This window comes from Solea solea, chromosome 4 (assembly GCF_958295425.1).
Source record: "Solea solea chromosome 4, fSolSol10.1, whole genome shotgun sequence".
NCBI classification, from domain to species: Eukaryota; Metazoa; Chordata; class Actinopteri; order Pleuronectiformes; family Soleidae; genus Solea; species Solea solea.
In genome coordinates this window covers 11,964,257-12,108,435 of record NC_081137.1, presented here as the reverse complement: position 1 = coordinate 12,108,435, position 144,179 = coordinate 11,964,257, and the positions used below count along the sequence as shown (strand labels likewise).

Genomic DNA, 144,179 nt, shown 5'->3' with positions numbered 1-144,179 from the left:
ATTCCCATTATCTTGAGAGCTGCATAAGTAAAATTGGGTGCATTAGGAAACATTCAATTGCCAAGTTTGACTGTCTGTAATAACCATTACATATATCTGTGACGTCATTTTGACTATTGGAACTAGTATGAATTGTAGTTATTGTAGATATCTGTGACATTCTTACCAGTCAAATCTACAGTTACACATATATGAGTATTACTAGTCTCTCATGTGTATGGGGGTTTGTCATTATAGATCTACAACATCGTTCCGAATTGTAGATCTCTGTAACTGACTAGTAAGAATGACGTTCCAAATATAGGTAGTGAACATCCAGTCAACTGATTAAATGTTAAAAAACACTTGCCATAGGCACAAGGCGGCTGGATGATGGACAGAGATAGTGTGATTGAGTTTTATTTTAGGTTGGGAATGAGTTCCAAAGATATGCTCAAAAGCCTGGCGTTGCACTGAATCATTATTACACAATCATTACACAAATTAATATTTTTGTGCGCACATGATATCACTAATTAGATTTTTTTTTTTCCCCCATGTCAAATCTGGGCCTCCATAGTTCAGTACAGGGACACTCCAGACAACGAAATAGGTTTTGCAAGTAATAATATAATTAATCATTAGCTCCTGCTGAAAGAATGTCATACTTTGGAGCACTGAGTTCTGTGATAGAGCAGTTAGTAGATAACTGACTTTGTCAAACACCAGCCTCTTCCTCCAGGGTCACTATGAGCTTCTTGTTTGTGGCTTTGACTGAAATGCCTTGGCGAACGGATCGATTGATACTCAAGCTTTGATTAATGACCAAATCTGCAAAACTAATGACAATCCTATTAGACTCAGCTTTCATGGCAAAGCTAGCAGTTTAATAAGTATTCTATGGACATTATATATAGATAGATAGATAGATAGATAGATAGATAGATAGATAGATAGATAGATTCCATATTGTTCAACAATGAGATAGCAAGAAAAAAAAATCATATTTATCAATAATATAAGGTCAAATTCAATTCTTTTCCGTTTTTTTTTGATCGAATCACTTGATGTATCAGCACACGTACTATTTCCTCACAGCGCGAAGAACCGAGACGTCTCAGTCCGCTGTTTTTGTCGTACTGTTGGTCGAGATCAGAATGCAGCACTTTTCAAAAATAATTCAATCTTGCATAATCACAGAAACGTTTGCCTTTATTTATGTGCTATGCACTTTTTGCATTATCTACCGACTTAAAAGTGTCCTCCTCCTCCTCCTGTCATCACAGTGGCAGCTGTGCTGCAGCAGTGCTGTGTCTCTACACTGTCCTCTCATTACGAGCCAGTCTAACATTTAAGTTTGTGCTTACTGGGAAAGTCTGTTAAAAACAATGGGGATCTGGACTGTGTGTCTTTATGTTCTCGCTTCATTAAGCGTAAACATCTTGCGCCGACTTCATTAGCCATTAGCGCGGGGGGGACACACAGATTCCCTGACTGAGTGACTGAGTGACTGACTGATTCGTTCCATGTGTGTGCAGTGAGAGAACGAATCACTTTCGCAAAGTGATTCAGTTCAGTTTGTTCAGCCGAACGACACGTTTGTGACTCCCTCAACACTCATTTAAAGGGATAGTTCAGGTTTTTTTGAAGCGGGTGCGACAGGTACTGACCTGTGCAACACACGTTCAGTGTTGTTCAGCATCAGCTGACGCATCTCTGCAGGCAGTCAGCAATGTACAAGCAACCGTGTGCAAACAGCTGATGCAGACGTGAACGTTAGAAACACTGTAATTCAAACATTGTATGTATTTATTTACATATCTGTGTCAGGGGCAGGAGCTCAAATACATCATTATACTGTTATACATTATAGGCTACATTTAAAATGCAGTTTCTTCCTTTGGGCACTACATTTTCACAACATATTCTTATGCACATAGACGTGATCACACTGAAGCAATGATACGCCACAGACAGCACGTCTCCACCCTGTTTAGCCACATCAGCAATTCCTGCTATGAGGCCGGCCATAACAGACGCTGCTGTGTTTAACCCTTCGAACTCACACGGCACGGAACACACAACTCCTTATAGGGACATCCTGGATGTGTGTGTGTGTGTTTATAGGGTCACATATTCAGGCTTTAAATTTTTTATTTTTTTTTTTCATCTTCTCAGGTGTTGTTAAATCAAATGTATGATTCATTCATTCAGCCAAAATGCTCTGTGTTCTAAGGGTTCATTCCAAAATGTGAGTATGAGGTGTCATGCATGGTCACGTGGTACATACATGTATGTATGTGAACAAAAAATATATTTTTTTCATTACAAATACTGTGGATAGAAAAGCATTTGAACTCCATCGTGCGGTTCAATCATATCATAAATTGTGTGAGACGCTTAAGAGGCATATGCTCTGTTGAGTAGGCATACATGTGAGACTCTTAAAGAAAGGCTCTCATTTTTATCAGTCCTTATGAGACTGGTCCTGTTAGGAAAACCTTGTTGCTCTTTCATGCCGTGCTCATATCGCCATGGCAACACACCAGCCCCTGCAGGCGTCTGCCAAATTGACAGTGTAAAACAGAGCGCACACATCCACCCATTCATCCAGCCCCCTCTCTTTCTTCAGCACAGAGACTCCAGTTATACAGCTAATTAGTTTATATATACACATCATCGCCGTCATTTATCATGTGGGATGAACTGTCCTATGATGGCAATAAAATCAATGAGGGCTGTGTTCCCTCACTGAGGGTTAAATTGTTAAACTCGGGGAGAAGTAAATTGCGATAGGAGCCGCTGACCAAAAGCCTCACAGTCAGGTTGAGATAGAATCAGACATAGAAGCAGAATCACAGTGTAGGAGGATTTAATAGACCCCCCTTACCTGCAGGGTATACAGACATTTTCAGCTATTGAACTGTGCTGTTAGTAAGCTCTTAGAAAGCTGGAGATGACACACACCACTGTGACACTTCACCACTGTCTCTCTACATAAAGGCCATCCATGTACATCCAGCACGCGGCGTGCATAAGGAGATATGCTCTAAAGAATTAGAGAGCTATTATTTTCGACATCTTGCGTTAAGATGAAAGAAATCCAACCCCAATTTGGATGTGACGAACATTATTTTATGTAACGAAGAAGAAGAGTATGGATTTTCTGTGATATTCAGAACACGGCAAATAAACCTCACAAGCTATACACACATATGTATATATATATATACTGTGTATATATATATATATATATATATGATACCCTGCAGTCTGCAATGTCTTTTTAATAGATACTCCCACAGGATTGTGGAATGCCTATATGCTCTGAGGCTATGAGACAGTCAGACAATGCAGCCAATATGAATAACTGCAAACTAAATATTATAGATTACGCAAGATAACGTATCAGAGATACAAGAGTGTGCGTATTAGTTCAATGTTTTTTTTTTTTATCTGCCTTTAAAAAACAATAATATTGATTGTAAAGTCATTTAAAACATCATTGATCTAGAGTCCTCTCCACTGGTCACTAACACTGGGGGGTCAGTCACCAAGATATTTCTGTCTGTGCAGACACTCACTGAGTCAGATTAATTGGGTGATTATGAAGTCTTGCCATGTCATGGCCAAAAGACATTAGCGACCACACACCGCTCCCCGATTAATCACCGTTTCCGGTGGGTTTTTTTTAAGATGTGCATGACGTCGCCTGGAACAACCTGCTTCCAAGGACACAGATGTAAACAAATTCAGTGCCTGTGTGTGATACACACCGCATTATTCCCAGCATTTTACAGTCTTTAATTGTGAATTTCAGAACAGTTTGCATCATTATCATTTCACAGGCTTTAACTGTGATAATGTGAAAAAAAAATACTTTGTGTTTTATTGTAACATGAGGGCTTGGGCTTGGTTATTACAGGAAACTCCTGGAATAAGTATTTTATAGAGTTAGATAGAAAGATAAGACAAACTTTATTGTTTGCAAAGCAGCCTCACAACTCTTAAAATACATAAAATATAGAAAGATAGAAGAGATGAAAGCGCATACCAATATAACATGATGAAAAGAAGAATACAAATATGTAAACAGCATTAAGAAGATATAAAAAGGAAGGAGTAACATATTTGATTGCAACTGAATGAACCAATCAAAAGACAATGAATATGCAGGAAAATATTGTAATTTAGCATTATTGCCTTTTGGTACATTAACGGAATGGCATTACCTTGAAGTTGCAGTAAAATACAGGATTTATAATGGAAGATTCCGCTGATATGGTGTAAAATTAAAAAGTATTCATACAGGAAAATATTGCTAGATTACAGTAATAAATGGCCTAACTGAAGCTACACTAAACACGTCTCAGTTTACTATAAAATTATACAGTAACCTGCTGTGAAAGTACCTACGGCACAATAATTAACTGTAAATATACACACAGTGATTTGCTGTGACAGTAATGCAGTCAAATATTTTACGGTGTACCTGTGTCTGCAACACCAACATTATCAATATTATTCTGTTCTCCTTTTTTTTTCCCAGTGACCATTTAGAGCTGTCACTGTAAATGAAGTAGGCTATACGACGTTCCTACTCATGTCGCATACAATGAACCAGTCCTATTGTATGTTATACACATGCATATGTAAGTAGATTTCCAGATATGAGAGGTTAGAGTGGGCCCCACTGGGTGAAAGATTGAAATGATCTATGCTCATTAACAGTCCCGAGTCTAATTAGCATGTAATAGGACACCAAATCCAGCACAGGAGCCTTGTTATTTAAGGATAAAGCTCATCTCTCATTTGGATGCATTTTTCATAAGCTACTCTAATTAAGTTTCATTAGCATTATTAATTAAACATGAAGCCCCGCCCATTTCCTCTGTATCATGGCACTGAACTTCAATCACGATAGCTTATGCCTCAAAACATGTGCATGTTGTCCACATGCTGATCTGTTTTGTGTATGAATATGTATATATATAAAAATATATATGCATATGTATATATGTATATGTATATGTATATATATATATATATGGGGTTTTTTTTGTTTTGTTTTTTAAAATAATACATAGTACTGAAAATAACTACCTGCCTGAATCCTTTGCCCATTTTGACCTTGTGAAACTGGCAGAAAGTAAAACAATTGGCGGTCGAGGACTCGAGCAATAGATTACAAACACCTGCTTCTCACAGAATTGCTGATGTGTATCCCCTGTCTGCACCCAGGAAAGCTCTCAAAGTCACAATTATTCATTCCCAGACAAAAGCTCAAGTACCAACATCCTTTTCAAAGAAAATCCTCTTGAAACCATCCTAATTCTGTTTCTCTGTCTCCTGTTAATCATGCAGAGTTACAGTTGTACAGCCCATCTGGCACACTGGCATAAGCTGGTTTGGATTTTTTTTTTCTTTTTTTTTCTTTTTTTAAATTGCCACTTTAAATATGACTCATTTTCACATGAATATACTGGGCATTTATATGCAAACGAGCATTTTCAAATTTTTGGGAGACTTTCCTTGAATTCACATTTGAAACATGTCCTTTCACGTGGATCTAATATGTATAATATTTACAAAAGGAAACATTTCTAAGAGACAAAAACACACACACACATATATATATATATATATATATTATATATATATATATATATATATATAGTGTGGCTTGTCAGTCTGATGTGATGTGAAAATTGATTCAGCCAAGTTGTAAACTGATTAAAATGAAAGACATTTCCTTGCGGTGCTCTTCCCAATTCTAATCAAAATGACAGAGTAGTGTTGCACATTTCCACATGCAGAGATTCTGTGGACATCAACAACAGTGCCACTGATGTAATCACAGGTCCAAAGTTTGACTTTGATTTCTATATCTGTTACTATTATTTTCACAGTTGTGTCCACAGTCTCTGCAGTTTCTCTTTCGAGGTTGAGTTATCAAAGGCACCTTTTTTTCTTGTCCTGATTCACTCTGTTATGCAGGGGGCGGGAAACCTCCCACCTGCAGAGGGGCCTTTAAAGATGGTTTGATGAATGCAGGGATAAAAAAAAAAAAAAAAAATACTCAAACTACAATAACTTAAAATATGAAAAGCCAGATTCTTCTCTGTGATAAGAGCAAATAACAGAATGGTCAGGGCCGCACAGAACGCTGAAACATGTCATCGCAGACAAGTATCTTTAGAGAAGCAGACGTACGGTGTCACACATTTAAAGAGGAATGTACAGTTGATGAAAGGCAAGACAAGCCAGTGTGTCTAGTTTGTAGGAGCAGCTCACAAGATGCCAATGTTGAGCGTCATTACAATACAGCTGGATTCCTGTTGGCAGAGTTTGTGTCCAACAAAATGAAAGGGTCACTAAGCCCCATCATCTGAAGTTGTGCATGTGGACTGGAGCCAGGTGTGGAGACTGAGGATTCTGCTAAAACGACCTGTTCCGCCGAGCGAGTGAATGGGACCAGAAATAAAAACAGACTTCCCGCAGGACCTTAAAAAGCTAAAAAGATCGTTAAAATCATTTTTTGTAAGTTCGGACTGCTGGCGACACACATCCCAACGTGGACGATTATACGTCCGACGGAGGACGGGAGTGAGCTCAGCAGCCCCGGGAGTTTGCTGAGGTTCAGTGGGACTGTGGCTCCAGGGAAGCAATGTGTGGTCTGCTGCTTCTTGTCATAGCTGGATGTTGCCCTGCGGTGTCCAACAGGTGAGTGCTGATGTGTGCCGGCGCTGTCAGCCCCGGAAGGAGGAGAGGGACTCACCGTTACCGGCTCCGGACGACGAAGACCGCCGGAGTGACTGAGCACAGCCTCGCGCAGGAGCCTGTGTCGGGAGGCTGAAGTCACGGGCCGGGATGTGGAGCAGCCGACGGAGCTTGGCACCGTTTGCTGGAGCTTAGTGGTGTCTGCGGGCCCCGTTTTCGGGGGATCCGTGTCTGGGCGAGCTGGCACGGCAGGTTCAGCGGCTGAGGGAGCCGGAGTGTCGGCCGCCAGAGCCGTGTAGTGGTTGGACAGGCTCAGGCAGGGAGGTGAGGCAGGCCGGCCACAGACCACCACCTCAGACCAGGAGGGCGATCTATTAGGAGTGGAGCAGGAGGACGGCCGAAGGGCAGGTGGAGAAGTCCCAGACAGCTGTGGAGTGGTTTGCTGCATTCAGGGAGACAATCTGATGGAACAGCATGGTTTCCTTACGCCTTAGCTCATCGGAGGGCCTTCTGATGTCCTCCTTCAGGTCAGATATTTTTTTATTTGCGTGTAAAAGTTCTGTGTCAGCATAAGAAGGCATGGTGCGTGAAGTTTTGGATGCTAGCATGCTGCCTGAGCTGTATGTATTCATGTCCATATGTCCAAATTAAGTAACTTATGAAAGAAGGTTGATATGCGCTCTTTCCTGGAATGTAAACAGCCAATCGCAGTGATATCTCTTATCAAAGGGCACAGACACAGATTCAACATGCTAAATGAGGCCTATATGGACGGTCATTGACTGTCCAGTGGCAGAAACCTCATTTAGACAGTGAATGTCAGGCGGGCCGAACGAGTCAAACAGATAGCACTGTGTGCAAACCCTGTGTATTTTTCTACTCCGCGAGAACAAAGACCTTTTTTTGACATCGGAATGTCCTGGTGAGTTTTCAAAAGTGTATTCAGGAATTCAGCGAGATGTTTCAGGGCATAAAAACAAAAAGGAACTGAATGTTTGTACATGCTGTTTAATGTGGAACCAGCTGATGTGCCTGACAACACCAAGTGAAAAATAACTGAGCCGCAAAGAAACAGCGATCACAGAGCTCGGCACAACAGCGTCACACTGCATCAACTGTAGTAACAGTTTTCCATTTGGACGAGTAATGCACCAAACTTTGCATCTCTGTTTGGGACAACCCACTGGTGAGAGCAGCTCTTTTCAAAATGGACATTTATTTTGCTGCGTGATCCACAGCTAGATACCACAGACATCACAGTTCTGAGTATAATCCATCTCATCCTGCTCCCTCAAGAGGACACTTTATACTCCCACAAAACAATGTCTACAATAAACAAGTATATGATCAAGTGCAATTCAATTGTCAAATAGTTCAATTAAACTTAATTTAATTATCTGTAATTTTACTTTTTCCCCATTGTTTTGGTAATTTTCTAACCCTACCCTACATGGGCAACAAAGTTGCCTTCTTAAAGATAAAAGTAGAAGAAACTAATCTTTTGAAAACTATTCATGTGTTTACTGGCAAAATCAATATCTTCAGCTTGTGGCGTCTCTTAAGCTGCTAGTTTGCTGCTGCTGCTGCCTTGTTTTGCAAGTTTGTGTCACTTCAACAAAGGATTTCAAGTACCAAAGTCAGAAAATAACACATTTGAAGTTACTGATGGAGGCAGTGGTGGATCAACACTCCTGTGGTGGCCTGTGTGGTCAAAATTGCAGTTTGCTTTGAAGGACAGGACCCTGGTGTGGGGAGTAAGTGGTTTGCAATGTGACAGAAACTTTAGTTTTGTGTTGAGCAAGGCTGTTTAACAACAAGGTAAAGCTGCGAATCACACCTTAACATTGTTAAGACATTGTTTGAACTCTCAAACCGAGATAGGTTTTATTTGATAAGCTGTGTGTTCAGTGTGTTTTTGATTCCCTATATTTTTGTGGTTATTTTGTGTAATTATTTTTGAAATCCTGCAATCCTTAGAATAAAGTATATATGAAGTGTATGTATATGTATATATATATATATATATACATATATATATACACATATATATGTGTATAAAGAGAGAGAGAGAATGAGCATTACACTTAAAATGAATCAAACACAAAATGTCATGAGAGTGTATTTGGTTAAAATACATTGATCACACACTGATGTAAGTGAGAATGGCCTGGTTCCAGATTGAGGCCAAAGCTGCTGCTAGACTATTAATGAAGACTACACACATGCCAGACCAAATGACCTCTATTAGAGCTCATCAGTGCTGGTTATCTCTGCTTGTCTCTCACTGTTATGTGTCTGTTGTCTCTCTGTTGGAGTTTGGGGGGTGTAAGTTGTACTGATTACTTGTAACACACTGGTATTTCTGCGTGAAGCTGCCTTTGATCTTTAAACCCAAACCGAGTATGTAACGTGACAACCGCCAAACTCTCCCCCCCGGCGAATTCTGCAGTCGAAACCAAAGGCAGTTGAGCGTTTGCCTCCTAAACCCTTAGGCTTTTGAGAACACCCTGCCTGTTGAGTTCATGATGGTGGAGTCTGTGCACCTCCTGGTTTCATGATCACAATTTGAAAAAAAATGACAAAACAAAAAGAATGTATTATTTCATATTGACATCATATTTGGAATGCCCTGTTTGGATTAGATATTTATATTATTAAGATGATTGCATAAGCAGTACCAGCTTAGTCAAAGTTACCATCATACCTGAGGATTTTTTTTAATGTAACACATACAGTTCTCTCAGTCCATCCAAAATGTCAATAAACCTCAAACCTGAATGAGTGAGTTATAGCTTTCTCAGGAGAATATCTGTGTATACACAACTGTTTGGCAACTAAAATGAACCCTAACCCAAACTAAACGCTGCCTATCTCATTATTATACATTTTATGTTATTTAGTTTATTTTACAAATAAACACTACTGACATCTCAAAAAAAAAATATTCAGTGACCAATATAGCCACTCTTTTTTTCAATAACTGTCATGAGCCTTCCATCCTTGGAGTTTGTCTTCACTCACTGTACATCTGAAGTGCCCACAAGATCTCAATAGGGTTTGTGTAATTATTATGTCATGTTTAAGGCTTTTGCTGGTTAAAACAGTGGAGTACATAGCGTTGTCCTGCATGAAAGTCATGGCCTTCTTGAATGATGTACTGTGGACTTTTCCCTGTACCACTGCTTGAAGAAAGTGTCTTCTAAAAAGTGGCAGTTTGGGAGTTGATTTCAAGTCCCTCTTCAACCTGAAAAGGTCCAACTACTTCATCCTTAATAATAGCAGCTCAGACCAGTGCCCCGCCTCCACCTTGCTGATGTCTGACTCGAAGTGAAGCTCTGTGTCCATTAGTGATCCAGCCACAGGCTCATCCATCTGGTCCGCTAAGAGTCGCTCTCATTTCATCTGTCCAGAGAAATCTGTCTTCAGATATTTCTTGGCCCCTTCTTGACGTTTCAGCGGTTCAGTGGTGATTGTCATGTCTCGAGGTTAATGGGTAAATTCTTCTCAAGTCTTTGGCAGTTCATTTTTTTCTTGTTGATTATTTGTAACAAAGACTGTGCGCAGCGATCGCGCCTCAATAGCTTAGCTACTTCAAGAGCGCCGCTTCTCTCTCAAAGTCATTTTAAAATGTTTGACTTTTCAGAGTCCGTTAAATCTCTTTTTTGGGCCCATTTTGTCTGAGGTAAAGAATAATAATTATGCACACGACTGCGCTGCTTTGTGTTTTGTGTTATACTCTAACCTGTTTGTCGTCGTCTCACTTTACTACCACAGTCGTTTCTGTTGCCAACCAATCACTTCCTGGGTGCGGCATGGGAATGTAGCCGAAAAAACACCAGCTTTAAAGGGTTAAAATCTCAAAAACATTAGTAGCTTTTAAAGATTTACTCATTTAAAGTGGAAAAAAATATTAATATATGATATTTTTACAGCAGGTTTGGAAGGTGTCATTTTCTGCCGTTCGGAACAAATAAGAGAGTTTTTCAAAAAATCTGATACTGCAAAAAAATAACAATGCATCAAAATCAATGTTTCTGCCAATCATTGACCCATCTCAAGCCCTAATAATAATTATAATCAAATTCCCCTTGAAATGTATTTTATGGAAATTATTGTAGATTTTTTGTTTTTTTCAATAAAAAAACAGTGGAGTTGTGAAAACAAAATGGCCTTTAAAGGGTTAATATTTCAAAAATATTGTCACTTTACTACTGCAGTCGTTTCTGTTGCCAACCAATCACTTCCTGTGTGCGGCATGGGAATGTAGCCGAGAAACACCAGCTTTAAAGGGTTAAAATCTCAAAAATATGATTAATATTTGATATGTATATTTCAGGCTGAAGTAGCTTTTAAAGATTGACTCATTTAAAGTGGAAAAAAATATTAACATATAATATTTTTACAGCAGTTTATTGCAAGGTGGCGTTTTCTGCCACTAGGAACAAATTAGGAAGTTTTTTAAAGGGACTCTTAAGGGTTAAACACGACCATAATGTGTCGTGTTGAGCTGTTTTAATAAGCCCTGTGTAAACTCACCTGACAAAGGCTTGAACGTGATGGACGTTTGTTTGGATTTAAAAGTTACACAATACACTTTTAAAGACATAGTGGATCATTTTCTTTCTGAAACACTTTTTTTTACCAGAGGTTTTATTCAGACTGATTGGATTGATTCGCTGGCACAATCGCTGCCCTGCTTACTGGACCTGCGTCGTCCATTATGTACAAGGCTGTTCTCGCAACATTCTCTCCTCAACTCGTTTCTCTTCTTTACGATACATACTGTATCTCTCAGTATCCATATTATGCATTTGGACTTTTACAGAGATTCATAAAACAGCCACTGCGGTTAACAATAACACGCACGTTACATCTTGTACATGTGCATGTTTGTGTACATACAAAAGATATGTGTTGAACATCTCTGTGTTTTGATGAAAGGACGTGGTTGGATGTTATCCACCAGTTATTATTGCAACCTAGCAAAAAGTGTTAATGCAACAGTATATTCTCTTTGTTTCCCTGAGACCACTGTATTCTATCGAATACTTCTATTCTATTATTCTCTATCTAGACATAGATAGAGAATGATAGAATATAATAAGGCATCGTTTCACAAAAACAATATTTGAAGTATGAATGCATACTTCAAATACTGTACGAACATCTGCATCGACCGGTTGGGGTAGGAGAGAGGAGAGAAAGGAGGGGGAAGGGAAGGAGGTTATTGAAGGAGAGATGGGATGGATATTAGAAGATAAAGGAGAGATAGGAACCAGCACCATTTAAAAAATCAATAGCATTAATAGCAAAGATTACCATCATCACTATTGTCTTCATCATCTCATCCAGGGTGTGACATCATGCCTCTTGACCGTCTGGGATTGGTTCCAGCTCCCCATGTGACCCCTTTAGAAAAGGACAAGCTGTAGATGAAGGATGGAAGAGGATAATATCAATGTTAGCAGAAATGAGTAGCTTTATAATATATCGTGATGGTTATATTTGTATCATTTGAGCTGGAAACTAGATCTGGTGTATTTCAATGCTGCTACATGATGTATGTTTTAATGGGTTTTATGTTATGAGGACATGTGATTTCTCCTCACCCTTATCTCTGCGAAACAGTGTTCTTTTCTCATTTCTTTATGAGAGGATGTTGCCTTTACTTAAACATATAACCTGAAAATGGTTATCTTCACCACCGTGTCCGCGAAACATATGAAGCACCGCAGGCATTAAAAATGCATTTGCATCGATATGCATGTGTCTGTAGACAATAATAGCATTGTTTAGTTTTACAAAGATGTATTCCTTATGAAATGTAATTGGGAATGCAATTCAGTTGTGTGCGAATTTAATCTTTGGACGACAACGTGCGCCATTTAGACAAGAGTCTCAGATATTGTCACACAATGCTTTCAGGACCAGGTTTTAAAGCTCCACAGGGAAGATGTGTTGCTTTTAAAACTTCAAATAATCTAAATGTTGTGGGGTTCTCTCACACAACTGTTGAATGCATGGAATAATTGACTTGAAATATGATATGAAACTTTATAACAACACAGAGAGAGAGGTAGTTATTTTTCTCTGATGTTTGTTTGATCCAACAGTACGCATACACAACGGACCACACTAATATAATGGGCTATATTGCAACAAGGAATAATTCAATCGAATTTAAATATGAAAAGGGATGATGGCGCACGCACCATAACACAATAGCCTCGTTAAAAGCGTAAAAGCATTTTTGCTTGTGCTCAGACAAAACAGTGGTTGCGGTCACGGTCCTGAATCCCATGATGATGAGGTTCCGATGGCGCCAACAGACTTTTTTTTTTTTTACTCTTTTCAAAATATGTCATACATGGCACAGACAAATTGGGGATTTTCTTGGACTATAGTTCCAAGCTTGAGTCAGCAGAACAAAGCTGGCAGGACTTCAGCCATATTAATAGTGAGACTCATCAAATATTCAACTTAAATAAAGAAAAGTATGCCCTATTTAAGCCCGCGCAAAGGCAGGGGCGGGATGACCAGTCCTGTTATACAAAGTAAAATGGTGACTGAGAGACTGCTCCAAAAAAAAAAATGCTTGTGGAACGATTAATGTTTCAGACTCTGAAGCCATTTAGAGCAGTGAGGCAGCAGATTTCCTCCCTGTGTGGTATAAACTCACTCTGGGGTACTTTCAATGCGATGGTTAAGGGTGCATTTTCTGCTTCACTGCCAGTTGCACATCCATTGAACTGGTCTAATTTGAGCATATGAAAGCGGAGCTGAAGCAAACAATCTGACAAAATAAGTTTGCTTGTTCACAGTGCAACTTCAGACATCAATCAAGCCCCAACTCCACTGTGGTGTTGGTGCAAACAACTGTCCGCCACTTCATCATTCATCGTTTGCTTTATCATGCGGAGATGTTTACAATAGCCGTCCTTGAAAGTCAAATTATAAATGAGCACAAATCCCCCAAAATAAATGCGTCTCCACTTTAAAATGACTGGTTTGCATTTTATTATTTCATTCCAGTATTCCTCAATGAGAAGAAATAGCACAGTATGTAAAATGAAAGAAATCCCAATGGTAAATCTAATTAAAATTTGAAGGCCAGATGTTTTGCCTTCTCTCTTTCCCCCTAAAGTATTCTCTTGGCAGCCTCCAGCCTCTGTGTGTTTTTTTGTTTTTTTTTTCAAAAAGCTATTTGGCTGCACAATAAAACAAGAAAAAAATATTCTTTCATTTTCAGCCAGGGGATTTTCTTATATAGATGTCATTTGCTGAATGTTTTTCATCCAAAATGCCCTAAAAGACCACATTGGTATGTGATGTTTAAGGCCTACTTTCACACTATTTTCTTTTTTGCCTCATAACCTACATGGTCAGCACCAGTGGAGACACTTGATTTGTGTCTCTTTCTTTGGAGAGCTGCCACGCCGGCTCCCACCGAGCAGAGGAAAACAATCATTTATTTCAATGCTATGTCTATTACTGACATAAGAACGCACACCGAGGCTTTTGTTCTTTGAGAGATGAGCTTTGGGAGTCACTGAGGCTACTGTTAATCATTTCTTAGCAGTCATAAAGACATGATAGTGCTCATTACATTAATGTTGGGGGGGGGGCTGATGGAGCACAGGAATGCCACCTGCAGTACACTCATCAGCCTCTTATCTGTCTCTATAGTCCTGAAAGCTGTTTATGAAGTCATTTCGCCTATAGACTCAGAAGCATTAACGGGAATGATGTAGCAAAAGTGAATTTGTTTTCCACGGAGATAATGTGAAAAGTTTTATCATTTAGAAATGTACTTTTTCTTTGAAAACATAACGTGTAAATTCAGAAAATACCGAGCCAACATTTTCCTTTTTGTTTATGCATTTCTACAATTTCTTCATGGTTTGATTTATGGGGGAGTGAAGGGGAGATAACCTCCCCTGAAAGTCTACTTTGAGACACTGAGGGGGAGCTCAGTCTGAAGCATCGTCCAATTGTGTGTCACAGGTTTTTGTCCGACTTTGATTTCCTTAATAAATAACCGAATAATCGTAAAATATATCAATATGTCTTTATTAACAATTGCCAATATCTTAAATCCTGCTCGTGCCACCCGCGCGTGGGGGCTCTGCACTCAAATCATTTTTGATGTCGCGTTCCTCTCTTGGAACATTTGGACAGCGTTGTCTGTCGTGTGTCTGCTTGGTTGTCATGGCGGTGAGGCGGTAGGGAAATGACACACACACGTCCATGTGTTAGTGCATGTGACAGGTTTAGCAGCAGTGCCACCTAAAAACACGGCTTCTCCAAATGTCACGGTGTAATTCCAACATTGATATCCCTGCATGGGTGGCAAATAAATCTCTGGGAGCAAAAAATGTACAAGTTGTAGAAAGAATTTATTTATTTTTTTTGTATGAAAGCACAAGCTTTACGCAGGTCGTCTTTGTTGCATGGCGGTTGATTGCATTAGACTCTCACTGCAACCACCTCTTTGTGAGTCATTTCTATTTTGCTCGAGGTCGGTGCCATAAATCAGCTCCTCACAGCTTGTACCGGATTGTATAATGGAACAAGCTGAATTGACATGAGTGCAACTCAAAGTTAGTTAATACACAAACAACAAACCACACTGGTGGTATCTCTCAGCAGGGACTGCAATCAAAATGTATTTTCAATTACGCTGAAACAAACCGAAAAACAAAACAAAAAAACATTGGAATATTACGCATACATAGCAGGTGGAACACACCACTGGCGTCTTGACCCAAACAGCTTCGGAAGACTTGAACAGAAAACTGTGGGGTGCACACCTCTTCAACTGTCGCCTGTATTTTCACAATAAAGTGTGGATAATGATCCCTCACCATGCTTTGTCTGGAACCTAATGAAGCACCAGAGAAGCAAATGTGATGTCAAAAGATTTCAATGTAGGACCAGAAAACACACGGATATTAAACTGTATTTAAATTGTTCCGGTTCAGATTTATTGTCTTTTACATACAGTATAAGAGATAATACACTGAGATAATACAACGTGATAAAACACATGATAATACATGTGATAATACAACGTGATAATACATGTGATAATATGCTGTGAATAATACAATGAGATAATACAACGTCATAATACATGTGATAATACACTGAGATAATACAACGTGAAAATATGCGGTGATAATACACATATATAGTCATAGTTCTTCACAGATACACATCGTGATAATACACGTTTTTTCACAGAGAAAGACTCCGAGCTCTCTCTGTTTCTGAATATAAAGGTTTGTTTTTATATTCATGTGGATGCTTCCCTATTAATGACAATTCATGAATAATTTATTAAGCATTTTGTTTTGCACCTAGAATCTTGGGTATATTTGAACTACGGTATGTACAAATGTTATTTTCCGCCTCTTTGTTTCATAAAAATTATCCACAACTGTTGAGACTGTTGTCTACTCTGTTAATGAGAGCTGTGATTTCAAGCTTTCATGGGCCTCAGAAGAATTTCCGAATTTAAAATGAGCTCGCTTTGCTCTTTAAGTTTTGGAATGGCTTGGTCTAGTGTGTTTTCTAACTTCCAGCGAAGTTGACATGGTTGGTGGAAGTCTGGCAAGAACAGGTTGCGTGATTGAAGTCACCGGCGTGTGTGGGTGTGTGCGTTGTTTGTCGAGCTCTGATGTTGCTGTGCAGAACTCTCACGGGTATAGGCTTCCACAATACCTACAGCATTTGCACACATTTCCCTGTAGATATAAACACAGTCCAGTGCCTCCAGTCCCAACAGACGGCGATGATTCCCTCACATCTCAGGAGTGAGTAAGCCCATCCAACTTCAACAGCCTTGCCTGGAATATCGCTGCACAGACACGATTCAGGGAAAGCAAAAGTTGCTGCCGTTCATCATTTCATGCTGTTTAGTCCATTGTACTTACTCTGCCAATCTTTAGAACGTCTCGGCAGATGTGGCTGTGTTTTACGGCACAGAGCGGAGAGTTGATCTGGGGACTTGAAAACCACTGCGACGACAAAGTATATGCTCTGCAGGAAACACACACACACACACACACACCACATTGACAACAGCAATGTTCTATTACAATGTCACTCTATCTGCATGTAATAGCATTGTAAGGAATGTATTAACTGCCCATAGGAAGGATGTTTCTTTGAATGGTTGATTAGTTACAGGTTGACTGATTATGTTCAAGTCAATGGCACCGGGGCCTTATATATAATTTATGCTGTATTATGGAGTTTGTGTTCCACCCCTCTATGTCCACGAGTCCTCTCAGTTACATGGAGCCTGAGTGGTGTATGAAAAGTGGAAACTCCACGACACCATTGATTGCTCAGCTGGGGAAGGACGTGCGTGAAGCTGCACTATTTTGGAGAGAAATTCTGAAGCACATTTGTGAGTGAATGTGACACTTGATGTCCTCTGTTTTGTTGCACTTATTCGCATCAACCTTGTTTTCTTGTTTGTTTTTTTATTGACACACCAACCTGTCCACCTCTCTCAAGTGTTTCAAAACAATACAGAAAGGTTCACGCATTCTTCTGAGGACAGGTGCGTAAAGGGGAAAGTCAAATCATTGTCGTTCTATTTAGCTGCTTATTGCCGTTTTTTAATGTTGGAACTTTGTAAACTGCTGCTTGTTGTCTTGTCTCTCCCTCTCTCTCTCTCTCCATCCCTTTGTCTCCCTAAAAAATGAACCACAGTGGGCTCATGATAGGCTCCTCCTGTGCCGAGCAAAGCTGTCTGACACCAATAGGCATCCAGTCAATCACACTGCATGCCTGTAGGTTGCTGGACAGACCTAAAAAAAAAATATTCTTGCAAGTTAAGAGTCTCGTTGCTACTTGTTGACCTCTCTCAAGTGTGAAAATGTAATAATAATATATCCACTCAGATGTTTCAATGCACAAATCAAAAACAGGCTGATGGAAACCTATCTAATCCCCATATTGCATGTTTTTGGACTGGGGGAGGAAACTGGAGGAAAAAAAAACCCACACACACACACACGGAGAGAACATGCAACTCCATGACCACGGAACTTACTGAGATAGAAAAAGGGCCGATTTTTGGACTTTTCTGTCCACTGAGACACTTTTACCAGATGTAGACCAATCACAGTTGTTGTGGTCCGTGTTATCAGGCTATGACACTACAGTATGTTGTATATTTGGCTCTAGAGGCTGCTTTTCCTATTGAAACACATCATCTATTACTCCTCCACAGCTTGTAGCAGGAATTGTGTGACAGGCTGACTGATTGTGACTCATGAACAACACACACACACACACACTGCCATGATGTTGTTTCGCATCCATAAACATTGTTTTTATACGTATAAATTACAAATATAGTCCTCATTAAGTTGTCTTTACCGTCCTGAATCTGATTTTCAGTATTATAAAAGTCACGAGATCCAATTTTTCCAACGTTTCATAATGAAAAATAATAATACGGTTTATACAGAGACAGTTTTTAATTGTCCACTGAAGTCTTTTCTCACAACCCATTTATTTCCCAGACATTTTTAAGGAATGATATATCACACTATACATGTACATGGGACGTTTATGATCCCATTATAAAATGTTTAGTGTTCTATTGGATTTGGTGCCAGAACAAGTACAAATCTTCAATATCAGAAGCATATCATTTATGAAGATGAATCTATTTTTGCTTCTGAAAATGAAAGGGGATGTCATATACTCACTCTCACTTAAAACATGGCTGCCAAGGAGGGCAGGAGGAAAAACTGATTTTTAAATACTGAACAAATGCTTCACCTAAAAAAATGTCTAACAGTATCTCTTGATATTATGCTTGCTGCTTTATCTCACCATTAGACAGCTTTGACCATTAGGGACGTGAAGCTTGTGTTGCTTTGTTAAGTGCTTATTCCCTTCCGCCGAACACCATAGAGAAAATCAGTGCTTCTACATCCTGGCACAAAGCAGTCATTGATCTATTGCTAGTCATTTTGTCACTGGTGACACAAACAAACAACAAACAAGGCAGGAACAGAACTATAAACTTCAGTTTCCAATCAGAAAAAGGCTGTATGTGTGAGATAAAGCCGTGAGCACATTATAAAGACACTGTAGACTTAAGTAAGCATTTGTTTTTGAGCTAAGCCTTTTCTTAAATGTTATACAATCAGTTCCTTGTTTACCACAGTCAGCCATGTGTTTGATTAAATCAAGAACCTGGACAATCATTCTTCATGTTGAAGTGCCTGATTATTCATTTGTGACACATAATTAGTCCATAACATAACATGAAATTGACCAACATGTTGAAATCCTAAACTTTTAATGATCTATGCGAGTTGTATTTGGACATGTAGATGTGTGCACATCTGGAGTGAGACACGGGGACCTCGCGATAAACACCGGACAGATGTAAAAGAGAGTTTTAAGTGTGTGATACTGTACCCATATTAAAACTCATGGAGCTGAGAAGCGTCATTTCCCTGCTCGTACTTCAACTGGAGCATAATAATCTTGAAACCATCCCACTGTCATTAGTGGTGAGTCTGTAATCGGCTGGTTTGGCACAAGCCGCAGTGAATAAACAAGAAGAAATAAAAATGATTTTGGAAAATGAGACAATTAGCTGCCGCCTCTAATTCAGACTGCAAAACTAAATGGATGCTACCATTTGCTAACCTCCTCAGACCTCCATTATCTATTAATGACTCCGTACATAATTTAATCGTTTCCTTTTTTAAAGTAAGACCAAAAATGTTACGTGGCTTAATTTGCTTCCCTTTTCCTTTCTTCGCCAGCGTCTAAGCAGCTGAGCTGTGTGGCACATGACTGCAGGAGCGTGCGGCGCTCACACTCTTTCCCCCCATCACTACTATTATTGTTGCTGCTACTGTCAGAATTATGTGGATATAATCCCAGCCCAGTGGCAAACATAAACAATGAGCAAGGAAAGTAAATGCAAAGTAGTGTAGCCCCTGGCATGGTTAAACACACTGCAGCAGCAGCAGCAGCAGCTCCTCCCCCCACCACCACCCTCAGCTCTTATAAGAGAGGAACTGACACGCAGCGTTGTTACATGGAAGCTGGAATAAAAGCACTGAACGTGATAAAGACAGAATAAGACAGAGACATATTTACATGCAGGATTACTCATCCCCACAGCGCAGTGCACTCATCTTACACACTGTTATTGAAAATAATTAATTTTAATAGCATATTCATCGGTTGATGGTTTGAAGTCCTGATGTGGGAACACAAGGGAACCATTTCCAAAGCACCTGGTGTTTTTTTGTGCGTGTTTTTTTTTTCACATTTTCTTCAAGAGAGAGAGGAGCGATGCTGATCCTCCCACCTCTTAATACTCCCTGCTTGATAGAGAGCCCATTCTGTTAATTAACCAAACCACATGGGGCCAAACATAAGTCCAAATGCTCTTTCTTGTTTTGATTTAAGTTCACTGTTGGATTCTCCCAGGAAATAATAGCTGTAGAAGCAGTGGCTGTAAATGAAATCTCTATGAGCTAATGTGTGACTCTGTCATATGGTCTCAGGGTCAGGTCTCACAGACAGATAAGGACTAAAAACGCTTGGATAAACGTGGCAGTAACTTACCGTCATAAACCAACCTGGTCCCTCTTCTAACGTCCTTCTCAGACATCACAGCTCGTTAGCAAAGCAGAGGCAGTAGTGTGGGAGCAGGTGCAGATACTCATGAGTGAAACCTGTCCTCCAACTGTTGTGTTGTGTTAGGTAGTTTTAGTTCAGTGTCACTTCCTGTTTTATTTCGTGTTAGTTAGTTTCAGTTCAGTGTCACTTCCGGTTTTATTTTGTGTTAGTTAGTTTTAGTTCAGCTTCACTTCCTGTTTTATTTTGGTAAGGGGTTTATCTACTTCCTGTGAGCACCTTGTCTGTCTTGTTCTGTGTCTCGCCTGATTCCTTGATTGTGTTCACCTGGTGCTCATTACCCTCATACTCCCTTCTCCCACTTTAAGTTGCCGTGTCGCTTGAAGTTCGCATCAAGTCAGCGGTCTTTTGTGAGGTTAGTTTCGTTTATGTTCCTGTTTGTTTTCTCAGCTTCTTTTTTTTTAAGTCAAGTTTAGCTTAGCATTTAGCTTTTTCCTGAGCTGTTTTCTGCTCACCTTTTGTTTGCCTGTTAGTCAGTAAAACTCTTTTAAAACCTTCTTCTGTTTCCGGCTTCATGCATTTGGGTCCAAGCTTAGTGAGAGTTCGTAACCAAAGAACTAAGCGCGAGTTTTAATGAGGCTAAGGTTAGGGCTCAGAAAAGACAGGGTTAGGCAGTCAGTTACAGATAATGACATAAACGAAATATAGTGTTTCGTGTAAAAGACTAACGTGGGAGTACAATGCTTTAACCATGAAACTGCCGGTGAAAACCTGATCGAAACTACTTGATGCGGACTGATTGCTGTTATTAATGCTACCACTAGGGGCACCTATTTTAAATACGTACCTATATGGGTTGTAATTTCTGCAAAGGACTCATAATTATGTTTTGCTGGAGGTCATGAGTGAATGGGTAAATTGGTGGTTTTTATATCATCACACAGTTTGAGGAGGGGTTATTCTAACAATGGCTCCAGTGTGTGATCAAGCCATATTTTTAGACACGCCTAAAAAAATCCTGAACAGAAGACTGTTTTCAGTCCTTACTCCATTATTCTTTCATTTCATTTTTTTTTTCCCCACAAGAAAATTGTGTTTGAGTTTATCTGTAAGTTTGTCCTTCTAAAGGTCACTTCCTGTCTACAGTTTTTGGCGGATGAATCTAAATGTATTCTATATGATGAGTAGGCGATCACCCACGTATGTTCCCATTAAATTATGTTAAAAATCTACCCACTGATGATTCATTTATCACATTTTCATGAAATGCCTATCTCTTTATAATGGTCCAAACTGTGGGTTGGACCTGGCTCTGCTAGTCTTATGCAGATGTGTCCTTGGGCAAGACACTTAACCCCATGTTGCTCCAGATGTGAATGGGTTTGAAAGATGTGTGATGAAAAATGCACCGCACATAGATGCGTTGTAGGAATGGGTGAGTGAATGGATGTGAAGCAGCTTTTAGTGTCAAGTGCTATATTAAAACAGATTACATATTTTTTTTTTACCAATTTAACCAATTTCTTTTGTCATGTTTATGTAAGATGGTCATAGCTAGATCAAGTACAGTTCTATACAGATCCAAAAGGTCTGGATTCAGGGGCTCAAAATTTAAAACGTCACACAGGGACCGTTTTGTGACAAACTGTTAAACCTTGGCAGAGGTCTACACTCTCTGAGAGGAAGTAACTCTACGTTTGCTTTACACGCACTTTAAAACCAGAGAGTGACTTATGTTGTCACTTCTCTGCCGTGGTAAATGAACATGTTCATTAAAACTGTTCACACAGCTGAACTTGCTTCACTCCAATTATGCCGTAAATAATCTTCTCCTATAGTGCAAATAATCCTCGCTTCCTATTCTCCTCACAAAGTCGGCTTTTAGCAAATTATTTTGTGACGCCAACACAAAAGTGAAAGGAAGAAACTTTGATGGCAACATGCGCAATTATGTTGTCACATAATTTGGAATAATAAGATTGTGCAGAATATTCTTACTGACATTGGGCAGAGCTGCTTTTATTATTGAACTGTCAAAGCTCAAGAAAAACTAATTAAAGTAAGGAAATAAAACTGAGGGTGATAACTGCATGTACATCCCTATTAAAAACATCTTAATAGAAATATTTAGATAGTCTTTTTTTATTGTATTAATTAAGCAATGGCAAAATCTTAATTTGGTTGTGATAAAAACGTTTTGTTAGAATTGATTTTTATGACTATATAATAAAAGTTTTTTTTCTGGGCTGCTGAACATTTCTAGACATAAAATTCCTTTTCACATCACTGCCTCCTCTCTTCCTCAGTTGACCTGTCTGTAACTACGCTGTTCTACAAGTGGATGTGTGACAAATCCCAATCCAGCATACCCGTCTGTCCGAGTGGAGAAAAGAACATATAAGACAGGTAAAAGTTCTCTCTCTCTTTCTCTCTTTTACCACAGCTGAGGATGAAAGTACTCCAGACTCTATTTTTTATATTGTGGTGACATTTAAAGTGTAAATCCACAGCGAATCTCATTATGGTGGAAAAAAAGCTGCCGCTGAGACGGATGCCTGTGGGCTTAGAAGTTGTGGCGAGTCCAGCCACACCCTGTGATGTCACAGTAGGTGCTTTTCAATCAGCTGTCAGAGGTAAAATATCCAGTGTGACAAAGCCGACTGAGATGTGACCAGAGGCTACAGCATACTGGAACAGGTGTGCGTATAGAGAACACTTCAGCAGCAGATATGTGCCCTATTGTCATTCAGTGGGTCTATAAACTGACACAATGACAACTCTCTCTCTCTCCATATATATATATGTATATATATATATATATATATATATATATATATATATATATATATATATATATATATATATATAAATATAAATGAATGAATACAGATATGTGTGTGTTTGTTATAGATGCTTGCGTTTTTCTTTGAATATACCTCAGATTAATGCATGATGATGGTGGTGGTGTTCCCCAGGTGCAGCATGTGATAAGAGAATGGATGTAAATGTATACAGGTCACATCCACACACCACTGTTTTGTTGTGTGCTGCTATCATATACAGGCCGGCAGCATTTGAGCACGCTGAGCTTCAAAGTTGAAGGCGACACGTCTCAGATATATCAATTGAGAACTAAATATTTGCCCAAGACTTAACTTTGTTTGTTTCAATGAGGTTTTCTCTGTACTGAGATTTGGCAAGACTGGTAGTATGTGATTGGGAATGGCCCTCACTTGACCCTGCACTGCGAATCAACATGGAAAAAAAAAAGACCCTCATTCTCACTGACAACATGGCTGCCCTTGGTAACACAACAAAATACAGATTTTAGCCACATACCACAAAGCTCACCTCATGGAATTACTAAGTCCTTGAATCAACAATATCTCATCCATACCATCATGCAGCCTTTTCTGACTGGAAACTGATATTCATACCCAAAATAACACATATTTTACCTTACTGGTGGTGGCAAAAGTAGATCAACAACTTTTGTAAAATAGCTGATTTTCTCTATGGACTTTACTATGGCTTTACAAAGCTACACACAATTCACATTTGACTCCAAAATGGCTGAATATGGAGACATCCATGTCTAAAGGTAAGTGAGTTGGCGGAGCACACACAGCACAGTCAGTGCTAACAGTGTGCTAGCACCTCATACTTCAAAAAAAAAAAGTGAACTATGCCTTTAAGTGTGTGACTGCAATATTCTCTGGCGTGTGTCCATGAACTATGTGCTGGTCAGCTCCTACACGGTGGGCAGACCGTTTCTGGGAATTAGGGAGAGTTTGTGACGCAAACATTCCCTTTGGCTTGTCCTTTGTTTTACTTCTCTCATATTCAACCATGGCCACCAGAAAAGAAAAGAAACCCCACATGAGTGGGAATCAAACAGACCTGGATAAAACATATCTCAACCCACACTGGCTCGTACCACAGACCACACCACAGTCTCTCTCTGCTGTTATTGTTGCTGTGGTTTATGCAGTGTATGATTTGTTGTTAGTTTGATGTAATTACCTCGAATCCTTCAATTCCCATTTTCTTTTAGTGATTATTTACTGCAGTAAAGACAAACAAAACATAGCATACATCACCACACTGTCCAGATGTACAACAGAAGAAGGAACATTTATATTGTGGACTGTGACTGGTTAGAACAAAAATTGTCAAAAAAATGTTCCTTTACTAAATCAGTATTATACGACAGAGTATTAGGGCCGCATTGAGAAAAAAAAAATATATTCCCAAACCTAGAGAATAAAGTAGTAAATTTACAGGAATAGAGTCGTAATATTCTACTTGTATAAACCTGTTGTTTTAGAAGAGGAGAGTTGTTAAAATGAAGGCTGTGGAGCATTTCGTGGAATTGTACTATAGGTTTCACAAACAATGAGATACTTTTGGCACATCAGCATCACATTGTCATAAGAATCAGGACTTAAAGTAAGTCGTAGTATTACCCTTATAGTATTTGATGTAAACCATCACTATGTGTTGCACAATAATATTCATATGAATAAAAAGAAATGCAAACTTATGTCATATTTTGAATGTATTATTTTCCTTTTTCCCCAATATGACCCAAATAACAGAATTGCTGCAGTTAGAAACATTGACACATGAGAAATATGCTTCAGGGCATTTTTGTGATGAGCTGTGCAAATCTCAGCTGGCATAGGGCAAAGGGCGGGATACACACAGGACAGATCGCCAGTCTATCACAGGACCACATATAGAGACACACATTCATCCACTCTCACACCTCCGCTCAATTTAGAGTGTCCAATTTACCGAATCACCATATTGCATGTTTTTGGTCTGTGGAGGAAACCCCCCCCCCCTCCCCGCCCACTTTTTAAATTATGCTTTAAAATATTGAAAATGAAATGTCATTATCAGGTCACTGCACTGCAACACCACTTTCTCATCTTTGTACCTGCTCCTTCCATCTTTATACGACATGTGAGCCACCTGAGTTAAAATGCTTTAATGTTATCAGTATGGCGTCGCAGTGCGTGGGCGGGAGCTGCGATGTGATTGGCTCAGGGGCATGGCAAGCCTGAGTGGCAGCCCTTAATGGGAGCCCAGGAGAGGCAACCCAACAGCTGTGTGTTTGCAGCTAATGAGAGATGGGGGAGGAGTAAAGGATCACAGGACTGGAAACACTCTGGTAAACTCCTGCTTCAGAATGGCTGGGGGAGATATATAGCCAATCAAGATTTTCTTCCTCCAGAGGATGTTGCTTAAGGCTTTCCTTTGTGACAAACCCCCACGTTTGACTCATTGTTCCTCATTCATGAGCAGTTATGCTCCCTGGTACTGGTGTTTGGGAAGAAAAGAGGGGAGCAACTGCGGTGTGGGCTGGATTCCACCCCTTACCGAGTCACCTTGATTTATAGCCCTGACTACAAGCATTTTTTTCCCCCTCCTTTTTGCTAATTACCCACTGCAGTTTTAATAGATGATACCACACATGACTAGTTCATTCCAGTTACTGTGCAAAAGTCTTTGGGCTTGTTGTTTCAGCAATGCTATAATGATCATATGTAATTGTTATAATTATCCCCTTATTTGAAAACAACCAAGAAATACAGGAAATATGTTTGCAATCAAAGCTTCTACAGGCTAAACCGTCGAGTATTTTACCTGACCTCCATTTCACACTCGATCACTGGCAGGATCCTGGCACTTTAAAACTTAAATGGAATGGAACCATAATTAATGTCATTGTTGACACCTGAGTTAGCCCAAAAATTGTTAGTGGCTGGGGAAAAGATATACTGCGCCAGTTTTATTTTAAAACATGCATTACTTTTACATACACATGTAATGTGTTCAAGATGTTTTAAGTGTCCAGAGAGGTCACATTATATACTGACTTTTGCCAGTAGAAGCAGTTTAGTTTTTAACTATTTTAATTATTTAGTTCACACATTTCCTGCATGTTCTGGTTGTATCTTATTAAAGAAGCTCAAAAATTGAACAATATACAACTTTGTTCATGTTTGAATTTTTTTTTGAACTTTGTAGCCTCTCTGATGGTCAAACGGGAACCTACGGGTACAGAAATGTCCTAGTCTATTTTTGGGAGTGTGTATTATCACTGTTTATAACATTAATTGTGTCTGTTATTATCAGTTTTACACTATAGGCATAAAACAAAACACCAGCCAGTCCACTTTACAAGTGGGACAGAGGTGGACAATCAAGATTAACATGATGTCACTTTACTGCGTTTAAAGTTTCTGGATGCAAGGGTGTAGGACCCCAGGTGTATGTCCCCACCAATATTTGAAAAAAAAAAAAAACATAATTGCCCCTTCCAATATTACAGACAGGACAAGGTGTACGTGTGTGGAAATGCTGTGAGAGGAGAGAGAAAGTGAGCAAGCCGAGCAGAAATATCACTGCGAATCACAGCGGAGATGAGAGAGGCGGCAGATATCGTGCTGCTCTGACAACAGCGGGCCAAACCTAAAGTGTCCTCACCAGGCTTGTACCTACGCCCTTGCCTTAACGTTCCTCCCCCGCTCCTCCCTGCCCTCGGTAAAACTGGTTTGGTGCTTGTACCCACTGGTAAATACGAGTTTCTAAGTCAACTTTGACACTTTCGCTTTAGTTTGGCGAACAACATAGAGATGCACTTTGTCAGTTCAGAGTCTCTGACCTGTCCCGCCCATGAAGAGTGCAATCACAGTCCAGCACCATGTTGCATGCGTAACATGCAACCTGTCCTCCAACTGAAACGTACATATAGGTCGTTTTCTGAAAACGTGACTGTGGGTCGTTTTTTCAAACCCCTGAATGCGACATAAAGGTATGTTTTTTACTAGTATTTTCCAACTTGAATATGCACAGGTGTGACTGAGGGTAGGGTTAGGGCAAAAAAGACAGGGTTAGATAGTAAAAATTAAAAAAATATTAAAAAGGTGGTATAGTTGGGAATCGAACCATTGTCAACCGAACCATAGTGAAGCTACAAGATACCGCATCTAAGGCGGAAGTGGTTGCTGTTATGTATACAACCGCTAGGGGCGGTGGTTTTGAAAACGTAAACATAGGTCGTAATTCCTGCATAAGACCTATATGTACGTTTCATTGGAGGACAGTCTGGTAACATGACGTTGAGACTCAGTTGCTCCTCTTAAAATAGCTCATAAGACAAGGGCCGTATCCGGCCCCCGGGCTACTAGTTGAATAGTCCTGCTCTACACCTTATCACCTGTGCCACCTGTAGCCGTAGCTGCTTAGGCTGAACATTTTCAATGTTCTCCCCGTTTGTGCAAGGTTTCGCCCCACAGTCCCAATATATGCAGGTCAATGTGAAATGGGAGAGTGTATGTTGTGTGTTGGCCCCCCGACAAACCTCGAGAGGATAAAGTGAAGATAGATATAATGTAATATACACACACTATGTCACTACCATGTAGTATTATAGGCTTATTACTGATGTATTTTTTATCTATTCATTGTTTTATGATTTTCTTCTTATGTATTCTGTACAGAGCTACTGAAACTCCCAATTCCCTCCATTTGACTCAATAAAAGATCTTTATCTCATCGTTCCCCCACAGTATTGTACACCAAAAACATTGCCCTCTTTTATATTTGCAAATGATAGTTATTGTGTTAAAAAAATGTATATTACTCCATCATCAGGCATTTGAAAGATTCCAATTGCCTTTAAATGTCTGCTCACAGCTGATGCAGAAAACCTCACTCTCTCTCTCTCTCCCTCCCTCTCTCGCTGTCTCTCTTTATTATAACCGCCTGAGGGTGGCGCCAAATGAATAAACAGTGGCCAACCGTGCAGCTTCCATTTCAGGCCACTCATCCTGCTGCATGGGCTGAATATCAACAAGTAAACTGTCAGTGCAGACTACCTGTTACATCAGGTTTGGAAAAAGTGCAGGTTTTTTTTTATTTATTTATTTTATTATTTTAAAATCAAAGCATGCGAAGCACAGGTTGGCTTGCAGACAGACACATGTAGTGAATGTGGCGCTGCAGATTTAATGAGGAGCAACTCCCACCCCCCCAACCCCCTCCTGCACTGTTTGTGCTGACCCAGTTTGGTGGATTCTCCCTAAACTGTATAGGAATCATATACATACATAGATACAGACATGCATGCATATATATATAGACCCATACGTGCGTGTGTGTATGTACATTTTGTTCCTGGTGAGCAGCGGTGTTGAATGTGAAGTTAGTGGGAGCTGCTGCATGCAGTGTGGATGAGAGCCCCACCTCCTCCTACGCTCGGATGAGTAGAGCGAGGGATGGAGAGAGAGAGAGGGAGGGAGAGAGAGAGAGCATCTAACAGCATCTCACCACTTGCTCTCTGGGAAAGCTTCAGAGTGGGCTACTTGGTCTGAACTGCTTCTTTTTTTTTTTGGTGGCTGTTTCGTTGTAACGCCGCATTGATGGCATCGTGCGCACACGCAGCGCGTCCTCGCACTGCGCTCTAGGGTTTTTGCATCAGAAGGAAAGCGCAGGAGAAACTCTTGGAGAAAAGCAAAGAGATGCGCCTGCGACTGTAGTGCGTTATCTTGGCAGGGATCAGTTGCCGGGGATTGCAAATGGCACACAGCGGGGCTTTCCTTGTGGAATAAGACGCTTCGTTCTCCACTTCGATCACACACAAAAACACTCGACGTGTAACATAAACGCGCGTACAACTTGTAATAACCCCACGGACTGACAGCTGCATCCGAATTTGACAAGATTCCAGGAGGACAGCGCGGACCGGATCTTGAATATTGACACGCAAAGTGAATGGATTTTGTGTCTGCTGAAGTTATTTTAATGCCAGTGCTGTGATAGTGGTGGATTGATGGTGAGACACCTGCCTGTGGAAGCGCCGGTGCACATATAGAGAGAGATTATCATCTGCGGACCCACTGGTTCCACGCGAAGTCTCTGGCTGCAGGTACCGACATGAATTAACAGAGAAAGTTGTTCAGTCTGTCTCCATTGTTGCACTTTTCTGCCTTAAATTGTGTTTATTTTGGCAATCAACTCCTCTTTTGTGCGCAGTTATGGAGCTGTTATTACAACAAGTTGGCGCACTTAATAACAGAGAAGCTGCGCTGCGTTACAGTGTCAATAGTTCCACACCTGTCACATACAATCACGATACAAATCCAGCCACTGTAAGTAATAGACTCAACAGTAGACTTTGAGGTCGAGCCTCCTCGAGTAATGACATGAACTGTCATTAAAGTCTGCATATATTATTGCACTTGAGCTTCACCGTTCACAGTGCATACACTTGAGAGTGTGATGTGTGCTGGCGATCGTGGTAATTACATCTTTATTTCACCACTGTGATTCTGTGAGGCAGAAAATGTGATGCATCATCCTCCTCAGTATTTTTTTCTTTCTCCTCCTGCAAACATCACGCTAATTGCTTCATATCAATGACTCTTTATATGGACCTATTTACTCACGGCACAATGATTTCTGCGCAAAATGTGCACATTATTTTTTTTAAGTATCAACTACCGCGTTAATAATTCAGTTATCTCTTTGTGGGGAGATTGGTGTAGATAATTGGGGGGGAAAACATGTGATGGGGGAAATCTTCGGTCAGCTCATCTGCACGAGAGAGAGAGAGCGAGAGAGACAGACAGAGAGAGACAGAGAGAGTCTGGGTGTTGTTTTGCCACTCCAACGAACACCAGGCACATTGTAATAGTCTGCTCCTTGTAGTCATCTGGGAAGTTCCCTCATACTGTATTTTAGGACACAGGACAGATCTATCTATCTATCTATCTATCTATCTATCTATCTATCTATCTATCTGTCTATCTATCTATCTATCTATCTATCTATCTATCTATCTATCTATCTATCTATCTATCTATCTATCTATCTATCTATCCATCCATCTATCTCCTGTGTCTTTATAGCACATCTTGATTCACACAGCAATGATACACATCTACATGCAGACACAGAAGCAATTTGGGATTAAGGGATGCAGACGTAATGTAATGCACCTGGGAATCAAACCTCAGACCTTGGATGGAAGACAGCTCACTCTACAACTGATCCACAACCATTTACATTTTTTTTTAAAGTTGAAATTCTGTTTTTTTATTGAGGTGTAGAATTAAAACACGATGCAGTATTGCTACATATCTGTCTATCTATGGAAACGTTTCAAATCCCAAAATATTTATTATAATCTCATCAGGAAAAATGTTTTGCTTCCGAGTGAAAGTTGAAGAAACGATTGACTTCTCTTTTTTTTTAAAAAAAAAGAAAAAGAAAACACCAAACACTTGTTAAACATTTGTTTGTTTCACAAACCTGAGGTACAACACGATGGGGTTAATCCTCCAGTGTCTCTAGGCAGTTCCTAAACACTATATCGATATATATTGAACCGTTGTTACGTTCATATTGAAGAAAACTATATTGAGATAAATATTGTTATTGAATTATTAACCGGCTCTAGGTCCATCATGTTTCAAATCCGCTGTGCAGTGAATATTGAACTGAAGCTTGACTTAAACATTGTTTCACAATCACAGCATCTCTCGGAGAAATTGCAATTAGATATTCTCCCTTAAATCCCTCAGCTCTTAACATCTTGTTGTAATGGTCTCGTTAAAGAGCAACATCAAATCACAGAACAGCCTCAAACAAGGTTTCTGACGTGGCCGCTCCAAATGAATACCTGACAGATTAAACCCTTAGAGAATCATTTAAAAGCATTCAAATGATCCTGTATGGAAATCTAACAAAAAAACAACAACAAACAAATAAAAATGTATATTTATGACCTGACATTAGTTCATACCTCTTATCTCTCTTTAAACATGTTGGAAATTCAGCCTCTTTGATCTCAATGCATTTAATGCTTCTTTTTTTAAAACCCTCCATCAGTGTTTAGGTATGACATTGCCTAAATTGAAGCTAAATCAAATGTCCATAACCCATAACAAGTGTTTCCAACCAAAGGCCATTACTCACTCATTACCAGTGTTCAGGTTTTACAGTCACTGGAGGTGTGTAAGGCAACATTTTGCAATGAATTCAGTCCGTAGATTAGCTGTATAGGAAGACCCATAGCTGTGATACCAGCCATCATAAATCATGGTGGTGGGAGGGAATGGATTTTACCTATTATACTAGCTAAAGGCGCAGAGTCAGCCAATATATCAAATCACATCAGTTGAGAAAATCATTAAATTATCCGTTATCTTTCCACACTGTAGCAAAGCAGGGGAAGAGCACATCCCTCAGCAGAATTTGTGGAGCTTGATTTGTACCAGGTTCTGGTTCTGCAGAGGAAGGAGGAGGAGGAGCAGGATGATAGCGCCCCTAAATCTCAAGCTCCCCTATCAGCGCTACTAAAAATGTATCGCAAACAAGCTATTTAATTTGATTATGTGATGTGTTTTATTGTTATTAATATTATTGTTGAAATTAGGAAGGAATTTACAGATTAGTGATTTTACAATGTCATTTCCCCTGGACCCACTGAGTGGCCAAGTGAAAGAGCAAATGTCACCATGGCAGTCACTAAGTTGACTCAGTCAGTCGATTGTCTGTCTCCATGGTAACCAGGACAGGGGACACATGCTCAGCAACACAATACTATTCTTCATGACCAACTTTTTCTAATACCTCAAGTTTGCTCTCCCCACAGTAATTGCATTCCTACTGTAATGTGGCTGCTTGTTATACATGTGTTTTTAAAGTCAGCTCCAAATCAATATTAATTCTCCTATAGATGGATGGATCAAAAACACATGGCACAGTCAAAACATCCATACAATGTCAGATTTTCTTAGGACTGTTTGCAAAAAACAATTGTAGGAAGAATAAATCAGCAAGGTCCTGTGTGGTTTGCCCCCCTTTGCCTTTGTTAAAGCAGAGAATGGAATCCTTCTTGGAATGAGGCCAACAGTACACAGTTTGGTACAAGACTGGATGTTAATTGTAGACACATATAAGTAGAAATGTTCTCTTCCACAATGGGGTCAGCTGCGTGGTGCGCTGTGTGATGGCTCCAGGCGAGACTCAATCAGGCCTTGAAGTTTGACTGATGTTTAGCTGCCAGTGAAGTCTTTCACCTCCAGTGCAGACACTGGCTGCATGTGGTGAGATTGAGGGCTAAAGCGTTGCAGGCAGTTGCTGGGAAGAATTTAGGTTTTCAACATCATTCAAAAATGGCAAGGAATGAAAGAGCCAAGGAAGTGATCAGTACCTGTTTTTCTCTGCCATTAGTATCATTGACTTGTTGCAGTTGATGTCACTCTCCCAATATTGTCATTGTGAATGTATTATATAAACAGTGCATATTTTATGCAACCTAGGTATGACCTATTTATTATGGGTGAGCGTGTATTAAACGCTTAAAACTATATGACAATATTCCTGGGGAATATTCAATCACATGCTAAGTATTTTATTGTAAAATGCAGGCTGTGGAATGTATTAGTGATGTAATGTAAAGTGTATTTGCATATCTATGAGCTGACATTAGTTTGGGGGCAGTAGTAGCATTTAGTAGTTTGTGATCAGCCTTTCAACTGGTGGAGTGCATCCATCTCCATGGGTTACAGGGTTCACTGAATGCATCTTGTAGCTGTTCCCTCTGCAACACTGTTCACACAGGTAGTGTGAGATAAGATAAGCCCTTATAAGTCTCACAACAGATAATTTACACTGGTATTATCGAAACAGTTCTGTACAGTTTTTTTGTCAGTCAAATCCCTTTTATTCTTCACAAACAACAGGCTCTGTGGTCACACTGTGGGCAGAAGTGAGACCTTTTTTTTTTCCTCTTAGACACACTGTAATCTGAGGAGGTCATCGTCAGGTGAGAGGGTTTGCTTGGGTGAGCTTCTCCAGCAGCTAGTGAGTCTGTGGACTGATGGTCATGCTGAGAATGAGTCATGAAACACACACACACACACACACACACACACACACACACACACAGACACACTTTAAGCTACAGTCCAGTGTTGTTCTTCAGACTGAGCACCCCTGATAGTCTTAATAGGCCTGGTTTAGCTCAGGCAGTGTTCTTGCAGTGTGACAAGTGGACCTTGTGATGTTCTTTTGCTTTGACTTCATTCTTTTGGTGCAAAGTTAAAACTTCTTCATGTAGCTCACAGTCGACCCATCGAACAGTTTGAGACCATCTTTGAAGGTCCACTGTGGCACAGGCTGCCTTCAGTTTATCTCTGTGTCAGAACCATCTGGACCTTCCCATGATCACCATGCAGTTGGACACTGACTGCTTTGATTCGATTCGAAAACATTTCTTCAGAACGTTAATTTTTTGCCTCAGAGCACCTCTATATGTGTCCGACTGAGTGGGGTTGAGGTTTGTCTATTTGAGCTGAACATGTTTTTTTTTGCAGAATGAGCTCTTGAGGCTGTGTGTGAATCTCTGCATAAACGGGTGTGTGCTCCACTCGTACAATTTGTAGCATCACCAAAGAATTAGCCAGGAGTAAGTTTCCCTCACAGCAGCGCACAGCGTATTCATTTATTTATATATTTGTTCATTTATTGATTGGTTGTGGTGTTCGCTATTTAACCTCCACCAGTGTTCCAACCCAATGTTACAACTTTTCGAAAGCATAAAGATTGTGTTATATATATATATATATATATATATATATATATAATCTTTTTGCCTTATTGCCTTATTGACTCATAGGAAATGAATGGGTAATACTATATTACATTCAACATAGGAAAAATATTCCCACACAATCACCCACACACAGTGATGATGATTTATTATTTTATTGAATTGATGAACCCATGAACTGGTATAATACATTTGACAGCACACAGGGAAATAAGTAGGAATCCAGAATAAAAGTGAATACCACAGTCCCACCTCAGTGTTTGGGTGTTAACAGGGCAACATTTTAAAGGATTTATCTCTGTCAGGTTCGCACATTCTTAAAATGATTTGTGCTTGTTGGTTTCCCTGTGAGAAAGCACTTTTTTTTTAAGATTAGAAAATAGGGACGCCCAACTACTGAAAATAATTTAAATCACAATGCGACAAAGTGCAATATCCAAATCGAAAGATGCTACAGTCATGTGATGAAAAGAAGATGTGTGTCAAACTGCATTATTCTTCAGTGCTGCAGAAATTCACTAGCCCAAGAATCTTCAGCTGTTTGTTGACAGACTCCTACAATTGTAGAGATACAAAAATGATTTCACACCAATCACAGATCATATCACAATATCTGTCAAAAATAATCACTCTGATTTTTTTGACAATATAGCACCGCTCTAGTAGAAAACTAACCTCCTGTTTTCCTCTCTGTGATTTTATGCTGAGTTATGTATCAGAATCTGCCTGAATCAGCGCGTAGTCTTATGGGTCGACCAAACCATCTGCAATGGCAGATGATCGCCAAGTTTTTCACTGAAGAAAATGCTGATATTAGAGGATATTTCACTCCTAGTTGTGTCCAGCAGTTCTGATTTATCCATTCTGCTGCTCAGGTGTAGTGAACTCTGGTCCACAAAGTCTTGTATCCTCCGCTTGTTAGAAATCTCAGCACACTTTCCCTTTCCCAACACCTTAATGTGCTTCGAGATGAGGGAAAAGAAAATGCTGTCACGCTTTTAATGAAACAAATGTGATGACGTGAGAAATTAGAGAATAATGTGCTTTTGATAACAGATTCTCACGGAATTATTGCAAAAACCACATAATTCATAAACAACATGGATTTAAATCTAAATGGAGATGGAACAATGATGGAAGACATTAAGTTGTCAGACATAACAATCATCACAAATGCACTTGCAAAGTAGGATAAAGTACATGCGACTGTACCAGTCTGGTCAAGTGTTTCACGTGTTTCCTCTTTGGATATTATTATCATGTAAAAAAATCATTTTGTTGAAGAAATATGAAGATTTGTCAGATCACAGTGAGACAAACTGCCTTTGTCAATTTGAAATATTTAAATTAAACTGACAGTTTTACATGTACACATTTGATGCACACAGTGTATAGTGAATGAATGCACTTTTACATCTAATTGTAACTTTTCATTTTAAATCTATTTTTATGGTGGTTAGCCACCAGTTTTCTTGTTATTTTTTTGTTATTGCAGTAATTAATGGTCATTTTTATACATAATAAAATTGTATTTTATCATTTATACATTTAATTATTCAGTAAAATCACTCCATATTTCATGACATGAGCTTTATTAGTGTTTTCATATCCGTGGAAAAAAGAATCCCCATTGTTTTGAACCCAGAATAAGGTAAAATATGCAATGAAAATAGTCAATATGGTTATTTTAACAGTGTCTTTTTTATCATAAACATGTTTTGTTTTTTTACAGTACAGCTTTACTGCCATTATCTGGCTGTTCAGCTTCACTTATGTATAAGAAAGGTGTCATTATGTTTACCCTCTGATCTCCATTTTACTCTTGCCCCTTTTTTGTGCTTGTGTACATGTACACACAGACACACTCATGCCACACTGACCACAGGCTCTCCAGCAAATGTAAAGAGGGACACATCAATATTCTAGCAATTAGTACATCAATAACTAGCACTTCCAATTTTAATGTATCCAAAAAGGAATTGACACATTTGCCTCCATCTGGAATATTAATTTTTTCATGTGAGGACATAGAGAATTCTGACGTGAACTCAGCTCATACACATGTATGATTTTCAATCTTTCTCACCATCTGCACAAACTTAAGCACTGGTGATATGGCCCACAATATTATTGCAACAAGAATATTTTAATTACTTCATGTCATTATTTATCGCCAAGAATGTCAGATAATTAAAGATTAATTTTTTTTCACTCGTCGGTGTACAGAAGACAACAACAAGTTTTACAGATCTGAGGGAAAGTTATATTGAGCTCATTATTGTGATTGTTATATCACCGACACCTACACTGACCTCATTTATTTTTCTCTCCTCTAGACTCATGATTTATGCTTTTGTGTTGTGATTTTACTTTACATTATTTCATTATTTCGACATTATGCTGAAAGTTTAGGGTGAAAGTTTATTAGTGATATCTAATGAAACATTGTAAAGCATGAAGGACTCCTCGGCTCACAACACCCATTTAAACGTGTGTGAGGAAACAATGGTGGCCTTTGCATACCAGAGATGATACTGCTATACTAAGCTTTCACTTCACGTTGACGAGCAAAACATATGATCTGGCTGGTTTGTCTATTTTAGGCTGCTGTAGAAACATGTCAGTGCAAGATGGCAGTCTCCACAAAGCAAGGCTGTTGCCTTAAGTACATATAAAATTGTTATTCTAAGACTACAAAAACAAAAGTTTTTAGATTAAACCAATTATAAGTCCACATCTAGTGTGCCAGAGTAAAAAAACAATTTTTTTCCCTTTGTTAGGAGATTGTGTTGTTGGACAAAACGGTGTCTTTGCCTGACGTTCCTGCAGAGTGAACTCAAATTGTAATATGCTTCATTTCTGCCTATAAAACATCCTAAATGTCACACATTGGACCTTTAACAACACCTTTTAAACTAAAAGTGTAGAATCAGTACACTTTCTACGCTTGTGAACATTTTAGTAATAGAATTCACAAAAGTTAATAAAAAAAATGCATTGTTTCAGTTCTCGAGAGCAACTATAAGGCCTGGGTCATACTTGTCATGTTACATGTCTGCAGAGATCTGCTTTGCATTTCCCCATGCATGTACATGTCTGCTGTCCCATTGTTACCAAAATTGTTCTTAAAATGTGTTCTTGATCTCACATTCCAACCCAGTGGCAGTGGCAAAGTGTTTTTGGAGTGGTTACTCATGGTTCTCCTTACACAAGGAGGAAAATTGCTGTGCTACATGTCCACATGGTCACAAACTGAAGGGGTTCTCACCAAAGTCCACATATGGCCTATGGGAACCACCTTAGAAATGGGTAGATGATGAAATCCAGATTTCTGTGGGCAGAGTATGACTTGAGGAATAGTATTTAACACAGACTGGTTTAATCTGGGTAGCAACAGCGGACTTCAGTAAATACATGTAGTGATAGTTAGTGAGTGGCCAATCACACATGCAAAAAAATAAATAAAATGCTGTAACCATGAAGTTTGGTGGACCTTGATACTTAACCTCAAAGACTGTTCCCATTTCAAATATCAAATAGAAAGCACACACAGTATACACTCTGAAAGACAGAGGGGAAATAATTATAGCCTAAGATCACTGCAGCATGAGAATTCTTCAGCTGGAGGGAATACAGATCAAAGAAGACACAAAAATAATGGGTCATAATTACAGGGTTGAAAGGTTCAATATCAAACAATGATTGCAGTGTTTGAGCTAGCCAGTAGCTACGGTGCATGGGTGGAAATATCTGTCATTTGTGCATCGTTCCAAGCTGCATGAGATAAAAATGGCCATGTTGCATAATCTGCCTCAGAAGATCTGCCTTGCTACATCCATGACCCCTTTAGTGTGGAGGTTATTGTTGATGGAAGCCCATCTGGAAATATGAAATAAATCAGGCAGTTTAGTTTAGTCTTATAATAAGTGTAATACTGAAATAATCAGTCTGTTCATCTGTATTGGATTTTTATTGAATAATAAACTCAAATTGTAATATATGAAAATATATATTTAAATCAGAAATTCATGAAGTTGTGACATTATTTTTCTTTAAAAGTGAAAACACTGTTATCACAAAATATCAGCGCAATACGTTCTGATCAGCACTGGAGTCATGGATGACCAGAGAGCATGCTGAGCTCTTTCTTGTCAACTTCATATTTGGCAGCAATGAAAAATCCAGCTCCATTTAAGACATGCATTCAGCTTCTAGCTGTTAGCATAGCCATTAGCTATGAAGGTTTTTGCGCAAAGTCTCCTTTTTTATAACTTGTGCTCAGTATTTTTTATGTTACATAATTTTATCAGTATAAAATCCTTCATTTGACACTGAGTTTGTCAAGTCTCGGGTATAGCTGCTAATAAAATGGGTTCAAAAGACCAATTTTTACCATTTTTTTGTAAATCTAACCCCAAGGTACTCCAGATTTTCACACAGATTCTCTTTGTCATTCACAGGTAAATCATCTGATGACCAAATGGAACTAACTTTACAAGTAGGGATTCTTTGGGTCCTGGTGCTGCACTGTGGCTCTGCTAAAGGCAGCATCCTGTACCGGGTCCAAGAAGAGCAGCCTCCAAACTCTCTTATAGGTAGTTTGGCAGCGGACCAGGGACTACCCGACTCGGGTCATCTCTACAAGCTAGAGGTGGGTGCCCCTTACCTGCGTGTTGATGGGAAGACGGGCGACATTTTCACCACAGAGATTCCCATAGACCGAGAGACTCTGAGGGATTGTCGAACCCTGGCCAAGGGTAAACCCTGCTATCTGGAATTTGAAGTATCAGTAACAGATCTGATCCAAAATCAGAGCCCACGACTCATTGAAGGACGTATTGAGGTACAAGACATCAATGACAATACCCCACAGTTCCCCTCTTCTGTGCTTACCATCTCTGTCCCAGAGAACACCATCATGGGGGCGCTGTTCTCCATACCTTTGGCTACGGACAGGGACTCAGACAGGAACGGGGTAGCTGACTATGCTCTGACTGCAGGGCCTGATGCAGCAACGCTGTTTGGCTTACAAGTAGCAGATGACAGGGGAGGGAAGCTCCCCCAACTGATCGTCCTTGGCAACTTAGATCGCGAGCTAAAGGATTCCTATGATCTCACCATCAAGGCAGTGGATGGAGGAAACCCTCAGCGCTACAGCAGTGCTCTGCTCAGAGTGGTGGTCACTGATGCCAATGACAATGCTCCGAAGTTTGAAAAGTCCACATACGACGCTGAAGTTTCGGAGAACAGCCCAGCGGGTCACTCTGTTTTACAGGTAAGATTGCAATCCTATTGAATTATTTACTCATGCATTTGAGCAGGGACATTGCACATTACTGAAGTAAATAAAGAAGGAAATATGACAAATTATAACTATTGGCTAATATGCATCTGTAGTCATAAAGTGGTAAGGTATTAAATATGTTAAATTAACAAATAAAAAAAATTTACAAAAAAAATGAATCTGGATTAGACATGGTAAAGTGTGGAATTATGACTAGATACAAAATGACAGCAATTTCTGGCCAATTTGTCCACATTTGTAGTATGCTGGCTGTCGATTAATTAAAAATAAAAAATAAAAATAAATAATATGAATAAAAATTTAAAAAATCACTTAATTTGCTGAGTCTAAATGTAAAGTTGCAGAAGGAAGGTAGAATCGACATAAATGGCATTTGTGGTCAAAGGTCAGTCGCCACAGGAAGTAAACACAACTCAGCTGCTTGAAGTGCATTAAATAACTGAAAGTTCATTTTGACAGTTCTGACATCAAATTTGTATACCCTGTTCTTGCTCTGATGTGCATTTATTACTTAAACTCTTACAGCATTAGCACATTGTGCTTATACAGGTTATTAAGCTGCTTATGGTTTTTGTTGTGCTATTATATATATGCACAAAACAGAGAGTTGGAGATGGAGCATCTTACACCTACACTCAGGCATTGTCTCTTTTCTCACTGTGCACTGCTGTGAAATTGTACTGACTCTCATGTCCACTGAATATGTTCCATTGGCTTTAAAGTAAACAGGAAAATATAGAACAGGAAAATATAGAACAGGGCTGACACCGCCACTGAAAGCAGAGAGGAAGTAAAAAAAAAAAGTAAAATGGTTGGCATGCTTACCTGGCTAAATTGACTTACTTTATTTCAAATTGTACACAATTTCTGTGCTTCATAGTTGTCTTTTTTAATTGTAGGTCAAAGCGAATGACTCTGACATGGGCCCTAATGGAGAAATTGAGTACACCCTTCATCAAGCGGTTGATCCAGTGCCGAGGCTCTTACGAATTGATCATTCCTCTGGTATCATCTACGTGAAAGGATCGCTGGACAGGGAGGAAATCAGCAGCCTATCCTTCTATGTGATGGCAAAGGATAAGGGCCCTCAACCAAAAAGCTCCAAGACATTTGTAACCATCGAGGTGACGGACCAAAATGACAACGCTCCAGCTGTGGAGATTCGTGGAATCGGTCTTGTGACCCATAGCGAAGGAGTGGCTAACATTTCCGAGGATATGCCAGTGGGAACAGCTGTAGCTTTGGTGCAAGTGTCTGACAAGGATGAGGGAGAGAATGCCGTGGTCACATGTGTAGTTGCGGGAGATGTGCCCTTCCAGCTCCGCCCTGCCAGTGACTCATCCAGCGACAACAAGAGGAAGTATTTTCTACAGACTACAACTCCTCTTGACTATGAAAGGGTGAGGGATTACCGGGTTGAAATCGTGGCTGTGGATTCTGGAAACCCAGCATTGTCTAGTACCAATTCCTTGAAGGTGCAGGTGACTGATGTGAATGATAACTCTCCAATATTCTCCCCAAACTTGTTTGAGGTTGATTTTGCTGAAGAAAACCAACCAGGGGAGAAGGTTTTGGATGTTACAGCTTCAGATGCAGACAGTGGTACTAATGCTGAACTTCTTTATAATATACTGGCAGACTCATCCATCAAAGGTCTCTTTGAGATTGACCCAAATACAGGGGAAGTGAGAGCCCGGAGCCCACTGGATCGTGAGCATAAAGAACGTTATGAATTCCGTGTCACAGCAGCAGATAAAGGATCACCTGTTCATAAAGGAACTGCAACTGTTGTAATAAAGGTGCTTGACCGCAATGACAATGACCCCAAGTTTATGCTTAGCGGCTACAGCTTTTCTGTTTTGGAAAACATGCCTCCACTCAGTCCAGTCGGTATGGTGACAGTTATGGATGCAGACAAAGGCGAGAACGCTCGTGTTCAGCTCTCTGTTGAGCCGGACGGAGGAAAGTTTGTCGTTCAAAATGGAACAGGCACCATTCTCTCAAGCATCTCATTCGACAGGGAGAAAGACAGCAGCTACACTTTCCGTCTCAAAGCAGTGGATGGAGGAGAACCTCCTAGGTCCTCATACGTGGGTGTCACTATCAACGTATTGGATGAAAATGACAATGACCCTGTGGTTACCAAACCCTCCAATTCCTCTTATAGACACTTGTCGCCGCTAGCTTCTCCAGATAGCCATGTGGAAGTAGTGGAGGCTGAAGATTTGGACAGTGGACCTAACGCAGAGTTGGTCTTCAGTATTGCTGGTGGAAACCCTTACCAGTTATTTCGAATCTCCCCTTCCAGTGGTGAGGTCACTCTCGCAAAGGAGATGACCCGGAAACATGGTGGACTACATCGCCTAGTGGTGCGAGTGAGTGACAGGGGTAAACCTGCACGTCACACCATTGCCCTGGTTCACATTTATGTCAACGAAACCATTTCAAATGTCAGTTTAGTCGAAGCTCTAGTAGGACACAGTCTTTACACTCCACTGGACAGGGACATTGCGGGTGATCCTGACAATGGTTTTGCTGCACAGCGTAGTAACATTCTGTTTGGAAGCCTTGCCGGAGTTGCAGGTGTTGTCATGTTGATCTTGGTTGTGGTATTTATTAGACACCGCATCCAGAGAGAAACTAAAAGTGGTTACCAGGCTGGAAAAAAAGAAACAAAGGACTTGTATGCACCCAAACAAGTACCAAAGAATGCAAAGGGCAAGCGCGGACGCAAAGGAAAACCCCAGAAGTCACCAAAACCACTTGGGGAGGACGAGGAGGTCAGCCTGCAAAAGAGTCTCAAGTTTAACCTCGATGGGGTCAATGACAGCCCCAGGATACATCTGCCCTTAACATACTCACCAGGGAGCCCTGATATAGGCAGGCACTACCGCTCCAACTCCCCACTACCCTCCATCCAGCTGCAGGCCCAGTCACCCTCTGCCTCACAGAAGCATCAGGCTGTTCAGGACCTGCCCGCTGCCAACACCTTTGTGGGAACGGGAGGAGACGACAACTCGACCGGCTCAGACCAATACTCTGACTACAGCTACAAGACCAGCCAGCCCAAGTACAACAACAAACAGGTAAAGTCATATCTGATGTCCTAATCGTACAACAGTTTCATTTGTACACAATAAACAATCCAAAATCTACATACCATACATAAAACATACCATACATATGATACATGATAATATACCAACACTATATTGATTACAAAACTATTATAGTGAGGGGTCACACCCTGGACAGGTCACCAGTCCATCACAGGGCAACATAGAGACAAACTATCATCCACTCCTGTTAATCCTTTAAACTGTTATTGTATATAATACTGTCACTCTCACACAATGTGCAGTGAAATAGATTAAGAAAATGTAATTAAAATTGTACTTCCCAATTAGCCACTAAAAAGTTACCTTGAAGATATGTCAACATTCATTTGCTTTGTGATTAATACAATTAAAGATGACCTACAATGTTAATATAGCAGAAATGATTTATCTCAATATTAGGTGCACTGACATGCTGTCTCACATTTTGCTGCCATAAGAATTAACTTTTTTTTTTTTGGGCGGGTGAACCCACAAAAAAAAGTTATGCACTACTAGAAAACTCAGAATGACCTCCATAGTTATTTATTTATCTAATTTTGATCCGGCTGGACGTGTAGTTAAGCAGTAAAGGTCTATTTCTCATTCCTGCTCCTCTGTCCGACCTCTCGTGCAGGGTCACTTGCTCTTATCTCTCTGCTCCTTATGCTCTTATCTCCTGTCATCGGTGCAACATTGATGGTGGTTGGAAGCGCCATGGACACAAAAATATTAATAGACTCAGAGGGGATTATATGGACAAAAAGATTCTTACGTCTAGATACAAGGGAGGAAGTGGGTCTCTAGGTTTCTGTGTCATATATTGGTGAGTGAATGTGCATCTTCAACCAAACAAGTATTTCTGTATGTGTGTGCAGATGGATGGAAAGTGCACTAACATTGTAAAACTATTGTTTTGTAACATAGTTAACTTCACACTTATTTACATTTTTTTTTCTTTTTTCATAAGCACATATGTGGTGTGCTGTAACATTACTCTTACAAAAAAGTGGTAATAATAAAAGAAGATAAAAAATAAATATGTAAAAAAAATAAATGCGTAAAATATAAAATAGACAGCCAGAACAACTATTGCCGTTTACATACATATTCATCAAATGCTGAAAAATTGACAAATCACACCCCGTCTCATACATATTTCTTAATTGCCCTTCTTGTGGCATATTATATTTTTAATAATTTCTGATATGCCTTAACACTTTCTACCCCTGTGGAATTTGCTGAAGGTTTATTAAACTGTAACAGATTTCATGGTGGTTGAACTTAGAAACAAAAGTTCACCTGCTGCCTCGAAAATGTGAGTTTATTTAACTTGACAACACAATTAATTTCAATATGGAAGGTTAGCTCGCTGTTTTCATCTTGCTTTATTTTGACAAGTTGGCATATACTTACACATGTACTGGTATTTTTAAGTTCAGTGATTATACATCATGTCTTCTTACAGAATCTTCCCTATCTGTAATAATTGCAAGTGTGTGCACTTGTTCACAGTCCTCTGTGTAAACTTCTTAGGTAATACTACTTTTTTTTTTTTGAAGAGCTGGGAATGTCCACTTTAGAAAATATTTTAAATGATTAACGACAATGTCTTACTGTGAGCCTCACTTTTGGAAACTTAATTACTTGTGTTTAATGTCCAAATATGTTTATGATAAGAAATGATCATTACATTATCAAATAGACATTCACAGCAACAATGTTAGCCTCTGTGCTAATAATGACGATAAGGCGATACCATTTGACTGTTCATAGGTTCCCCCAGTGCTACATCGAATATTGTGAAAGCTACTTTTCCGGGCTTGGGATCAGCACCGCAGTGGCTGGGGTCAATTTAGAGTGTCCAATTAAAAATGAGCAATGGGGATTGGGTACATGGCTCAGGGACTTGAACCTGCATCTATTCAGCCATAAGCCAAGTTCTCTTTACGCATGGCTATGGGCTGATGATATCAAATAAAACACAGCATTAATTAGCTATATGAATCAGCCTTTCCAGTGATATTCAAAAGACCGTTATAAACTGAAAATATTTGACATTGACATATGGAATGTGTTTTCATTTAAGACGGGTTGACTTTGGCCTTCATGACGCTCGTATCAGCGACACTGCCGTGCCATCCATACAAAAGATTGGTGACGTTCTAAGTGCAGATATATTTCACCGCATAGAAATTAGCAGCAAAGTGAAAAATATGCGCCTGAGTGAGGAAATGACACATTTCTCTCTGTCTGTATCTTCAGAGCCAGTCTCACAGTCGGCTAGTCGTTTCAGCAGATGCCAGCTGACAGTTTAGGTGATCACCAGCCTTTGTGGGTGGAGTCGGTATAGAGAAACCATCACCGTTGTCTCCATGATGGACAACATAAGGGACCAAAATGACTACAAGCCACAGAGTGTGTCTGGATACGCGTCTGTCGTGCCAATCTCCATTTCTGAGTGCACATTCGCCGCTCACTGTAACGGGTGTTAATTGCAACTGCGAGACAGATGTAGGCCATGACAGTGTTTGTGGTTTCTTGATATGGTAGCATAAATGCGCGTATGAGACGTGACTCTAATGATTGACAGGCCTGGTGAAAACGCGGACAGATGTTGAAGCTCATGTGACATAGCTCGTAGACAGCTGCTGTCTCATGTATGGCATCCCCTCTCACATCAGGAAGAACAGATTGACCGAAATATATAATTAAATAAATGCCAAGTGACAGATGTAGAGTGGTGCCCTTGTTTTCATTAACTACTGTGCTGCTCTCGACAATGGTTTTTTAAACAGGGATGAAGTCATGTGTGGGGTTTACACTTGATATTATATCTGAAATTTAAACTTTGCTTGTAAACTGATTCTGTGTGTATGCAATATGGTGAACATGTTTAGTTTAAAGGAACTATAATGTAAGGACTTTATTGTATTAGCACATACAATGACTGCGATTCAACATCAGATATTAAGGAAACATGTTCAATTGAAATGTTTTCTTTAAAAACCATGGTGCAACCAATATATTTCACATTTCACAATTGGTCTGTTGCACCACCCACTGCTACCCACCCAACGAGGCAACGCATAACTCGGGCACATGGGGTGTCAGCAGAGTGAGCAGAGAAATACTGAATGATGCAAAAACCTCAACCTGTGGCCTTTGATCATATGATAATTCTCAATCAGACACACTTTCACTTACAATATCCACTAAAATGAACAAAAGAGATTCAACATTTCAAAGAAAAAATTACAGTTACGTATGTGTACAAAACACTTGCACATATATCACCTTTAAATGATATTACAACTCTGAGTTTTTAAGAATCACCACAAACAAAAGTGTGCTCCAGCTAACTTTTTGTCAAATCATTGATTTTCTCCATTTCCTTTGAATTTAACTGTCAAGACAGACAGCTAAGTTCAGCCGGGGGGGGTTTTCTCCCACAGAGGATATGTTAGCTGTAAAAACAAAACAACATTTCAATTAAAAAAAAGAAAACATTTGACACACTTACAATAAATGAAAACCTAAATGAACCAAGCAGAAATCAAGCAATGTTATGGGAGCAACCTCATTCATTTACATGTTACCAATTGAAGTAAACAAATTGAAAGTTTTAGTTTTTCAATTCAGTTTTCACATTCAAATATTGATTGTGAAAACATTCTATTTTTTGGACACATTACCTTAAAATGACTTATTTCTTAATGCAAATAAAAGGCACACAATTAAGAAAAAAAGTCAGCGGTGAATTTTGATGCACGTTAAACATGATGCAATTAAGCAAATAAAAGGACCACAAATTAAAAAAAGATAAATAAATAAAAACACGCCACAAAACTGAAAACTATTTTTTTTTTTTTACTTTTTAAAAACTCCAAAAACTGGAGTTTTGTTTTGTCCCACATTTTGTTTTATAGGGACGATTGAATTGTGATTGAGCGTCCACCCTGACAAATGTCTGCAAACGTATGCATGTGAAAAAGCTGTATATTAGATTGATAAATGATTTATGTACAGCATATGCAATGTTGTCTTTCCACACCAACAGTAGCGATAAATATTAGACATAATCTATTGTGTGTACGCAGATGTATCATTACCTTCAGCCATGTTTGTCCAATAGAAATGTTTGCTTTCATTGGCTCATAATTTCATTTCACAGAGATGTCTCATCCAATTTTGCTCACCTTAAGAAAAGCCTGTGGCTGGAAAGAAGCACATGTAAATCCTGTATAGTAAAGAATGGCTTGTTGAGGTTGCCAAAACCCAAACAGATGTTGCAGATGTCCTAATTAGATCACAGTGTTATCTAAGCATGTGCCAGCCATTATTGTATAGGCAATGCCACATTTGGTTTGTTTTCCACACTAGGCAAAAGCGCTTATATCAATTCCGAAATCATTTCATCTTCTCCCAAGACTCGGCTGAAAATTTTGCAGCCCTTTGATTGCTTTAGATTAACCCACTTTGGTGCAGAATTCCTGAAATGCAGTTTCTGGGATATTGTATAGCTTCTGAACACATCTGGGGGGGTAACACAGCGAGTAAAAAAGAAATACTGTGATATATATATATATATTATATATTTTTACCATCCCAGTTGTTCTGAAAGCAGAGATAAACCAGTAAACGCCAGAAATAGACTTTGACATCCAAAATCTTTAACCCCAGCCCAGCAGCTGTCATATGGAATTAAGGACCATGGACAGTGTCTTTGTTCCCGTTACACACTCCTCACATTTTATATAAAAAAAAAATGCAGCGGGAAGAAACGTGAAGCACATATGAAAAGTGTTTAACACATAATGATTGCTTGGTAGAGTTTGTACATCAATGGAATGAAATGATACACTCATTTGAATGTATGAAATCCAAGAAAAAGAATAAAGTGCTCCATTTTACTGGAAGGTTATGAAAGATCACAGCGACAAAATCAAACAAAAGTGAGCCCTTTAGTTATTTATTTCAGATAATACAACAGCTTTTGGCAAGGAAAATAAATAATATTGTAGACTCAAACAAACGACGATACGATGCTGTAGCTTCCGTGTGCTGAATTGAGGTCCCTACAATTGCCTTCATGCAGCTCGCACCTGTTTGGGTTGTATTGTAATTAAAGTGGGGACATTGGGAATTCCCCTCAGGGTCTTGGCAAGTTTGTACTATTCTCAGGTGTGTGTTACAAGTTTGTTATTGAGTCTGCTAAGGCAATTACATGCAGTAAAATGTGCAAATTCCAAAGGAATTGTCATCAATGTGGCAATATCCCACTGTTAAAATGCCAGAATTACAGAGAGGACATTGTCTATATATATATTTTATTTTATTTTATTATATTATACATCAATATTAATTAAAAATGCAAACACACACATTAGTGTGACATGATTTTTCTAGAGGTGTTCTCTGTGTTGAGAGACTTGTTCATTTAAATTCACTCACATTTTCAGTCCTAATCCTCATTGAAGGTAAAATGTCTTGCCTGGCTGTAATGCCTTTAATTAGTTATTCAGAAGCGTTACATTTCACGGATAAGGAGCAAAGGTAGAAGTCTGTGCACCCTGTAGGCGACTGCATGTCGTCACCAGTGGAGGTGTGATAGATTCACGGCGGTTGCTGCAGAAACCGGCGACTCACATGAGTCATTAAAGCTGTTAATTAGCCCTGATGGGTCTAAGAACTTGCACCTTTCTTTCACACTTCACTCCATGCAGATCCTACATTTGACAAAAACACATCATGGGTGGTATGGAACATGCAAACAAGAAAGAAAGAACAAATCATGTTCCACACAGCAACCACACATTCATTTATGGACATTCAAAACAAAATATTTACTCAGATACTTGTATTACCGATGCTTGTATTGTTCTAATTTTATTTTATTTTATCTTATTTATTTATTTTTAACCGAAGTGAAGTACCAAATCAGCTGCAAATTGGGTGAAAGCTATTTTCTGGACTTCAACAAGCTTTTTTTTTTTTTTTTAATCTGATGCTAATGTGCACTAAAACACCTTTTTAGCAAAAACTGTTTCATTGTCTGAAATAGAGAACATAGCTATCTTGTCTGGTCAAAGATGTGTGTGTCTCTCAAAATGACAAAATTAGCCAATCCAATCCAATTTTATTTATAAAGCACATAAAAAAAGAAAAAAAAGCAAACAGTACAGTAAAATAATAAATAAAATAAATAACAGCTGTAAATAAAATAAAATAAATAAAAAACATAAAAGACACAAAAAACACAACACATTAGTAGACATTGGCTGAATGTTGCAACCTCCAATTGAACCGAGTCCCCAATCGTACCGAGATTAGCGGACTATTAGGTGTGAATATGACTCCATATTAACTCCATGTCCATTCCCCCCCCCCCCCCCCCCAAAAAAAAAAAACAAGCAGAAACTTTACCTCTCCACCGTCTTTCACTTTAGATAAGATTGAGTCCAGAGAACTAAGCATAATTTCCTCACAAATTTAGATATTGATTCCTCTGAATCAATACTTTGACTATGTCTTTCAGAGTAGCCTGACTGTTTCTTTGCAATCTTGCTCTGAGAAATATTTCCTTTGAACTTGAACTGACAATTATTTCACAAAGTTTGGCTTGAAGTGGTGAGCCACGATCAAAATAAAGCCTTTGATGTGTGGTTTCAAACTAATGACTATATAACCAATTAATCTGTTGATCGTTTCTTCAATTCATTGACCACTCTTTGAAGAAAACTGTTGATTGGTGTTTTCCAAAACAAATGGATGATGCTGTTCTTGTCTCTTGTTTTATCCGCAAACCAAATGTATTTAGCTTTAATGATTTCTTTATTATATGGAGCAATACACCAGACAATGCTCACGTTGAAGAAGCAGACACTCAAAACACTCAAAGAACAACTGATTAATGGATTATCGAAATAGTTCCATCACAATCCATTTGCTCCTTTTATACCCTCAACGGTAAACCTTCTATAACAGTATAACATTTTAACGTTTTAAGTGCACTAACTTCTTTGCATAGCTTTATATAAAAACACAATAAGGTTTGCCAGTGAAAATTCATGAAAAGTGTTTCTTTAATGCATTTTATGGGAGTCCCCTAATCCTTTCCTAGAAAAGGGCTTTGTAGGTTTCTTTTTTGTCTCCTTTCTTGTCTGCAGTTACCGGAAACCAGTCTCGTGAATTCTCAAAGAGGTAAAGTGTGTATCGTGAGTCAGTGAGACTTCATTAACCTGCTTCTTTGTTAAGCAAAGTCCACACTTGGTGAACTTTAGGCATCCCTTTGAGCTGGGATTAACCCAGTTTTAGCAGAGGTGTGTTACAAACGAGCCTGGAGGCAAAATTTGTCACTTGTTCTACGAGACTGTGACACATTATTCTGCCTCACTTGTACTGACGACCAGCAAGAGCCAAGAAAATCATTGGAAAAACTGTCATCTAGGTTTCAGTGAAAAGTTGAGAAAGCAAAGGAACACGGCAGACTTGTAGTGTTCTCCATATCTTTTCCAATCTTGGTTTCCAATCTGCCTTCCAGTACAGGCAAGCACGCACACGCACGCACACGCACGCACACGCTCAGTTTTTTGTGCAGCACATATTTGTCCTGGCTGATTACCCAGAAAGAAGGCGACTAGAAGGAAAAGGGAGGTGAGAGAATAATATGCTTTGGCCGGACTTCATGCTCATACTTTTTAATGGCATAAAACCATGATTGAACATTGTACTGAAAATACCATGTACCTCACAAATATGTCCACCATTTCACATCTCAACAACATGATGAACTTCTAAATCCAATCTCAAACAATGGTGGGTTTTTTTTCCTCAGGATACAATACATTTAGAACTCAATGCATTTCTTTTGCACTATGACGCTATACTTGTTAGTAATGCTGCCAGAATAAGTAACTGAACATACAGTTGTTAAGTAGTATTTTTTTTATAATTATTATTTTATACAGTGTTTGCAAACATTGTAAAGCTTTTTTTGTTAATGTTGTAACATTATTCGTATGCTGCAAATGAGCTCTATCAAGAAATCTATCAGAAGTGACTTTTGTCACTTTTTGTTATACAACCGCAGCGTCAACAAGCATTTATCGCCTTAAAACCTATAAAAAAACATTATTTTTTTGTGTTTTCTCAATGTGAACGTGATTCACTCAATTTGAACCTGAATTGAAGAAGTAAAATAAAAAGTAAAAGTCGATTGAAACTGAACGTATTGGTTTGGAAGTGTATTGCAATACATTTGAAACTGTCTTTCGTGTATTTGAAAAAATCAGCTACCTAATTCATTCTCAAAGTTTCATTTCTCTCAGTTCAAATTCAGTTTTTTCAAATTCAATTCTTCTTCCACAAATGGCAAAATTTGCCACAAATTGTTTTGGGCACAAATGTGTGTGTGGTGAGCAATATTTTCAGAGAGCAGCACAGTTTATAATAACAGAATTTTCTTACTGCAACTATAACATCATGTCATGTTAGGGGTTACCATTAGTCTAAAAAAATCTACTTAAAAATATTCCAACATGCTCATAGATATAAACAAATACATGACTGCTTATGGCTTATCGCTCCACTCTCACAGCACATCTGTAGGCTTTAAGCCAGCGTTATCTGCTGGAAACCATCACTATGAGGCTGATCGTGCGTGGTGTTAACATCTGTCCTGAGTGATCGCATCAGGAGTGAACGGTGTTAAGTGCACGATCAAATCAAATGTGCTTATGACACGTTGAGGAAGCATTTGAGATTCAATCAATCCAGACTGCGCTTCGTCGAGGACACGTGTGACCACATGTTTCTATCGGCTAATGTCTACTCCCTGAATGCTGAGGTGTATTGTCAGTTTACTTAAACAAAACATACAAAAATGTTCAAGCATTTGTTTATTTGTGGCTACAATATCCTCACTAACGGCCAGTTTTTTTTTCAAATCAGTAAAATTTAATTTCATCAAGTTATGCACAGTTTTCACTCTTTCACTCATCAATACTTGGACACACAAATGCATTAACAAACAAATCCATCTGTGCAGTCAGACTCACTGACATCATTTGGTCCGTGTTACCAGAATGGTAAATGTTCTGTATTTAAGTAGCACTTTTCTAGTGTTGATGACCACTCAAAGCTGCTTTACACTACAGTTTTGCCATTCACTCATTCACATCCACTTTCAGGCAGCGCATCTCCTTTCACCCCATTCCATACCCATTCAGATGCTGCTGGCACAGCCATCAGGGGCAACATGTGGGCAAGTGTCCTGCCCAGGGACACATCGGCATGTAGACAAGCGGAGCGGGGAATTGACCCCCCCGACCTCCGCTCTACCACTGAGCTACCGTCACCAGAATTGACCCACACACAAAAAAATCTCAACCTCACCTGGAAAATGGTGCATAACTCCCATTTTGGATTAAAACTGTATACTACTGTTCACAAAGAACTCAAATGTATGATGTCATTTCTGCAGGAGACCATGTGTATAGACACATGGTCTCAGGAGACACCTTTAGGATGCATCCTAGGTGTGAACTGATACACAACTGAGCTTTCTACTTGTGGTAGGAGGGGCTTATTTTTGACTTAATGAATTCTCCTACTCCTCACATTAGATTAGACAGTGAACACCACAAAGATGGAGCAAAAGTATGGAGGTGATTTTCCTTGAATTTCTGACCTTGCCCTTCGGCTTGTTGATTTAATATGCAGCAGAGATAAAAGTCATTAACTGGTTCGATGAATGAGTACCTAACTGTTTGAACCCCCCAAGTATAAGCAGACATGTCATAGAGCTCTAGGTGACCACAACATTTTTTTTTTTTGGGGGGGGACATCAATGACTTTGGTTAAATCTTGATAATGATTGTAAGGCAATTTTGACACCCGACTTGAACATTTTAACAAGCACTGAAATGAGGATTTTTTTTTTTAGAAAATAGAAAGTTTTATGCAAAATAAATTGGGGAAAAAAAGTCTGAAAAGTTGAAAACAGTCATGAATCATAAAAGCAACTGCTTTTCTCTGAAGCGCTGCTCTCTTGCTGTTGATGATGACAAGTAACTGATACTAAATTTGGCCATCATCAACAGACTACAATCCCTTTACAATCAGTCGGAATCAAAGACAGACTGAATATTCACGAAATGAAATGGCCACATGCAGACAGTTGACGGCACCTGTGCGATTCGCAGGGCTTTTTAGAACGGTGAACCTGTCATTTATTCACATATCACGAGTCTCACTGATATTGAGAGGAAAGGGAAGAGAATCTGTTGACATGCAACTATGCTGGATACTTGTTTTGATTAGATGTCAACCTGTCAATACCAACAAATCCACCGCAGCGTTACAACAGGAGAGACAAAGAACACCTGACAGTGAACAAAATAATAAACTGATGTCAAATCTAGTTTTCTAGGTTTTTTTTTCCCCCCACGTCAACCCTAACATATCACTTGGGCAGACAACCGAGATGTGTTCAGATTGATTTATTTATTTATTACATCTCAAAATAAAGACAAGTAGTACTCACACTCATAAGTGTGTTGTTATCTGTGCCGCAGGCCATTCCAGAACTATATTTCGCTGTAATTTCTGAAAGCTTTCTATGAAGCAGAAACTTGGTGCACTGATTTTTGAAGTATATGACTGGAATTCTGCCATAAGTCACTGTGGCAAACCACGGAAAGAACTTGTTGAACCTCAGTTGTCGTCACTCGAAAAAACATGAATGTATTACAATCTGTATACAAATAAGTTTCCTGGCACAGCTCCCATTCAGACATACTGACCAATAATCGTTCAGTACAATAGCGTTCAGTCCAATAGCATAGTCCCAAGTTAATTCTATTGAAATAGATAAAAGCCTATACATCAACATTAGTGATGTCTGCATTGAGACTCTCAAGGTCCATCTTATTCCAACATTGGCACAGGAGTAGAACATTCCAAAACCTTGGCTGTGCATATTCACAATATTATGAGTCCATGAGTTATGATGTTTGGTAGTGGCAACATCAAGGTGAAGGTGTCTCTCTGGATTTATTTCCAAAGAAAGCTTGGTTTTTGGCTAAAAAAGCCTTTCAGACAAGTTGAGAGATAAGATAAGGTTTAATATTGGAGAGCTCACAAAAGGGCTACTTTACAATGACAAATGGTATTGACAACATTTGTGGGAGTTGCCTTTGAGCGTTAGTTTCATCCATGTCCCTAGAGGAGACAGCCCACACATTCATTAGCAACATACACTAATGGTTCCTAAAGTCAAAAAGTCTTTGCCTCTGACCCGAGTACTGGAACTGTTTTCTTTTCCAGTTTCCCCGAAACTTTTTTGCATCGCGGTACATTTACAGGAATTCCCACCCTGCTGAGGTCCTTGAACGCACCGTCGACGTGCTCCTCGGCTCAGAGTGAGCACCTGCTGAACGATCTCTGTGGTGTGCGGAAGTCCTTTTTTCCATTCGATTAACTAGTCAGGAATCGATAAGAGAATTGATAAGGAATTGGATTGATAGGCAGAATTGACAATGGCATTGATATTGATAAAAACCTATCAATTCCCACCCCTAGTCCTGTATCAAATAAACATCGTTGGTCGTGTGTAGGAGATCTTATGCTGGGGTCACACCGTATGTGTATCACTTTTGTGCTATTTTTGTGTGCATTCACGCCTACCAGGTCGACAGACTTTCTTTTTTTTAAATTGTCTCTATCGCTAAAACTTGATGTGAGCAGGGAGAGATTTTCACTGATGTCATGTGACATCAGTCGGAGAATCACAACTTTGATCGGTTTGTTTTTTCGCGATTGGTGAAGTGGAGCAAAAAGACAAATGACGTGAACCCACGCATGTCTACTCGCATCTGTGCGTTGACTGTCTGTAAATTCACTGCTTGAAAATTATTTATACTTTACTGGGTTGTACATTTAATTGCTATATTTATTTTTTATGCCATTGTGTTGTATATAAAATGGGGATAGTTGTTTATCTTCATAATGTGTGGATCGTGGATGGATAGTGTTTATATAACTTCTGAATATGACTAAGTGAAATGGTAGGAACAAATAAGTGAAAACATTGTGTTCACAAAACCAATCCGTAATTATTATTTTGTTTCATTACTGAGCTAGTAATAATATCACTGCTGGTATAGACTTGGTCTTAAAATCTTGAATCTCCACCCCTTCTTATCTTCTCCGGCGTGGCTGCTCATTGCTAATAAAAACCTGCACCAGGTATTTGGAGATAAAGAGGCCAGAAATATTCACCTAACATCCCCTGACATCCTTTGAAGTACCCCGCCAGGGTAGAGAAGATGTGTGTTACCTTGAGTTGCAGCAGACAGAGACGGATGTCAGCTGAACGATCAAGCTCTGCGAAATATAAAAGATGGCACGGCTCAATAATTGAGACTTATGCGGAAAATGCTGGGTGCCCACGAAACCCGCTCTACTCGGCACATTTGAAATGTCTTGGCACTTTCTTGGTGGCCGTCTGATACCGCCTTGTTTCATGTTCACTGGACTGGAGACTGCAGGTGCCGGAATATCACAGCAAACATTCTAATAACTCAGAAGCCAGAGAACGGATTCTTTACAATTCTTGTGACATGACAGGTGAATTCATTTTTGATGAATGTGGTGCTCATTAGTCTGAAGATTTCTGGCTGTAGATCAGCAGATCAGTGGGAGATTTATTGGTGAGTTCCAGGAAGGGAAGCTGAAAGGAAAGAAGATCAAATATTCATTTAACCAAAAAATCTAAATCTGTAGGTCACGATATGACGTGGAACACACCTGGGTTTAAATACACAGCATCTCAACAGAACACATAGAGAGGCTGCTAAACATGGGGCTTGAGTGAAAACTGCCCATTGGGCTTTGGCTGAAAATGTATGTCCAGTTAATGCTTAAATCATAAATCACTGAGATTAAAGTTAGAGTGATGTTCTCTTCAAATGATGTTCCTTCTTTACAAAAAAGTGACAGTACCAAATTAGATGTGGATTCGTATAAAAAAGGTAGATGTGGCAATTTATCTTTTAGAGCGAGTCCCGCATTGATCGTCAGGTCTTACTGTATCATTTAGTTATTCATATCATTTTCTATTTTTTACTGCAACACCGCCTTTTCTGACTGAAGTTTGTGAGCTGCTCACTCTCCAGCACCAAATTCCATAGAGGAAATTAACATTTCTAGCTCACAGGTACAGAACAGCTGCTGATCGGCTGCTGCCGTGTTTGGTAAGTTTGTCTCGCTCAACAACAACAACAAAAAAGGCTCAAAATAACACAGTTGAACAGTGGGTCAACAAATCCTGTGTGCACAGATGTACAATTGCTGATGTTCTCAATGGGTTTTGGTGGGAAGAGTCAGTGGTTTAAAAAGGGATCGCTTCCTGTTGTGAAAGGTCGTCTAACAGTCAGATAAAGAGGTGAAAATACCATGTTCTTATGATATTGTAGACTTACGTTTGCTTGGATTGGATTTTGTTATGTGGCGTACAAACTATTTTTCCCTGTGTCCCCACTGGCAGCCATGTTTTCAGTGAGAGCACTGAGCTATCGCTTTGATAAACAGACGTAAGTTAACGGAAGTAACATTTATGTTTGAATAGATTGAGAAAAGAAATTCTTATAATCTCTTTAGTGAGCAGATAATGTTAAGATGCTCCCTACTACTCTATGTAGCAGAGAGGGTATTGATTCTAAATGGCCCAATAAAGAAGCCCTTAACTAGAGGGATGATCAACATGGTGGGGGCAACGAAGGCAACACTGAGGCAAATGACTTCAATTAGCAGGCTTGGCCTAATGAGAGAGCAGGTCTTTGAACTGGGACACAGGCATTGATTTCATTTGCACCTCACTCTTACACTGAATGATCAGACTTGGCCCTCTGGGATTGGTTTGTCCAATCTCATGTCTTACTATAGATGTGTAGATAATGAGCTTAGACCATGTGCAGAAGACAGTATTTGACCTTTTTTGTCGAATTTAAAGTATTATTAATATACTTGTCTGTGCTACTATAGAAAATAAGTGATCTGCAGCAAACGAGTATGACGAAAACTTGGTTAATAAACCATCAAAGTACAAAGTACACAAGCTGTTTAGTTTTTTTGCATGGGCACTTAAAGTTCTCCTGTTGTATTTAACTTTTTTAAAACGATGTGCAATTTCAGAAGAAGGCTACAGTGAGGCACCACTTCCATTTATTGGAATTAAACTCTTTTAAACCTGATTATTTGTATTACGGCACAACATGGCCATTGTGTTTCTTCCTTATCTAAATATCCTTCATTCGACTGTACATACAAAAAACGGCTGCACTTTTTCTTTTTTAAAGTATCCATTTGATTGATTTAAGTCAGTTTCTTTTTAATATCCACTGTTTTTAGATTTAAAGTGTATTGCAACATGCCAAAACATGGAAGACAAAGGTAATGAAAACACAACAAATGATCAGGTGATCACCGTCATTTTAAATAATGTCTCTGTTGACATCAATTTTACACCCTGGACCTTGAATGACTATATTAATGCCTGGTTGAGAACTCACTCACTCACTCACTCGCTCATCTTCTACTACTTTATCCTCCACATGAGGGTTGCGGGGGGGCCATTCGCTCTCACACTCACACCTACGGTCAATTTAGAGTGTCCAATTTACCAATTCCCCAAAAGGTTGAGAACTAAAATATATAAATTGCTTCAAACATATTTACATTGTTTGTTCTAATGACAATCAAATACTAAACAATTAAACTGCAGCTTTTGGGATTGACTAATTGCATTGGTACAAATTGCAATGTGGATTTGAAAATGATTCACTGTTAATTAAAAAGCCAAAGGAAAGCATCAGATGACATCTAAAATTAAAGGTAAAAAACTCAATATAAAGTACTACACATGTTAATGTATTTTAGGGTCGACATTTTATTTTATTTTAGAGTCACTAACCTTTAAATTGAAAGCCTTATGTCGAGATATGTACTGATATATCGGGGCATAGTTTGAAAATATAATTTTTTAGAACACTCACACTAAAACTTGCATTTAAACTAGATCTCCTGCGAGATTTTTGCCAGTGACCACGTTTCATGAACTCCATACATCATATCCATTTTAATTTAATAATTACACACTAAACACATTTGTATAATGCGACCATGTATCGATTTAATTCTCAGAGAGGACCTGTGCCAAAATCCCTCTGATGAATTGAGAGAAAGTTCCATGCAGCTCGCCCTGACTGCCAGCCATGAGCCGTCTTGATGTCATCAAAATGTCCAGCAATGCTGACTTGCTCTTTGATGCAGAGGGGGAAGTAATTAAAGTGTTGCTAGTGATCTATATACGTATTAAAAAGTGATGGTCTCCCCCTATCGATCACGTCTGATGAACAGTCTGATGAAGAGCCAGTGGTTCACACTGATCTGCTCTCTTTTTTCTTTTTTTTTTTCCCCACCTCAGGCTTATATGTATGCGTTTGGCACACGTTCAGATCTGAAAAAAATAAAATAAATAAAATGAGTAACTCCTTAAAGTGAAGCTTTGTTGCAGCTCAGCTCCAGGATGGCGTTGCCTTTAGCTGAGATATTATATCTCCACATATCCCAGCCTTCCTACCTTCTGCCAGGCAGATTAGTGCTTTTATCAATAAGCAGCTTAGCACCAAAGTGTCCCTCAATAATATGCCATGGTATTTCTCTCTCTCTCTCTCTCTCTCTCACTCACTCACTCTCTCCCCCAGGCTTCACTTTCCACGTCTGTTGCTCTTCCACACTTTCATAACCTCTCATTTCCCTTTTTCCACTCCCGGAAAATTCTTCCCTTTCCTTTAATTATATTAACCTGCGACTTAGAGAAACAGTGAGATGTCATGCATTCTTCTCATCAGGTCACATTAGGAACCTACAGAGGCCCAGGAGGGCCAGAAAGCACTATCCCCATCAGACATGCTCACCCCATTAGGATCCTGCATTGCACCATAAAACCCATTAAGGTCCATTAGGGAAGTGCTGTGGGCCACAGACACCTTTAAAATCAGCAAGAAACAAAGGTGCACAGTTACAGATGGTGTGAAACTTATTTGATTTGCTATGTTTCCCTGAGGATTTATTCAGAGCTGCTGTTTGTGTCTGATTTTGTTGCCCAATAAGAAGTGGCAACAACATGCAGATATGCAATTGCGCCTGCTTAAGTCTACTTTTTTTTTTTTTTAAAGGATATGTTAACTATTTTTTCTCACAGTTTGACAGCCCGTTTAAGTGGCAAATGAAGTTTATAACCGGCTCAATCTCCTGCACCAAAGTCCATTGAGAAAATCTCTGTTTTTAGCCTGGATATGGAAGCTGCTGGTCTTCTTCTGCCTTGTGTGTTAAGTTTCTGTCACTAAGGGAGATTCAAACAAAGCATTTCAAACACTGAAGTCACAAAATAGCACATTTGGGCTAACTAATGGAAGCAGCAGTGGGTCAACAACTCCTGTGTGAAGTGATATAAAATAGCTGATTTTCTCTATGGACTTTGGTGCAAGGAAGTAACAAAGTGACACAAACGTTGTTTTCCAGTGGGAAAAGGCTAAAATGGCGAGACATAAGGCACTACTGATAGTTACAATCCTGCATAAGCGTTTGATTATTTGTCATGATTCCCTCAGGATTCATTCACAGCTTCTGTATATGTGATGCTGTGTTGCACAACAAGAAGTGGCAGCATAGATTTAAATGCAACTGTGAAAGATCCTTCCCTTAATTCGGTGGCAGCTATTTACAAATACAGGACATTGCGTCCCTCATCCGAGTCATTTGTTTTGTTTAGCGGACCGGGATAATGTGCATTATGAGACATAAATATAAATTATCGCGAGCATTATTGAGCTAAAACTGGCCCCACTTTTTCCCGCTTGAACAGGCTCTTCAGCCCGGCGACAGACCCTTTCACCCTCCTTCGATTGGGAACAATCACGCACAGCTGTGTGCGGCCTCAGCACACTGCTCCTCATGCGATTAGAGCGCCGCTTATTACACTTGATGAGCCTGACCCAAATCTTCCTGAGGCAGACACATTTTTCATGTAGCGGGGTTTGAAATTCTAAATCCCACATGGAGTCAAAGGTGAATCCCTGACTTGGCCATAAATTGCAGCTTCTGCTGCGAGAAAGCTACCATTTCAGGGTTTTTTTATTTTTTTTTTATGATATGTAGTATAAACATCGAGGAAACGGCCGCAAATGTGTCGAGAGCGGTGTAATTTGTCAGTGCCACGTGCTCCCATTGAAGCAAAAGTTTGGCACACTTAGTTTTGGAGTGTTGCCTAATGAATGGTGTTTAATTAGCTTTGGGAAACATTTCTCTTATGACAAACAGTTGTGTGGCTGTGATTAACTGCATGTGTTCCATGCTTGCTTTTTTTCTTTTCTTTTTTTTGTCCCTAAGTTTGTTAACAACAGCAAGTCGGGATCTCATAATTATATCTATCTATTACCCCAAGAGTATTTTCTTTTTCTGTTATATTATTGAAACGCAATGCTTTAAACAAACGGAAATAAACTAATTATAAATATAGAAAATGGAATACATTATCTGAATTGTATTTATGTGCTTTACACGCATTACACAAGTCTGTATTTAGAGCATGGGAAATGTAAAATAGGAAACAGAGTTATGAAATTGCCCTGCAGGGCCGTGCTCTGCTGGGGGGACCAATTTATTTCATATTTTAGTAAGTTTGCCCCTAAAGGTTTACATGGCACAAAGATCCATTAATAATCCTGTTACAAACGAAACAAATAGTGTCTAAGTGTGATAAATTGAATGTATTCAGCCTTCAAATAAAAAAAAAAAAAATGGAGAGGAACTTTAGAAGAAGAGGAAACTGCTTGAAAAACATAATTTCACCGTGCCTCTGCTCTCTCATCCCTCTGGTATTTTGTTTTATCGCTGTCTTTTCTATGCAGCCATAATGTCACTTACAGTGTCATTTGCAGACAGATACTAAAGCTCGTGAACCTTTTAACTGCATGACTGTCTCATTTAAAATAATGTACAGAGAGTGTGCGATATTGTATCGCTGGCATTCACAAAGGCCTTTTTGTGTATCTTTTCAGTGGCAATACACAAGCTATCTGTGAGCAGTGATGAATGAAATGAAAATAAATCGGTGCAAGTGAGGAACAAACAAACAGGGATCTGATCCTGACCGTCCTCCGGAATCCATGACAAATGTTAAAACAGTTCCAGTTCAAGTCTGATTTTCACTACACTACACTAAGATGTCCAGAACGTTTACTCCACTTCATATTCCACTTTAATTACCACCTTATAATAACCCTTTTATACACTCCCTCCAACCATTATTTACTGTCGCGAAATAAATCAAAAAACAAGCCTTCACCTTCAAATATTCTATCATTCACATCACTTATTAGTGCTTATTTAAGAATGCCTTGTCCCCTATCCGAAGGACTCACTTTTCATGCCCTTAATGTACCACAACTGCCTCCATCTCTGTAATCACCAACTTACTAAAAGTTGCAGTGTGTAGTATTTGTGGCCACATGTGGCCGGTGGGCCCTGAGTTTGACACATGTGATTTACTACTGAAGTTATTGCGTAGTGTATGCTTGCACATTTTTGGAGGGCTGTTCAGGGTGATCAGCGTTGCAGCTGCTCCTCAAAGGCAGATGACATCACGAAAAGCCGACGAATGAAATGATCCAGGAAAGGATTTAATGCAGGAATGTTATATATTATATCGTTAACCAAAACTCACTGCTTACAGTCTTGTGTTATTGTGTAATTTTATACGTAAGCTGTGGAAATACATGGTTAGCCAGCGAAGACCAAAAAAAAAGAAAGAAAACACAGAGAAAGAGAGCAGAATGTTGTGAGAAATAAATAAGTCTCATTAATTTTAATGTTCTTAACATTTTAATGTTACTTCAGCATAGTTTTAATTGAATTGCTGAGGTGTTTTTTTTTTCTTTGTATATGTGTAAGTGCTAGCATTTCCGTTAACAGCTGTAAGAATATTACAGTTACATTATGTCAGATTTTAATTTAAATGTTGTCTAACCCTTTTTAAAGCTATCTGGCAATTAGACCCTATTCATTATACACTTACTGTAGACACATCTGCAATTTCCTTGAAAACAATAATCACGTTTTAACTTGTAAGAGCTGCAAAATTCCAGAACACTGTCTTCAACCTCCCTCCCTGTGTGTTGCAATTACATATGTGAGGATGTTCATATTTCTCCCATTTGTTCAAAATGTGTGGGTGCTATAGGTTTGCCTTCTCTGTAGCTGCGGGACTCGTCGTCACCCACACGACACAGTGTCTTGCTGTAAGGCTGTGTGGGTGAGAGTATTCGAAGACTGGTTTTATAACCCTTTCCCGTCTTTTTGATGGTGCGCTGTTCGTGCTCCGTCACTGGGAGCTGTTCACCCTGTTGGGATTTCCTCAACACGACAGCTCAACACCTCCACTGTTGCCCCCTGTGGCATATCCAGGATGTGTTGCATCAGTATCTTATAACAAGCCCCGTTATTTGGTGGGTCTTCAGAGGCCTTAGGTGCTGTCTAGGCTCTGGGTCAGGGTGATGGTGTTGATGTGCGCGTCGGAGGGAATTTCAAATACTTTTTTTGGAAAAGAAAGCGGGCAAAAGTAGTACTTAACAAGTCCCATTGTAGGCGCTTGATAAACCATACACAATGTTATTTACAAGTGTTAAAACAATCTTTCGTTTTAGTGTTTGCAATTAAAACTAGCATTGTGAATGTGACTAAACATTTTGACTTTGTCGTGCTTTGCTCGTTGATGATTCACTTTCTCTAGAGCAGTTAATTTCAGTCTGTTCAAATAAGTTTATTGTAGAAGTACAGATATATATTCATGAAATAATGAAATTGTCATCATGTCTTTGTGAACGTATTGGTTGAAAATACAAGAATACCACAGTTAATGTTGTTCAGTTAAATACTTTCAAAATGTGAAAAAAGTGTTTCATTGTCTGTGAAGGTTCTCATACTGTGTATATATATAATTCAAATTTACTTCAGATCACTATAATCTGTATTTGCAGGAATGGGTACATATATTTCTTTATGTTTTTATATTATTATTATTATTATTATTTATAATTTATTACTATTATTATCATTGAAGTGAAAGAAATTTGACTCCACTACCGGAAAGAAAGTATTTAGAAACACAATTCAACAAGTATCATTAAGCCCAAGACACTTGGATCCAGTAGTTGCCGACATTTCAGTCAATGTAAAGAAAGATTTCAAAGTAAGAAATATGTTGTGTCTTTGTAGAAACCATTCTTAACATTCAGCAAGTTTATGGCCAGATAACTGCACGAGCAGCAGAAAACATCGAGCAATTTTGGTGCTGTAATTGCAGACTCACCTCCGCACATGCACGCAGACAATTCAGGTTTATTACGCCCAGTGAAGGATGCGCCGACACATTATCCACCGGGGACTCAACATGTAATGCAACTGCCAACTACACCCCACTGCCTGAGCCAGAGAAAACATTTTTTTTTTTTTTTTTAAACCTCCAACTGATTGGTTTTTAGTGAGGAAACACCAACACAGTGCTCATTACTGGCCCCACAATTGTGTAGACAGACACTCGGCCAATAAAGGTTTGTTGAATTGTGCCTGTGATGCATCCAGGAGTGCTGTATCAGCATGCTGCCTCTGCTTCTTTGCAGGAAGAACATAAGGAAATGAAAGAGGGGCCATGGTCAAACTGAAGTGTAGGAAGCCATTATTAATTGTATGATATTAGAACTAAATCAAACATTCGTCTTCTATGGAGAAAGTGTGCCATGGCTAAAAGTCTACAATTATATTGCTATGCTTATTCTTAATGTATGCTTAATTTAACAACTGTAAGAACATATCATTCAGACGTTGCCTGTGGATAGATTATTTTACTCCAGGCTATAGCCTGCTACTGTTACTAGGACATACATTAGATAGAGCTCAGTGAGCATGTCCATCCAGGCAGACAGAATGATGTCTCTGTGTGTGTGTATACAGAATGCATCCTTGTTTTCCAGTGATAGGAGAGCGAGGGCTGGTGCTCGCAGAGGTCGGGCGATAGATGGTGATGGGTGGTTGGCGTAAGAGCGGGGAGGATCGAGGGGCGAGGTTGTGGGCCAAATCTCGTCCTCGCAGTTATGAAGGAGAAACAAACTGATCTGACAGTGACAAATGAACCAACTCCACTTTTCCAACTGCCAGTTTAATGCCTCTCAAACTCCTTTCTCACCCTGTCTCTTCCCCATTCCCAACCATTTTCTTCTTGAGTGGCCTCAACCCCCCCCCCAATCTCCCCCTTTTCTCACCTACCAAGCTCCTTTTCTGCCTCAATTTTCACTGCTCTACATTTTGCTTTTTTGTTCCCCCTGCAATGTCCATTATTTCTCTCCCTCCCGTCATTACCTTCCCTATACTCTTTTGTGTCCTCCTGCTTTAGAAGTGTTGGCGAGTTTTGCATGTGAAGAGGTCCTGCAGCATGTCTTATGGAGCCCCTTTAATAGACTGATTCTCGTGGACAATCATTATTTCTCTGCTTTCTGTTTCATGTCACCGATGTGACTAACATGGCATTTAAATTCCATAAATTGCCTAACATGTATCAAAACTGTTTAGCTTTTGAGTGGACTTGTCATAGCCGGGTGCCATTAAGCAGGAGACACTGGAGTAGCACAGAAGATGAAGGCATAGCTCAGCAGTGATTATTGTTGAGGTTTAATGACTGCCTTGCTCCTGTAAAAGACCTTCTGGGGTGCTGAAATGAGATGCCAAGTAGAGAAGACAATTAATTGCTTGGCTTCCTTTTGTCCCCGCCCTCATCCCCCTGTGTATTTGACTGAAAATTGATAAGATAAAGGCTCAGGGCCACCCAAGTACCTTAAGAGACTCATCTGACTTTTATGTCCCATTTATTGTGGGTGCACTGTTTGAGTTTAGTTAGTGTTGTTTATTTGTAACTCTTGATACCTTGCAGTTCGGTTTGTGAGGGTTAAACTGGTTATTAAAGTATTACTATTATTATATACATTTTTGTCAGAGTTAGTTTTCTGTTTGAAAAATAAAACAATGAAATCATAGTTTTTTAAAATGCTGTCCGAAGACTGAAGACTTGTCAACAAATGCACATGTTTCATATATTTATGTCCAGCAGGTGTCTGGTTGCAGGTGATGTTCAAAAACGGATGTGGTGCTCGTTGATCAAGTCATTTAAATTAGCTAAACGCAAAGATGTGAAGTGCCAAAGCCGATAATCCATCAAACATTTACAGATATAAATATCAACCAGAAAATGTGCAACAGAAATACTCATTCTCATCCCATCTCCCAGCCATATGTGCTGTGTCTGACCATTGTTAACCTCTGGCTTTCAAACTGACACCCACTGACCGTGATCCGACCCCAAAACGAAACATATGCAAACTCACCCAAGGGTTTACATGAGTGAGTGAGTCAGTCTGGCTGCTGTCACACGTCTGCCCACATTGAATCAGTCAGGAGATAAAAGTAGATCTGTAGATGAATCCATAATGGAAATAATTGTTATTTACATTTATTTGGACACTATGTACTAACAGTAATTAACAGTCATGCAAGGTTTCGCAAGGAGTCACTGTGCCATTTGCTTTTGTTTCCATATCCTTAATGGAAATGGCAGGAAACTGTGCGAGTGCAAAATGTCATAATACAGTCATGAGTGGTCGGTTTGTGCGTCTTTGCCACTTTTCTTTGCGAGCAGCCAGCATGCATTTGATGTTATGTATGATAATGTAAGAAGCAGGAAACATAATAATAGCAGCATGAATTAATTGTCCATGCTATGTCCTTTTGCTACAGTCTACTTGACTTGACAGCTGTAACTGAATGTGAATAATCAAGCGGCAAACAAAGGCCTATTTGTATACGTTGAAACGTTCTCGAGTGCTGCAATGCCATGTAACCTTCAGGAGAAAAATTCAGTCAGTGATCGCTGAGGTATTGTGAGATAAGTTTGGAGAGAAAAAACAATGATTTGAGTACTGTTGTACCTGTTATAATCCCTGGAGTACTCCAGACACCTTTTGTTAAGACATTTATTCTGTTTGGACTTTCTGTATTCCTTATCTTGGGAAACCAGTTGTTGTTTTTTCTTTTTGTCCTTGTTTCCTGTTTTAATTTATAGTTTCTCCTTGTGTGTACATTGTAAGGTTTTACTTCCTGTCCTGGCTCTTGATTGTCTGCACCACCCTGATTTGATTCACCTGTGTGTGTTGGTGTCTGCCTCCCCAGTGTTTGTTCCTTTTCCCCGTGGTTTGTGTTTTACTTGAACTTCCCTGAAGGACACTTTTTGGTCATTTATTCAACCTGCATTTCGATTCCTCCATTTTGGTTATTCAGGGCGCCCGGATTTATTTAGATTTTATGGTTGGAGAATTGTCAAAAACATGTCAATGACTGAGTGCTCCTGCCCCTTTTTCCAGGATAACTTCAATGTTCAATATATTTTTTTTTTTTTTTTAATATACTTTATTAATCCCCTTAGGGAAATTATTCTCTGCATTTTGACCCATCCTAGAATTAGGAGCAGTGGGCTGCCACACTGAGTAGCACCTGGGGAGCAATGGGGGTTGGATACCTTGCTCAGGGGTACCCCAGCCCTTTCGACCTGGTGGGGACTTGAACTGGGGACCTTCCGGTTACAAGCCAAGTTTCCTTTCCACTTGGCCACAGGCTGCCCGCAAAAATTTTAATTGTTTATTAATCCCCTTAAGGAAAGTATTCCTCTGCATTTGACCCATCCTAGAATTAGGAGTAGTGGGCTGCCACACTGAGTAGCACCCGGGGAGCATTGGGGGTTGGGTACCTTGCTCAGGGGTACCCCAGCCCTTTTTGGCCAGGTGGGGATTTGAATCGGCTACCCTCCGGTTACAAGTCAAGTTCCCTTTCCACTTGGCCACGGGCAATATCTAACAGTAATTCAATATTACCGTGTGATTTGACTGGGAACATCACCATACAAACTCTCCAAAATATCTTTCCAAAACTCCGAACTGTCGCTGTCCTCCTCTCCCTCTCTCCCTCTCACTCCACTCAAAGTGGCAGGTCGATGTTCCCTCGCTCAGCATATGTTTACTGTCAAGTGTGTCATGTCATACATCACTGGAAAGCTCTCGTTGTCGACTATCAGAAACCAAATTTTTTTCGAATTACAGCAAGCGTTTAGGAATTACGGTACTGAGAAGCTGACGTCACAAACGTGTGACACGCTAGTGAATCTTGTCTGTGATTGGACGGTTGTTCCGCGGACGTCCTGAGGGCCTATACCGTAATGACAAGTATGAAAAGTAACTTACACACTCATTAGGGAAGTAACAATCACTAATTTACAATACGATAACACTGTGGTAACGCGTCTATGATGCAATAATCATTGTGAGAGTAATATAGCTAGTAGTAGCCATCAGAGCTAAGTGGCTAACACTCCGAATCCTCTGTTGCCCACAACAGAAAATGTTCATAGCTAAAAAATGTTGACCTCTTGAGCTCTGGTGCTGTTAATGGGAAGTGTTTTTTTTTGCCTGGTGGGATTTGTTCAGTAGCTAAAGCGAGTCTGAAAAGTCCCCAGAACATGTCATATGCTAATTAGCATGTTTATGACATCATTGTGCTGTATTTGCTAACTGCCTGTGATAGATGGTGCCTTTTGATTCTATATTCTTGTGGCTCTATTTACATTGAAACAGACTGATGAGTCGGAAAGTTAAAAGCAGCATAGTGCGTTACCTATTTTCTTTCTCACAGAAGAATGTGTTGAGGTTCAACCGTATAACCGAATCATAAAATAAGGAGAGGAGAAAACAAAACTTGTCTTCCCAGACACTATTTTACTTGCATGAAAAATACAGCTACATGATTGGGGCAGCCTGTGGCCAAGTGGAAAGGGAACTTGGCTTGTAACCGGAAGGTCGGTTCAAGTCCCTACCAGGTCGAAAGGGCTGGGGTACCCCTTAGCAAGGTACCCAACCCCCATTGCTCCCCGGGCGCTACTCACTGTAGCAGCCCACTGCTCCTAATTCTAGGATGGGTCAAAATGCAGAGAATAATTTCCCTAAGGGGATTAATAAAGTATCTAAAATAAAAAGAAATTCACACACAACATAATTAGTCACGTTTTTCCTCAGAAAGTAGCTAAGCTTTGTCCAGAAAGTTGCAAGATTTGTCGCTAGTCACAATAAAACTTCATGGAAAAATGTATCTACTTCTCACTACTTCATTTCTAATATATCAGTAAACATTTTCCTGAGGAGGTAACAGTCTCAACTGTAAGTTGATATGAGTGGACACTGTGTTTGACAGCCAGTATTGTCCAATAGGGACCTGATTGCTGGTTTTGTTTGACAACTTCTCGTTGAATCTACAAAAAAAGGAGTTAGTTTTGCAGCCAGAAGACTATATGTTCATTCCTTTATACAATCTATGGGTCCAATACTGATATTCACTTATCGTGAAATCGACAGTATGGTTCAGATTTTGTATATGTCTGTATATCGCAATGTAACCACAGCTCTGACCAAAGTCAGTAGACTTTTCCTGCTGCAACTGATCAATGAGGCTCAGATTCTATTTAAATGTCCGTCTTTGTGTTTCTGCTGAGACACATTTTCATTGTCACAAGTTTTGCGCCAACGTAGGAGCAATTTCATACCACAGAGTTGCCAGAAGTGTCACAACCATATGCAGGGTTAAATGGTGGAGTAAACATATTCTGTGAAGAATAAAAAAAAAAAAAAAAAAACAGCCACAGTACACACTCTTGTTTATGAGCATTAAAAATGCATTGGTGCTCTAAATCATTATAATGCAAATTCTGAGTCTGTTAAGCAGCAGTACACTGCACACATTAGATGAGTGCAAATCCATCAAGCAGAGCAAAAAAAAAAAAAGTGCGGAATGTAATTGGAATAACAAATAGTAAGCTGAATGATTCAACATATAGTCAATACCATACAGAGTGGAGTCAAAGTAAAAAAAAATGGAAAAAAAAAAAAAAAAAGATGTTTACCACACCATTTCCTTTGGGTCGGCACAATGTGCAGCACCATTAAGAGAGCAGCTCACCACGGGTAATGGGAAGTGTGATGAATAATAGAAGCTCAAATAAATACTGGAGGTAAAGATTCATAGCAACCAAGACAGTCCTTATTGCCTTTACGCAATATTTTTCTTTCATAATTATATAACATTTGCATATTTTACCCAAGGAAATTCTACAGACAGCGCTGATTCAAAACGCGTGATATGTGTCTGTTCCTGCCTCGTCCTGCTCTCTGGTAGGAGTGTCTGTACAAACAAAGCACTTAGAGTGGAGGCTAAAGCATTGCAGTGTGGAATTTCAGCTCTCAACATAATGACTCTCAGAGGCTGTAGCAGCTTGTATGGGGGGAAAGGATTGTTTCTGGTTTCGCAGTCATATGAAATGTCATGTGGAATTTGACAAGATATGAGGAAGCAATCCCCTTCTGAGAGCTCCACTGAACCGCACATTTTCTTATATTGTTCTCTTGTTATAATCAAGCCCTTGCGGGTGACCCATGTCATTGTGCGATAAAACTAATTATTTGCCACAAGAATTACTGTAGGCGCTGCTGTCTCGGGGTCAGAATAACTGGCAGCCTTCTTGTACTATTAAAGTGATTATACTGTGTCACTGGCCAAGAATGTGCACACAAAGTTAATATCATTTAGCAAAGCTTGTTGCTGGATTTTTATTAATATACGCTGACAATGATAAGATCTTCCCCCATGCACTGCCTCGAAAAATAAAACTTGTAATTAGAGTGTGTAAGATTTAGTAACTTTTATTGGAGAAGATACTGGGGATGTTGAAGCTGAATATTCCTGACCTCACACCACCCTTTCAGGTGCTAGAGACTGTGAAGCATTCATTTAGCATTAAAAAAAAAACATGTTTAGTTTGTTCATCGTGGGTTATTGTCAAAACATGGTGTTCAAAAAAGCTGATATTAACTAAAGAAAAGGATTATTCTCAGGTAATTAGAGGCACAACAGTTTTGGTTGTAACTTCACTTACACATTGTATACAAACACTCCCTCCGTCAGGTTGGATAGTATTGCTTGACAAAGCCTGTTTTCAGATGAAGGATTCAGCATAAAAATAATGTTGACCCCATAAATATGCAGAATAACAACAAAGACAACAAAAATTATCAAAAGTTATGCACTGCAGCTTTAATATCTCATATATTAAAGCTGGGGAAACGTGTTAAAAAGATATAATTTCATTTTCTGCTTAGATTATCTTTAGCTTTATAGGTTTGTCAACTTTAGTAGCTTTAGTAGATCAGTAGCTTTGATATTTATCCTCACTGTCAACACTGGTTCGTTGTAGTAGTTAAAATTAATCTGAGTGCAGAAACATTCCCTTTTCCCTTTGAAGTCTTACTCACTCTTGCACTTAACTGTATGAAAAAAGAAAATTCATATATCTCTGATGTGCCAATCAGATAAATACATTACCTGCTATTTCTCTTACAAATGAAAATTAGTCATTGGGTTTTCTTTCCTTCTTGTTTGCAAATGTTTTTTTCTTCATATAAAATATATAATTCATGAGTTGACAGTCTATCCTGACTGCTCACAGTGGCAGTTTGGTCATGAAACGGACCCTGTGAAGGCCCGTGTTTTAGGTTCCAGCTGTAGAGAGGTTCAGTGGCACAGCTGGAGAGGGTTTGCAGCATCCAAGGCCTCCTTTTCTGAGCACATTGATATTTCCATGGCTGCACAGTTTGAGCTCCAGGGCATCCTACAAGAGGACAATTGTCCAGCTTCCACTTCAGTTCAAACAATGCATCCACTGCAGCTGCATTCACTGTAGCATACTGGAATGCTTATGAATAGGACCCATGTAATTAGTGGAATATGCATCTCATATTGTCAAATTGAGATTCTCCTCACATCTCAAGCCAGTGTGTTTAGTGTGTGTGTGTGTGTGTGTGTGTCAAGTGTTTTGTATGGGAAGCATGTTGCTTTTTTTAACTCCACAACTCAAGATAAATGTATTCAGAATCACAAGGCGTCCTATAACACAACTTGAGTTAAAAAGGGAAAACAGAAAAAAAGGAGCAGCAGTTAAAAAAAAAAAAAGTCACTTTAAAACAGAGTAATTCATAAGTGAGTACTTTGACATGACTGTGTATTTCTGCCATTTATGTTCTGTCACATTTAGGGTTTAAATTATATTGATTTTGCTGTTTATGTCAGTTTACAGAGTGCATGTTTATTTGTCTTTCGTCACACATGGTGCCGTCTCGCTCTGTAAAATCCCACTCACACCTGGACCACGCTGCTGCTGCTGCTGCAGAACTGCTGCTTTGTTTTGCCCTTGTGAATTGCTATAAATAATGGAATTTTAAATATGTCTCTTTAATTAACTAAATGTCAGGGCTCTACGCCGGGAAGCCATTGCATCTGCCAGTGCTTTTACTTGGTAAATAAAACGTTGTGTTTTTTTTTTTTTACATATTCGACAGATAAAGGCATTGAAACTGTGGTCAAAGGTCATTTTCGCTGTCTGATTTTCTGTAAAGCGTACACAGTATGCAGAGTGGGTGACCAAATGATGCATTTGGTTTAAAGAACATAGCAGTTTTTTCAACTGGTGTACACCATAATCTGATCTTTTCAAGCCTGAAATCTCTTGACTATTCCAAACACTGCTTGGCCCATTTTAGCATGAAAACTCCGGGCAGTGGCAGTTTTGTCTGACATTAAAAGTGTCAGTTTCTCTGTCTGTTTTGCTGTGAAGCACACATGGCTTGCAAGAAGTGCACTCGTGTGAGACGCACTGCTCACACATCCAGTTTTTTTTACTGTTTACATCTAGTGTCCAGCATATTATGAGACGTTTGGAAACACTGCTGGGTTCATTTTAGTTTTAGTCTGTTCGTTGTGTCTGGATGGCCAGAATTGGAAGCTTTTGGAAACAACGTCTCACATTACTTTCCTGAATTGCTCTGGTTTGGGTTCATGATCTGACCAAAGACAATACAAAAGGAATATCAAGGAGGAGGTGGTGACACACTTTTGTAATTTTTCTGACCCATGTAGCACTTTTTGGTGGACATGGAAGCCAGGTCAGATTAGGGCAAATCAATTTTCTTATATAATAGGTGTGTGAGTAAGGGTTGTTGAGGGGCCAAACATATTGCCTTTTTTATGTGGGGCAGTGACACTTTGGTAATGGAGTGGAGAGCCCGGAAGCACCTTCACCTATTGTTCTTTGCACAAAAAACTGTGCAGAATTCCATGTGAACGCATCGTGCATACAGAAAATTGCTGCAAAGAACAGTCCTTTTTTTAAAGCTGAATTCTCAGTTCTGGACCTACTGAATGATAGTAGTCGTCGTGTTTTTGTTTATGTGCTATTAGCAAACATTTTCAATTTAGTCCACACAAATACACACTGAAAAAAAATGAATTGGTTGACAGTCACTGGGAAGCTGGAGTTGATCCCAGCTGACATAAGACGAAAGGCGGTCCATCGCAGGGCTAACAGACAGAGTCAAACAAGCATTCACTTACACACTCTCAGCTAAACAGTCAATTTACAGTGTCAAGTTAACCTAATCTTCATGTGACTGTAGGAGGAAGTTGGAGTACCCACATGCAAATGATTTAATTACAGTCACTAAAGTAAAGTATGCAAGTTCTCCTCATAACTTAAGTTTGAATGAGCTGTGAGTCCATCAGCCTGTGGCAGGTAAATACATATTTACATAGCAGCTGAGCTAAGCTTCTGACGAAATGTAATCGTAAATCTTTACCCATAGTTTCCGGAAATTGGTAAAACAAAATGTGCATTTATGTGTGTTTTGATTCACTGTTATTAGGCAAAAGGATTGGATTTAAGCAGTAGGTAGAGCAAAAGTCCAGGGGCCTCATGTAACAGGTTTCATACTGTAAGATACACAAAGTAGGTACACAAAGACATTCTCCCGTTTATCAAACACAGAGTCCTGCACACCTTTTCTTTATTCATCCAATGAAACGTGAAACTGAGCGGCGGTGAATGAGAAACACACTATTCCACCCACAAATGAAGATACAAAGACTGTAAAACACCCTCTCTGACGCCTTCTAACTGAAGAACAATGGCAAATGCGTCAGCAAAGACGGAAGAAAAGAAAAAGAAGGAAAAGTGTGTGATCAATGCATGAATCTATGATTTCAAGGATAAAATCTGTTTTGTTTTGTTCATACATAAAATTATCATCACTGTCATTTTTCCTTGCCCAGAAAGTTCAAACTCAACTTTCCATTCATATTTCCTCCTTTTTATGATCACTGTTGCCAGATGCACAATATTAAATTGTAAGACAGCAACCCAATCCCTCACTTTATCATTTACAGCCATGCGATCCTTCAGTTAGTGAACTCTTGAAGGTTTCTCCAGGTGTAGGGTTGGAGTGCCCCACCAGGGGCAGTTTCAGATTCCTGATGATTACAAAAAAGTTATTATAAGGTTCCATATCTGTTGGAGAAAACATAGCAGCTATTGGCCCTCTCCCCTTGTGGCTTGTAGAAGCCAAAAATGCTTACCTAGGATATGAAGCAAGTAATCTGCTTTGAGGTGGAAGGGGGGAAAAAGAGAAACAGAATTACTTGATTTGCACAAATGATATGCTCTTTGTCAAGAGTACAGTATATACCCACCACAGTATATTGGTTATCCGACAGAAGCTGTTTATATAGTCTCACTTTTGTATTTCCACCTTGTCAACTGTGTAGTAGACAGTCTGCACAGATGGATAAGCTCAAATACACTATATCACAAAATGTGAACATTCCAGAGCCCTTCACAAAAAAAAGACTATTTCAGAAAGAGTGTATGCATGTGTGTATGTGTACTTGATAAGCACATGTCTTCAATCAATATGCTGCAAGTGTGTGATAACTCTTATATTTGACTATGGCCTACGGGCTTAGAAAAAGCCCATGTTTTTTGATAGGGACTCAGTATATTTTGTATTAGTCTGATGAAAACCAGACTTTTAAAATGCATATAGTAATCAGTGAGACCGGAGCGCAGGGACCGTCTACAAAGTGCAACACCCAAAAAAAGTATTAATACATTATGGTCAAGTTATTGAAAAATATTACTAATAAATATTCACACATTGTACAAAAGCATATTGTTTTCTAAGTGAGTGGTGTAGTGTCATGTAGAGAACATCATTGACGTTCTCAGAATGTTTGACGACACGACACTGTATTATGGTGAAGTTATAGAATTTTTTTCTTTTTTATATTTTTTTTGGGTGGTGCACTTTGTAGACAGTCCCTGAGCACCGGTCTCACTCATGTCTGCACGTAGAGATCGATGTAGATTCTCCAGCTCTAACGACGTCTCTTTTTGATGAAAATGAGGCTGTACCTTGTTGTCTACGTTGCTATGATTCAAAATATTTCTTGCATGTGTTTCAGCAATGTGTCGTTTAAATGTTTTTGATCACGGAAGTTCGAATCTGTGAATATCTTTCAAACTTATTTTCTATTTTCTCAGTGGTCATGTCTTCTGGTTTCAGTTACCCACATACTTCCAGTGAAAACCATAAAAATGCCCGTGCGAAGCTCCCCTGTCACAGGTCCCTTCCGGGTCACGTAACTTGCGTTAGATGGAAAAATCAAAACCGGACGAAACAGGAAACATTATCCGTTTTTTTTTTTTTTCATTTGAGCACAATATTGGAAATTGGAAGCATTTTAAAAACACAAATGAACAAATGATACACGAATTATACTGGAACCAAAAAATCTTTGGTACTATCATTGTGAATCTTTCAGAATCTCACAATTTGATTTGATTCTGGCTCCTTGGCTCACGATTCCATGAACAAAATGTTTTCCAAATCAAAATAACTTTTTGAGCTGCTAATTTCACAGTCCACTCTGCTGTTGTGTGCCAAGAAAAAGTGTTTTGCAAGATTAAGTGGCTTTGAAAAAGGCACCATAAACACAAGCAAAGTATGACATAACTTAATTGTAATCATAAAACTGAAGTATTTATTTTCTCCTACACTGTGAGGGCAACAACAAGATTTTATAATAGTTAAGAATTCTAAAGTATAACTAGAATAACTATTGTAAAATGAATCAATTGTATTTATTTATTTTGTTTGGACACCTCTAATTGGTAGTCCCCTCAAAAACCTGTCAAAATAAGTATGAGAGTCTGCAGTGGTGATGTGTTCAAACATAGACAGCTAAAAGTGGAGTGGAAGCTGATGACAGATATTCAGGTGTGGACACTTTTCTCTGAGACAGGGAAGCTATACGGGAACTTCAGCCAAGGTTATCTAACATTCTCTCTCTCTCTCTCATACCCTTTGTTGATGGATATTGAACATGATGTATATATGGTACATTATTGTCGCCTTGTCGTCTCCTCTCATCGTGACAATTCTACGCTACTGCCCTCAAGCAGACATGCTTTCGCTCTCCACCTGCCATGCTATAATTAACCAAATAGGTTCAATATTCATAAAATCATTCATTATGAATGGATTAAGTTCATCAAAGCCAACGTAAGCAAGTTGTTCATATAACTTCCAATGATTACTAACAAGCTGGAAGGAGGTATATTGCCATCTAATGTAGTAGAGTGTGACATGCTTTATTTAATGAATCAATTCCCCAATAGTGTATACTGCGACAAGGACAGTAATCCAATTAAATGGACAAGTGTCGCTGCAACCATATAGCTCCATTTAACTGTGCATAAAGTGTGTTTTAACCTTACGGATTTCGTGACTTGCATTTGTGCCGAGCAGGAATCGGGACAGTCGCGTTTTATTATTGGGCGAAGAGAATCCGTTCTTTCTTGTAACATAAAGTTGTATCTGAGCGAAGATTATAAAAGTGAAGTGGTGTTTGTGAAACAGGGAAAATAACACCTGGGTCTATTATGGGTGACTCATGCATTGCCTCAGTGATGAGCCATCTTCACTTGAGAGAATAAAAAAAAAAAAAAAAAAAAGAAGCAATTTCCTTAGCTCAGCATTCTGCACTGACTGTACCATTTTATTCCCTCTCAGTATTTATTATATCTGGTCAAGCCAAATGTTAATTTCACAGATACTCAGTGATTGGCTCTGCAATGGAATCAACGTCTCATATCCACCGGAGATGGCAGTCATTTCATCACCTATCTTAATGTTACAATGCTTTGCTTATAGCTCAAACCTTTTCTTAAGTATGCAAATTGGGGTTGTGCATGGGTGGATCCAGGGGGTGGCAGCTGTCCGTGGATAAAATGATTTTGGCACCCCAAATTGAATATATTGGTGGTTCCACAGAACTTTAATCCTTCCTATCTATCCCAACTCCTTGGTATGAAATAAACACACACCCCTGTCCTCTGAGCTGAATGGTTTCACCCAACAACCAGAACCGGGAAATAGGGCTGAACAGTTAATTGAAGTTTTAATAAAATTGCAATATGGCTTACTGCAATATTCAGGAGCAATATTTATTCAAGCCGAAATGTGTATCAAAATACAATTTTTAGATGAAATACTGTCCTGACCTTCACATCATATTCTACAGAAATTCAACAAAAAAATGAGAACAATTATGTAAAAATGACCATTCCCCTCTAATATCGCTGATCATACCACAACCACAATTTCAGTCAAAATAATTGCTATTAGGAGCGACGTTCAGACTTACTGCGTCACATCGAAGCTGTCTGATGGCACATACAATCTGTCACTCTCTACACGGTTACAGGTAAAGTGTTTAATATTCCTTGTTACCTATCTCGGTAACAGCTTTAGTGTCTGATCCTACAGGAGAGAGCTGATTAAATGCTTCTGAGCTTCTGCTCTCCCAACACTTACACACCAGGGTGATGCAGACTTAAACGATGCTGCAGCGCGGCTGTTTAGTGTTTGATCGAACGCGACCACGTTTACATGGCGACACAGACCGATCGCACATTAAAGCACACCTGATCCGAGGTGTGATTGTCGCGTGATCCGTCGCACCACTAGAGTGAAGTGTGTCTCCACTCGTCAAACATTGAAACTGGAACATGTACATCATTTAAGCACAATGTATTCAAATTCAAATTACGTTTCTATTTATTTAAGGTGCACTGAGCAAAATTCATATGCATGTCTAACTTAATAACATTCTTGCAACAATAACCTCTATGTGTGTTGATCGGTGATTTTCAAAGGCTGGGTTGGGACCCACAGATGAGTCGCAGGGGAATTTTTTTTGGTCCCCAAACAAATTGGTATAATTTTTCAAGATTTATGTGTGTATGAAGTTTCAATAAATGTACCAATCATCTCTTGGGAAATATTATTTTAGCAATTCAACATGATATTGGGTTTTACAGAAATGGCTGTAAATTAGCTGCTACATAATGCAATAAATTGCTGTTGTCATAATTCCTTGTGTGATTTGGCTCACGGTAGTTTGCCATCTTGAAAAAGTGGGTCATAAAAATATCACTTCTGACTTTGTCATACCACAGGAAAATGTGTTAGTAACCACCGCAAAAAAAAGCTTCAAAAGTGTTTTATTTAAATTAAAATCCCGCTTAATTCTCGGCTCTCTGAGACTGTGGGGCGCGTGGCCACTGCAACCCACTCACACACTACTGTGGTCTGCCCACGCAACTCTGATAACATGTAGAGAAGCAACATTTTCACCATTTTGGTGTGGGTTTAACGACATATTGCACACAAACAGAGGCAGTTTAGCAGCAGTCGTCCACCCTCTCTCTTCCTTTTCATCTTTATCAGCAGCACCTGCAGCCTCACAGCAGAAGTCTGCTCCTCTGTCTCTTCTCCTCTACTTCAATTCCTCATCTTTAGGAGTTTCAGATACAAGAGTGTCAGAGCTTTTCTGTGTGTTTTTACATCCAGGTATGAGACACATTTGCAGGACAAAGACATCTCAGGTAGTAAGTAGTGTAGTGTTGGAGCAGTGACTCACAGTGAGACCACAGTTACAGTTGAGCTGACTGTGGCTCCTGTGCATCATGTAGTCATATTTTTAGACACACCTAAAACATTTTGAAAAAAAACAACTGGAGAAACTTGTTTAACTCCATCATTCCTTACTCTATATGTTGTTTTTTGTACAATGTGTGAAGACAAGACAAGCTGAATTTGCTTTTCAAGATCTTTAAGTGGTTCAGCCCTGCAATTTCGGGCGTTTATTGTCTTAAGGTGTCATGTTTTAGTCATTGGTAAATTGTAAAGTACAGAGTTTCAGAACCAAACCGTGTAACACAACTTTCCCCTGTTTTATGTCCAGTACTCTATTTGAAATTATTAGTTGGAAATGCTTAGTAACTCAACTTATTTTTCTCATGTTTTAAACATTATTATCATTACTTTCATACTCCCATTCTCGCTCTCTTCTGTGTGTGTGTGTGTGTGTGTGTTGCGTTCATGCAAATTTCCTGCCTGCACCCTCGTTGTGTGGAAGAACATAATGGAAAGTCCAAATGACAAAAACAAATATTGTAGTAAACAGTGATGTGTGACAAAAAGAAATAAAGATAATATGAAACAACAAGCATCCCCCCTGTTATATAACTCAGCCCTCAGGTGTGTACGATGTCTGGTTTCGATAATGTTGTCTGGATTATTTCATTTGGTTGTAGTTTTGATAAAATCTTTTAGAAGTCAAAGGTTTTTTTGTTGAAGTTAGGATTCTGTTTTCCTTTGTTTGCAATTAGCTTGATTCTGTGTATCTGTGCTTGTTTCCCCTCAGCTGGAAGCTTGTTTACGTACCTCAGCTTGTCTGCATCCCAGTCTGAAACCTCCACTGACTCAGAAACAATTACCCTTATGACTTGAATATAATTCAATTTATTTCCTTCATTTCACAAGTAATAACGCATAACACGGTTTGTTTTTTTTCTTAATTCATATGAAAAGAAGTTTTCATTAGAAAATGCCACTATTGCTGTTGGCTTCTGTATTTTTTATCTTTCTCGGGGACTCTCTTCCATGAAAGTCCTTAATCTTCTCTGCACTCATATATGGGATGATGATTTATGAGTTTGTGGTGAGACCTTATTTTGTTAATCAAATTGTGCAGTGGACGGCAAGGCGATAACATAAACATGCTCGGAATATTTGCATGTGCTCCTCTCTCAGATGAGTGATGACTGATGAGACGGGGGAAGATAAACGCACCTTGCACATGTAGTTCAAATTTGACGTGATATTCAGTAAGTGCCACAAACATGACAGCCGGAATCAACATCTTGATGACATTTGCTGTTATATGTCAAGCATCACACACCTGCTGATTCTTTTTAAAGAGCCGGGTTCTAATGAAATGCAAATGTGTCATCGGCGCAGTCTTTCACCTCCACAAAATCAGTTTCATCTTCGGATCAAATGGTCCTTTGGTAACGCTATTTTCCCCAGGATAAGATTAGAGGTTACATTATGTCACTGTGACGCCCTCCAGTTTCCACATTTATGTTACCCTTCATTGCATAAAAGTTGTAATTTCAAGTCGGATCTCTGTTCTTCCTTTGGGCATTTCCTGGTAATTGAGACTTCCTGTTCTGATCTAAGCTGTTAGGTCAAAGCTTATATGAAAAGCTTGAGGAGATATCAGGATCTTAGAGTAACGTATAGAAATAATGACTGGAATAAATGCTGATATTCCCCTTTTGTTTAATTAATTTATTTTCGCCACAGGATAAAATGTGATGTACAATGAAAGCGAAACACATAATAATCGTATTAGACGAGTGTGTCGAGCCACTGGTGTTATATGTAAAGTTTACTGTTTTGCTACTTAGATGCTTTACCACTAACGATGCAGATGTTCAGCCTTGTTTTATTCAAAGTATTATTTAATTGACCCCCACGTTCAAGTTGTAAACAAACATCAAAGTACATAAAGACGGTTAGCAATCAAACGTTTGCTGAAAGCAATGACACAGTGAGGTTTTTTTTTTAGTTTTTTTTGGCATCATTAGGACTAATGACTAAATTACACAGCTCATGTGTTTTCTGACTGCCCTGACTTCAGCTCAGTGTGGCAGACTGGAGGTAGTATCTCTTTACGGGATTTGCATTCACCTCTTCCCACTTAGAGCCTTCTCTATCAGCAAGAAGGAGTAATGGTGGGACGAAATATGGCAACTGCAAATGACTGTAGACATGATTTAATGCAGTCTATCTATATTTAAATCTGTAGTGTGTAATTTATTTACATACATGCTTACATGCATACAATATATATTACATTAAAACCTAAAAGAAATTCCCACATGAACTCTACTGCACAAAAAAAGAACAGTTGTCCAACGGTCTCCCCCTGTATTGCCACTGTATACACACAAATGCTCCCTCAGACAGGTTTGATAGTAATGCTTGACAGAGCCCATTTTCTGTTGAAGGACGCATCAAACAAATCATGTCTGTTCCCCAAAGAGACGTGATTTACACATCATTTTCCCTCTAATTTGACTCATTTTATAAAGTACTCTATGACACCTTGCTGTTTTGATTATAACCTGAATGTACACAGTTTGGATGGATGTTAACCAATGAACACTGTGCACACACTACTGAAATAAATCCACAGCTATGCTGCTATAGTTAACCCTTAGAACACAGAGCATTTCAGCTGTTTTTTTCATCACTATGTTGAAACATACCTTATATACAGAGGCTATAAGTGCAATAAAGACTGTCTTATGTTCTTTTATTCAGGACAACCTACGCGATCTGACGATTTTTTTATTTTTTTTTTATTTTCACCAACTATATAAACACACCTGAGCAAAAAGTACTCGACATGTTTAAAATCGGATTGAATTTGTGAAATTTGGAAATACGCCACAGCTCAAAGTTCACTTGGCTCATTTTAATGAACAAAAATAAAAGAAAAAAGGTACATTTTCTGACTTCTGCATAGAAAAAAATTGTGTATTAAATGTAAGATGTTTTGTGTCATATAAGTTCCAGCATGTAAGCCTATTGTAGTGAGAACACCGTAATTAATAGCAAGACAAAAATGCATAAAACCAACTATATTTTAGACCATGCAACATCTTGGAACAAAGGCTGGGTGGCTATGCTGTAAGTGCATTAGGGAGAAGAAAAAAAAATGGACCATGAAACTCCTTAATCAACATATTCAATCTTCTGAATGCCCAAACAAATCATTTTTGACCATGACCTCATACCTTCAGCCATTTACTGTACACACTATGGTTTTCTTTACGTTGCACAGCACATGCAGCTTAATGCTTGTCCAGTCAATGAGGAGATTCTCTTACAAACCACTGCATCTTTTTCATCCTCTCATTTACTGATATGGTAGCTCACAAAGCAAAGGTGAGGATCAGACAACCATACGGCAGCACACTGTTGGCACATCAAAGTGCACAGTTATTTATTTATTCTACATAAATAAATCCACAACTATGCTGCTGTTAGGGAAATAAATACACAGAAAAGACAAGCCTTGAGCTTTGTGTTTATTTTATTTTTTTAATATAAGATCTCTTAAGAAGACAAAAAGGGACCAACAATGTGCGGGTCAGGGGTAAAGGTGGAGAAAATGTCCAGAAGGAGGATGGAAGTATAGCTGCTCACCTGGGAATCTGGTCAGGTACAGAGAGAGCAAACAGAGAGCGATGAGAAGTTCATGTATGTGGGCTTCGCTGAGTAGGAGGATGCATGAATGCTCCTGTGTTGTTTGAAATTTGGGTGGGGGGGGGGATGAGGAGGGGTTGGGGGAGGGAGGCGTTGCTAGGATACAAGGGAAGAGAGCCGATGCTTTTGGAGGGCGCACACACTTTCGTCGACTGGGTTTCGGTCTCCCTGAAATTAGAGGCAGTGATTGCTACTTGTTCAAGAGAAATACTGAGCCTTAGCACTTTTGCAATCACAGGGCCCTACTGCAAAATCAGCAGTTTACCGCCCCCCCCCCCCATTAAAAACACACGCAGCATACACAGAGAGGATGAGCAAATGTGTTTGTCGTTCAAGTCCTCAACACTTGTTGACACAAGCCACTAAATGTCGACTAGGACGGTGAGATCCGAGGCTTGAGAAGGACATGTTAATGGAACAAATATGGAGTCGCCTCTCTCCCGCCTGACACAGCAGAACACTGCAACATGTCAAAAGGAGAAATCACTCCACACACCCTTATCAACTCTGTGTATGCATAATTTAAAGAGGAGATGTTCGGTAATTGGCAAGGTTTAAATATCTTGAGCTATGGTAATTGAATAGTCTCCCCACTAATGGAAATGTGTCAGACATGCTCTTACACCCAGCAGACCGCAGACAGTGAGTGACGGAGCACCAGGGCGTCGGAGTGAGACATGGGCGGAAAGAGAAAGGAAATCCTGTCTTATTATTTGCTTGGCTGTAGAAGAAGAAGAAGATGTCATGAGATGGAGAAAGAGCGGGGGGGGGGGGCTTGTATTGCTCAGCTGCCATTGAGCTGCTCTGAATTATTTCATCTCTATCTTCTAATATTTATCTTATGGTTAAACCCAGTGTAACTTGCGGGGCTATCAGAGTCCTATTGGTTTTGTTCTCATAGTAACCCTCCTGGCTATATCATCGGGTTTGACTGCAGACTGAGGAAAGCCATTTCATTCTTTCCAGTGGGAGTTATCGTTCAGAAATAGAGAAGATTTGTTAAAACATGTTTGGCTCCAGTAATCTGACAATTAGTTTAACAGGGCTACATGTCACTCTTTATTGGAGCCTGTTTTCTTTTTTTTTTGTCGCCCAAAGTCAGAAGCTTTGCTCGATCCCAGTTGGACTGATGTGATGTATTCAGGGCTACATACTTGTATGGAAGTAATAATAAAACGCCACCGTTTCTATCCTCCTTAATAGTCTCGCTCGTCTGTTAGCATTGCTCCCAGCTGGACGTATATTGGTCCAGACAAAGCCAATTGTTCTTGTGTTTCCACAGTGAAAGTTAAGCCTGTCCCATCAAATCTCTCTGTGTGATGAACCAATAATCACAAGGTCAAGTGGTCGAATCACAGCGCCGCCGCCGCCGCCGCCGCTGCTGCTGCTGCTGCTGCTGCTGCTGCAACATGCACTTATGTCTTTGTGAAATTGTCAACAAGGCATTCAGGCTTCCAATTTAAGACGAGACAACATGAAAATGACTTATTAATGTTTTTGCGGATTGTTAGTAAAAGGCTTGATCATTTTTCTGTCTGATACCAGTACCTATTTTCTTAAATGTAAACATGGAATTGCAAAAATGACATCAGGCCCTTTAATTTCCCTTTTGCTAAAAAGGTGTATCGGAGGTTTCCTGAAAATGTCCTGGAAATGTCTGACTTTGTCTGAAATGAATGACAATGAACAGCCTCAATCTGCCGCGATAGTGTCATGACATGTCACGCTTGAGTGAAAATAAAAAGATTTGACAGTGACTTATGCGAGAGAACAGATTTACACCGCAAAATAGGATTAGGATGCAAAGGAAAGTGATCTGCATCTGTTTTCCTCACAGATCAAAGCGACACTGTGGCACAATGGGTTTGTGTGGTTGTGTATGGAGCCTCCCTCTCTCTCTCTCTCTCTCTGCAGTTATTCCGACCAATCCTCGCTAATTTCTAAGTTCAATACATCTTGTTCTTTCCAAATCAAATGAACACGTTGATCAGACAGGAAGTGCTTAAACAACATCATTATTTCCATCTTATGGTTGAATTCATTACGACCTATTGAAACTGTTAAAATTGTCGCTTCACAGCAAGACGGTCCTGGGTTTGTTCTCTCTGTGTTTGTGTTTCATTCAGTCAGTGAGTTGGTTCTCAGAGTTGCCGCTCACTGCTTTTACTTTTCGGACGCTACCGAGTGATAGATGGATGAAATGGAGAAGCTGAATATCATTAGCATGAGCAGAATACAAAGGAGCTCCAAGTGAGTCTTTGTTGAACTGTGTGGTGAAATGTAATGCAAAATGTCACCCCCGCCGTCTGACAGGGGGAGTTACTTTAGAATCGGTGTCACGAGGACGGTGCGGACTATTTCTGTCGTGAGTGACTGGCATGTCAGCGTTAGAGCAGTCATCAACAGCTGCAGAAATATCCCTGCATGGGGGGGGGGGGGGGGGGGGTTAACGCTGTTTGTTTTTTGGCTTGAGTTTTTGTGGGTCAGGATGCAGAAGGCACATCACTTAAAAAGGAATATTTAACAATCTGCCAAAACACTGCACATCTGGGGACACATACTGTTGAAACCAGGGCATGTTCGTCTATTTTCAAAGATTCCTCGGGACACCCACTGTGTCGACGCAGCCGCGAAACTTGGGCATGGCGTCAGATTTATGTCAAAAGGCGTGAGAGCGGTAAAACGTGCTCACGGGGCAAGTAATATTACTGCACGCGTGCAGATATTAACGCCGCGCGCGCAATATAGGACCCTCACGTGCATATTAAACTATAACTGTCTAATGGGGTCAAACTATAACTAAGCGGTGCTTTATTTATTCATTCATTCATTCATTCTACCATTTTCTAATACTTTATGCTCTGCATGAGGGTCGCGTGGGTCGATAAGGCCAATCGCAACTGACAAAGGGCGGGGCCACGAACAACCATCCACTCGTAATTCATTACACAATTTGAACCTATTCTTTTGACCTAGTTTTTACTCCACCTGATACATCTGGCTTTTTTTTATTATTATGCAGTGAACACGGGAGGGGGAATGAGGACTGAACACCCACCTGAGGCTCGAATCATTTCTTACGTGAGACATTTTGACGGACACAGTTGAAGCAGAGCCGTGACTCGATTTGATCTGCATAAAGCGGGAAACCTCGGAAGAGTGTCTGACAAGAGCAAAGCTACTGTAAAAAACATGACTTCCTGTGTCTCGTTGACCGGGCTCTTTCAGACTAATCTTTATGAACTGAAGAGTGGAACATACAGTGTGAACACATATATCACTGATTACTTAGGGGCCAGTCAACTGTGACCCACCAGGGTTGTTTTTTTTCTGGGCTCATCAGTGTCAGACGGGCATGAAAATATCTCGACTTTTTAAAAACGCAGCAAGCACTTTCAGTGCATCTTTTGATGTGAGCCAGAGAGGTAGGGTCAAACTGATCTTTGTCCGCTCTGAAATAAGCTTTGAACTTTTCACCATTCAGCTATAGCTCTTGCATCAGTTGGTGAAGTAGAGGTTGCAGAGGCTACAGCAACTGTGTTCATCTCCCAGGCTTTGGTTGCTCAGTAACAACAGAGGCGACCGAAGCTCAACCCTAAAAGCCTCTCATGGTAAAAAACAACTCTCCACGAAATCCACCCATTTTTAGATGCTGCACATGAATAGACGTGGTGTATGCCAGGCTTAATTCAATCAAACAAGTAGGACATTTGAAAATACCACAGGCATTATGTTGTTTCATTCACTCCTTGAACATCACTTTGCTGCGTAATAAGCCCACTGTACTTGCTTGTAACGCTCGGGTCCACTACACACGTAATGAAACCCTGTTTGTGCTCAGAGAACAAGCAGAAATTTGACTCGTGGTGACTAAATCATTACCACCCCCAACGACATAATATAAACTCCACTATATCAGAGGCTTGCTCTGTGGTAATATTCACACCATTTGTCAGCGGGTGGACAAATAATTGTACTTCACACTATTAAACTAAGAAATGGGAAAGTCTTGAAGACGGAGTGCGAGAGAGAGAGATGGATTTGATGGGGTTTGGGAATAACAGCCTGACATGAAAGAAATTAATCCTCAATATCCACTGCTCCCAGTGCACCTCCACAATTGCAGACTCCGTCTGTCTAGTCCATTCATGAATCACTGGGCCTGGGAGACACACAGGAGAAAACCGCCAGCTCTCATAAATAAAGCAGGGTCCTACTACTGTAAAGCCAATGAGTCATCCAGGTCTGTTCTCGTTCACTTTTGGAAAGGGGGAAAAACCCATGACAAACCACTTCTAACACTCGTGAAACCCTGCCATGGCTGTATTTACGGTTCAAGTTAACCCGCTTGCCTCTGCTTCAGAAAGCCTGGGTGCAGCGTTTAGCCATCAGTGGAATCACTGCAAACACTTGAGTTATGAGAGAAATGTTATGAAGATTAGATAAAGAACACACATTTAATTTCCTCATATCGACTCGGCGTGGCCGTGTGGACTTTGGTTTTAGCAATCGATTTGAGTCGGATGACACGACCCAGTCTTCAGGCACGGAACATTTTTATTCCTATTTGAACATATATACTAGATTTCTGCACAACTCACTGGAGACGCTTCACAACAAAATGTCACTAAAATGCCAACAGGGAAATGGAGCTATTTTTCCTCCTCGGCCTCAAATGTCTGATGGAAGAAAGCAAGGCGGAAATTCTATAGCGGTCGTTCATTATCGCCATCAAATAAGGTTATCAACCGAAGTCTATCTCATGATCCGCAGTGTTGAATTTCAGTGGCAATATATTAGATTTAGAAAAAAGAAAAAGAAAAAACTGAAGCTCCGTCATCAGTCTAGCCGAGGTTTTGTATCTTCAATGCAAGTATCATATTTTATAGCGCATCAATCTGCAGCAGAAATTCCAAAACTAATGACTAATAATTGATTTACAGGTGCAGTGGGTAAGGATTAGTGACACCTGGTGGTGAGACCGCATGCAGATCGAAACACATTTGCTGCGTTATGCATCCGGTTTGTGTCGGCAGAGCCATTTTTCCTTTCTTTGTGTAGTAAGTTGCCGTCAAAAAGCACATCATGTGCGAGATTGGCGGCCTCTGCAAAGCAATGCTTTTGTCTAAAGTGCACATAAGAACTACATTGTTTTCATTTTGAAGCAATTATAAACCTATACTAACATATTTATGAAGAGAAGCCATATCTGGCAATAAACTGTCCCAAATGTTACATACTGGACCTTTAGTAGAGTATTTTACTTATGGAGTTAAATGTGGATGTTAAAGAAACTTGCGTCCTGTAAAAAAACAAGTAAGGATTAAAAATAAGCTGATAAAGTAATACAATGACAACCGTCATGCACTGATGAATACAATACAATACAATAAACCTTATAATCTACACTACTTAGTAGTCAGCAGGTTTAACACCACCATGATTTTGGATAGCAAGTCGAGTTGTTCCGATTCCGATACCAGTATCAGAAATGCCTCCGATGCTGCTGAAAATGTTGGCATCGGTATCGGCGAGTACTGGAGTCCATGCACCGATCCGATATCACGTAATTTATTAGAGCTCCGTGAGCTCTGACATGGTTCTTCTTCGCCGCTCTTGAAACAGTTGCGCTGTGCTGTTTTAGAGGTGCGAAGAAGAACTGATCACCCGACACCTGTAGACAAGGAGCTAACGTTAGCGGCGGTTTTTCGGCGGTTTGGCAGTATTTACCAGTTAGCTCCGTTAGCGTTGTTAGCTGCGCTAGCTCCGTTAGCGCGCCTACAGTCAAACTGGAGCGGCCCGTTTATTAAACGAAAAGAGCAGCGCTACAACTAACCAGCATACCTGTGTCCTGCGTATGTATGCCTCTGTTCTTAGAGTTTAGCGTTACTTCAGAGACTCATTTTAAAAATCTGGAATCATGTAAAAATGATGTCACACGCGTCTTTTCCCAGGTCAGTCGTCATGGAAACATGAAGCTCTGCCAGTGCTGCTTTGTTTGGAGTAAGTATCGGAACAAGTATCATATCAATACAAGCTCATTATTCATACGTCATAAGACATTAAGCAGAACAACATTCATTGACTGTGCAAAGTTTAACTCACTGTAATCTAAAAATGTGACCCAAGGAATTTTCTCTATTCAAATCATCAATATGTGGACGTCCTCACTGCAATTGAAAATCTAATGTAAGCAGGTTCTGTGGCATTATTATACATCTCTTCAACATGTCTTGGACTGTCTGTTTACACTGTGTTGGTACAGTAAACAACAGTAAAATGTGTGTTTTTTTCATTTATCTCTGTATGTGTAAGTCCATCGAGGGACAAGAGCTGTAAATCGCGGCCTATGAATGCTGCATGTGACATTTCGCAGTCCACTGAATCTCGTGTGCGCGTTATGACATCATAAACATGAGGCGTCGACTTCATGTGTGGTGTTTACACATGCAGTTAAATTATTAAAGTCCCATATGACAAGCTAATGTCAGTCTCTGTGAGGGAGGGTTATGTCCTAGCGTGGAACTACCTCAGAATTAGGATTTGTATTCAGACTATTTTTTTTTTTTAAATTGTATACACAATGAATGTCCTCAATAGACAGTTGGGAGCCAACCCAGACCATGATAATAGATGATAAAATCCCATTTTTTTTTCATATTTTAATTCATATCTCTATATCTCTCTCTGTATATGTGTGAGTAAAAGGATTAATAAACAGTATACTACTATTCAGGCAGTTATAATAAATAATAAAGTTTGATGTTTTATTTCAGCTAACCAAAACAAAATCACAAAGTGTTCACAAGTAACATCTTTGTGCTTTGCTCTGCTTTCACAACAAATTACTTAACAAAAAGCCAAACATTATTATATATTTTTTTTATTTCATTTTGTTTTTTTAATCACAGCAAAACCAAACAGCTGTCTGCCGCTCTCAGCTTCCTTCCTCTCCCTCTGTTGCTCTTTTGTTCACTATCAGTTTATTCAAATGCATCACCCACTCATTGAGGACAAGCTCAGGCAGCTGTGCAAAGCCGGTAGTGTTGAATTCAGTGCCGCCATGCATGGATGGCTGCGGCAGGAACAGACACCGACCTGGGTTAATTTTAATTAGCGGAGACAGAAAATGGAATGAACGATGAAGCAAAAAAAAAAAAACATTGACATATACCGTATAATTAAAAAAAAAAAAAAAAAAAAGCATGGAACCTCTATCACACCCTGTGGACCTCGGAGTAATTACGACAACACTACAGACCTCATTTGATATAGTTTTTCTCCCCATCTCCATTAGAGGTGTGAGGCACCGGAGTTCAGATACAGGCAGGCGTCTGTTTAGGGGAGCGCTGTTGGTGGAGTGTGTATTTTTAATATCGGACGATAACGCTCTTTAGAAGCTAAAATTATGATTGGGATTATTATTTTATTCAAGAATACTGTTTTATTCTTGCGTGGCGTTATCCTTCATGTCAGTCATGACATGACACACGAAACGAGTCATGTGGAGCCGATGGGCTTAATCAGCATCGACACAAACCGGTTTGACACGATAACGGACATTTGTTTGTATATGAAAGTCACAAACTGCAGCTTTAATATGTGGGAAATGTATTTATTTTTTTTATTTGTTTTGGTGTAAAGACACAGCTTATCTTCGCGGATGTTTCCCTGTTTGTATTATTAACTAAAAGCCCTGTTGTTCCACATCGATCGAGTAAAGGTCGCGGTTGTTACATTACCTCCGTAATGTCTGTGGAACCTACTGTGAGTTATTGGTTTCAGCAGCGACACTATGTTCATGTCTGGAGGAGCAGGATCCATGTGTCTGCTGCTGATTCCTGTAATCTTTTGATGTTGATACCTTTCAGGTAGGACAGAAAATGTCTCAGACGGAGATCAGAACTGACATTTAAGGTAATTTTTTTTTTTTTTACAAGGGAACAAACACCCGCTTTGAGGACGCCTATCGATCAGCGACACGTAACGCCTCTCACAACAAACAATGCATTGTGGCTCTCTTGAAAGTGAAAATAAAGAGCATGCTTTCATTTAATAGATTGAATACAAGGTCAAATAACTGAGCAAAGTTCTGTAAAATTGAGAAGTCATAGTTGACTTGGCCCCAGTTGCTCCCTGGGTCCCACAAACTGCTGCTATTATTTAGAGTTATCGGAGTGTAGCCCCGCTATCTGTCAGTGGGAAAGATTGGTCTGTGACTCCATAGTGTAAAAGCCATGAGGCTTTCAATGTGCTGATGGACAGGGTCAAACACCATGATCTGTATTTATCAGCGGGATGCTGCTCTTGTGCTGTAAATGTGATTTCAAAGCTTCTTTATCCTCTTTTTTTTTTATTTTTTTTTTTTGGAGGAGGATTTGCAGCATTGCATGAGTCTCCCTGCACTTAAGCTACACTATCAGCAGCCCGGTTGGCCCTCTATAACACACATGCGCACGCACACATACACAAAACCTCCCTTTTTATTTATGTGTCTTCATCCCATATCGTTCAAAATCATGAAACAATCTGCTAAGTGCCCCGACGTTACAACTTTAAGCCAAGTAAAGTGTCGCGGAAAAGAGCGCACCGCCTCCGTCTCTGCTGCCAAAGGAGCTCGTTCGTAAATCACTCGTTCGCTCTAAAGTAAGATGAGATAACAGCCGATACCGCGCCATATAACAGATAACAACACTGTGCGGTGCTTGTGGGGAAAATAACACAAGTGTCGGCCGTTCAATTGTGAGTCTTTTCCCAGACATTTTAGTGCTGCTGTAGTGTGTGTGATGATGCACAGTGCAAACGAAAACAGATGGAAAGCGGGAGGAAACGCTGTGTTTATTCATTTTATGCTGAAAGCATCGATGAAACTGACAGATTGTTGATAGGATTACAAGAGATATACTGCGACTAATGCTTCCTTTGTGGTGGAGTGTAATTACAGGAAAAAGTCCGAGATCCTTGTTGACTAATATATGGGAGGACTGCGGCTCGGTTCACTTAAGTCAAGTTCAAATCAATATCCTGCAGAAAGCATTGTAAAAAATCAAATGGAGATCGTACGGCAGGGCTGCATTATTGGGCTGCTGGCTTTCTGTGGTGATTCCAAAACGCTTAAATATATACAGATTAAGATCTCTTTCATCAATAAACGACCTGCTTTTGCCGCTCACTCAGGATTTATTGATATTATCGCGTAACTGCCCTCTAGTTAGGGTTGTCACAATTGGACAAAATAGGAAGAGGCACATTTTGTGTTGTGCTTTTTGCAAAGGGCCGCAATCCTATACTACAATGAGAGTTTGCGTCAGTGTGGCGTCTCACATATGCATACTCACAGTAGGGACCATTTCTAAACCAGTAGCATGTCCTCATAGTCTTTGTGTGATGACCTCTTTGCATAACCTCAAGCAAGATTCTATGGATACTACCTTCTTCTTTGTGTCTCTATGTGTTTCTCCACATATGGTCAGCGCACACCATGGACATGCAATAGAATTTTATTTTATTAATCCCCTTAGGGAAAGTATTCCTCTGCATTTGACCCATCCTAGAATTAGGAGCAGTGGGCTGCCACACTGAGTAGCGCCCGGGGAGCATTGTGGGTTGGGTACCTTGCTCAGGGGTACCCCAGCCCTTTTTGGCCAGGTGGGGATTTGAACCGGCGACCCTCCAGTTACAAGTCAAGTTCCCTTTCCACTTGGCCACAGGCTGCCAATAGCAACATTACCTGTAAACTTCTGTTTTTAAGCCTTGATATTTGCCATCTGGCTGGCGCCATGTCGAGGTCTCCCCGAAAAAACCTGCAGCCAAGCTCCTGCTGGACAACACTGTTAGTCTGTCTGTCCACTCAGATGTGCTGTACTTTATTATCCATTGTTCTCTAAAGGGGAGCTATTGAAGAAAACCTGAAACTAGTGACTGGCATCATTTATCCTGCAGATTTATGGAAATGAAGTGACACATGCGCTCATTTTAGTCTTATACTACGTTTTAGTATCAGTCAGTATGCACCTTTATTTAGTTTGTTTGTTGTCCCTGTCCCTCTGACAGGTGACTTCCTCTTTATTTCCATGGGACAGTACAGAAGCGACTCCTTGGATATTCATGGTTATAATTGTCTGCTTATGTCAGAAACAATTAGTAAACAAAGTTTGTTGATCAGTTTGTTTGGTCTCGAAAAGCCTCTAATGCTCCTCAGCGGCGTCGCCTCATTGTTGGGACGGTTTTCTAACATGACATTATACAAGCTTAGGAAAAAAAAAGCAAAGGTAACATGTAAGTGAATCAGTTTTGGCAGCTTGTTCTGTAGCCACGCACAACAGACTTCATAGGGAATAAACGGACGTGGGGGAAGTTAGATGTGGGAGGGGAGCCAGCGAGGAAACATGGACTGTCAGAGCGGTGTGTCTGTCTAAGCTTCAGAAATCCAGGAACCTAATGCTGTTTGATGTATTATCCACGATGGAGGGGGCAGTGTCTGTGTGTGTTCACGAGCCGTTCTGCAAGGATTCAGCCTTGTGTGTGTGTGTGTGTGTGTGTGTGTGTGTGTGTGTGTGTGTGTGAGCAGTCACATGATGGGGACGTGTCTTTCTGATGAGGAATTAAATTTTAAAGGGATAAAGGGGTTTAAGGGTTAGCACAAGGGCTGGGGTTATGCAAGTAGTCGTTTAGATGAAGGTCAGAGCAATTCTCCAGGAAATGAATGCCAGCCAGTGTAATGTCCTCTGACGCCATGGGGGCACAAGTGTGCGTGGGTTTGTGTGTGCGTAGATGTCTTAATTAGGTCTTGAGGACAATATTTGGCTCAAACCATGGTTGTGTGTTTTTTTAGTTCCTTGGTATCCTCTGAAGTCCACTTACTAGCATCTAACTTAGATCACGTTCTATTGAAGAAGACAATTAACTCCCGAGAAAAACGTTCAATGACGCATTCAATCAAGTGAGAAGTTAGAGGCTACAGGTTGGAGTTAGGCTTCAGCTGGCTGTGGTTAAGGTCAAGGGTCACGACTTAGGCCGCTCAACTAAATGGAAGCCGGTGCAGTGTCCCAACAAGAATAGCTATGCAAACCTGTGTGTGTGTCCTCAGTGACAAGTGGCAAAGGAAAGGAGAATTGATGTTGTTTGATGTATTAATCATGCATATATGGGATTGAGAGCAGCTGTGATTGCCTGCATGGGCACTGATTCTATCTTCAATCAGAAGCTCATTTGGTCCCTTTGTGTAAATGCTTAACATTGTTTAGCAGAAACGAAGCCGTCTGCTTATAAAATAATTTAGTTGTGTGAGAAAGTGAGAGAGAGAGAGAGAGAGAGAGAGAGAGAGGGAGAGGGGCCCTTGGGACAGAAAGAAGAGGTGTTTTTATCCTGTTCATAAATTAAGTGTATTTTTTTTCTTTATTTCTTTTATGAAACCAATTTAAGGATTTTTAATTTTTTTTTTAATTTGGACTCCTTCAGATTAGAGGATTTTGTTTTGAAACAGCAGCGTTGTGTGTGAGTGAATCACTTATTCATAAGGAACAGGGGTTCAACACTGATCCATCGTGCGCTATTGTGATCCAACATCTTCTTGTCCGCCCTCGTGATATTTCATCCACGTCAGATGAATAAGCGCATCCACTTTCACACGGCACTATTAATTAGTTGTGCTTACTCTGTGCCCATTCATCCCCATTAAAGGCGCTCGTCGGTGCTGTGAAAGTTACTTAGGCGCAGGAGAAACTGTTTGCCTCCACCAATTCACTTTGCCCACCTTCGCTATTTAAGTCTTGTCCTACTGTCTAAAATGTAATACATGTTGCCTGTGGATTACAAATGTATTTCATTTGACACTTTAATTCACTGCAGAGCTCGAGTTCGGTTGCCAGGCAACTCTGTTAAGGTGCACACAAAGGATCATTATGGATTTCTTGGGTGCAACTTTTAACTTCTTTAAAAAGATATTGTACCACTCTGTATCCAGATAAGGTTCTCATTTGTTGGGTTTTCCTGTGGCTCTTGTATCTCTCTCTCTCTCTCTCTCTCTCTCTCCCCCTCATGTTTTTCCTTTAATATAAAACACTTTTTTTCTTTCTTTTTTTTTTAAATAAAGAGGCCACCTTGCAAAATCAGTCCCGACAGTAAATTCAGCGGCTCTAGACTCAAGCCTCTGTGCAGCAAGAATCAAGTCGAGTGCCTCTTCTTGTGCACCCATCAGACATATGTTGCTAACAGGAGATGACAGCATGGCCCACAGTATTTAAATGGTTACGGTGCTCAAACTCTTGATGGCTTCGATATGACATGATGAGCCATGAATATGTCAGCTATGACTTAGATGAGCTCTGAAAGGATATGGCAATAGAGTTTTCATGCTGCGGTAGATATTCTGCTCTGGGGGTGGCGGCTCTGTCCAAACCCCTTTTGTGGAGTCTTCCACGCAAAAAAATTCATCAGAGGACTAATCAAGTCTGTCGTCAATATCATACCATATCTATATCAACGATCCCCCGCAGAATAACCAAAGCTGCAGAGAGACACGAGCACAAATAGTGAAAATGAGAATTCCCAATGTAGTGAATCCGATTGCTCTGTTTTTTAGCAATACTAATTTACAGCGTGATAATGCAAATGCAAATGGCAGATCAGTATGTTCTGATTTAATCAGCAGGGAATCTATCTGTTTTTTTTTCTTGATGGATGTTATAAGTCATCCTTGGTTTGAAGCCTGCAGGGAGAATTTTGCTCAGTTGCAGACATCTTATGTGGGGTGGGGGGGTTGGGGGTTAGTGTATGAAAGCAGAGGCAACCAGAGGTATAAAATCCAGAAATGAGTGATGCAGTGGGATAAGATGTGCATGTTTGGCAAATGGGGTGATGAGACAGGACGGGAATGTGTGTGAGTCTGTTTGTGCTATGATTGAGATGCAGGAGTAGGTGGATTACGGAGCTCTTCTCTCTCTCACACACACACACACAGAGAGACACACACAAAAACATGCAAGGCCTGAGCACACGAAGCAGCAAAGAGAGTAATCTCTTCATCTGATGATTTTTGATATGTTGTTTTTCCGCCTCGTTTCACTGTGCAGCTCTGCTCTCAATCCCCGGGTCTGCAGAAAAGATCAATGTCGAGAATGCATCTTGCCTCGGCAGCGACTGGGCGCTTCTAGCCAGAGATGAAAAAGGTCACTGTGAATCTAATTAAGCATGATTTTTCAGTTCCTTGATAAGATGGAGGGGCATGAGAGCCTCCCCGTCCGGTTGCATCGAACGGGCGCAGCAATGAGATGCAGACACATTTCTGAAATTGTCTTGCTCTCGGGAACTTATTGGCAATCGGGGTAACAAATCATGACAAGTAAAAGCATAAAAAGATGCTATTAATAGCAACGCATGCATGTGCAACGCACAGTCACACCGAAACACAGAAAACACTCTCATGCAGAAATAAGAGGATGGTGAGGGGGGGGAAAAAGAAGAAGTTTTAAGCCGGGTTGAAGGCTTCTTCATCCCTCTCCCCCAATCCAATTATGTTTCAGTTCAAACAAATGGGAGTATATGCATGCTTCTCAGCCAGATGCTGCAGCAATAGAGATATTAACTCAGAAGATGGGAAGTTTGAGAGGCAATAAGGTACCCAGCAGGGAGTGGATATTGAGGATTAATTTCTCTCATGTCTGATTCTTTTGCTTCCCCCATCCGCCCATCATCTTCTCCGTCTATCTTTCCCTTCTGGTGTTATATTAACGCCTGATGTGTCTTTCAGGAAGACAGATTGTGGGATACGTATTTTACAGTATATTATAGGAAATGGGGAATGGAAATACATTAAAGCGGCCCGGTTTGACAACCGACGATGGATATAATGTACACTTGGAGAAGGAGCAGAACTTCCTAAGTGGGTGCTCGACGTGTTCACTCGAGCTTACTGTTCTTTGCTGACATGAGTACACTGACAAAGTGTATACTGGCCCGTAGACAACTATTAAGGTGTGGTGAGTGTGCAACTTCTGCTCGGGGCTTAAAAACAGTAAATATTGATTGGTTTCACAGATCTCGAAGCAACTGCCTCTTGTAAGCTAAACAAAATGTATTGTAAGCTGCAATCATAATCCATGTGAGACAAGGCTGTAAATTGATACCCAAAACAAAACCACAGCAAGTCCTTATGGGTAAAAAGTGATATTTATTTAATTTGCACACAATGCAATATGTTAGACCAGTGTGTTTCTGGGACCTCTCTCTCCATTTACCATCAGCATTGCGGGGGAAATTGGTCCATTGACTTTTCACTTTTTTTTCATGTATTTCCTTTAAATTTGTTTTGCCCTTTTACTTTTTATTTTGTTTAGCACCACAACTTTTGGTAATTGAGTTGGAAACGTGCCTATTTAGATTAAATTAAATCATAAATACATGGCGTTGGAATTGAACCCACAAAGGAAGTGTACGCGTCAGCATTTTTGTATCGTTGAATTAACATAGTGTGAACTCATCTGACCGTTGGTTTGCATGTAACTGACGTTTGTTGATTTTTTAAAAGTAACAAAGTGTGAAAAATGGATTTCTCTGGAGTGAAAAGTTCAAGCACAGATATTGGCTAACATCCAATTTAGAGCAATTGAATATGGTAGTCGTGGTAAGGGCAGCCATTTTTGTTGAAACTGCATGAATGTCATGCAAAATATCACGGTGAGGTCAGAGGTGTCTGTTTTTAAGCTTTTAAGCTGTATAATACATGTATAGCAACATAAGCTAACATAAAGAAGACTGCTGCTTCTAATCTCCTATTCAGACTCACAGTTAAACCCCCACTGTAACATAAAAGAAGATTTGCTTTTCTGCACTAAATAGTACAGGGTTATAATCAAATATCTGCCTTACCCTGCAACCTTCTGGCCTGCACCCAAGAGACAATATATTCACAGTCATTCACAGCAGTTATCCTATAAATGTATCTGTTGTTAAGGTGGCTGGAAATTCTGGTTGGAAATGGAGTTTGGCCGCTAAGGGAGTGCCAGTGTTGGGTCGACGGATTAACTAAAAGAAAGTGAGTTTCAGAGTTTAATCACTCCATGAGAGCGATAAAAGATGAATACTTTCAAATTAAAAGGGCCATTGTGTGAAGGTGGACCTCTTGCTTTTGCCTTTAGAAAAAAAACAAACAGTATTTCAATTAGATGTTTACAGCTCAGATGAAAAGGCTGTGACTGATGTGGACTGGATTGTGAATAATGCAGTCCTTCAAAAATATAAGGAAAGGAAGAAAAGAAAAACAACCCAGCTGGTGTTATTTATGTGGGCATCTTTACAACATCTGTCTTCTTTGGTAAAAACCGTTCTTTAACTTCAGATCACTATCTTCTCCAACCTAAGTGCACTTCCTTCTTTTTCTTTATATTGGCTCCTTCTGTCTTCTTCTCGTTGCCCCTGTTCACTGCACTGATTGCTCTCGAGATTTTCTGGCTTCCAAATACCATGTTTGTTCTCCCAGATTTGGTTTGGTCCTGTGAGTTTGTTCTTATTAGCATTTTTAGTCCCCACAGCTTAAGACAATGCGAGTGTTGGTAGAGAGAGACATTAACTATCTTAACCCTGAACCAATCAAAGTTTTTAATCCTGTGCCCATCCCAATTAAGTTTTACCACTGATCCTTTCCCCGGCTTCTCTCAAGCTCATCCCTCCTCTGCAGATCTCCCTCGGCACCACAGAATATTACATTTGTGTTTTCCCCGTTTCCTCATCTTACTTCATTATTTTAGACAATATTAATTATCCGTGGGTGAAATGATACTTGTAGTCGTCACCGACCGTCCGGGTACAGACACGGCACAGCAGTTTGGTGCCGTCAGTGATATGGAGAACGTGCAGCGGGTACACTATGCACGAAAAGTGAACAGAACAGGGACATGTGGTCATGAAACTGCAGATAACAGTACGTCAGGGATTAACGGTGGCCCTCACGTACCAGAAATGATGCTGTGTTCTTTCACTTTGCGGCGTAAGCTTAAAAAAAAAAAAAAAAAAACACAACAACACACATTTCATTTTAGAATTTTTGTTTGCGATTTTGTAAAAACATCGCAGGGCAAAGACGGCGGCCTCTGTAAAGTAAGGCCCTCTCACCAGACTGCACCTCAACGAAGGCAAGGAAGCTTCCTGTTTGGTATTGTGTTGAGTCTGCCTCTATTGTGCCAGGGGAAAAACACATTTGTGATTGGTTCCCTCCTTGCCAGACGGATCTACAAAGTAGTAGATTTGTCTGGGTTCACCAGAAGCACACATTCTACCTGCAGACCTTACCTCTGCTCTGCACGCACACATTTTCCTTGAATGCATGATGAAGGGCCTGACATTTGGTACTGGAGGCTGCTGTCAGAAGATAGTAGAGCCGTGTCTGTTTAGCCAAACGTGGAACCAGAGTTGCTAATGTTGCTTAAGCGATGGCAACATCGTGTCCGTCATATCTGCAGTTGTTGGGTGTGCACTCCGTCAAAGGAAAAATACCAGCAAATGAGCAGAAACTTGTGTTTGAGCTTAACGGCTTTAACGGGATTTAATTGGCCGGCACCTGCGCTGGAATATTTGTGATTAGCACTCGTGCCGCAGCTCGGGTTGAGTTGAAAATGTTCCACGCACAGTTTGAGCAACGCGGAGCACGTGATCAGCAACAGCGTTTAAGCGGAAGTCTCAACCGCAATACATGCAAGTATGCAAGTGAGGTATAAGACTTACACTGTTCGCAATCTAACAACATGCCCAGCGTAGCTTTGCTCAAGCTGTTTGGCATCAGTCACACTGTACTGGGTGTAAATGATACCCCACGCTTTCTCTCATAGCTGATTTTTATTTTCTACTCGATCCAGTATAGGCCACACCAAATACTTAACCCTAAACTGATATTTTTGGATTTATTTTCCATCCATCCATCCTGGTCTTGTGTGTAACATTGATTTTTTTTTTCATTTAGCAGATATTGAAGATAATAATACTAATGATAATAATAATAATAGTAGTGTCATCAAGCCAAGAAAACGTGTTAAATAAATACAGACCGTTATGAACCACCATGTTTTTAATCTTCCGTAATCTTGAAGCTACATAGGTTCTCAACTTGGCAGGGTTAGGTGATGAATATTCAGCTGCAAGGGAAATCCTGCAACATCGCCAAGAAACGTTGCTAAACTTTACCTTTTTAAACATTCTCCCTATAACTATGTTTTTAAAATAAGATTTGGGTGGTTTTCCTTACCTAATAGTGCATTCACTCCTGTACATTGACAGCTTGTTTTACAGAGGCCGCCGTCATGTGTTTGTAAAGCAGCCCAAACCAGCCAGAGGACATGTTTTGTGTTTTGAAGCAAACAAAGAAAAACGACGACTTTTTTGGCATGTGAAGGCGACAGTAGTTCTTACTTACAATATTAAGTTCAATTATGTTAGTTTGTTATATCAGCAAATTGTGCCTTGGAAACTGCAGCGAAGAGCCAATTTTGTCCTTTTACTTTTTTTGTGTTCATGTGGTTTCGGGCTTTTGCGGTTTGGGCTATTTTGCTGTCCATTTGTGCTCTCACTCAGTGATGCCATTAAAATAGCAGAGAAAAGAGTTCAACAATTTGTGCTGCATAGACACAACTCTCCACTGCCTGTGTCAGAACAAATGAAGTGATTGCATTTCTCAGTATAACCAAACGGGTGCGGGCAGGGGGAACAATCTTGGTCACACAAGCACTTCTTTTTCACTAGAGGAGTTGTGCAGAGCGAAGATTAATTTTCAAAACCTTGATTTATTTTGGACTTTGCATGTGAGTTGGACGCATTTTTTTGCGCTCTCATCAGATAATAAATGAGCCTAATATATTGTAGTTCCAACCACTTACAGTGGATGTTGTAGGCTTGTGTGTGGTACCTGTGGCCGTTGGATGATGCCCCGCGGCAAACGGGCAGAGACCAGAGTCAGTTAAATTTATATATATATGCTATGCTATATATTTATATATATATATATATATATATATATATATATATATATATATATATATATATATATATATATAGGCAATGTGCTATATTCTATGCTCTTGTAATGGGAAAAAAAGAACGATATCCATAGTTCATTATGAGACAGAGGGGCTGACATAGAGCTTTGTGTCGAAAAGGGTGATGCATTTTCACCAGCATTCCCACATCCTGTCACATGGTGTGAATGGTGTGAACGCTCATATTTGTCATCACATGTGGCCGTCTGTATTCACACATGGTGGCTGTTGCTGCCGTAATACTTGTTTTTTTTTCCTGCTACAACATCGTGGTATTTCAAGGCCAGCGCTCCCGTTGATATTCTGTGCCGGAAACTCCACAATGGGCTGGCAGCACAGACAGTGAATAATGCAAATTCATTCTTTACTATCAAGACCATGGAGGTTCATGTGATTTTTTTCTTTTTTCTTTTTTCCTCTTAATGCATCTGCCTCCTCCCCCCCCTTTGCACTCTCACTCTCTTGATTTCCAGTACGTGAACAAAGGGACTCCTGGTCTTTATCCACCGCTCACCCCCACCCCTCCCCTGTCTGATCACTTTATCCTCCACCCAAACCCGTGCTGACTCCTCTGCACTCTTTCTCCCCTTCCCCGCCTCCTGCTTATGTTCTTCCCTCCCCCTCTTCAGTGTGTCCCTTCGTTTTTCTGGTAGCTGTGTCTCTTTGATAATCCAAGACTCTTTGAAGACTCTAATTCCACGCCACTTGCCTTGGAGCTATTGCACCTACAAAAAACAACTGTGTGTATGTGCGAAGAGAGAAAGAGAGCGAGAGAGACAGAGAGGTAGATGGGATAAGAATGGAGGACATAATAGAGGAATGGAAAGTGAAAATCAGTTCCATATGCATTTCCTTTGCTACCGCCTCAGTATTTCTGGCTTCATGCTCGCTGCATACACTGAGAGGTGCACTTCTTCATTGTCATATTTGTTGGTGCAGCTCATTTTTTCTGCGCCTTCAGAGGCAGCAGTTCATTGATTCCTGCACACACGCCCAAAACGCCGGAGACGGGGTGTACTTGCAAACGCTGTAACTAAATGAAAATCCAAGGTCCTGCACTGAGGAAGTGGGACTTTCAGACGCTGTCAAAGATGCTTATTTTGGAACTCGTGCCACCAATTTTTGAAGAACAGAAGATGTACGTGGCGTACGCGTGCCATTCGATAAACCACTGTAGCGGGTTGAACGCTTATTTTCGATAAAATTGGCAAGTTGTCCACAGAAAAATAAGATTTCACTGCTACTGTCAGATGTTGCAGCAAAGTAATTAGAGAAAATCATTTGGCTGTAGTTAAAATCCCAGCATAATCCAAATGATCATTACTTAAACATTTGTCTTCTATTCACTTCCCTGCACGTTGTGTCACAGTCTCCTCCAGTGTTACCTATGGCGCCGCTCACTGTGACTCTTTCTCCATTGTTTCGCTCTCAATCTTCTCTCACTCGTTCCTCCATCTTAGTCTCTACCCGTCCGTTTTTGTCTCCGTCATCCTGCCGCGCTTTGGCGGAGGAGCCTGCCATTGGGATTTAGTCAAAATTGAATTGAATTATGAAGGAATTTCTCTGCAGTACGATTGGCATCATTTCCTCCACACAATGGAACATCATTCTCATATCTCTCAGTGTGGGAGAACGAAAATAGGCCTTGCACCATTCTTTCTCTCATCCTTTTAAATTGAATTTTTCATATCACAGGGGCACGGAGACACCAGCCGTTTCCTTTAACATGGGCAGAAAAACCATTTCATAATAACAGAGAGGGACGCACAAGTGTGATTCAATAGGAAAAGTCGGACTGTCGGCTTCAGTACACACACGATATACCTCAGCTCAAGATTGACAAACAGGATCACATAGGATTCCTGCTGCTTAAAGGTTGAGGGCATTCCCTGAGAGCACTAGAAATAGTTTGGCTTTCCGACCTCCTTAAAAACCTTCCACTGTGAAGAAAACGAAACCCAGCACACGTGTGTATCCTTTTAGATTTCCTCATTTCCACTTTCAACACATACACTATCTTCTCCACCTTCTGAATCCTCATCTCTTACAAGGTAACTTCCATGAGCCGGAAGCCTTAACTGCACCTTGTTGAAGTTGTTCATCATTTAGTTACGATGGAGTTTTAATTCCCAGTTTAGTCGTCTCTAGAGTTTTGACACCTTGGCTCTTGTGCTTTGCTCCTTCAACAGAAATTGTGAATATTCAGCATGTTTCACTGGCTATACAGTGACTCAGCGTAAACAGCACCTTTGTGTCATAAAAAATTTAAGTAAAACCATTTGGCACCAAACTAACTGTAACAAATTGTTACCCTCTGGGAAACTAAATGGAAATTTACTTAGCTACAGCATTGGGGTGCGTGCTAATTATTTCAGCTTAGGGACAAATAGCATTTTAACATAACAGTGAAATACACAGATTCGTTTTAGATTAGTTTTACAAGTAGCATATTTTTATTACACACCAATGAAGCACACAGGCGTATCCGTAATCAGACGGTGCTGCATTAATGGATTCATTAAAAAGGTTTGTTTTATTGATTAATGCATATAATAATGCCGTTTGGCTTTGACCTAAAAAAGGTTCTAGCAAGCAGTCAGAGTGGAATAAATGGAGAACCAAGCAAAGTGGCATAAGTGCGATATAGCGACAACATTTGGTGTAAGGGTGTGTTAAAATGAATTTAAAAATCCAATTACAAATAATATTTAATAGAGGTCCCTTTGCAGAGGAGCCATAAGTCAAGTGTTTGCTAAAATACGAATAAGTACAATATTTAGAAACATTGGAACATCTTTTATATGGAAACGAGGGAGCATTTGTGTGTATACAGCAGGAGTGCAAGGTCAGGCGGTGGTGAGAAATGTTTACCCTGTCAAACTGCTGAACGACCGGGTTTGTCGAGCAGCAAAATTCACTCCTTTTGTGGGTTTTCTCTCTTTTTTTTTCACTCAAACTGCAGCCGTGTTACGTTGTCTTGGCTTGACACAAATCCCTTATCGTGTGCAACATGGGAATGTCGGCGTGGCGACCTATGATCTACACACTGCTTTACTGAGACACGGAGGGTGATGTGGAAGTTTTTCCTCACTCGGTGTGAGTGTCTAAGGACGGAGGGTGTCACTTGCTGTACAGACTATAAAGCCCTTTGAGGCAAATTGTATTTCTGATCTTGGGCTATGTAAATAAAATTGACTTGACTTATAGACTTAATAAACATGAATAATCAATATTAGAATCAAACTGATTTTTTGATATTTAAAAGTTTAACTTTGTGTGGTACTTTCAAACAGTAATGTCTTAATAACATTGCAAACCATGTTTAGTGTTACCACTATGGTAAAAAGAATTACCATACCAAGTCTTGTTTTTTATTTAAACAAGACTTGGAAGCACGAGTCGAAAATTCAAGCACCAAATCTGCGCCTGCAATTCTGCGACAATTTTGCTCAGAAGGTGGCAAGGGAGATGGGAAAGCTTCCCCATCTGCATAAGTACCAGCAGCACTGTCTGGCAATCAGTGAGGCTTGGCCTGATGACAGGGCACCTGACGGCAGAGTGGTGTCAGGTTGCTCCGGGGCATTCACAATGGACCGGGGAATCTCAGCACTATATGGGAGAAGCACAGCATCAGCGAGGCCGGCTGTCCCATCAGGAATCAGCGGTGAAAATCAACAGTGGCAACAAAGACGCTTCACAGTCACAAAGATTCTATCGTTGTCTCTTAGCCGCAGCTATTTGCCTCAGGATTCCCCTTTTTATTCCTTCATTCCAGCTTCAGGCAAATATGTAATTTTTTTATTTCAAATCTAATCTTTTTTGGGGCCGACTGTCCGCGCTGTTATTTGGAAGTGATTAGATATAGCTGTTAACGATAACCCCCTCTGTGTCAGTTGCTGTGGAAACGCCACTTTCACATTATTTTTCCAGCGCGGACACAAAACGGCGAGCCGCAGGCTGGGTGAATAATGGAGATGTAGCCTCTTAACTCTTCACACATAGCAATATCCCGGCTAGAGTACAGAGGTCCTCCATCACACCAGACCACATTAGTGACAGAGGTGGTTGATTCATGAGTTACTGGACCAACAGCTCTCGCCACGTGACGTCATTGTCATGTATTACTTATCGAGTGCTGTTGAGGTCTGAATACCACCTTTCAAAGTCAGATATCAAAACACCCATGATATATATTGCTTTATTTTTCAATAAATATGCTTTGATAAATGAAATATGCAATCTGATGTCTCAGTGAGCCAAAAATGTGATACGAGTGGTCAATCTCTGAGTAACCTGCGATGCACTTTTAGAGCGGCTATGGGGCGAAGGTGGATCGGTGGTAGAGCGAGTCGTCTTTCAACTGGGAGGTTGTGAGTTTGATTGCCGGCTCCGCTAGTTTACATGCTGATATGTCCTTGGGCAGGACACATGTTGCCTCTGATGGCTCTGCCAACAGCGTGGTTATGAAAGATATGGGTGTAACAGCTGCACTTACAATTACATAACTATCTCTTTTCTTTTTATGAACATTTAAGCTTTTTGGTATTTCTTTGCGTGTAAGCATTCAGCAACAGAAATAGGTTGAAAGTGAAAGTGAAAGTGTGTCTGCTCCGACCAGCAGTGGATCATTTTTGTCAAGATTAGAGGCGACAAAACGACAGTAAACTGGGCTGTAAAACTATCACATACGTTAAATATCCAGCAACAATTTGAAAGAGAGATGGTTAGCTAACAGGAAACCTTATTGCTTCCCTAGCCAAGAGAAAGTTATCTTTCTACAAATTCCTCTCACTCACTAATTTTCTCCCACTTTTTCCTCAATGTGAGATCAATCTGAGATTCAAACCGGTGACCTTCTGTCTGTGAGGCAACAATGTTTGCCCTACCTCGCCGTGTAGCTCCTCTTCACATTGAATGGTCTGCATTTCAACACAGACCCAGTATATTTTCTCCTCTGGTTGAGGCATTTTTGAGAGGCATACTGAGGCCTTTTAGGTTCAGTCGGAATTTAGAACCAATAAATGCAACTTTCAACCCTGGTGTTGAAATGCTACGAGCTGCATTATTGGATGGTTAGGAGTGGGTGGAGCAACTGACCAAAACATTAATTAAAAAAAACTGTGTTTGCTTGCTGCAAATATAAATATAAATTGTGAATACACTGTCCGTATATATTTTCATCATTGAATCCAGTATTTCACTTAACGAGCTTAGACTAGCAAACTGCACTTTCCCCTCAACTTACTTCACGTTAAATCATCACTTATAATTATCTGCTTATCACTCTCCTCAATTAGCAGCTGCTGTTTGAAGCTACATCATGTCAGATTGTGTCGCAAAGTAATTTCCCGATCAACTGAAGTGTGGCCTCTGTAATCCATCCCGGCGTATGTGCAGCTTTACTGTGCACACTTATATTTTATCTGACTGTGTGTCTTTACAATCAATAGTCAATATGTAGGTATTTAACAAAGACATCTATAATGACCTCAGCTACAAGCGCATCACCTTCACTCATGTTATAGTGTTTCATAACATTCAGAGTGGACTGGTTCATATTCCCTTTTTTTCAGGTGAACTGAGGCAACACAACCTCAGCTCTAAGGGAATGGCCTTGTTGTGGTAGTGCAGAGTAGATGGTTAGCCACAGGATAAAGGCGGGACACAACATTGAATCTGATTCCTTTTCATTTTGAACTTGACCACATGATATCTGTTTACAGATGACATAGGATTATTAATATTTTTACATTAATGGTATAGCCATTAAACCTTTGTGGTTTCTCCAACACAACTGATCGACAAATCCGGCTCTCACTACATAGGGCTGGAGGCAGTAAAGGCTGTATGTAATATCACAGGGAGTTACACTGCACAAACAAATAATAACAGGTTCAAAAATAAAAGGCTGCAGGAGCACTATGTAGGCAGCACAATATTGCTCTTTATTACCGTGTTAAAATATGCCTCGGTTCCGTTGTAAAGACAAAACCCAACTGTAGCTTTCTGCTCTGAGTTTGTAATACCAGTCGTTAAATGAGGCCATTTTGTCCTAATCTAAATGTCGGTTACGAGTTCTGTCATCATAATTGTCCTCCTCTTTCATTCTTGCCCTCATAGCATCTCACTCCCACAACAATGCTCAAACAATCCCTCTCTCCCGCCTCCAGTCTCCCAGAATCTAATCCTTCTGCTCGTCCCCTCCAGCCAAAGAGTTGTCTGTGTCTGCCTGACCAACTCCCCGCTCCTGCTCAGCCTCCCCTTCCGTCCTTCCGTCTTGCTGCATACCCTGCAGCCCCCAAGGCCCTGGCAAAGGATTTGTGCTCCAACAAAAAAAAAAAAAAAAAAAAAAAAAAACGGAGAATCTATTTGCCATCTCTGCAGCCCCAGTCAGTTATCTTCCCCAGGAAACATGCTGTCTCTATGGACTGATGCCTTTAGGAGAAGTTTAAGCAAGAATCCATATTTAAATAACTAAATCCCCCCCCTCATTTTTTAAGAACGCTTCACTGAAATAACCATCTGCATGAGTCAACAGCAACAAGAAGTGAAATATTGTGGACCCGATCACGCAATCACTTTGTATCGTCTGGTGTACATTAGCCCATTGTAAGGTCAAACAAATATGCTAAAAACATGCTATGGTTTGTTAATTATGTGAAATATCTAATTATAACATGCATATGTAATTATTTTTATGTTTGTTTATTTATTATGATCCCCGTTAGCTGTGCCATAAAGTATCGGTATTTTCCACAATTCAAAACGTACAACGCATATTGTACATATCTTCGGGTGAAGAAAACCGACCTGTTGCCGAGTGACATATGATTCTAAGTACAGCACGTTTGTTATTGTGTGATTCTGATTCTTTTGAATTGTCTCACTACAACAGTAAAAATGCAACAAATAAAACAAATAAAAGCAACGAAAGCAAAGGCTATAAAAAAGATATTTTTGTCAGTGTACTGTTCGTTTAATTTTCAAATACATTTCACGTGTGAAATTACAGAGCAATGATGCACCGATCAAAGAATAAAGAAAACAGATTTCATATTCATCCATTAAAACCTTTATTTGCCCTCAATTTGAACAAAGTCATAAAAGGTATTGCTTACGTATTTTTCAACAAAGAGATAGATAGAATCAGAGAATGGATACGTTGCGCTCTGATCCGCACAGCTCCGCCAATTCAGGTTTTCTCACGGTACTTCTCGCACGGAAATACACTGTATATGTTGTAAACACAACGAACAGAGCAGTATCTCTACCAACTGAAGACACAGGAGCACGCCGGCCTTGCAAGGATTCTTTCTATGATGTGATTTAAGTGAAATACGATGTGGTGTCAACACGGGATGTTTTATTCTGAAAAGTAAACCGGGTGTTTTATTTTCCTACTTCCTGTAGCTTTAAAGTGCTGCGTCTCCGCTCATCAAGACTAGAAAACACAAATACACAAATACAGACCATTTACCACGGATAGAGAGATGTTACGTGAATAATAACATCAACAACAAGCAAATAAATCCTCAAAATGTACTGTGTGCACTGCAGCTTTAAATTTCCCGAAATGGAATCCCAAGAGCGCTTTTCTCTCTCTGTTCTTTGTAAATCATTTATTATCAGTAATGTAGAAGCACTGCTGGGTGAAAAACTTACGATGCACATAAAAAAAAACAAAAAAACATAATTTAGATCAAAGTCCAAGAAATGCATCTGTGCAGCGAGACAATATGACTGAGCTAATGGTCACATGAACAGGTTTCCAGAACTATGTTCAAGCCCACTAATGGTATTAAGAACACAGAGTTGATGTCTCTCAGCGTTCCATGCGGCGCGTGCCTTAAAAGCATCTCTCAGGGTCTGGTGTAAAAAGCCTGATGGATCCTGTGTGATGATTTCTACATGCCGTGGATTTGTTTGCTACAAAAGTGGTTGAATGGGGAGAAAGCAGAGACTGGTGCTATTGATCTGGCTCGACTCATGCAGCAGAGGCGGGCCTGTTCCGCTGTATCAGTGCCTTTCTTGACTTTTACAAGAGGTGCCCGTGTGTGTGTGTGTGTGTGTGTGGTGGGGGGTGTGTTCGGAGGGTAGACACTGTGAGGAGTCATCTTTCTGTTGTGGATTAGTGGTAAGTAGCCATTAGTAAACTGATCTTTGGTAGAGGAAATTTAATGGTCTCCTTACTGTATTTACAAGCCATTCAATTTGATAAAGGGTGCGATCTTGAATGATTTATTCCAATGATTGTCCTCTCACTATCAAATTTAGATTTTCATCTGTATTTCTTATAATTCCTTCGTCTACTCCTTAGCTCTGTAATCAAATCACGCATTGGATAGAACAGGATTTAATAATGTATTCTAATGTTGGCATAACAGTGAACATCACTGGTTTTTTTTTTAATTTTCTTACCCTTATTTAAATCCTAGATTAATTGCATTCAAAACCAGCTGAAACATCAAAAGCTGTGGCGAAATATTGAAATATGGAGATAGGAAGTGGCTCAGTGGGGCAACTGATTAGTGTGGCAATCATTCATCAGAATTCATTTGCCAGCGGCAAAAAGGAGAAAATGAAACTTTTTGTCTGACTAATAATGACCGAAAAATAGCAATAACCGCTTTTTCCACATTCGGCGGTCCCCGTGACTCCATTTGACACTCGCTTATGTTTGCTGTCACGTCTGTACAGATGCGTCATTGTCTCCATACATGGAACATCTCTGTGCAAGAGTCTGCCTTTCTCTCTACAAATAAATGTTCTGAGTGTAAATGAGAGAATTACTGAAAATAGTGCACATGGCGCCGTGGATTTTTTTTTGCCCCCTCCAATACATAATATACGTCGCTTCCATCTGGAGCTCTTGATAAGATGGAAAATGAACTGCATAAATAGACATCTTCACACGTCGTACCATGAAATAACACCTGCTAAGTTATTATGTTGGTTAATATGGGATGAGATGATATCACATACAGTTTTTACATGTCAGGATTAGTTAAAAATGAAATACTTCATATATATATGTATATATATATATAACTCTTCATATGAGTCGCATATTTAAATTTAAAAGTGAAAATGTGCTTTGGCACAGCTACTTTTAATATGGTATGTTGTTGGTTTTTTTTTTAACTTTATCACTTTATTCAATTTCTGCTGGAGCTAATTTGCGCACTCATATTATTGAGTCCATAACCTCACTGTGTTCATGTAGGTCCACCTCATATAATCTTCAGGATAATAATAATAGTGCAAAATGCTATTTAATATTTAAGGCTGTTTAATATTTAACACTGTTTTTCCGATTTTCAAGAGCGAACTTAAGGAGGCCAGAAAAATCCAACACACTTGTTTTTAAAAGTGTGTGCGTCAGTGAAAGAGTCTGTCCTCATTTATTTATTTTTTTTAAAAGATACATATTTTTTGTGTCCCTCAGCATCCTCATCGGCGGGTGACCTTCTCCACCACCAACCCCGTGCAGGACCTGCAGGATGCCTCTCAACACAGCTACTATGACAGTGGCTTGGAGGAATCAGAGACACCCAGCAGCAAGTCATCATCTGGTCCTCGCATTGGACCCCTGACCCTGCCTGAGGACCACTACGAGAGGACCACTCCAGATGGAAGCATCGGAGAGACTGAACACCCAGAAAATGGTATGATGTCTACCCTCTCTTATTATTTTTTTTTTTTTTCACACATTTGAATGGAAATAGACTTAATAAGCTGTCATTGTGTGTGTGTGTGTGTGTGTCTGGCGGATTTCTTTCTATTTGCACTTTTGTGAAAAATGCTGTGTTTGTTAATGACTGTGTGGAATGCTGGTGGTTTTTTAAGCAGATCTGCATTTGGCTTGGTGCTTTGTGTGGACATGTGTGTGTGTGTGTGTGTTGTATCAGCAGGACTAGAGGTATAGCAGCGTCTTCATCCTCCTCATCAGCAGCTCCTCTGTCAGGCATCCTTAATGACCCTCTCTCACAAGTGTGCTAATTAAAAAAAAAAAAAGCCCAACTAATGAAGCATTTGCCCTCTAAATAAATCCAAAACCATGACATCTGTGCAGACAACAACCGCGTTTACTCTGGGCATTTCCTTTTGCCTCCACTTTCGACCCAAGTTGTGGTGGAAGCTGAGGTGTGCAGGAGCATCAATCTGTGGGCTGACCACTGATGGTCGAAGCGCAGGTCCATAGTAGACAAAGAGAAGTCACTGCAGCTGCTCTGCAACTGCCAGCAAATTTCTGCTGCCTTAAGCTGCCAGACATAATTCATTACCTGCCTCGTAACACACGATGATAAGCGATTCACATGGTGCATTTCCAGTGATTACGGTATTTTTTTTTTTTGCGTTGCACCACTCTCTGGATTGGACCTTTTCACACGGTAATGTTTCACCACTCACGTTGAGTCTCTCTCTTTATATTTGTATACTGTTAGTTTAAAGCAGAGGCAAAAATCCCCCAAAACATTTTTAAAAAAAACTATTTGCACCCATAGAAAACTCGAAACTAATTCCCACTTATTTTATGAGTGTTATTGAAAACAAACTTGGGCAACGTTCACTAATTCCCCAGTGAATACCTATGGAGTATTGCCATTCTCTGCCCTGTATGAAATGTGGCATGTGACACTTGATAGAGCTGTTGATCAACGCTGACAGTTAACTTTGTCACAGTCTGAGTGAAAAAGACACAGATTCATCTCTTGTCAATGGAACAGTAGATTTCCGAGTGCGGAGCGATTTCTACGCCTTTTTTTCTTTCCCAAGTTGAAGAGGGGGAACAAAAGCCTATTTCAGTCTCAAGCTCAGTCCCAGTCGCAAAAGTGCTGCCGTATCAAAGGCTAAAATGTGTCACTGTCATGCCAAAACAGCAGATGACAAAGTTCTATTATTAGTATAGTGTCTTGCATGGTGATGCATCGCCTCATGCTAGACAATCGTGGCGGATCATATTAGCTAGCATATTCATCTCTATTGCGAGTGCTTATTGTTTATTTGTTTATGTCAATTAGTGACACCATTATTCAAGGAGGGGAGTGTGTTGTGTTTGTGTGCATAGAACAGGACGCGTACGCTCTGTCAGTAATGGAGATCGCTCTTCCCCCAGGTGTAGGTGTTAGGGATGTGCACGGATACTTGATTTTTTGTGTTATTTGTAAAAAGTCAATCAGTTAATGTGACTATTCATAATCATATTAAAAAAAAAGATTGAATTAAAAGGTTTGTTCAGCAGCCAGCATTTAGTTGTGAGTGGCCTACATGTGTGATGAGTTTATCTCATTAGCTGCTCCTCTTAGCGGTGAACCCTGCATTGTTTCCACTAGCTCTCATGCACTGAAGCAATTCGACATTTGACAAATAATCCTGTCAAATATCCAAATAGCATTTGATAGATGACGGAAAGTAACGTTACTGGTCTGAAGATAACATTGGTTAGCATGTTGTGTAGCCATGCTAACTACAAACAAAACCCCTCATTTTCTTTATTTCATTTTATTTTATTTTATGTAGCATGTGCTTTCTTGATGATTTAAGGGGTCGATTTTAACCTCTACCCCTTATAACGGGTAATAATGAGAAATGGGACCGGGCATTAGGCTGCTGCTTCAGGTTCCCTGGTGGCAAAATCTACTTTTTAGTGTTTACGTGAGGCACTTTTGAGAAATTCGACATACAGTTGAGACTGAAAACCGGAGGAAGAGCTCCTTTTGATTCTTTTTCAGGTTACGGAGAGACACAGTCTGTGTATTATGTCTGATTAATCATGTAGTGTATTATACAGTACCCGTCTCTTACTTCTATTTATGTTGTATTTGCTGTGGAGCCTCTTGTGAGTTTTTCATATAGTTTGCATTGATTAGATCAAGCACTGGCTACTGTGAGGAGGTGGAGCCCCAAAGAAAAAAATAAAAAGCACAAAAAGGTATGGACTGGTTATATAGTCTCCACAAATACAGGCTGTGTATTCATAAACCAGAAGTCAAGAGTTGTCTCATTTCCTTCACTCACTGTGTGCCAAATATGCATTTTCTTTCTCTTTTTTTTTTGCTATTGTAACTGTTTATTGTGTTTTTGCCATCTGCACAACACAGTTCTTTTTTCCAGACAGTGTGCTCTTTGTTGTCAGCAGCAGGAGAGCAAGATTGTGAGTGAAGATGGAGCAGTTAGAGAATGAAAAGATGGCACAAGATGGGGGGGAGATTTTAGATTGCGAGAGCGCGCTGGGACGAAGAGACTCTGACAACGGAGGCAAAGCCCACAGGATGAACACATCGGGCAGAGAGAGACAGTGAGAGAGAAGGAGAAGAGAGCGAGTGATGCAAAAGATGAACTGCAAACTGAGGCTAGACCTAATTAAAAATGTGAGTCTGACCTCAGGGAGATCGCGGCGATGCCACATAAAATGAGGGATTAGACAGAAAAATCAAACCAAACAGAGGTACTCCTCCCTAGCGCCACCTGAATAGTGATGTGACATCTTTTTTTTATTTTATTTTCTAGCATGTGAGTGACTGAGTGACGGGATGTACTGGTGCGGAGCTTTATTCATTGCAATGAAGATGAGTGACAGGCAAAAACTGGTCAACTGAGCATGAAGTGTCATTCAATTGAAGTTGGATATAAAAACTCAACAGATGAAGCCCAGACTGTCAGTCTGCGTCATTTGGACCATGAAATATTGATATAGATGTGTGTTTTATTGAACTGTGATGGTGTCCAAGTCTTATTTCTGAGAGTGGCCTACAGCAGCATGATAACTCATCATTCATTGTATTTTAGCTGCTTGCTAATATTATAGTATCACTCTTCATTGTCTCTTTGGACTTCCCGGTGTGGTGGCAGTCTGCACACTTTCTTTAACAATATTTATAAAACACTTTACTTGGACGAACAAAGTGGTTTATGTGGTTAAAGCAATAAAATCTGCCGTTAAAGTCTTAGGAAACAACACAGTTAGATTAGTTGTTTCAGTAAGAATGCTTTAATGACTAACATAATTATTCATGAATAATTATTATAATGCAACCAGAAAATACACAATATGTATATGGAAATGGCAAGTTATTACGTTTCTGATTGTTCTATGAGGTTAGCAAATTTATATTGCAGTGCATTAAGTATTGAAATGAAGACTAGACTTTCTACCTTCTCCACAGCGACCGGCGATTAAAAATGAATGGTCAAACAAACAATTGGAGTAATTACATACGACTGAAACAAGGAAATGCTATCATACTGTTTTTGTTTACGGTGTGTAATACCTACGAATGGAAATGGGCTATTTTGCTGAGCAAATAACACACAGCGGGCTGTTATGTACGTCACTCGCATGGAAGGGAGTGATAAAGCAGTCGTTCTTTTGTCGTCTTTTTATCAGGGTTAGTTTTGTATAATTTACTGTAGCTGGCATGGGCAACCCATGGCCAAGAGGAAATAAATTGGGCTTATGACGAGAGGGTTTGCCAGTTCAAATCCCTGCATGGGTCTAGGGCTGCCCCTGACCAAGGCACCCCCATCGCCATTGCTCCCCCCGACTGCAGATAAGTGCTGCCCACTGCCCCTGCGCCTGCGGAGGTCAAGTTCACTATCACTAATTGTATAAAATTAACTAATAGTTAATGCTAATTTTAATTGGTGTTTGAAGAAGGCGTGGGTCACTGTTTGCAGGTATCGTTGGCTTCAAACAATACTGTTTACCAACTGTGGGGGGAACTAGAGAGCAAATCCTACATTGTGTTACTTTGAACACTGTAGTGAAAATGGTAAGCTTTTTGCCAGGCCAGTTAAAAGAGATTTATATACAGTATCAAAGGGACTTCCTGTTTAAATAAATGAAAATTCAAATATTTCAAAATCAAATCACAATATCTGTCAGGACAAAAATTGAAATGAGATAGTATGCAAAGTATGTGAGACCCACATTAACAAGACTTAATAATGAATTTGTTTGCAGAGACCGTGTGGGCACGTAAACATGTATCATGTCTGACAAATATGACGGTGCAACACTTTTGATCAGCCCTGGTCTGGACAGGGAGCCGGGGAAGAGAGGCTGCTCCAGTCAAAATACGACCTGCTGCATTTTGGACCATCTGCGGGCCTCTGAAACTCTTCTTGGGCAACCCTGAGAGAAGCACATTACAATAATTCAGCCTGGGTGTTCCAAAAGTGAAAGGATTGGTCTGATTTTGCTACGGTCCAACAGCAACAGAGCGGATGTCGAGTCTGAATCTCACGGTGGCCCTGAAGACTCAATACGAATGTGGCTTTTGCATTTGTGTCTTCAGGGTCAATAACAAATCAATCGGTCCTAATATTGACTCTTTGATCACCCATGCTGGTAAAGAGTCCAGAGAGCAGGTGGTATTTCGAGCAGATGGGTTCAAACTTAGAGAGACAATGACCCCAATAATCTCACTCAGGTTAGTCTTGGAGTCTGGATGCTTATCTTGAGTGCGCTGAGAAACAGTATCAAATAACAATCTTGGATTCTTCTTCTTATTCACATTGAACGTAGGCAGCCGTGGGAGCAGACATCCCAGACTGCTAACATGCCAAATTTTGAGAATGATCTTCTAACTTCGTGTTAGGCCACTGGCGTTGATGTTTTTCTACAGCTCTGCGAGTTTTTGCTGGAGTCACCACATCCAGCATATCCCAGAGCACCCTTTTAAAGCTTTCAGTATAAAAACTGAAACAACCACATCTGGCAGACCCGAGTTAAGATCATCTAAGGCTCCTCTGGGACCAAAACAGCGAGAAGACTTCATGTTTGAGGACATCTTCTTGGAAACAAACACATTAGGGATATAAATATCGAGGCTTGTTCATAGTGAATACCTGCTGGAGTAAGGATCACCATATGCAATAAGTTTGCATTTAAAACATGGCATTAAAAACCAAAGTGATTCCCTCTCCTCTTCCAGACACCCAGGGGGCGCTGATCCACCATCACACATCCACGTCTCTGTGATACACATTAGATCAGCGAGTGGAATTTAAAAAAGAAGGTCCAGAAGAATAAAAGTTTTATTTAAGAGCGACTTTCATCTCCTCCTCAGCCGGCCGTGCTGTGCAATCCACCTGCCGTGTGTTTGCCAAATGCCAAGATGCAAGATTTACACAATTTGACAGACATGAAATCACAATTTTTCTTCAGCAAGGCCACTCTCAAACGAACTCACTAATACACTTGCAGTGTCCAACCTGTTATAAAGACACTCCTGCCGTTGGATATAGTTTTATTTTTCAGCATATGTGTAAAAGCAATGTTAATGCAGTGAAAACATATTGTTTTGAGAAAAAAGCAGCTGATAAAACAGTCCAGATGTGAATATTACAGAGGGAGCAAGAGAAATACAATAAAAGCGGAAAGAGGAAATGAAAGACTAAAGCGTCAAAGTGCTGAAACAAGAAATAAGAAAAACTGTCTCTGTTTTGACTGTGCTATTTTTTTTTTCTTTTCTTATTATTATTTCAGTGTACATGTTTCCTGCGTTTTCTGGTTGTGTTCATCTTGATAAAGATGCACAAATAAATGTGGTCGTCGTTAAAGCCAATGCGAAAACGGCACTGTGGCAATTACTGTATATGAAATAATAGAACAAACATTAAAACATTAAAAAAAAATGAGAAATAACAATTAGAAATAAAACAACGCGCTAATGATTTGTTTTGCTCAAAGACAAACGTGTCGTCAGTGATGATTTGAAAAGTTGAATGAAGTAATGAAAATAATCTCTCATGAAGCATAGTAGCAGTTTTTTTTTTACATGCAGTAATAACTTATATGATTAGTTCATTCAAAATAATTGATTTTAAAGGATGCGCGTGTGCGGCCGCCACCATTCTGTTTGCTTCACTGAAATAAACATTGACGTTATACCCTCATGGTGCTTTTGGAATGAAGAGTATTTTCAAAGTATGGTAATAAAATCCCTGATCTACAGCATGTACGCCTGCCTGATCTGTGGCAATTAATTTCTGGACTTCCTTTTCTCATATGCCTGAGCAGCTGCTCCCTCCTCCTACTTTTTTTTTTTCTTTTCCTCCTCTCCCTCTAATTCTTATCTTCAGGCAGTGTTAGAGTGCACTCCATTTCATTTTGTCCCCCCCTGTGTATTTCTCACTCTCGTGTTCGCGCGCATATGCACGCACATCGCTCAGCTGAGGGTTGATCTCATCAGAGGTGTTTATCCAGCGGATGTGCGTCTGTGTGTGTGTGTGTGTGTGTGTGTGTGTGTGCTGGTATTACTCATGGATCTGTTTCCAGTCACATTAGGAGAACTGATTTTCCTTGTGGGGACAAAAAGTTAATTTGTAGACATGTTTTAGCATTATTGCATGCATTCGGGTTTGGAGTGTTAAGCAAGTATATGTTTTTAATTCTCCAGGAAATGAATGTAAGTCATTTTAATGTCCTTGGCAGCGTGTGTGTGTATGTGCATATGTGTGTGTGTGTGTTTCTCAGTCCTGGTGGGTGTTCTACCACGCCCCAAATCGCTAAATCATTTTGATTACAGTGCTGTTTTACTTTAATAGACTCTCATCATAATCACTGAGCTCTGTAATTCTCTTCAAATTGATTGCTTTAGACAGCATGAAAACTGCTTATCTTGTATGTCTGCTTGCTGTCGAGACGCATGATTTGTCCTCCACAGTGGAATCAGACATGGGCCGCTTCGTCCCGTCTGTCCGTCGTCAGTATTTTCACACATTACTGATCGCATTTTTGAGCGGCGGTCATGTCAAAGTCAGTACAGTATGTGTTCGTCACTGGAAACATTCACGGCTTTTTATATGAAAATGCGCGTACAATTTTGCACGTTTATCATGTTCAACATAATTGCAATCTAATAGCGCGCTCATATTTTTTCTCCTCTATATTAGATGCAAAAGACGTGAATTTCATGAGTTTCATGTCAATTTATAATAGTAGTAATAGTAGTGATAGTAGCAAAGGAGGGAGAGGGAGGCTGTACATACACCTCCTAAATTCTGAATTTATGTTTTTCACTGAATTCCCGCTGTTAGTTGCTCTGTTTTGTTAGCTCTAGCTATAATATAGCTAGAATATAAGTGGGTGAATGTGAAAATGGCAAGACTGTGGTGTGAAGCACTGTTTCCCAAAGACTGGGTCGGGACCCACAGGTGGGTCGTGGGATATTTTTATTGGGTCCTCAAACAAATTTTTGCAGAATTTTCCCAACATTTTATGTACGTATTTATGTTTAAAATGACGTTTTCATTAATGAACCAAACATGATGCTTTATGATTCTAGCTTTTGAGCGTCTTTGTTAACTGATATTAAACACTGACAGTAAGAAAATATTTAACTTGTACAAGTAAAATATTGTATACAATACCTATTTAATACAATTAAAAAGAAAAAAAAGTTAAACTCGTTTGCCCGACTTTAATTGTGAGTATTATTTGATATCAGATAATTAGTCAGCTTCGATTTTATACAATATGTATTATTTCATGTAAGCCAATCTTTCGTATTTTAAGCCCCAGCAATTGTCAACTCTCCACCTGCCCCACAACCCAAAAGTCTGAATCATCAGGGACCAATGATCAGTCTCTTCTTGGGACACAAGTGTGACTGGCAGCCCCATCGTGTCCAGTCCAGCTCAGACAATAATCACTCTTCTGGGGCTCAGTGGTTTGGAGTCTTGGCTGTGATACGAGGGTGAGCTCTGATAGGACACAGGTGGGTTGAAGACAGGTACCAGCGTGGAAACAGGCACAGACACACACTCAGCTGACCACAGATGGAGGAATTGTGATGTGGCCGTCTGCCCAGTGTGATGTCTCCCTGTGTCTCCCTCCCTGTACGGACCCACTGCCATATGGGTGACTGAGGAGGCTGCGATAAAATGGAATAGCTGGAGCTCACATGATAATGAAGTTCTTTAGTAATGCCGTCTGATTTTTTTTTTTTCCTGCTTTAGATCTCTCAGATGATGCATGTCGTGTCTTTAGAACTCCTGTCAGGGATTTTCCCCCGCTTTCAGTGTGTGCCATATCAGTACCAAACAGCACACCACCATTTTAGCCATCACTGCTGCACAGCAGGATTTTTCTGTTACTGTTACTCTTTTTATTGCTCACAAGCAAAGGTCAATATTGCAACCATGTTTTTAAGACATCTTCACGCGGTATACATTACCAACATGTCATATTCATGTCATATAACTCAAGTCATATTACTAAAATACATGCATTGTAATAAGCTTGTTCAACCAAAACAATGGCATCAATTCTCAATCTGATATCACACACTGATTTAATAAATCAACAGGAAGCATCTCATAAATTATTTCATTTACATTTTTTTACATGAATCGTTAGTTCAATATAAAATAAAAACACCTTGTCACATTATTGACTCTACTAAAGTATACCTTTAGAATTTTTTTTTAAATATTTTTCAAAAATGCAGATTTGGAGTTTAGTTGAATTTTAAAGTGTAACTACACACTTAAACCACTGTTTTCAGGTGTAAACAGTGTATATGTGTTAATCTCTAGTTAATGATTATTTATTGATCCTTCACAGTTTAGAGTAAAGCATTGAAACTATACATGTTTTGATAAATATTGGCATATCTACTGCCCTCTCTGGTCAAACACCAGCTACTGCGTTCATATTTTGCCACTGGCTGTTTTAGTCCACGGTTTCCTGTTATATTTTGTCTAATCAGCGCAATCTCGTTGTTCCAGACTCCTCCCCCTTTCCCTCCCCGCCATGTGATGGTGTCAGATTTTACGAACGGCCTTTCCCACAGTTTTTAACAATTTTCATGTTGACAAATGCAGATTTGTCGTTAAGTCAAAAAGTTTAATGTGACATGTGAACACCATTGACTTGGTTGAACCCTTGTCATTTTTCAAAAGTCTTCAACTCGTCTGCGTTACTTCATTTCCTTAGTCTTATCACTAAAATGTATGTATTGAACTAATCTCATTTACATTCATACAACGTAACACCGCAAAAATTCTCAATAATGGTTAATCATTGCATAAAATAAAAGCATAAACAACCTGATCAACATGGCCAGAATTGACAATGACCATGTTAACAATGCAGATTTGTTGCTAAGTTGAATTTTAACGACACTTTTGTACAATACTGATTTAAACCCAGTTCAATACTGACATCATTTGTCCCACGTCTTCCACTAGTAACCACTAATTTGCATTTTTGCCAAACAATTGATCTCATTTCAAATCACCAAGACACTCGCTCCATGTTTCAGTCAGAAAACCCACGAATGAAATGTGTTTTCCTGGAAACCGCGTGTCAGCGTTTGCTGCAGCTACACCGTGTTTTGCACGGTGTGGCCACTGAATTCGTTTTGTGTGAATACAATGAAAAATGATTCCTGCTTAACTGACTGTGACTTGAGTACACAGTTTGTGACCCTACGTGAGCATGATTCGAAACAGAAACGTGTGAAGAAATCTGGTGCACAGACTGAGAGTCGAAGTGTCAGCTTGTTTGTCCCACGAGTGTCAGCTTGGGCTCCTGCCCGGGCGCCAAGATAGTGTGCTGCTGATGCAAGGGTGTGTGTTTCCTCAATCAGAGTCCCTGCCTGTTTGCACTTTTGAGTGGAGCAGTCTATGCCAGCCTGTACCAGCAATGTGGCCTCTGCCAGCCACTGCTGGAACTGCCACCACTGGGGCCGGGACAGGTCATGGGACTGGCACTCTTGTATGGTACAAAAAAAAAAAAAAAACAACAAAGTCCTCATTAGTTTCCTCCTGAGGCAAGTTGTCATGAGTAATCTGCTCCATCCTGAACTCATTCTAGCACACACATTATGTTCTGCTAACATCAGCTGCTGCTGTTTTCCCCCTCCCACCCCCTCATTCTGCAGATTGTTTGTAATTTTATTTTAGAGCAAATAGGTCATTGGAAGAGCCTAACTGGAGCAGAATTAAACCATCTAAGCCTGAATCAGGCGTTGACAGTCTGGACAACGGTTTACCATAGGAACGGCTTTTATGGGGCAATGTAGCTGCATCCAAAATGGAACTGATGATGTGTCAACTTATAACAGTCTTATAGATTTCCCCTTCTTCCGCTCGTGTGCTCACTAACAATGCGACCTCCTCTCAAACTTTGGAGGCGCACGTTGCGCGGTTAGTCAAATGATTTCAGACGGGCCGGACCTTTTGAAGAGGTTCAGTGTGAGAGACGAGCCGTGGTATCACAGCTCAAACCATTAGCTACAGCAGAGTAGGTAATTGGCTTATTGTCTTTTCAGCGTGAATTGGCGTATTATTGCGTGGCAGAGATCCCAGATTCCTCTTGCCTTCGATTTCATACCACCTTCTTTCTCACATTAAAGTGATTTCTCTGTACTTTCATCATTATGTCCAGCTGACTGGAGGAATACAATCACTAGTTGTTTTTTTGGGGGGGTTTTATTTATTAAATTATTGAGTGAGACTATAGAATGTAACAATCTGCAGTCTCGCTGCTCCCCCCTCCCTTTCCCAAGTGCTTCATTGAGCTACGGTGTCCTTCTCATACCAGAAAGGATGTAAACACTTTCACAAGGCGTATGTATCATATAAAATTGTTGGAGAGTGTTATTGCTCCTCCCCCTCGTCCACCTCTAGATGTTACCAGATAGTTTGAAGCTTAAATCCTGCACAAATCAGAAAGACTAATCTACACATATACCCGCTTTTCACAGTGTAAACATAAACAAAATTAGCTGGCTATACGTTTGATTATGAATTGTGAATATATTCTGGCTGCACTATTGCTATTAGTGAAGCCAGTATGTCACTTCAACTTCTTTCTTTAATCTCTGATCACTTAATAGAATGTCTTACATACAGCTCCTTTAAAGTTAATATACACTTAGACAAAAATCAGTTCATGCCATAAACCCTAACCCTAAATGTTACACACTGGACCTAGAGAGTACATTATACGGGTAAAAAAACAGAAATGTTGATTTGGCCTGAATTATTAAAAATAAGAAAGCAAAAATCATAAGACATTCATGGTAGAAGATTTCTAAGCAGAGATTCCCTTGTCATTTTCACTGAAATAGAAGTCGACACGAGCTACTCCGCTCCGCCTTCATGTAACATGGATGAAAACAGTGGAGTGTTCTGAATTATGGCCCGGCAGAAAATGTGCACGCATATAAGTGCACATTATGCTCCATAAATAGTGCTTTTTAACACCAATGCTGCTACAATATCTAGTTTTAGCACTAAGCTTGTAAAATGAATGAGTGAGCTTGTTTGCCTATAAGCTGGTGTCCCTAAGCTTTAGATGTGCTCATGTATTACTTTAACAAAAGTGGATGGTTTTCTGTATTAAGACTACACACACACACACACACACACACACACACACAAAAGGATAGCACACTGCCTCTTACCACGCTAGTGAGTCTGAGCGACAGCATGCTGAAGCAGCAGGTTTGGAGGTGGTAATGCTTGAATTGCTGCCTTGAAAGTACGTTTATAAAGACACTGAGAGAAAAATGTCTTAATTAGCCTTGTGTCACTTGTGGCCATAGAAGAAGCTTCTTTTAGCAGAGTGTCCACTCCCCAGGTCCGTGAGGTTCTCAGTTGAAACTTTAATGGAGGCAGAAATAGAAAAGTGGCGGTGGAGCTGTGTTGCTCTCAGTGGGTCTTACCTAGTCTTACCTCAGATGTGATTCGTAGAACAGGTGGAGCGATGTGCACTGGGCAGATGGATGCTGGCTGGGGGCCAGATCCACTTCAACCTCAGTTGGTCGGGCAGCTCAAGCCAGCATCAGAAAAAGGGCCCTGGGGGTCATCTCTCCATCATAGTGTGATGGGGACCAAGAGCCGCTGAACCTCCCTCTAACTAGTGTTCTGCCCTTCAATGATGGATAGCACTTGAGGGACTGGAATTGTACTGTACGGGGCTGACATGTATTTCCTTATTTCCAGTGAGTCACAGAGGAACGGAGCTGCTCTCGCTTTAAGGCTTTCTCACAGTCAGTTGAGGATATCTTAGAATTCAGTGCCATTAAAGGGCCATAAAAAAATAAAAAAATAAATCACAGAGGAATGCAGCCTGTAAAGGGTGAGAATTTCCTCTCTACACTTTGAAGAAAAGACAGACATATTTGCTTTGTTTGTTTAAAAAATGGAAAAATTATCCATTTTTAATTTGCCGTCTGCTTTGTGTTCACATGCAACATCATGCAGTCGATTTCCCACATGCCTAAAGCCAAGTGAAAATCACTTATCTACATATTTACATAGAGCAAAGTCTCCGCTGTCCCGTGTTCCTCGCTGATCTTTTGCTTTCAGCCGCTTGTATCAGATTGACTTTTAGACGCATTGGCATTATGTAAAAAGGGTCAAAGTTCTTGTTATTTGAAGCCAGCAAAAGCTTTCAACAGAAATAATCCTCTACTACAGTTACACCTTTGACCTCATGTTAGCCAAGATACCGGATCTAATGTGAGGGAAGAATGTGAGAGAACTGGCATTTTTTGGAAAATCAGTGTTCTTTTTTTGGTTGAATGAATGAATGAAGGCCACATCTGCTTTTAAGTGCTGTCTCCGGATCTCTGAAGCCTACAGACTAACTGTATCTGAAGGCGAGAGGTGATCCATGTGGCTTGTTCTATAATCTGTAATTGAAAATGTACTCTATGTATACATTCAATTAATTTGATTGCGTCAAGCTGAACCAAATCACACCAATTAATCATTAATCACGTCATAGCCCAGATATTTAGGCATCACCTGGTTTATTTGTTTGTTTGTTTTATTTCCAAACTGCACATCCATAACACAGGCCTGTCAGTCGTCATGTAATTCCCAGGTCACCATCATAGATCCATTTTTATTTAAAGCAATTCAATCTTGTTTTTTTTTGTTTTTTTGTTTGTGTGTTTGTTTTTTCACTCTTTCACGTCTTTGGGTAAGTCTGTCTCAGATGGTCATGTTGCGAGGCCCCAGCACATGTCACTCATGTTGACGAAGTGTCTACTTTGATGTGAACCTCATCTCCAGGCTAGATAGTCTTCGAATATGGAGCCACTTCATATACAGTATATATATGTGTGTATATATATGTACATATATATATATACACATATGTATATGTATATATATATATATATATATGTATATATATATACACATATGTATATATATATATATACATATATATATATACATATATATATATATGTATATATATATATGTATATATATATATATATATATATATATATATACATATATATATGCACACGTCCACGGCATTATTTATGATCAAGAGTTTTGTCTTCACCACTTCTAAAAATGTTTATAAATTTATCATTAACACTCGAACTACCGGAAATGATGTACCTCTTCGGTGTAGGTCTTCCTCTTGAAATAATTTCCTTCTTTTCTCCAAACGATCGCCGTGAAAAGTGCACACGAAGGAGATCAGAAACATGATGGATCCGTGGTGTTAATGCAGTGGCCATAGCTTACTTCAAAACCCGCCAAAGGTTCAAACGTCGTTGATGACAACAGCGGGGGCTAGCGCCAGACACATCACTGAGCCTGGGGCGTTCTGTCACTACGTATCATATTTTGATTGGCTGGCGACACACGTCAGTCAAAGTTATAACCGAATAGGAAATAGCAGCTTCAACGAAAGGCCAGCAATTGTACTAGAGCAGGTCCACGGAGCTATGATGCGTTTAATGACATCCAGGAAAATCCAGCTCAGCTTCACAAACAATAACCATATTCTTTCTGGAAATATAATCATAACATACTGAAAAAGTAATTGAATTCAGACACACATTAATTTGATTATTAAAATAATAATAATAATAATAATAATAATAATAATAAAATATACTTTTGTGATATTGTCAGGGCCATTAGAGAAGGCCCTGCTGGCCCTGACAGCCCACTGCATATATATATACATCAAGAAAGAGAGAGAGAAATGACAGCGATGATACATTTGCTGTTTTTCCCCACTTTGGAGCAATCAAGTGTGGGAGAGCCACAGCAGCAGCAACAACAACAACAATGTAGCTCATCAGCCATCACATTTACATGTCACAAAAAGCACAGTGAATGTACCCAATTTGTTAAAAAAAAAAAACAATGTCTCTACAATTCTGCCAACCATGCACATCTAGAGTTGCAGACTTCACTGTACTATATGTACTTGACCTCATTTAGCCATCAGCTCATTAAATTTTCATTTTATTGTCTGATAATGTGGGGAATGTCCTGTCTATTGATGTTATTTTAAAGCGATAAAACATTTATATTGCCACTTAATGCCCTTTTAATACGTGAGACAGCCATAGACTGTATATATAAAAAATGGATGGAGTCTTCCTGGTTCGTTCTTTGGCCAAGTAGGAAGTAGGAAACTATATTAAATAGGCACTAGGGGGTGACTCTGCTGGTTGTGAAAAGAATTCAGTTTGAATGGAAATATAGGGGAGAAATGCATGATGGAAAGCACGACACATGGCACCTGCCGCAAATCACCACTCTGAGGTTTCAAAGATCTGGAGACAAATCTACAGGTTCTAGAATACGTTCAACATCTGTATCGAACTTTAGCTGATAGCGCTTACCATCTTACATAAGCATGACAATGCAATACACATGTGAAAAGACAAACATACATATAAACCCATGCCGATGAAAGCACAACCTCCTTGGCAGATCTTCCAAAAATGCCAGTTCTCTCACTTCCCACACATTAAATCCTGGATCGTGGCTAACATGAGGTCAAAGGTGTGATTGTACTGGAGGATTATTGCTGTTGGAGGCTTTTGCCGCCTTCAAATAACAAGAATCTTGACCCTTTTTACGTAATGCCAGTGCGTCTAAAAGTCAATCAGATACAAGCGGCTGAAAGCAAAAGATCAGTGAGGAACAACAGGGGACGGTGGAGTCACGCTGGCCTCAGTAACCACCATGATTACCTCCCCTGCTGCCGTCCGTGTTTTGTATTTCTCTTTAAATCAGTATTTAAAGACTGAAATTTCCTATTTTCCTTTCATAAATATCCCCTGTATTCAATCACACTCCAGATTCCATGTGAAATATTCTTCCCCTTCCCTTTTTCAAAGCCTTGTCAGAGAAGCCTTGCATCTGGCTGAGGATATAAAATGAGTTGAGCTGCATGTGGGGAGAGATTTCTACTGTTGCCTCTCCACTGTACACAAAAGGCAATTTCCATAATTCATCATTTCTGCATGTTTGAAATGTCCAGCTCCAAATGCATCGCTGTATATTGTTGAGAGCTATAGTGGGACTCTTCCCAGCTTTCTGTCTGACTGCGTTAGCATGCTTACTTTCAGACAGCAGCTCTAAGAACACACGACAGTCAAATAAAGCTCCGCCTCCACAGGGTCATGGTTGAGCCACAGCATGGACTGTGTACATGACTCCTTTGGGAGATTATTTTGATGTTTGTCCGTACTTGGCATGGAACCCATGCACCTTCTGTGACTGTATTATTTAAATCTCCTTGTGCTTACCGCGGTTATCTCCTTGTGTCACTTGCACGTGTACATTTTGCCTGGAAATGCAATCAGACTGCACAGTAGTGCGATGGCAATCTGAGCCTGACTGCTTGGTTTTTTGCTTTGAAAAATATGATACGTGATAAATGTTTTCCTCGAACAACCACACGTGCAGTAGACAAGACAGTGTTGTGTACCAGATGTGGGGAATGCTGCCATGCAGCGCAGAGAACGAGGAAAAACTGCCTTTAACCAATTAACAAAAAGGCTCACCTCATCAAATCTATGCCATCTTAAGTCAACTTTATCTTGATCTTCCAACCAGAAGTTTGTTTTGCTTTGTAAACCAGTAAATCCCCGCACCATGCATTCATTTAACACTGATTTAATGGTACGTGAGTTGTTAATCCACCGCTGCCTCCATTAGTAAATCAAAAATGTGTTGTTTTGTGACTTTTCTTTTAGATCTCCCTGAGTCACACACTGGTTTTAAGCTTCAGTTTTGTGTTCTAAAAACACATTGTTAAGTTATCATAGACCTTAGCTGGTGTAGATGTGTTAGATGAGCCTTTTGTTAAGTGGCTTAAAATCAGTTGTTTTTCCTTGTGTCCCTTCAGGCAGCCATGTTTTAATGAGGGTCTGGTACAGGGGGCACGTACTGCGCACACCCCCACTTCAAAACACCTATTGTTTCACTTTAAATAGAGGCGGGTTCATGATTAACAACCGGTAATGAAAGCAACAACACGTTGTGACTGAAAAGAAACGTGTTAAATGACAGAATAAATAAATAAATAAATGGTATAAAAGCAGTGGATCAGCGGCACCGCTTCCTCGTCTGCTGTTACAAAGGGAAACAAGTTCTCCGCGCCGGTGTAGATGAAAGGAGGTTTGGGTATGAGACAGGAATAGACAAGTGACTCCTCAGGTAAATGTCATGCTGTAATCAGAGAAGGGCTGTGTGATAAAACCGGCTGTTTAATTATCAAGACTACATTTGTCAGGATACTGGTCATAAACTTGAAAAAAAAAAATACATATTTCTCCATTTCCGTCTGTACTCCCAGCATCAGAGCTGTCACCTGCTGTTAAACCTTCTTTCTCACCTGTGTAGAATATGTAATGGAGTTACACGTTGTGGGCCAAAAGGAGAATAAATCTATTGAGCTATTGAGAAATCGGTCACAACTCCACACGACAGGAGTCGACGTGTAGTGGGGGGGGGGGCACATCGAATTAAATCAACTTGCATAAATAAACGCACGGCCAATCAGACTCTGCTTCACTGGACAGTACACACAGTCCAGTTTACAGAGGCTCTCTGTTACAACGAATGGTAAACATACTGTATACGCGAAGACGCCGCTAGTATTTCCAGTCTAGTTGAGAGCAGAACAATGTTTATATTCAAGTTAATCACCGGTGCTGAAAACGAAATGTGCAGCGGGTACGTACTGTATGGTTACGCGGAGTGAATGTGCATGTCTACACGTCGGTATATGCTAGATAAATAGAATGATCTACCTTTCAAACTAATATAAATGTAATCTATAGGTAAGGACATGTTTGATTATAACAGGGTCATTGCACAGGGATTGTTTGTGTATATGCACGTGGCTAATTAAATGTTCATCAGACTGATGATATGTGAGATGCAGAGACATGCTCGTTGTCTCGCTGTTCCGTTGCCTAGTGATCTGCCGTGCCTTCCAGACAGCAGGAACTTGGAACAGCCAGAAAAAAACAACAGTTTGTGTCGAAGGTGTGATCTATTTCCTGGCTGGTGAGGTGTTCAAGTCCTGGATGGCTGGCAGATTGGCACCGCTGGTGTGTTTTTTCTGCGGTCCTGACTGTGTGTTTTAGAAGAACTTGTCTTATTTAGTATCTGAGTGGCACAAAGCAGGAGTGGGTGCACACAGAGCCGACTCCGTAGCTGTGTCCCAATCCAGGGAACATGCAGTTGAAGTCATCAACTTGTGTGTGCTATTTTAACGGCTCCTACAAATGCATCCTTCCATTGAACGCAACATGGGTTCCAGCCAGTGTTAACAGGTGTGACTCATCAAGACTAGAAAAGTGTTTTATGAATATAGACCCGCACAGATTGTGTGATCATGCATACTTAGACTGACAATACAAGCTCCATGCTCCACTTCTTAGTCTTTGGTGGAGAAAATGTCAACGAAGAAGACAATAACCATGTGTACTTGCAGAGCATTGTATACTTTATTCCCTATTTCTGGTCCTATTCTTGTTGACTAGTCAAACATTAAATTGTCTCTTTGTCTGCCAAATCAAACACAGGAGTTCTTCACCCTTTTGTTGTTTGGTTGCCATTGTTTTTTTTCTTCCAAATATCTCTGCACACACCTCTGCTTCTTCTGCTGCTCCTTCTTCTTCTTTGTTATGTAAAAGGCAAACAACCGACTTATACAGAACCTCATTTTAGGATTCATATAGTTGTGACCATGCGCATGCAAGCAAAATATGCTACGCATAGACGTATGAATGTGTGTGTGTGTGAATGGCAACACTATAATGAAAAGTGCTTTGAATGGTCATCAAGACGATAAAAGCTGCATAAATACAGATCATTATTCTCCACAGTTGGCCCAATTATCTAATTGCCAATTCTTTTAACAGAGATTACAATTCTGTGTCATACAGAGTGATACAAGTCAAGCTTAAATAGTGTGATTTTCACTTTTTCAACATATGTATTGAAATAGATGCATTGTGACCCGACAGAAATATGAATGACTGAATTGAATTATAATTATATTCCAATGACAGGATGAGAATTGAATTATAATGAATTAATTATTAATTATATTCATTGTTTCCAACATGGAACACAGAACCATCAAAAAAAAAAGTGTGGAAAAGTATGAATGGGTTTTAACAGTGCATGACTGAAGGACCAGAGCATCTCACTGTGGTTCTGCCTTCATGGACTTCACCCTCTGAAGAACACAGCCCCTGGATTGGGACACAGCTGTTAACTGCAGTGTAGCCCTGCAGCAGTGGTGCAGGAAAGTACCCGCCGTGCTTTTTCCAGTTGACCATGGACATCCACGGACTGTGACCGTGAATTCCAGAAACCTGAAGTTTCCACGGTCCCTCCACAGTTTAACCAGCGGTGAGCATGTTCAACTTCATGTTGTCATGACGGCACCAGAGAGCCAGCTCTCTTTCTTCCACCTCCGGTCTGTATGCAGACTCGTCACTGTCTTGAATGAGACAGATGACTTTGCGTTATCTGTAAATTGCAGGGAGCTTTTAAGAGACAGGTCCCTTGAGATAACAGGGGATGGGGGGGTTGAAGCATCCCAGGGGGCAGCACTGTCTGGTTTCTGGATTTTCCCCAGACTCACCTGCTGCTTCCTGTCTGTCAGCGAGCTGGTGATGCACTGACAGGTGGTTTCTGGCACAATGAGCTGTGTGAGTTTGGAGAGGAGGACTTCCATGATGAAGATGATGACGATGAGCTAAAAAAAAAGTGGCGTGTCAAACAAGTTGGAACAATGAGTACGTTGGCGTCTGTTTCGCTATTAGAAAGTGAATTCATGCATCCGATGGTTTCAAAAATGACATTGATTTTGGTCTTTACAAATGGGAATATAAGTATTTATTTGCATATAGAGTGGGGGAGAGATCTGATCGCAGGTTGTCACTGGCGACACGTGCAGAGATGCATTCTAATGCTAGATGTGAATTAACAAGCTTAGACCTGTCCACTTGTAATTGGACACATAGACCCACGATGCATATTAATGTAAGGCGTGAACATGGTCTCTCATCTCCTGGGTCAGTGTATATCTCGCCTGGTTGTACAGGTTGCTCTGCCCCCTCTTCAGTATGCATTGGTGGTCGTGAATGTGTCATCATTCGTTTAGCTCCCTGTCATAGTGTGTATATTTTTTAGATTTATATAAAGCAGACAGTTATCAACACAAAGATTTAGAAGTTAAAAAAAGCCTGTTAAAGTTAGCTTTTTAGCGCAGCTTGAACTGCATTTCGGGAAGATCAGTGTATGGGTGCATATAAACACCTACCAGCAGAAGAGATGAAGATTTCCATTTTTTTCTCACCATTATGACATCTATAAACCCAGCTTTGTTAATATAAAATCAGACTCCACCTTTTCTCATTTCCTCCGATTGCTCTGTTACGCAGTGCGATCAGTGCTAGATGAGAAGCAGGCAGCTGTAATGAGCTGTCTGAGATGGATTCACCGAGGCAGCTTTCTGTGAAGCGCGGGGCAGCCGAGCGTGAAAAGTCCGAGTTTGTCCTGTTAATGTGCAGCAGTTCATTCATTTTTGTTAGCCGGAGAAAGGGGGATTTTGGGGAAGGTGAATGGACGCGGGTGGCTTTCATGCTCCACGCTGGCTTAACTTCACCCGGGCAGTTTCCTCACCTGTGTGTCTTCGAAAGCTCCTCCGGAGAGCTGATGCTGCTTCCAGACAATTCCCCTGCTGAACTTTCTGTACCCGGGAAGAGGAGCGAAAAGAGACTGTGTGCATGGGTTTTCTCTGCTGCAGAAAGAAAGAAAGAAAGAAAGAAAGAAAGGACAGGTGCAACCAGGTTATACACTTTATTGTATTTTATACAAAAGTAGATTTGAGTTCATGGGTAATAATACATCATTTATATTGCACTATGTTCCAATATACAGTATTTCCACAATGATAACACATATATCATATTGTGCTGCATGAACACTGTTAAAAGTATCTGTCATTGGGTAAAATTAAAGAAAAAAAAAACCAACATTCAAATGATGCATCATTACTTTGTGGCCAGTGTCCACTCACATGTGCAATTCTTACATTTTAAGTGTATTTTCCCTCCTTCCTTCCTAAATTGGAGCCTCATTTACAAACTCAACATCATATTCTATTGAAGGAGACCTCAAACGTGCAGTTGGGACTATTACCTCCTCGGGAAAGTATTTAGTGATGTCATAAGTCAAGTGAGAGGTTAATAGAAGCTAATTTTTACCAAAGACTTCCATCCAAACTGAGTTGTTGTTTTTTTGCACCCAGATGAGTTGCCCCCTGGTGGCTATTTACGATATACTTACTCTCTAATTGACTTCATTGAGAACACAGGATTTGAGAGAACACTACTATTGAGGCTCAACATGCATAACAGAATAATAAAAATATAAATATACTGTCTCCTGATGCCCAAACTACTAAATATTCAATATCAACTGTACCGTGGCCCACAAAACTGATTTAAATGAATACTGTTAAATAAAATAGCTACACTGGCCCAAGAACAAATGCAAATGTCTAAATTTAGGCGCTGATGTCTCACTAATGCATTTCTGACTCCAACATGCACGTTCTACTCTTGAGTCCCTGAAGCCCCCTCTGCATGAATATGAGATTGAACACAGCGTATGGAGGAGTAGTGTCGTTTATTATCGAAGCTGACTGCTCTGATTAAAGATTCAGGCAAAACTATGTGGACATCTTTCCTTCTCCAGGCAAAGTTAACTTTGTGGTCAAAGCATATTCGAGTGTAGACTGAGTGAATCAGTATAGCTTACCCAGTCGTTTTTATTTTCTATATAATTATTATTGACCTATGGAATAACGCCGGTACTGCCCCGCAGTCTAATTTATAAGCTGTAAGAGCAATTCTGCTATGGTTTGAGCTAAATCCATCGATTAAGAGTCTTGAAAGTGGACTTACACGATAATCATAAAGCTTTTTCTTTTCTTTTTTTTTTTTGTTGGTATTTTTGCATTTGCTGCTGCCGCTGGAGCGGATCAATATTCCGTTGTTTAAGTATAGAAGTGCAATATCCAGTCAGTAATTGGCCAGTAAGTCTGACATATTGTCGTGGCTCTCCAAACAATCATTTCACAAACCCCCCCCCCGCACAAGTGCACAGATGATGATTTCACTTTCATACGATCGTTCACCCTCGTTTCAATCGCACTCCTCCACCAGCGCGTTGGACTCGTACACATCTAACAGCGCGTTTGTCACACTCCGACGAAGCCTTAGTTACGGGGGGTTGGCGTCGGCTCCTCAATACGAGGAGCCAGTGCGTGGCGTGATCTGCCAGCAGGTGCTCAGGCTTTGTCAAATGCACTGATGCAAAAGGCAGTCTTCGAATAAAGGAACTCCGAGATAACTGACAGGAGTGGTAGCAGCACCTGCCGAACCATCTACAGTGGCTCTTCCTGACGGGGGCCCTGTGGCCGACATGTGTGCTCATCATCTTCTGTCAGCAGCAACCCGAAGCTTTGCCTGAACAAAATCTGCAAAAGGAGACATTGAAACGTGCCCGAAACTTCAACACGGGTCTCTCGCTCAGTTGTCAACCTTGCATAGACAATTTGACTCGACGATTAACCCCCTTGTCTCCACGGCAGTATGACGATAGATCATGTATTAGCTGCACAACCAGAATTTGCAAACACACAGACAAACAGTCATTTATGCAACCAATGTCCGAACTTACAAACATTTGTCAACGTGTTTGAAGAGTGACTCTATATTGTGATGAATGTGGCTGCGCTGCCTACATAAACTAATCTCCTTTTTGGGATACTGAAAGTATTCCTATAACACACTCATTTATCTGCTGCTGAGATCTCCCGAGCAGCCTTATTCTGAACACATCTTCATAAAGGCATTGAGGATTATTAATTATCCCAGCGTCAGCCGCAACAATGCACTTTAAATCGCCTGTATGCACAACAAACGGGGTATAATTTGGGTTTATTCCAGAAGCCATTGAAATGTGAGCCGTGACTGTTGATAAATGCACCTACCTTTAACCTTTCCATCGCTGAACAGACATAATGAATGTGGCGTTTACTTTCATTTTGAGGTTTTTTTTTATTCCAGGAATAGCAGACGTCTATGTATGTGGATCATTTGCGTCGTTCCGTGTCTGTCTGCAGACCCTCTTAGCCTCAAATTGGCCTCATAAAGCAGTTGTGAATAGGAATTCAGATTTATGAAGAAGATTTATGGAGTGTTCTTGTTTTACGGTGTGTCGCAGTTTCGAAACCGGCATCCCCTCAGCTTCCCGTAACACCTTCGGTGTTGACTTTACCGTGGCAGTCAGTGGGTGGATTGGTCAGCGCTCCCTGTGGTTTCCAGGTGGTTTCAAGGAAAACCTGTGAGTCACGTGACAGTGAGAACAACTCTCCAGGGTAGACGAAAAAAAAAAAAATGTATTTACGCTTTGATATAAACATTGTCTATGTGGGTTGGAAAATGTGGGAACGATAAGAGGTTGTTTAGAGTGTTTTTTTGTGTGAAAATGGTGAAGGAGGACAGGAAGTGAGAGAGGGATGGTCATCTGTTCTCATCTTGTGTAGAGTTTCTGCCACATCTGCATGCTAAAGATGAGAAGATGAGTTTTGATTTGTCTTCTGCTTTGATTGTGGTTTTTGCCGTTTACTTTTTTGTTCTCATCCTGTTTTTTTCTCCCTGTGTTTTTTGTTCACTCAACTTCTGCGCCCGTCTCCTCCATTTGTCTAATTATCATCGCCTGTGTTCCACTGGCCTCACTTAGCTGGTCCCACCGCCACTCCCTGCAGCCACAGTGCTTGCTTGCCACTCCTTGATTGTTTTCACCTGTCTTCTGTTGTCCCCTCAGTACATATTCTCCTCTCATCTCTCTGTTTTTGGTTTTGCTTTTGCTTTTCCCCTCATGTTTATGAATTTTCTAGAATTTTGTTATTTTTTGCTCTTCTGTCACATTAGGCTTGCATTTGGGCAACACATGGCAACACGTGGGAATTTAGGTGTTCCGAGTCAAAGCTCTTGCTCTGTGTATTAATTATTATTAATAATATTTAAATCAAGGTGATAATTAATATGATCATCCTTATTTAACCAGGGAAGCCTCACTGACATCTACAATCTATTTTAGACAAGCAGCAGCACATTTAACAGGGTTACAGACACATTAAGAGACGCGTGACATAATATTCGTTAAACATTCATCTAAAAGAAGAATCAAATATAAAAATATCAAGACGTACTTTATGAAATTTAAAACACGGTATTCCGTTAAAACACCTGCAGCCTGACTTTCAAGTTATTCAGAGTTAATTTTACCAATGATTTTTGATGCCCTCTTAATAATCCATCATCATTTCTTGTGTTTTTTTGTTTTTTTTTATCATCTGTGTCGCTGCACCATTCTGTGATAGAGGATGTGATGATGGACCGGGTAAAACACAGTGAGGTGTTGATGTCTGACCCGGACTTTGTTGAGTTTCTCGAGGACGTGTAGTCATTGACGGTCTTTTGCAATTATGAGCTCAGTGGGTGATTCTCGAAAGCACCTCTTGGAGAAGGTTCAAGTTTTCCTTTTTACTTTTTAAAGTTTCCGTTTATTGCACAAGAACGTTTTTTAAGATGCTCTCGGAAGTCGCTGAGGGAACCAATAAAACTGGGGGACATTTCTGTGAACTTATTCATATTCGCCACTTAAAATCTAAATCATAAAGACAATTCAATCAGTGCCATTCTTTTTATGTTCAGAGTAAATGATAACATTTTTTATTTCAAGCAGCAAAGAGACGCTCGCACACTGTCTGAAATAACAAGGAAACCTTTCACTTTACTGCTGCAGTGTTTTGGCACTAGACCTTTATCAGGCAACAATAAAAAAAAGACATCTTAAATAGTGTGTGAGCCACCATCAGTGAAACACAGATTTTTGAATAACAAATCATGAATATCATTAAATAGAACATGTTTGTCATTGATTTATTCAAATGTATTTAAATTTAAATGTATTAATTTAAAATATTTCTGATGAATATATTGATGACTTTTTTTCACTTTACCTTTTGCAGTCATGAATTTAGAAAGTTGTAATGTGTCGGGTTTATGGCAGAACGTCCATGATGTTACTTGAGAAACGCAGAGTGTTTGTTTTCCATTTCAGGTTATTGCTCATACGCAGAAAGAGTCAGTGTTGGTAATCATGCAATCACGCATTTTCATTTTGTTATGTTTGGAAATAAACTTCTTCAACAAGGGTTGTCAGAGCAGTCAGGTGCCATCATGGGCCGTGGTCTAAATATAAATATATACCAGTTAGCTGGAGAAAACCGCCGGCGTTGTATCTAAATGGTTAAGTGTGGCTTTATCTCACGACTCACTTTCAGTAAAGGGGAAGTGACAAAGCGGTCAAGCCTCCACATTCTAATTTTGCTTGTGAGATGTGAAAGTGCATGTCTAAGGTTCGTATTCCATGACAAGAAACAAGGGAATTGTGTGTGTGTGTGTGTGTGTGTGTGTGTGTCGACAACATGTTAGTTTTGCCTAAAAATGCACCTCTGGATGAAAAAATAAAAAGGTGTGTGCGTGTGTGTTTGGGGGGAGGAAGCGATGTTGCGTGTTTTTTCTTTGGTAGCTTTTGCTTACTGTGAGAAAGCGCTGTGAGCGCTTGAATAACAAGACTTGACATGTCACAGCTAAAGAAATACAAAACCCTGGCTTCCTGTTGTTTTGCCTCCATGGATGACAACAACAGAATGCATTCACACAATTATTGCACTCATAACCAGCAGCAGACACTAATGCCGGCTCATTTCTTCTTTTCCCTTATGTTTCTTGGAACGTTTTCTTGAGTCCTGTATGAGCAGTTTGCGAGGACCCTAAATTTAATATCGCTCATACACTCCAAAGACGATAGTGACTGCTTTCCCCCCCGTTATTCCCTCCGTGAGCTGTGGGTTTCTCATATTTGTCCGCCATCGATCATAGCAGTGTGGCGTGCACACACTGGGCTGCAGCCGGTGGGGGAGAGGCTGCAATCAAACAGAGAGGAGCAGTGTGAAATCTCAGGAAGAGGCAGCTTCCCCCATGCCCGTGGGCAGGGGATCAGAAGATGAGGATGCCTGCCTCAAACACTCAGCACCTCCCATTGGCACCCTGATGCAAGCTGCATGCAAACCCACTCCTCACATGGATCTGCAAGCCGGGGGTTAAGCTCTGTGTGTGCCGCCACTCTGAGGGCACAGTGCATGGTATGCTGCAGCAATGGAGGAGCTTCTTTAAAGCTTCACTGATGTGGCAGTGAAGGTGGAAATTACAGTTTTGTTTTTGTTTTTTTACATATTCATTTTTAAAGCGGCAGTGTGTATGTTTTCGTGTCGGGGTCATAATCGCCTCTGTTTCGTCTTTATGAGCAGAAACAATGTCATATTATTTGTTCTTTATCTGAAAAAAAAGCAAAACTATCAAACCGGACTTGGTGCTTTGCTCATGGGTTACCTCAGCTGTTGTTGGGTGACCTATCTCTGGATTTGAACCGGCAAACTTCCTGTTTCAAGCCCAATTCCTTTCCTCTTGACCGTGGGCCACCGAGTTTGAAGCCTGTCAAGACAACTGTGATGCGATGAACAGCCAAACATTTATAGATAGATTAGATACTTAAACAAAGATATGGATTGGTATAATATTAAAATGATATGTTAATATTTAGCAAATATATATATGTATATATATATATATATATATATATATATATATATATATATATATATATATATATATATATATATATATATATATATGTATATATATGTATATATATATATATGTGTGTGAATGTGAATGGAAAAACTGTAGCTTCAAGCAGCTTTAAGTGGTCATCACTGGAAAAACATTGTATAAATCCGGACCAGTTACAATTTATGTTGATACTGAAGAGAGGTAGTGTATATTGCAAAATAGAAAGTGGTGTTGAATTATGGTCCAGTCCTAATTGCTGCCTAGAAACTCTGGACCTTTATTGCAAGTGGATGGGACTGACCCAGTGTATATAAGGGAAACACTGTGGGTGCAATATTTCCTCAAGACTGGAGGTGAAGAATTGTGCTGTGCAGGGAGGAGGAGGAGGAGGAGGAGGAGGAGGAAATGTCATTGAGTCATTGCTTTTCAAAACCAAATCACAGGCTCTCTAAATCCAGTCAACCTGTTCCAGCCACTGGCATAATAGTGCTGTGGTTTGCCCATTTGTTCTCCATTGTCCATCTTAGCTCTCCATCCATGACATGCCAGACTATAAAGTCCAAAGTTTTGAGTTTTTTTTTTTTTCAGACTGAGCAGATTTATTTCAGGTCCAGGTCCAACAGAAAACAGGTTTGAGTGGGTGTGAAAATTCCAATTTTTCCAACGCGCCTTCGGCTCTTGCTTCACATCACGCTTGACTCATTTCCTCCGTCGCATGTCCATCAAATATTCAAAGAGTGATTGTTGCAGTGAAGTGTAATGTGCTGAGCGCACGGTACAGCATTCTCCCACACTGTATGTGGGTTCCACAGATGGCTAATGGTGACAGCCAGAGGCAGATACCAAAGTATAATTATCAGTATTGACTGTTCAATATTCCAGATTTGAGCGTGACGGAGAGTTCCGTGCTTGCGAGAGTACAAACCTGTTGACATTCTGTCATTGCATGCTGTTATAACTATTTATTCTTATTATTACATGTTAAAAAGCTAAAAATGATGTGCACTAAAGAACAATAATGACAGCATGCCATGACAATTACTCCAACATGACACGTTGCCGTTGGTTTAAAGTAGATAAAATTCCAATGGCACTTAATTAAAATAAAACCACACAGATTTTAGATGAATCATTAACAGACAAGGTAATGGCCTACTAAAATAGCTGGCATTAGAAATTCTATGTTCTCGCTCAATGACGTGCAATATGTGCTTTGGCACTGTTGGAAGAAAAATGGCAGACATTGGCAAGCCAGTCGCTGTATTTAGCTGTCATCGCTGATTTTCTGGCCCTTGATGATTATGAACATGGTTCCGAATGTGCTGTAATTCCTGTCACAGTTGCGGTATCATTATACGTTAAATGACTTCTTTTAGTTGGCATTGCATTGAATTTGCCCTATTTATATTTTCTAAAAACACGGACGACCTTAAGGAAATTACCAACCTCACTGTCAGTGGTGTGTGGACGTGTCAGTTTAACATGGTAAATTAGAACAGGATAAAAAAAAAAGAATGGTTAAAGAAAATGTGCATTTATGCGTGTGAGCAGGCTCGCACAGAATAAATGACTAAAAAAAGTCATACCTGCTACTATCAGCTCTCCTTGGGTGTCTCTATCTCAGGATGTTGCTTCCCCTGTCGCTTGTCCTTCCCTTTCCTCCATAAACCCAGTTGATACTACCCTTATCACTGAGTTGGTCACCAAGGCTAAGGCCTCCACATGCTCCCTTGACCCTATGCCCATGGCTTTGGGAAAAGCCTGCTTTCCCTCTGTCTGCTGTCACATTTGGGACATGGTTAATGCATCTCTCCAACTTGGTACTGTACCCATCAGCTTGAAAACTGCCTCTGTTACCCCCATCCTGAAAAAGGCAGGTGTGGACCCCGCTGAGCTCAATAACTATCGGCCAATCTCCAACGTCCTGTTTCTCAGCAAGATCCTCGAAAGAGTAATTGCTGCCCATGTCCCCCAATGATCTCTGTAAAACGTTCCAATCTGCCGACGGGACCCATCATAGAACCAAAACTGCCCTGGTCAAGCTCACTAATGATCTTATGATGGCTGCTGACTCTGGTTGCATCTTGCCAGATCTTACCGCAACTTCCCACATTCTTCTGAAGCCCTTGTTCTACTACATTTCTGAGAGGAAACAGTTTGTCACCATTCATGGTTCATACTCACAAGGTTCCGTCCTTGGCTCTCTCTTCTCCATATAGAGTACATGCTCCCACCTGGCCAGATTATCCGCCACCATGGTTTAAATTCCCGCTGCTATGCTGACGATTACCCAACTCTATGTCAGCACATCTCAATCCACTCAGCTCCCTCCAAAATCTCTTATCAACTGTTTGCGATCTCAGAAATATCCCCGCACTCCGACCGTCACTCCCTGCTTCTGTCGCTGAAACCCTCATCCATGCATTCACAACATCATGCCTGGACGGATGCAACGCTGTTCTTTATGGGGTCCCCGAGAAAATGCTGGGTAGGCTCCAACATGTTCAGAACTCTGCTGCCAGGATTCTCGCTCGGACCAAACCTCGGGCAACACATCACCCCATGCACAGGCTCCACATTTAGTTCCGGATCATCTTCAAGCTTCTCCTCCATTGCTGCTGCAAGTCTCTCTCAACCTCCTTCATGTGCACCATCTCCCCTGGAACCTGTAGGTCTGCTGACCTCTGCCTCGTCGCCATCCCCTACACCAACCCTCTGGAACTCACTCCCTCTGGCACCAACTTTGGAGTCTTTTAAATCTAAGCAACACTTGTTCCTACAGGTTTTTGCTACCTGATTGTTTTTCTTGTGTCTTTTTTCTACTTACAGTTCCTTGTGTTATTACTTATTGTTGTTCGTTGGCTACTTCCTTTTCCGTTGCACTTATTTGCGTTTACCCTCTGGAAAAGATGTAGTCACCTGCCCCTTCCAAGAGGCGTGGCCGCAGCAGACGCAGATCAAAATACCTCTGTATGCAATTGGATAGACCTACAACCAATCAGACCAATAATCAGGATGACATATGCAGAGCGATGAAAAACATGTCAACAAACGTGCTTGTTATAGTGTCCTATGAGCGATGGCTATCTAGTTATATAACGACTTTGGCCTGGGGGATGATGCTTCAAACGGAAGCAACAACCAAATCGAAAGACAGCTGCTCTTCGGTGGTCACCATGTTGGATGTTGTGGAAATTGTGTAGTCGTTTCTTGCCAGACATGTCTGCAGAGTGAAAACAAATTGCTGGCAGATTTGGCTGGTACCTTTTCACGTTAAGCATGAAAACATTTGGGCGATATTCCATTTATTTATTTATTTTTTAATTTTTTTAAAAAACCTTTTAAACTATAACATAATGTAGTGTACCATCTTGCGGTTAACATTTGGCAACTGCAAGGGACAAAGACAGGTCGGGTATCGTGGATGTGTGAAAGGAAATGTTTACCATCTGTTTCATCCATTAACGGGTGATCAGCAATTTGATTTGTTGTTATGCTTTAATGTGGAGGGTATTGTGAGGAAATGAGCTGAAAAACATAATCCTTGTGCTTTTTGTGTATATCTGTGGATTGACGTGTAACTGTCGATTTATGCCCTGCGTGTTTTCACCGCAAACGCCATGGCGTGCACTCACGCAATGCTAATTTTTTGATTTTTTTCATTCATTAAGAAGGAAACTTTGCACATTTGTGACATGCAAAGCATTTCAGAAACCATGTAGAAGTACAACATTTTTATTTTTTTTTTGCCCCCCAAAGACACCGAGTTTCAGTTGTGTTGCCACATGCCGAATTTTAAACATGGCAGCTCGGCGTGGCGTAAAAAACCTCCTGGAAACTGTGGAGAGGTTTTTAATCAAGTGTGAAATCCTTTTGGGGGAGATTCCTACGCGACGGTGCTTGTGCTCAGGAGCTGCACTCCTCAACCCTCTTCCCATGATCATTCTGAGTAGCAAGACTCCATTTCACTTCAGCGATGCATGCACACAACGCTCTTAGCTGGAATGAGACAATTAAACTTCAGTCATCGTGCATCAGGAGGTGTGCGTACACACGGTTAACCCGCCGTTTCTTCAAGCACTAAATTCAGTGTCTTATTCCCTAATCAGGCATAAAAATGTAGTTCATTCATTGGCCTGGTAAACAGAGAGAAGATTTTGCCACTTAGGCATAATGAAATAATTAAGCATGAATAAGGCAGAACATTGCTTAGTTGTGAAGTAAATGTATTAAATAGCCTAAACATCGAGCTATTTAAGGATTACAGGCACAATGAGATTAACTGCAACAATACATCAAGCAATGCATTCTTCTTGTTCAATTATTATTATTTCCGATAAACAATGGAACAATTATGTGTAGATTATCCATGAAAAATCATCATTTTACACATAAATAAGGAAAATGAAGTGACATTCCATTCATTTATTATTCATCAGTTTGAAATCTTAAGTCACGCCCGGTTGACGCACAAGCTGTCTCACTTTGGTTTTTGATAGACGAGTGCCTTCGTGGGCCAGATGCAGTGCTTTTTTTCTTTCTTTTTTTTTCTCCTACAGCCTCAGAGGTCTGACATTTTGTGGGATAATTATCTCGCCAGTGGTCATGAGTACAATACTGATGGTACGCCTCACAGGCTTACTGTCAGGCTGGCATTTCTCTATTAGCCGTGAACTCTCACCGCCACCTCTGTGGTACGTCATCTCTTGCGGTTACATCATTTTCGTGCGGCCGCATCTTTCTCCTTCTTACACACACACACACACACGCGCAGACTGTCGGATTGGTGCGCCAATGATGGACGTGTTCTTTCATCACGGCATTCATCACAGGAATCAAAACTTTACACAGAGGGCACATCTCACATCTCTGTCGTCTGTTCCTCCCTTCACAGACATCGATTTGGCTGTCCCGCGCTCAGACTGAAGGGATAACAAAGATAAACGCCGCGGTATTTCCATTTAATCAAGGCTGTATGTTAAGCATGTCAACAGGTGGGGCTGCTTAACAAGCCTGTTGTTTACCAGCTGCACCATTTCTGGTAAACAAATATGCATATTTAGTTTTTACTAGTTACAGCAAAGTTATTTTGGAGTGTTCACAGCTTGTAAATCACAAATGAGGTCACTGGGTCATGGACCCATTTATTTAATTAGAAACAGCTGAATTTAAAAAAAAAAGGATGATAATCAAGGGCAGGGAACTCATTTCAGCACTGTCAATCAATAACTCATTCAGCGGCGTTTTTTTTTTTTTTGCCCAAAGGGACCGAGACATTCTCTGTGTATGCACGAGTGTGAATGTACTCGTGTGTTGTATTTTGTCTCTTTTCCTCATAGTGTTGACGTATATTTGCAGCAGCAGTTGCTACTTACAAATCACACAAACTGGAAATCAATATGTTTGCCACGGAAAGCATTAACAATACAGTGATATACTTTATTAGAAACACATCAGACAAAGTGCTTTTGGATTTTTCTAAATGGCACAGACGCAGCATGCTATCTCCTGTATGTATCACGGACTGCACACACACACACACACACACAGGAGCAGTCATTACATAGTGCATAGCAACAGCTACATAGCAACTGCTGCTGACTGCTTAGCAACAGCTGCAAAGACTTCGAGGTGTGTGTGTGTGTTGGGGGGGGGGACTGGTGTTGGTATTTCATGGAGTGTTTTAGATGACTCCATTTCTGTTTTTCAAAATGCCTTTTTTTACGAATATTGCTCAGATCTTGTTCTTGATGAGACCCCCTCTCTGATGGTGTTTGTCTCCGTCTCTCCTCTGCACACGCAGATATCCGCTCCCTCCCTGATGTGGCGATGACTGGAAACTGTACGCCGGAGTGCAGCGAACTGGGCCACTCAGACGCTTGCTGGATGCCGGGACATCCCTCCCCCGTACGCAAGACCAGGAATCCGCCCAAACTCTCCACCTTTGTGCCTTACCAGGAGAGAGGTAGCCTGGGTCGCCTGGCGAATGGGAGCGCCAGGCTGGGTGGCGAGGAGCACCGGTCGCGCCTTCCGCCCTCCCGCAGTGCCTATTCCAGTGGTGGTCACGACGCCAGTCAGGACTGCCCCTTAGAGGAGGTGGCCCTCAGCGCGGCCTCCGAGTTCCCGCCCACCTCCCCGCCTGCCCACACTCCTAAAAGAGAAATCTACCTGTGAGATTTATCATCTCTAATCAGTGCACAAATGAGGAAAGATTACACCCACTTTGGAAGGAAAAAAAACAACAACAGGCTGTTCACACACTAAAGCCAATGCCCATTTTGTAGGTAACAGTAGGCTGTGACTTCATTCACTTCCTGGCATGGACACTTGCTTTTGTCATTTCCTCATTAAATTATTAATTTATTTGCATATTTATTAAGACTTCCACAAAGTTAATAAATCACTCACTCACTCACCCACTCACTCACTCACTCACTCACTCACTCACTCATTTATTTATACAAGAATCCTGAAGGATACAATTCAAAATGGTTTAGTAGGAAACACAGATGGTAACTGCTACTTTAGTAGTAAGTGATTATTGTTGTAGTTAGCCAAGTCCCATTCTGTGAAGTGATCGTTTTAAAAATTTGAAAGTTGTGCTCAGTGCTCTTGTGCCATTATTAGATATAATTTTTAATAGAAAGCCAGTCGGGCCATATCAAAAGGCAAGACTTTTGACTAACAATCAACTGAAATGGTCTTATCTTAATGTACAGTGCTGTAAATACATTTGAATGGTGTGTTCTACATATATTTTTGTCCTGCAAAAAGTGAAAGACAAAAAAAAAATGGAATTGCCTCAGAGGTTTTTTGAATATTTAAGCTTTTCTTTGCTGCTGCTGTTTAAACTTGATTGAAAACATCTCCAGGAGTAGAGCTTGATATTGTGGAAGGCGTCTCTCTCTCTCTCTCTCTCTCTCTCCCCCTCTCTCTCTCTCTCTCACACACACACACACGCGCGCACACACACCTCGGAAACCTAATCATAGTAGAATGGCCTTTACCTCTGCTCCCCGTAGAGCTCTGACACTGGTGGAGAAAGCTGTGTGGAAACATTTAAACTGACAGTGTCTTTCCACTGACTCTCAGCACTGTGACCTATCGCTCCATCATATAAACGGTTGAGTTGGCCACGGAAGCCCTAGAGTCACGTTGACCGAATGCAGACTTACTCACGCAGGATGCATTCAGATCAGTGTTTCTTATACTGTATATATAAAAAAAAAAAACAACAACCTGTGACTCACCCTTTCGGTTAAAATCACATCAGAATGTCACTTCAGTGCGCTTATACCTATTGTGACATCGCAGGGTGAGTCTAACTAGGAAGTAATATTGAATAGCCACCAGGGGGCAGATCTGCTGGTTCCAAAAAGAACTCTACTATTTGAACGGATGTCTTCATCTATCTATCCTCTATGTAAGGACTTTAGTGGATCCAGCGGTCGCATGTGTCGTTTACGTGAAAGGGGCACTTGAGCGATGAGAGCCGCTGGAGAGACGGAGCACTTTCGAAAGTGAATATCCTAGCTGCTAATGATGAGTGCGCTGCATTCAGAGGCACAGTCTTTTTGTTTTTAAAGTATCACTTCTCGCGCCACGTGTATATGTGCGTCTTCTGGAGTGAAACCGGGGACTCACAGAAAATGTGAGTCTCTGTGCATTTTTACCCAATGAGCACGTATGGTTTCAAGTAATGTGCTCTCAGAAACGCAACGCTAATAATAATAATAATAATAAAAAGAAATGTTTGTTTTAGTATCACTAATTATCATCTGCTGAAGCAGACAATTATTGAATCCAATCAGATTTGCAGGGCAGGAGTGGGGCATGATCTTTTCTTGTATTGGGAAAAACGTCCTTAATAAGTTATTAGGTAGTTTCCTCCTCTGGCTGCTGAAGAGAGAATGAAAATGCGGGCACAGGCTTTCCTTACATTTAGAAAGTTTCTTTCAGGCTAATCTGACGAATATGGATGAAGGACGATGTATATTAGTCGGTAATTGGATGTTAATGATGACTACACTATAGGCTGCCTTACAACATCAGAGTCTTTGGTTTCAACATTGATTTGAATAGATTTGTAGATACCTTTCACCTCTGCAGAGGATTTCCACAGTCAGATTGTGTCTCTGAGTGAGGATGGAAGAACCTAAACTGGACATTTCCTAATTAGGGTGAGTAATGAGTCCTGAGCTAGGGCATGTGTACGAGCACACCCCCAGGACAAGGCACCCACCAGATAATGCAAATCCACCCGCAGAGCTACAATCAGTTAAAAGGGGGGTATTTTTATCAGCACTTACCTCATCATGCTGCCACTGCAAACTGCATTTAGAATAATTAAACCGAAAACATATGGAAATTACTGGACACAGCCATGATTAAATAAGGTGGGCGATTATCCTGCCTTGAGGGGGCGAAAAGCACATTATTCCATTTTCAAAGCCATTTAGCGACTGAAATAAAATTCAAACAACAGCCATGATACACTGTGATGAAACCCCCCCACCCCAAACGCCCCACTCAGAGCTGTGGATAGTCAGCTTCGTGGACTAAAAGCACTGGGTACGACCACTGACCTGGAATTAACAAGTGAGAACGACGGCATTGAGTGATAAAACCAATGTCACGCAGCCTCAATCATCATTTTTCTGTATTTACACGCTTGATTCACTATTCACAACTGCTTTGCATCCAGATTTATCTCTGGTGATGAATCAGAACCCAACTCACCGGGACTCTTATCGTGTTTTGTTGTTTTCGTTTTGGAAATCTGGAATGTCACTTTCAAAATCGAGATTGAACGGATATTATGTGACATGCTAGATATTAAAATCGGCCTGCCCACACACAAGCATCGCTTACGCGTGAGTCTGCAGATTTGTTCGGTGCGTTGCTACATCTGTGGTGTAGAATTGGAAATACGTCCGCACACCACTTTTCAGAAGCTTCGGCGTCACGGTTGTCCGCTCGGGTGAGATTGTGTCCT

General features: G+C 40.2%; 1 protein-coding gene across 1 annotated transcript; it reads left to right on the top strand.

Moving 5' to 3' along the window:
- The first annotated feature begins 28,646 nt into the window (after positions 1 to 28,646).
- On the top strand, positions 28,647 to 142,933 carry pcdh1a (protocadherin 1a). Its single transcript, XM_058627718.1, has 5 exons — positions 28,647 to 29,266; positions 38,419 to 39,233; positions 40,163 to 42,349; positions 108,604 to 108,823; positions 140,988 to 142,933. The coding sequence occupies exons 2-5, from the start codon at positions 38,439 to 38,441 to the stop codon at positions 141,356 to 141,358; spliced, it is 3,573 nt and encodes a 1,190-aa protein (XP_058483701.1). The 5' UTR covers positions 28,647 to 29,266; positions 38,419 to 38,438; the 3' UTR covers positions 141,359 to 142,933.
- Positions 142,934 to 144,179: the final 1,246 nt, after the last annotated feature.

Bases quoted from the DNA above. Each gene is read 5' to 3' on its own strand.
- pcdh1a (XM_058627718.1), top strand. From the start codon at position 38,439: ATGGAACTAACTTTACAAGTAGGGATTCTTTGGGTCCTGGTGCTGCAC. The intron at 42,350-108,603 runs GTAAAGTCATAT...TGTGTCCCTCAG, and splicing joins CCAAGTACAACAACAAACAG to CATCCTCATCGGCGGGTGAC. The intron at 108,824-140,987 runs GTATGATGTCTA...CTGCACACGCAG, and splicing joins GACTGAACACCCAGAAAATG to ATATCCGCTCCCTCCCTGAT.